General features: G+C 37.9%; 9 protein-coding genes, 2 long non-coding RNA genes and 1 other non-coding gene across 14 annotated transcripts; 5 read left to right on the top strand and 7 right to left on the bottom strand.

The window, feature by feature from the left end:
* Positions 1-1,989: 1,989 nt before the first annotated feature.
* LOC141624990 (small nucleolar RNA R71) lies at positions 1,990-2,095 on the bottom strand. The gene has a single exon (XR_012534790.1). It is a non-coding gene; the product is annotated as a small nucleolar RNA R71 (small nucleolar RNA).
* Positions 2,096-28,554: 26,459 nt separating this feature from the next.
* Positions 28,555-32,362, top strand: LOC141622361 (putative cytokinin riboside 5'-monophosphate phosphoribohydrolase LOG6). Its single transcript, XM_074438402.1, has 7 exons — positions 28,555-28,807; positions 28,960-29,057; positions 29,170-29,200; positions 29,407-29,506; positions 29,767-29,837; positions 30,727-30,870; positions 31,797-32,362. The coding sequence occupies exons 1-7, from the start codon at positions 28,634-28,636 to the stop codon at positions 31,878-31,880; spliced, it is 702 nt and encodes a 233-aa protein (XP_074294503.1). The 5' UTR covers positions 28,555-28,633; the 3' UTR covers positions 31,881-32,362.
* A 6,618-nt stretch (positions 32,363-38,980) lies between these two features.
* Positions 38,981-39,672, top strand: LOC141621156 (uncharacterized). Its single transcript, XR_012532118.1, has 3 exons — positions 38,981-39,274; positions 39,355-39,401; positions 39,603-39,672. It is a non-coding gene; the product is annotated as an uncharacterized LOC141621156 (long non-coding RNA).
* Positions 39,673-41,472: 1,800 nt separating this feature from the next.
* Positions 41,473-46,437, bottom strand: LOC141622358 (uncharacterized). Of its 3 annotated transcripts, XR_012532943.1 has the most exons (9): positions 45,847-46,437; positions 44,377-44,519; positions 43,812-44,071; positions 42,981-43,094; positions 42,820-42,900; positions 42,593-42,689; positions 42,187-42,468; positions 41,958-42,060; positions 41,473-41,784 (listed from the first exon to the last, which is right to left on the bottom strand). It is a non-coding gene; the product is annotated as an uncharacterized LOC141622358 (long non-coding RNA). The 3 variants fall into 3 exon arrangements; XR_012532942.1 differs by having other exon boundaries at positions 42,593-42,900; XR_012532944.1 differs by having other exon boundaries at positions 42,593-42,900; positions 43,013-43,094.
* An 18,181-nt stretch (positions 46,438-64,618) lies between these two features.
* On the bottom strand, positions 64,619-69,418 carry LOC141622354 (GDSL esterase/lipase EXL3-like). Its single transcript, XM_074438399.1, has 5 exons — positions 68,968-69,418; positions 67,254-67,384; positions 66,935-67,171; positions 66,598-66,853; positions 64,619-64,983 (listed from the first exon to the last, which is right to left on the bottom strand). Exons 1-5 carry the CDS (start codon positions 69,266-69,268, stop codon positions 64,790-64,792), a joined length of 1,119 nt encoding a protein of 372 aa, XP_074294500.1. The 5' UTR covers positions 69,269-69,418; the 3' UTR covers positions 64,619-64,789.
* Positions 69,419-70,680: 1,262 nt separating this feature from the next.
* On the bottom strand, positions 70,681-77,653 carry LOC141622353 (protein FREE1-like). The gene is made up of 10 exons (XM_074438398.1): positions 76,654-77,653; positions 75,291-75,377; positions 75,027-75,158; positions 73,804-73,929; positions 73,143-73,208; positions 72,948-73,058; positions 72,471-72,563; positions 72,050-72,083; positions 71,116-71,186; positions 70,681-70,999 (listed from the first exon to the last, which is right to left on the bottom strand). The coding sequence occupies exons 1-10, from the start codon at positions 77,446-77,448 to the stop codon at positions 70,922-70,924; spliced, it is 1,593 nt and encodes a 530-aa protein (XP_074294499.1). The 5' UTR covers positions 77,449-77,653; the 3' UTR covers positions 70,681-70,921.
* A 3,334-nt stretch (positions 77,654-80,987) lies between these two features.
* LOC141622359 (vacuolar protein sorting-associated protein 35A-like) lies at positions 80,988-90,906 on the top strand. Its single transcript, XM_074438400.1, has 22 exons — positions 80,988-81,305; positions 81,406-81,502; positions 81,600-81,723; positions 83,215-83,400; positions 83,958-84,045; positions 84,621-84,677; positions 84,786-84,875; positions 84,973-85,095; positions 85,728-85,802; positions 85,879-85,938; positions 86,030-86,146; positions 86,394-86,633; positions 86,710-86,775; positions 87,042-87,131; positions 87,402-87,491; positions 87,603-87,692; positions 88,457-88,525; positions 88,610-88,690; positions 88,794-88,901; positions 88,987-89,090; positions 89,759-89,872; positions 90,253-90,906. Exons 1-22 carry the CDS (start codon positions 81,213-81,215, stop codon positions 90,461-90,463), a joined length of 2,373 nt encoding a protein of 790 aa, XP_074294501.1. The 5' UTR covers positions 80,988-81,212; the 3' UTR covers positions 90,464-90,906.
* A 259-nt stretch (positions 90,907-91,165) lies between these two features.
* On the bottom strand, positions 91,166-92,271 carry LOC141622364 (ubiquitin-conjugating enzyme E2-17 kDa-like). The gene is made up of 4 exons (XM_074438404.1): positions 92,056-92,271; positions 91,775-91,902; positions 91,565-91,669; positions 91,166-91,476 (listed from the first exon to the last, which is right to left on the bottom strand). Exons 1-4 carry the CDS (start codon positions 92,123-92,125, stop codon positions 91,333-91,335), a joined length of 447 nt encoding a protein of 148 aa, XP_074294505.1. The 5' UTR covers positions 92,126-92,271; the 3' UTR covers positions 91,166-91,332.
* A 3,345-nt stretch (positions 92,272-95,616) lies between these two features.
* LOC141622362 (rac-like GTP-binding protein RHO1) lies at positions 95,617-99,769 on the top strand. Its single transcript, XM_074438403.1, has 8 exons — positions 95,617-95,738; positions 95,908-96,131; positions 97,815-97,902; positions 98,003-98,112; positions 98,209-98,272; positions 98,995-99,059; positions 99,173-99,238; positions 99,323-99,769. The coding sequence occupies exons 2-8, from the start codon at positions 96,033-96,035 to the stop codon at positions 99,422-99,424; spliced, it is 594 nt and encodes a 197-aa protein (XP_074294504.1). The 5' UTR covers positions 95,617-95,738; positions 95,908-96,032; the 3' UTR covers positions 99,425-99,769.
* A 258-nt stretch (positions 99,770-100,027) lies between these two features.
* Positions 100,028-103,991, bottom strand: LOC141622360 (3-dehydroquinate synthase, chloroplastic-like). Its single transcript, XM_074438401.1, has 8 exons — positions 103,451-103,991; positions 102,281-102,431; positions 102,026-102,193; positions 101,655-101,881; positions 101,413-101,536; positions 100,889-100,951; positions 100,665-100,808; positions 100,028-100,563 (listed from the first exon to the last, which is right to left on the bottom strand). The coding sequence occupies exons 1-8, from the start codon at positions 103,759-103,761 to the stop codon at positions 100,432-100,434; spliced, it is 1,320 nt and encodes a 439-aa protein (XP_074294502.1). The 5' UTR covers positions 103,762-103,991; the 3' UTR covers positions 100,028-100,431.
* Positions 103,992-116,544: 12,553 nt separating this feature from the next.
* Positions 116,545-123,152, top strand: LOC141622351 (cell cycle checkpoint protein RAD17-like). The gene is made up of 12 exons (XM_074438396.1): positions 116,545-116,935; positions 117,033-117,090; positions 117,426-117,511; positions 117,612-117,659; positions 117,754-117,807; positions 117,998-118,100; positions 118,691-118,998; positions 119,095-119,440; positions 120,658-120,780; positions 121,770-121,968; positions 122,049-122,109; positions 122,584-123,152. Exons 1-12 carry the CDS (start codon positions 116,684-116,686, stop codon positions 122,794-122,796), a joined length of 1,851 nt encoding a protein of 616 aa, XP_074294497.1. The 5' UTR covers positions 116,545-116,683; the 3' UTR covers positions 122,797-123,152.
* Positions 123,153-123,215: 63 nt separating this feature from the next.
* On the bottom strand, positions 123,216-125,990 carry LOC141622352 (protein ALTERED PHOSPHATE STARVATION RESPONSE 1-like). Its single transcript, XM_074438397.1, has 4 exons — positions 125,350-125,990; positions 124,781-125,028; positions 124,357-124,580; positions 123,216-124,115 (listed from the first exon to the last, which is right to left on the bottom strand). The coding sequence occupies exons 1-4, from the start codon at positions 125,921-125,923 to the stop codon at positions 123,329-123,331; spliced, it is 1,833 nt and encodes a 610-aa protein (XP_074294498.1). The 5' UTR covers positions 125,924-125,990; the 3' UTR covers positions 123,216-123,328.
* Between the last annotated feature and the right edge of the window lie 17,857 nt (positions 125,991-143,847).

Below are 143,847 nucleotides of genomic sequence, written 5' to 3'. Positions count from 1 at the left end.
TCAATCAATTAGTGATTGAATTTGGGTTTGTAAGAAGATTGAAGGGTTTCCTTCTTTATTATTTCTATCCAAATTCCTCTTTCACTATTTTGTTGGTATTAATTCTCTCCCTATTTTCATTTGTTTACATTTTGTTCTTCTTTTATGTTTGTTTGATTGTTTATGTTAAAATTGTTGTTGTTGTTTGTTTGTTGTTGTTATTTCCATCATTGTTCATCTTTTTATTGTTGATCTTTCCTTTGTTTCTCTTTCATTTGTTCATCCTTGGGTAGTTGTCCTCAAAGACTTAATCTTTGAGTTGATTTGGTTAAAGATTGTGTCTTTAGGTTTAATCACTCTTGTCATTAGATTAAATCATCTTTCCTTACACCTATTGTTAGATTGTTGCATGTTTAGTAGTGAATTTCATCTTCCCACCATGTTTGTGACCAAAGTTTCCATCTTTATTGTCTATTTTACAATTAGGACCATGATTAGTGAGTAGTCTCCCACTAGGGCTCGGTTTGACCCAACATGAGTAATTTCACTAATTGAATTTCATAAAGGCTAATTATTTGGGGAAATTGGTGAGGGTAGGTTAGAGGATTGACTTGGTTTAAGGGTTGACTTTTGGGTAGTGTTGACTTACGACCCTTGACCACCAACGAGAGTTGGTTAGGTTGTGATTTGGATACCCGTGATTTGACCCTATTGTTGACCTTGGTTGAGACCGAAAGGGAGAACCGGGGTAGAACATCTCTAATCTAGCGTTTGAAATCGACCCTCGAGAGAGGGAGTGGGATGACTCGGGAATTGACGGGGCTTAATGACCTTAACAAATATTGGACTACCTTGGGAATAATGCATGTTTTTGGGGTAGTCGGGTATTGAGTTAGGGATTCCGACCTTCGAACCCGAGAGGGGGGTTGGTGGGTAGTGCTAGTGTCCTATTTCGAACCCGAGAGGGGGGTCTTAGGCGAATTAGAGCCGTCACCTCCTCACCTAACTACCCTTGTGATTAGCCTAGAGATTTAACTATGTGGAATTGCGAATTGTTTGGGAAGAACCGAGTCTTGGGCCGTTTAATCATTTGAATTACAATTTATCCTTCATTCTTGCTTATTTTCCTTACTTTTGTTAAGTTTGCATTTCATTTTGTTTTAGGTAGCATTAGTATAACAACCATCATCTTTTATTTTCGACTTAGCTAAACGATCGGATTAGAACAATTAGTAATCTTTTCAACTCCTTGTGGGATCGACCCTTAATAGTGTACAACGATAAAATCGTGCACTTGCGAGGTATAGCTTGATACCATCAAGTTTTTGGCGCCGTTGCCGGGGTGTTCGGCTAGATATTAATTGTTTTCATTCTTGTTTAGACTAAGTCTTTTGTTACTAATCCCTCTCTTGAGTGTGTAGGACTTTTTGCATGAGAAGAAGAAATCGTAGAGGTCAACCAATTCGACCGATTGACCACGAGATCGAAGCAACCGCAAGAAGACTAAATTCACTTCGAAGAAGAGGGCTTATTGAAACACCAATTCCTCAAGAAAATATAGTGATTGAGGACCTACGAGGAGAACCCCGCGTCTTTGAAACTTTCGAAAATCCTTTTGCAACACCGGAAACGGAAGTAACAATGGTCGCGGTCCCTATGAGAGATAACTTGGCTCCGAAAAAGGTGGTGAATCCGAGTATTGTGAAGCCACCTATTCAAGCCAACAATTTTGATGTGAAAGCCACCTTGCTACAACTTGTCCAAGGGAATCAATTCGGAGGGGGAGCCACCGAAAACCCCAACGAGCATCTCAACGAGTTCTTGGATAGTTGTGACATGTTCAAGGCCAATGGAGTCACGGAAGATGCCGTACGCCTTAGGCTTTTCCCTTACTCTTTGAGGGGAAGTGCCAAGGAATGGCTTAAAAGTTGTGAACCCGACTCTCTTCGGACTTGGGACGATGTCTCTAAGGCTTTTCTCAACAAGTATTTCCCACCCCAACGAACCGCAAGAATCAAGAGTGAGCTCCAAGGGTTCACCCAACAAGAAGATGAGACCCTTTATGAAGCATGGGAGAGGTACAAGGGCCTCCAAAGGCTATGTCTCACCACGGTATTGGAGATGATGAGCTCATCAACAATTTCTATGAAGGGTTAAACAATGAGATGAAGATGAACCTTGATTCCGGCTCGGGGAAGGGAGCATTGGATAAGATAGATCACAAGACGGCGAAAGAGCTTATTGAAGAAATGGCTTCTCGTACCTTTCATTGGAACAATGATAGGCACAAGAGAAAGGGGAAGTCAACGGTCGAATCGGCCAACAATGTGGAAGTGAAAGAGATGATAGAAGAGCTTAAGCAACAAGTTGCCTTGATGAGCTCAAGCAAAACATCTAGCAATTCTTCTATGAGGAACCAAGTCTATAGTTGTGAGCTTTGTGGAGACCAAGGACACCCACCCAATGAGTGTCCCTTGGTGGTTGGAGATGGAAGTTGTATGGAGCAAGTGAACGGGATATGGGAGTCTAGTCCGGCCAAGCAAGCATTTAACAACAACCAATATCACCCGGGATTGAGAGCCCACCCAAACTTCTCCTATGGCTCTCAAAATGTCCAAAACCCAACCTTCCAACAAAAGTCACAACAACCAAACTTCCAAACTCAAAAACAAAACACAACATTTAATCAAGGTCCACCGGGTTTCCAAGGGAGAACCTTCCAACCAAGGCAACAACAATTTCAACCACTCAACCCACCAACCAACCCGCCTTTCCAACAAACCACCCAACCTTTCCAACAAACCACCCAAACTTTCCAACAAAACACCCAACCAAAGTCGAGCTTGGAACTCATGATGGAACAATTGATGACTTCACAAAACCAACTTGTCAATACTCAAACACAATTCATCAACCATTCCACTCAAAAACATGACGAGACAACCTCATCCATCAACCAACTTAGGACCCAAATGCAAGCTTCTCAACGGATGACGGACAACCAAATCTCCCAATTGGCTACTCAAATGAGCCAACTTCAAGCCTCCCAAGGGAAATTCCCGGGTAAAACCGAGGAAAATCCGAAAACCATGAATGCTATCCACTTGAGGAGTGGTAGGGATTTGGAAGACCGGGAATTTGTCAAGAAAAGGAAGAGTAGTAGACCGGGTAATGTCATTGAACCTCAAGTTGTGGTTGAACCTCCAAAGGTAATTGAAGAAAAGGAGGGGGAAGAGGAACTCGTGGAAATTGTTGTGGAAACTCCAAAGGTGATTGATGAACCGACAAGGGTGGTTGAAGAGCCTCAACAACAAGTGGTAAGAACTTATGTACCACCGGTTCCCTTTCCACAAAGATTGGCAAGAGCCAAACTTGAACAAAAGTATGGGAAGTTCATGGATATGATGAAGGGTATCAATATTACTATGCCTTTCATTGATGCCGTAAAGGAGATTCCAAGTTATGGCAAGTTCTTGAAGGAGCTTATCTCAAACAAAAACTCTTTGAGCCCAACAACCACGGTGAGCTTATCCAAGGAGTGTAGTGCAATTCTCATGAATGAAGCTCCTCAAAAGCTTGAAGACCCGGGGAGTTTTTCCATACCTTGTAAGATTGGGACCGTGCACATTGAAAGGGCTTTGTGCGATTTGGGGGCAAGCATTAGTCTTATGCCCCTCAAAATTTTCAAGAAGTTGAAGGGTTATGAGCTTTCACCAACAAGGGTTTCTCTCCAACTTGCGGATAGGTCGGTAAGATACCCGATTGGTCTTGTGGAGGATGTCCCACTCAAGGTGGGGAAACTTGCATTTCCATGTGATTTCTATGTAATGGACATCCCCGAAGACTCAAATATTCCCATCATATTGGGGCGCCCTTGCCTTGCTACGGGGGGTGCTATGATTGATGTGAAGAATGGGAAGCTTTCTTTGAAAGTGGGTGAAGATAAGGTTGAATTCTCCTTGAACAAGGCTATGAAAGAGCCTTCGGAAGAAAAGTCTTGTTATATGATTGATGTGGTAGAAGAATGGGTTGATATGAAGAAATTTGATGAAGACAAGGGTTTGCAAGGGTTCCTTGAGGGCAAGGTAAAGGATTGCAAGGAGCACCGGGAGTATGCTTTAGCTATGGAAGAAACAATTGAAGAAGACCCGGACAAAGAATTTGAAAGCTTGAGAGGAGATGGTAAAAAGGAGGAGAGATCTACGCCTCCTCAAGTGGAGTTGAAACCTCTTCCTTCTACTCTTAAACATGCTTTCCTTGGCCCTAATGATACTTACCCTATTATTGTCAATAGTGCACTCAATGACACTGAACTTCAAAAATTACTTGATGTTGTGAGAAAATACAAAGATGTCATTGGGTACTCAATTGATGATATCAAGGGGATTAGCCCTTCTTTTTGCACCCATCGCATTCATTTGGAGGATGAGAGTGCATCTTCCATTGAGCCTCAACACCGCCTTAACCCCGCTATGAAAGAAGTGGTTAGGAAGGAGGTGTTGAAGCTCTATGATGCAAGCATAATTTACCCTATCTCCGATAGTGCATGGGTGAGCCGGTGCATGTTGTCGAAGAAGGGCGGGGTCACGGTAGTCACCAATGATAAGAATGAACTAATTCCAACAAGAGTCACGACCGGGTGGAGAATGTGTATAGACTATAGGCGCCTCAACAAGGCAACTAGGAAAGACCATTTCCCCCTCCCTTTCCTTGACCAAATGTTGGAAAGACTTGCCCAACATTCTCATTTTTGCTACCTTGATGGGTTTTCGGGGTTTTTCCAAATCCCGATTCACCCTAATGACCAAGAAAAGACCACATTCACGTGCCCATTCGGCACCTTTGCTTATAGGCGCATGCCCTTTGGGCTTTGCAATGCGCCGGCCACATTTCAAAGATGCATGCTAGCTATATTTTCCGAATATGTTGAGAATATCATGGAGGTGTTTATGGACGACTTCTCGGTCGTAGGCACCTCATTTGATGGATGTCTAGCTAATTTGGGTAAGGTCTTGAAAAGATGTCAAGAGAGTGGTCTAGTCTTGAATTGGGAGAAATGTCATTTCATGGTGACATCCGGGGTTGTTTTGGGTCATGTAGTGTCAAGTAAGGGCTTGGAAGTTGATCAAGCCAAGATTGAAGTGATCAAAACTCTACCCCCTCCCACTAATGTTAAAGGAATTAGGAGTTTTCTTGGGCATGCCGGTTTTTACCGGAGATTCATTAAGGATTTTTCTTTGATTGCCCGACCTTTAACTTTGTTGCTTGGAAAAGATGTGCCATTTGAATTTACTAATGAGTGTTTGGATGCATTCAATAGGTTGAAGGAAGCTCTCATCACCGCTCCAATCATGCAACCTCCCACTTGGGGAGAACCTTTTGAGTTGATGTGCGATGCTAGTGATGTGGCGGTGGGAGCGGTGCTAGGACAAAAGAAGAATGGTAAACTCCATGCCATATATTATGCAAGCAAGACTTTGGATGAAGCTCAATCACATTACACTACCACCGAAAAGGAGCTTTTGGCGGTCATATATGCCATGAACAAGTTTCGTTCTTATTTGGTGGGCTCTAAGGTAATTGTGCACACCGATCACACGGCGTTGAGACACTTGCTAATCAAGAAGGAGTCAAAGCCCCGCTTGATTCGGTGGATACTATTGTTACAAGAGTTCGATATCGAGATTAGAGACAATAAAGGTGTAGAAAATGTGGTAGCCGATCATCTTTCTCGGCTACTCCATGTCAAGGATAAGGATGGATTGCCAATTGATGACACATTACCGGATGATCAACTATTCGCACTAGCTTTGATGGATACCCCGTGGTACGCGGATTATGTAAATTATTTGGTATCCGGGGTCATCCCACACGGTTATGATTCCCATAAGAGAAAGAAATTCTTCCATGACCTTAAGCAATATTTTTGGGAAGAACCGTGCCTCTACAAAGCTTGTGCCGACGGGATAATTAGAAGATGCATCCCCAATGAAGAAGTCCAACCCATAATCTCTCATTGCCATGACATGCCAAGTGGAGGGCATGGTAGTTCACGAAAAAAACCGCGAGGGTGCTCCAATGTGGATTCTTTTGGCCTTCCCTATTTCACGATGTGGCCACCTACGTCAAGAAGTGTGACAAGTGTCAAAGAAGTGGTAACATTTCAAAGAGGCATGAAATGCCAATGAACTACATACTTGAGGTGGAGTTATTCGATGTATGGGGCATTGACTATCAAGGCCCTTTTCCCTCATCAAATGGGAATGAGTATATTCTTGTTGCGGTGGACTACGTGAGCAAATGGGTTGAAGCAATTCCAACAAAGACTTGTGACGCAAAATCAGTAACCAAACTCATGGAGACAATCATATTCCCACGGTTTGGAGTTCCACGAATTGTGATAAGTGACCGTGGAACTCATTTCCGGGAGAGGACTCTTGATGCTTTACTCAAGAAGCATGGGGTGCAACATAGGCGGAGCCTTGCCTATCACCCACAAGCTAACGGCCAAGCCGAAATCTCTAACCGTGAAATCAAGATGATCCTTGAAAAGACCGTGAGCCGGTCAAGGAAAGATTGGTCTACCAAGCTCAATGATGCATTGTGGGCTTACCGGACCGCTTTCAAAACACCAATAGGAACTTCACCGTTCCGGTTGGTGTACGGTAAGCCTTGTCATTTACCGGTTGAGTTGGAGTACAAGGCACATTGGGCCATCCGACGACTTAACTTTGACTTGAAGAGCGCCGGGGAGAAGCGGCTACTTGACCTCAATGAGCTTGAAGAATTTCGACTAGAGGCTTATGAGAGCTCTAGGTTGTACAAGGAAAAGACCAAGCGATTCCATGACAAAGCTATTATAAGGAGGGAATTCAAGGAGGGGGACTTGGTTCTCCTCTTTAACTCAAGGTTCAAGCTATTTTCGGGAAAACTAAAGTCAAAGTGGTCGGGGCCTTTCACCGTGGTCCGAGCTTTCCCCTATGGGTCGGTTGAGGTATCCGATGGAGACCAAACATTCAAGGTAAATGGACAACGGCTAAAGCACTACATTGCCGGAACCCCCATCATCAAGAGTGTGAGCTCCATTGCTACCTACCTTCAAAATTATTGATTGTCATTCATAACTCCGTCGAGCCTACGACATAAAACAAGGGCGCTTCATGGGAGGCAACCCATGCATCTTTGTATATAATTTGCATCCTAGACTAGTAGTGAGAAATTTGGAATCGTATTTTGTCTATTTGGATTGGTGACGGAGGTCACTTTTGAAGAACACAAGTATTTATTTTCGTTGACCCGAAATCCCGGCATCATGCGTCGGAGTAGTTGCGGAAAACAAGAATCCCGGGGTCAATGAAAAAGCTCAAAGTTGAGTTGAAGAAAAATTGAGCAAATTTGAAGAACACAAAGAAAAATGGCTGTGTGTTGTGTTTTGCCGGTGGACCGGCAGCCGGTTGGTCCACCGGCAGCGAGACCAAACAAGATTTTTGGAAATTAAAGAAGTGGTGTGTTTTGCCGGTAGGCGGCAAGTGACTCACGGCCACCTAAGACAACACACGGGCAGGAAAAACACGAAGAATTGATGATTGGGAGTGTGTTTTGTCGGCAGGCCGGCAACCGGCCCACCGGCATGACACACCTGAAGACTTGGAAAATCTTGGAAAGTGGTGAAGAGAAGTGTTTTGCCGGTAGGCCGGCAACCAGCTCACCGGTAAAACACTCATGTATTGAAGCTGGGAAGTCGAAATTTGAGTGAGGAGTGTGCTTTGCCGGTGGGCCGGCACTGCTCACCAAGCATAACACACCGGTATTTGGGAAAATCATTTGAGAAGAGTGTTTTTGCCGGTGGGGCCTGCAGCCGGTTGGTCCACCGGGCAGCGAGGTCAAAATTTTGAGGAGAAAAATCGAAAAAATTGAAAAAAGGAGAGTGCGTTTTTCGGCAGACGGCTGCCGGTTCGCCAACAAACAAAACGCACCCCATGAACACATTTTATAACACGAGAAGCCCTTTTTCCCCAATTCATTTCTTCTCTTCTCCTTCATCACTCCTCCATATTTTTTCCCCCTTTTCAACCCTAACTCCATTAAAACTCAATCAAACTCCCTCTAACCTTCACCAACCTACTACAATCATCAAGATGTCGGGAAGAAGGACAAGAGCCGACATAGCAAGGGACCAAGAGGCATTGATTGCTCGGGCCGCAACCGATACATACCCCGATCCGGACTTTCCCACTGTCGAGTTTACCACACCTACGCAGAAGGGTAAGTTTATTCTCTTTAAAAATCGTCCCCTCACCCCTACTAAATTTCTTCATCATCCGTCTTTGTGTACCCTTGGGATTGCTGGGGAGACGGAAGCTTTGTTTACGGGGTGTGGTATGAGGGGCATATTTTCCATGCATGAATACACTTACCCCCGGATTACATGGGAATTTTTGAGTAGTCTTAAGATTACCAAGCACCGGCAAACGGGGATGGTGGCTACCCTTAGCTTTAGACTCATGAACCGGGAACATAACATCACTTTGGGTCGGTTGGCTCAAATTTTTGGGCTGGAAAATGCGACATCGCACACCCCGCCCATTGACTTTCACTATTCCCGTGTATGGAAGGCGATTTCGGGCCTTGATGATCAACCTGGGGTAAAAAGGCCCGCGATGAGTTGCCACAATCCCGTCATTCGGGTGTGGCATAGATGTATGGGGTGCACCGTTCTTGCGGTAGATGAGCCATGGGTGTTTAGGACCCACGAGCTTGAAATTTTGGGGTCCTACTTGTTCACGAAACCCACCCCCTTCCGAATTAATGTGGCTCACTACCTAGCCCTTAATCTATCCAAGATTGCTAGTTCTCCGGGGCATAGAACCCCGATTCATGTGGGTGGCATGATCACCCGAATTGCCCGCAACATGGACCGTCCGGTTGACCTTTCCACGATGAATTGGATACCCGGGGACACACACTTGACAAAGCATTACTTGACTACAAAGCTTGAGTGGCTCAAAGAAAACCCCAACGACGGTCTTGAATATTGGCAAATCAATCACAAGAACTCCATCCGGCTTCCAAATGTTACCGCGGTAAAAATTGAAAAGGACAAGGAGTCCTATCTCCTTGATATTGAAGAAGAGCCTCCCACCGACCAACCTCCTCCCACTATTCCACGGGTTTATTCTAGGGACCGTAGACGCGACACTCCCTCCTCCCTACGATACGCCGCACCTCAAACTCATCAACCTCCCCCGTGGCAATTTCAACAAGGTGAGGCGTCCTCCTCGACCCCTCCTCCCTTGCCACCTTCCCTCACCGAGTGGATGGAGAGGATGGACATTGCCACGGCGAAAGCCGCTAGTGAGAGGGACATTTTGGGGAGAAAGTTGGACCGGATATATTATGATCAAGCTACCGGTACTTATCCCATCTATGATGATTTTTGTCGACGGGAGTACGTGGGTTATGAGCACCCTCACCCCTCCTACTTCACTTGGCCCGATGGGAACTACTCGAGAGAGGATGGGAGTATGGTCCGCGGAGGTCTTAACCTCCAACCGGACTACTTTGCGCGACCCGTTTTCCCGCCTATTCCCGAGTCTAGACCGGAGGGGCATGAGGCCCAATGGTTTGGGGGAGTTCGGCCCTATTTTGCTAGTGATGCGGGTGCGTCGGGTTCCGGTGGTGGTTTCTCGGGAGGAGATGGCGGTGTCATGAATATGAGTGGTGATTTCACGGGTGGTTTCCCGGGTATCGGCGGAAGTGGAGGTAACTTCACCTTCAACCCCGATGATTTGATTCAAGGCTCCGATTTTACTGCCGGAGATAACAATGATGAAGATGATGATGACGAGATGGGGTCTTAGTCCCCGAGTTGATGGTTTCTTTTATCCTCCCAATCAATCCAAATGCAAAGTATGATTTCTCCCTTTTATCCAAATTTCTCATTCATGTTTAAATTTTTCGCATGCATTTAGTTGATAAATCATTTAGTTGCATCATATAGGATTGCATTAGATTTCAATTTTGTAATATATTGTCACATTTAGTAATTGCATTCACTTAGCATAATTTGCATTGTCATTTCAATTTAGCATATAGAATAGAGCATGCATTGCATTTTCAAAATAAAAACCAACTAAAAATTGAAAAAATGACCAAAAAACCAAAAACATGTTAATTTATTTCACTAATATGCCCTCCCATGTCTATAAATAAGTGTGGGGAGGGCCTAAAAAAAAAACAAAAACATGTCTTTCAATTTGTACTCCCTCCACACATTTATTTCCATGTGGAAGTAATGTATATAAATAAGTGTGGGGAGGGAGTTCTCATATCAAAAACCCAAAAATATGTCCTTTTAATTTTTCAAAACCAAAAATCACAAAAATATGTTATTTTCCCTTTGAAAAATCAAAAATCAAAAAAAATATGTTCGTTTCTTTTTCTTATTCACTCCCTATGCTTTTGTCCATTGAGGACAATGTACATCTCAAGTGTGGGGAGGGAAATATCACTCTTGTGAATATTTGTTTATAATTGTAAATGTTTATAAATTAGATGAAATGCCTAAAAATTGAAAAATTTCTGAAAAAATTCAAAAAAATTTTGCATTGTATATATATGTTTTGTCTAACCTTTGGCATGGCACATTGACCACTTGAGGCAAAAAGGAGCTAGAAGACCGCTTGGTATAATCCTTCCTATCCCTTGCTCCTTTTACTATTCTTTCTTTTTGGTATCTTGGATATTTTGAAGGAGAATGGGAATTTTGTTGCTTTGGGTGTCTCCTTGGGAGACCGTTTGGAATCTTGGTGTTGATGTGCTGCTAGGTTTAGCCAATTTGTTGCACGTTTCATTTCATGTTTGTTTAAATTTCCGCGTGCATTTGTTCACATGTAAATACTTGTTGCATTTCTTTCTTTGCATTGAGTTTGTAAATAAGTTTTTAAGGAAGAGCATGGTCAAAGGAAGGGAACCAAGTACCCCCATGATGAACTAATGTGCCCAATTGTGCCTTTCCCCTCCTCGTGACTCGCGCCCGTGGCCTCTTAGTTAGCCGAGGAAGGAGGGATTGACCAATGAGTTTGGACCGATCTTGTGAGACCTAGGGCCGTAGACTAGACCTTTGGCTTGACTTAGCTACTCAAAGGTAAGGGTAGAGCCTCCTAGGGTGGGTACATTCATACCCCGCCCTCATCTAGGTTCGAGAGTAGGTCTCCTCGCGAGGCGTGTCACATCATTACGCATAAGTGTGTCGCATCGTCCTTAGACCATGAAATTGCATTACATTTTTGTGCATATGATATGAAGCAAAAATCAGTTTTTATGAGCCTCACATAGCCACATAGCCACATAGCCTTGTTTTCTCCCCTACATTGTTTCCCTTTTTGATTCACCCCCTTTGAGCCTAGCCTTTTCATTTGGCAAACCCACCTAAATAGCTACATTCCCATAACCACCCTTCCTTAATCAAGAATTGGTCGGTTTAGTAGTTGTGTTGTAGGAGGTGATTTGGGTCGTGACGGTGGATGGCTAGCACATCCACTTGGGTCGGATTTCGAGGTGAATTTGGTTTGTAAATAAATAAGAGGTTTTTAAAAAAAAGAAATGAAAAACAAAATAGAAAAGTGAAAAAGTCATCAAAAATCAAAAAAAATGAGTTGTGTTGTATATATTTGTTTGTTGTCAAGAAAAAGAAAAAGGCAAGCAACACCCCTACTCATCATTTAAAGGGGTAGAAAAAGCCGTTGCTAAATAAAAAGGGGCAAATTGATGTTTTTCCAAAATGAGTCGGGTTTACACAATTTTTGCATAACTTGGGAAACCGAGTCGTTGTTACGGTGTAGACGTTACCATTTGTTGAAATAAAAGGAGTTTTATCAAATTTTTCCTACTTGAGTTGGGTTTATGCAATTTTTGCATAGTTTTGGTCATCATTGCTATGTTAGGGCGTAGACGTGTCTCATGTGTTGCAATAAAGAGATGGGATGTGATGTGTCGACGATTCTTGATTTGAACCCCACATGTCCAAACGGTGCTTGCACCAATCCCGTTTCGACCTTCTCCTTAGCCCCGTTGTAACCCTTGCTTCATGTTTTGTGCATTTTCCCATTGTTTGCATTTCATTGGACATAGGACGATTTTACACATTAGATTGCGGGCACGTTTTCGCTAGTCGAGTTAGTCGAGTGATTTTGGTTACTTTTTGTCACAAAAATCACCTTGTTCTTTCATTGAGTGACGAGTGAAAACCGTGAGGATGTCGTTGCCTTGGTCCCCTTAGTCATGGGTCCTTTGGTCGAATCTTGTGTCGGCCTTGTAATTCTCGGCGGACTTGCCCTTTCTTCCCTTTCCCCGCTCTTGAATTTGTTTCTTGAGCATTGGTCACACAAGGGTTGCTTTTGTCACATTTAGGGGGTTGGCACCTCAATTGGCACCTCTGAGACGGTACTCCCGACCGAGACCATGTTTTGTTGTTTGAAAAATCCGACCACTTAGATGAGGAAAGTGGATCATTTTGTTAGATGCATTCTATTTGTTGACTATGTGCTTTCATGATGAATGTGTCAAAAGTTTTGTAGCAAGACCCAACTTGCCTTGCAATAGGGCACTCTCCCCTCATGGGTGTCAAATTGTGAGTTGAAGGGGCGTTGAGTGCGCTAATACTCGATCGGCTTAAGTAGTAGTTTAGTTGAGTGATGCTTATATTGTGCATCCACTCTCCGTATCTATCATAATGCTTTGTGCGTTTGGTTTAGGGACTTACTCGGGGACGAGTAAGGCTTAAGTGTGGGGAGGTTTGATATACGATTAATTTACTTCTAATTCTCTCCTTCTTTTATGCATACCGACTCATATCGAGTCGGTTTCGGGTGTTTTTCCTTGCGTTTTGTGCCCAATGCCCGTACTTGTTACCTTGTGCATCCTTTTGTAGGAAACGACCCGAGTATGGAGAAATTGGGGCAAGAAAGGCACCCCATTGCCTTTACATGAAGAAGAGGTGAAGAAATGAAGACTGTGTGTTTTGCCGGCAGACCGGCAGCCGGTCTAGCCGCCGGCAAAACACACCCCAGAGAATCACTCAAGAAATTTGAAGAAAAGCTGAAGAAGGTGCTTTGCCGGCAGGCCGGCGACCGGCCCACCGGTAAAGCACAACAAGTGGAATTAAAAGAAGAATTGAAGGAAAAACGAGCTTGGCCTCATTTGCCGGTAGGAGCACCGGCGGCCGGTCAACCGGCATTTCACACATCAACAAGGAAGAGGAAGTCCTGAAGAAGGTGTTTTGCGGCAGGCCGGCACGCCCACCAAGCAAAACACGGATGCCGGCAATTTTAAATCCTTGCACGGTTTTGCGGTAGGAGCACCAGGCCAGGCACCGGCATTACGCAACAGACGCGAATTTGGGCTTTTCTTCCTCTTTTCTTCCTAATCTTGTAAAAGCCTATAAATACCCCCTCTTAAACCCTTTTTAACAGACAACCCTAGATCCAGAATTATTACCCTTTCAAGCTTTAAACTTTCTTAATCTCTTTGTTAATCTTTCTTTAATTAGAGAAGTTCTTCAATCAATTAGTGATTGAATTTGGGTTTGTAAGAAGATTGAAGGGTTTCCTTCTTTATTATTTCTATCCAAATTCCTCTTTCACTATTTTGTTGGTATTAATTCTCTCCCTATTTTCATTTGTTTACATTTTGTTCTTCTTTTATGTTTGTTTGATTGTTTATGTTAAAATTGTTGTTGTTGTTTGTTTGTTGTTGTTATTTCCATCATTGTTCATCTTTTTATTGTTGATCTTTCCTTTGTTTCTCTTTCATTTGTTCATCCTTGGGTAGTTGTCCTCAAAGACTTAATCTTTGAGTTGATTTGGTTAAAGATTGTGTCTTTAGGTTTAATCACTCTTGTCATTAGATTAAATCATCTTTCCTTACACCTATTGTTAGATTGTTGCATGTTTAGTAGTGAATTTCATCTTCCCACCATGTTTGTGACCAAAGTTTCCATCTTTATTGTCTATTTTACAATTAGGACCATGATTAGTGAGTAGTCTCCCACTAGGGCTCGGTTTGACCCAACATGAGTAATTTCACTAATTGAATTTCATAAAGGCTAATTATTTGGGAAATTGGTGAGGGTAGGTTAGAGGATTGACTTGGTTTAAGGGTTGACTTTTGGGTAGTGTTGACTTACGACCCTTGACCACCAACGAGAGTTGGTTAGGTTGTGATTTGGATACCCGTGATTTGACCCTATTGTTGACCTTGGTTGAGACCGAAAGGGAGAACTTAGGGGTAGAACATCTCTAATCTAGCGTTTGAAATCGACCCTCGAGAGAGGGAGTGGGATGACTCGGGAATTGACGGGGCTTAATGACCTTAACAAATATTGGACTACCTTGGGAATAATGCATGTTTTTGGGGTAGTCGGGTATTGAGTTAGGGATTCCGACCTTCGAACCCGAGAGGGGGGTTGGTGGGTAGTGCTAGTGTCCTATTTCGAACCCGAGAGGGGGGTCTTAGGCGAATTAGAGCCGTCACCTCCTCACCTAACTACCCTTGTGATTAGCCTAGAGATTTAACTATGTGGAATTGCGAATTGTTTGGGAAGAACCGAGTCTTGGGCCGTTTAATCATTTGAATTACAATTTATCCTTCATTCTTGCTTATTTTCCTTACTTTTGTTAAGTTTGCATTTCATTTTGTTTTAGGTAGCATTAGTATAACAACCATCATCTTTTATTTTCGACTTAGCTAAACGATCGGATTAGAACAATTAGTAATCTTTTCAACTCCTTGTGGGATCGACCCTTAATAGTGTACAACGATAAAATCGTGCACTTGCGAGGTATAGCTTGATACCATCACTGGTACTAATGTAGTAGTAGAAGGAATAGGCTAATAGTGACAAATAGATTGATAGCACACGGATAGCTTACTTGGCAACTGTTATAACAGCTTTGTATATAAGTAACTAACACACTTTGTACATTAAGTTAATCGGTTAAGATCAATATACAATTACAAGTTTATTTACTTCTCTCTCTACAAATATCTTCATTAGCTTACATCAATGGCTTCCTTATTGTTCATCAATGGAGTTTCATCACCATATGTCATGGTTTCACATTGTATCAGAGCAGGCTAGTTCTGTCTCTTGATCCAGTTCGTGATTTCCGCAAATTTTCACCTTTTTCTCTGTTTTTTCGTTCGATTTCTTCGTTCGTTTTTTCTTCGCGGTCTCTTGATTTCGCCTTTTTTTCTTCTCAAATTCAAAGAAAATACATAATCATTCCATTACTTTACATTTTTCCTCCAGATTAATTGATTACAATCAATTAGTTCAATTCTAGGTCAAATTTTTTTTTCCGATCAAATTCTAGGTCAAAATCAATTTGTGATCATTTTTTAGGTCAAAATCACTTCACGATGCCTACTTCTGAATCAGTTGATCAATCTTCATATCATAATCCTTAGGGTGAGCCGCTTTTCTTATCTTCGTCTGATTATCCATCAATGATGCTTGTTAATTCACCTTTCAATGGAAAGGACTTCATTAATTGGACACGTGGCGTTAGGCTCCAAGAATAAGGAAGGTTTCATCGATGGATCAATTTCGATGCCTGAAGTCTCCTCTGATAGATACAAGGGATGGTTAAGATGTGATTACATGATTCGGTGTTGGATTCTCAATTCAATGACTACTGAAGTTAAAAGCGGATTTCTTACTGCAAAGTCTGCAAAGCAATTATGGAGTGATATCCAGGAAAGGTACGGTCAGTCCAATGCGCCTCTTTTCTTTCAATTGAAGAAAGAATTGCGTAATCTAGGTCAAGATAGCGATTCTGTTGTTGAGTATTATAACAAATTAAAGCGTCGATGGGATGAAATTGAAGAAATTGAAGGAATTCCTGAGTGTACTTGTGGTAAATGTACTTGTAATGTTTTGAAGAAGATTGTTGATGCTACATCTCGTGAGAAAGTCTTAATGTTCTTGATGGGGTTAAATAATACGTTTGATACTTTGAAGACTAACATTCTGGCCATGGATCCTCTTCCAACTGTGAACAAAGTATACTCTTTTGTTCAACAAGTTGAGAGTCAGAAATCAATCTCAATTCTTAATCAACCAGCACAAGATGCAAGTGCACTTGCTGCAAATAGAACTGGATCTGCTAAAGGGAATTGGAATGTCTGGAAGAGAGAAGAAAAGAAGCCTAAGTATGAAGATAGATGGTGTAATCATTGCAAGAAGAAAGGGCACACTGTTGAAACCTGCTGGGATCTCAATGAAGATCAAAGGATCAGCTTCATGAAGAGAAATGGAAGCTCAGCAGGAGGAATGTCAAAGTTCAAGAAACAAAAGCCTGGGTATCATGCTGCCAACAATGCTGAAGTTCATGATGACATGCCCTTCGAATTGGAGTCTAAACCAGCTCATTTTAGCAAAATGGAGCAAGGATCTTCCTCTCATAGTCACAGCAAGATTGACAAAGACCTGGTGAACGCTGTATGTGATCAGGTGCTTCAGGCTATATATAAGCTAGGTACAGTGGTTCAGTTGACCACTCTACTCCTACTGTCAATTTTGCAGGTAAAATTCTTGCATCCAATGCTGTCACATTTCCTGTTTTAGGGGAGAATGTTATTGAATGGATATTAGACTCAGGGGCGTCTGATCACATGTCCTCTCAAAAACACTTGTTTAGGGGTATTAGGAGGTTGGAAACACCTGTTTTAGTTGGACTTCCTGATGGTTCAACTAAATCAGTTCACTTTGTAGGAAATATTCAGATTTCCTCCAAGATTGTTCTACATGAAGTATTGTTTATCCCTGATTTTAAACATAATTTGCTATCTATTGGCAAATTAATTTCTCACAATGGTCTGGTTATTAAGTTTGACACTCATGCCTGTGTGACACAGGACCCTGAGAATCACACTTTGGCTGTAGGACAAAAAGCTGGAGGTTTATACAAGTTGCAGCACTTCTCAGTGCAGAATGCTTCTTTATCTCATAGCCTAAGGCAAAATAAAGACACTACTGTTTGTTCAGTTAGTAGTCTCAGTAAGAGTCATGACCACTCTCATGTTCATTGCATGCTTTGTAATAGTGAAGCTAGGTGTAAAGCACATAGTGCTATTGGACTTTTACATGCTCGTTTGGGTCACACATCATCTGTAAAACTAAGACATATTCCTGGAATCAATGTTACATATTTGCAATCTTATTCTTGTGATGTGTGCATTATGGCAAAATTACATAGATTATCTTTTGAAAGAGATCTTTCTAGGGCTAAAGCCATTTTTGATCTTATCCACATTGACCTATGGGGTCCATATAGGATAACTTCCATTACTAAAGCACACTATTTTTTAATTATAGTGGATGATCACTCCAGAGTCACATGGACTTTTCTTTTACAAGAAAAGACTCCGGTCAGAAAAACTGTAGAGTGTTTCTTAAATCAAGTTACAACTCAGTATGGTAAAATTGTTAGGATGGTAAGGAGTGACAATGGTACTGAGTTGATACAACAAGCCTGCTTAGAGTTGTTTGCTGCTAAGGTAATAATAAACCAGAAAAGTGCACCTGGTGTACCTCAGCAGAATGGGAGAGTGGAAAGGAAACACCGACACTTGGTTGAAACAGCCAGGGCTCTTATGATTCAAGCTTATTTGCCTAAAAGATTCTGGGGTGATTGTCTTTTGGCTGCTACTTACATCATTAATAGACTCCCAACTCCTATACTCTCATGGAAGACACCTTATGAATTGTTGTTAGGGCAGCCTGCTTCATATGAGCATCTCAGGACTATTGGTTGTCAATGTTTTGCACTTGTACCTAATCACAAGAGGGACAAGTTCGAGTCTAAGGGAATGAGGTGTGTCTTCCTAGGATATCCTCATGGGCAAAAGGCTTACAAGCTTTTTGATTTAGCCACTCAGAAAATAATTATAAGTAGAGATGTGATATTTCAGGAACATATCTTTCCTTACAAATCTCAGGATCAATCATAAAATACACTTACACCTAATGATTCCATGTTCCCTTCATATCCATCAGATCCATCAACAGTTGAAGCAGATACTTTTTTATACAATAATATGAATATTTCTAATAATTCAAATAGTACAGATCAAAATTCTCAAAACAATTCCCAACATCATAATACCTCTGACACAACTGCTATTCAACACAATGATGTGAATGATTCTGAAATACCTGGTGATACTACAATTACACCTAATATTCATGAGCACAGTGAGACTATTGCTCCCTTATCAAAGAGATTAAGGAAAGTTCCAGGAAAATTTAAAGATTTTGAATGTCCAACTTTGAAATCCTCTAACAATGCTGTTATTTCTGGTTGTTCTGAGTTTTCTGTTCTTGATCGGGGATCTTATCCCTCTCATTTGATGAAGTCCCTAAATAATGTGATGACTGTTGTTGAGCCATCTACTTATAAGCAAGCAAAGCAAGATCCTTTATGGGTTGCTGCTATGTCAAAGGAGATAGAAGCATTGGAGAAAAATGGTACTTGGATTATCACTGAGTTACCACCTGGACAAAAATCTATAGGATGCAAATGGGTATATAAGATCAAGTTTAACCCAGATGGCACTGTAGAAAGGTACAAGGCCAGACTTGTGGCAAAGGGTTACACCCAAGTAGAGGGCAAGGATTATAAGGCAACCTTTTCACCTGTTGCTAAATTTTCTACTGTGAGAGTGCTCCTTGCAGTAGCTTCTGCCAAACGTTGGCCAATACACCAATTAGATATCAATAATGCATTCTTGCATGGGTATTTGGATGAATTGGTCTATATGGTTCCACCTGAGGGGTAATCAAAGGCTTCAGCAGGTCAGGTCTGTCAATTAAAACACTACTACAAATCCAGGCAACTACAACGCCCCTTTAACAACGATTATTCACGAAAATCACAATAGACGTTGTAGAATGTATGGCGCGAATTTTACTAAAATCAATTACAACGGGTATGGTTATAAAAACCGTTGTTATTCGTTTTAACAACGGGTCACACATGACCAACCGTTGTTAATAATTTGGCGCAAAATTGGCGCAAAGTTAGTGAAAAGTAATCACAACGGTTATTTTTGAAACCCGTTGTTAAAACTTATTTAACAACGGGTTTTTTTTACAACCGTTGTTAAAACATATTTCACAACGGTTGTTGTTTAATAACCGTTGTCAATACCTTCCATACTCTAAACCACACAAACACAAGTCTGCTGCAGCCACAAAACACAAACCTTAATACATACACAAACACAAACCCAGCAGCAGCCAAACACAAACACAAAACACACACTTTCTCATCGTCGCTTTATCTTCTCGCCGTCACTGTTGATTTCATCGTCTCTTTACGTACGTTCTGTAATTATCAGGTTTGTTTCATCGTCATTATTTTATTTTTCTAATTATTTCAGTTCCATGTATGTGTTTTTATCGACCATTAGGTTCCGTTCAGCATCTGCTAATTATTTCATTTCCATCTTCTTTGGCGTCCTTGAGACGGATCGAGCATAGTAAGAGTCTTAAGGATGATATCATTCATTTTGTTGGAGTTTGGAGTTTGTTTTGAAAGATTAAGGAGAGGGTTAATTTATTTGGAGTTTGTTTTAGCAGTTAGGGTTTGGAGAATATATTGAGATAATGGAAATGCATGTTAGTTGAGATAATGCAATGTATTTATACTAAGCAATGTGTGGGTTGAGTTGTTTTTTAATTAATATATATGTTAGGAAGTTGTGCCATAATCAGCATCATCATATCTCTCAATACTGCTTCAAATCTTATTGGACAGTAATGGCAGTAATAATCTGGATCTTGATGATGACTGATCTATGGAGTTGAAAAAATGGAAACAAATCAAACAAGCATAACTCAACACTTTCAAAATGATCATTTCATTTAATTTTAAACCAAATACATTACAGCAATTATCAGAAATCAAAAGATGTATAATAAGCCGGAACAACCCCGGTTAAGCGTAAAAAGCGCTACTCAACCTGCCATCAATCACGCCACTCTGGTATACCGCTAACTTCCGGGTCATTGGCTTCATATTTTGCAATAACAGATTGAATATATGCAAGGACACGACTTGCATGTGGAGATAAGGTTGGAAGAGTACAACTCAACATATCTCTGCGTCACACCAAGTTGCGAGTAACAGTAGACGACGAGGGTATGAAGATGATGATGATGATGAGGCTTTGTTGACAAGCCGGACTGCTTCACGCCTCTTAATCCAATAATTCCGTTGATGTTCAAGGGATGCTTTGATTAATGGGTGTTGATCGGCGGAAGCTTGGCGAGAACCTTCCCATCATCTTCAATCGTTTGTGTAAGCCATTCTTCGTTGTTGATAAAATTAGGGTTCATTGCCATGTTGTTTCAATTAATGAATGTTAGATACTAAAGGATGCTTTAATATTTATAGCTAGTCACATTTATAAGTTTTTTCAAAACCATTGGTAATTAATTTAAGGGATATTCGCATGCATCGAATTCTAACGGCCGTAATTATACATGCATCTAGTAATATTTAATTTAATTTTTTTTTTTATTTTTTAAGAACAAACAACAACGGTCATTTACAAACAACCCGTTGTCTTTAGTTATAACAACGGTTTTGTATATTACAACCCGTTGTTATAACTTTCCCCCCAAAATTGAGTCACACTTTCCACAACGGGTTTTTATACTTAAAACCGTTGTTAAAACTATTAACAACGGGTTGCTTAAGAAAACCAACCGTTGTTACAACCTTTTACAACGGACGCTTTAACAACGTCCGCTTTTTTATATAACAACGGTTTTTTACCGTTGTTATAGCCTGTATCTGTAGTAGTGAAAAGGTCCTTATATGGACTAAAACAAGCGTCTAGGCAATGGAACCTTGCCTTGACTAAACTTCTTCTGTCCATGGGTTTTCTTCAGTCTAAATATGACTACTCTTTGTTTACTAGAGAGTCACAAGGGCTACTATCTGTAGTACTCGTGTATGTTGATGACCTGTTGTTGACTGGTACGGACACAAGCTTCCTTCAGAAACTCAAATCCAAGTTAGATGATGTCTTTACAATCAAGGATTTGGGGGAAATTCGTTACTTTCTGGGTTTAGAGGTAACTAGAAGTGCTGAGGGACTTGTTCTGAACCAAAGAAAATATGTACAAGACTTGCTTAAGAATGCTGGGATGTTGAACTGCACACCAGCACTGTTTCCTGTACCAAGAGGATTGCACTTAAGCCTTGAGCAAGAAAAATTGCTACAAGATCCTGAAAGCTACAGGAAAATTGTGGGGAAAACTTTTATATCTTAATCTCACAAGACTTGATTTGTCCTATGCAACTCAGCATTTAAGTCAGTTTTTAAGCTCTCCTAGGGATACTCATATGCAGGTCGTTGTTCATGTCTTAAGGTATCTCAAAGGTACTGCAGGGGCTGCTCTGTTCAATTATGCTACAAGTGATTTGATGCTCAGAAGTTACTGTGATTCTGATTGGGGGACTTGTCAAGACTCTTGCAGATCACTTACTGGGCAGTGTATTTTTCTGGGGAACTCCTTAGTGTCTTGGAAAACCAAGAAGCAGAAGACTGTGTCTAAGTCATCTGCAGAATCTGAGTATAGAGCTATGTACTATACTGCAGGTGAACTGACCTGGTTGCATGGTTTACTCACTGATTTCAGAGTCAAGGTTCCTCTTCCTATAATTCTTCATTGTGATAATAAAGCGGCCTTACATATAGCTGCAAATCCCGTCTTCCATGAGAGGACCAAACATCTCAACATAGACTGTCATTACGTTCGAGACAAAATACAAGAAGGATTCATATCTACTACACATCTGCGTACTAATGTTCAACTGGCAGATCTTCTAACAAAGCCTTTGGGTCACACTCAGCACATGTTCTTAGCTTCCAAGTTGGGATTACAGTTCTTACAGATGACTCCCAACTTGAAAGGAGGATGTGAGAATGATGTTGCTGGTACTAATGTAGTAGTAGAAGGAATAGGCTAATAGTGACCAATAGATTGATAGCACACGGATAGCTGACTTGGCAACTGTTATAACAGCTTTGTATATAAGTAACTAACACACTTTGTACATTAAGTTAATCGGTTGAGATCAATATACAATTACAAGTTTATTTACTTCTCTCTCTACAAATATCTTCATTAGCTTACATCAATGGCTTCCTTATTGTTCATCAATGGAGTTTCATCACCATATGTCATGGTTTCACAGTTAAAACTCTTGAATATGCTAAAAATCGGCCAATATGCCGTTTACCAAACACCCCCTAAGGAGTTGTTTGGTTACCATCTAAATGACACAAAAACTCTCAATTTATGTGAATTGCAAAATGGGTTAGTTGTTTGGTTACCTCAATTCACATGAATTACAATTTCGCAAGAACTCCAATTCCTCCATAATGGAGGAAGTTGTTTGTTTAACACTCATCCTTAAGTGAGAATGTGTGTGATGATCCATAAAACAACCAATAATCCCCTATTTACTAAATGAATAGGCGAAACCCCAACTTTTCCCGCCTAAAACATACTTGTATTTCCTAGAATAATGCTTGGTATTTTTATCATATACTATAGGTGTGGACATGATAAATTATAAATGGATATAATCTTTTGTATTTAAATATTTATAACATTTAATATTTCACATTCTGCACAAATTTATCTCCGGTCTTTTTAGGATAAGGAAATTCTTTTATTAAAAACTTATTGACTTTTTATGATAAGAAGTTGCGGCTGAAAAATATGATATTAGTAAATATTTATTAAAATTCATTGACTTTTTATGATAAAAATTTGCAGCTAAAAAATGTTATTAGTAAATATTTGTAAATTTACATCATTAATTTCTCGGTAAAAAAAACAACAAAAATTCAAAAAAATAAGTAAATTGTCAATTTAAATTCTATAAATAATACACTAAAAAGTAAAATTCTATAAATATCGTGAATATATTGCACGGGATCTATATTAGTAACTCTATAAATACCGCACATTCATTGCGCGGGATCTAAACTATTAACCAATAATAGGAAAAAAAATAGAAAAACTAATTACCTCTTATATAAGAGTCTGGATCCCCTGTTTCACTTTTGTTTTCCATCTTGTATCTCACTACCTTAATCTTTTAAGACCTCATCATTTTATGATGTTTAAATACCTATTTTTAATGTCCCTAATACTTATGTGTCAAATAGAGAAGTAGTGGATACAAGATGAAACACAGAAATATAGAATGGAAAATCCGCTTTCTTTATACTTCCTCTGTCCCGGTCATTTATTTTCCTATTCTATCAATTGTTGTCCTTTATATTTTATGAATAAACTTGATGAGTAATTTGCTCATTCGCAACCAATTTATTCCACTCGTTATTTAATAATTAGCCTATTCCGCTTTCCTTGGTATTTGTGCCAAAACCAAATAATAACAATTGACCTGAACGAATAGAGTATAAAACTACAAGAGATTTTAAGACCGTCTCATAGGAATATTAATGTACACATAAATGTCACCGGCAATGTAAAGATCAGCTTAGAGGTGCATTTTTCGTGATGCAAAATTGCGAACATTTCTTTATAAGGAATGCTTATACAGTAAACACACGGTATACTGGTGAGGACGTCGACAGCCGCATTTAAGGACCTGCTTTATTTGTTTGTGTTCTTTTGTTGATAGATTTAAACGTCTAATTTGTTTGCAATATGCAAAACTGATAATAACATCTTCAACTTTATGTGACGGTTTTAAATATCTTAAATTATTGTTCAATACATACAATTTACGGTGTAATTGTCGAAAACTCGAACCTATCATTGAACAAAATATATCGCGGAAAATAAAGTCTTTATATGAATAAAACAACCTCTTTTAAATTTTTTGTGCAAGTAGACTCACAATTATGATAGGGACAAAGATTAAAGAACGAATATTCATAATTTACTCGTAAGGAGTTTTAGCTTTAACTCATGATTTTTTTCATTTTTGATGTTAAATGAAGCGCAAGGGTATAATATATAGGGAGTAAAGTGATAGATGAACCAACTCAACCAAAACCTTAAGGTTATGGTTGAGGCCCAACTATTATAAATATTCCTATTACGCTCCCTCATTCAAATGCCCGTCGGGCTTGAAGAGTGGTTAGTTGTGCACCGGCTCCCCCGTACCGCTCCCCCGTACCGTGTGCTAGGTTTCCACTTCGAGTTTTTGAGGAGTTTTGAGGTTGCCAGGATTTGAACCCATGACCTTCGGTCACACTGGCTCTGATACCATGATAGATGAACCAACTCAACCAAGGTTATGGTTGAGGCCCAACTATTATAAATATTCCTATTATAAAGATCTGAACCCCTGAGTAATTATCAAGATACTTCTAAAGAGTTCAGTAGCCCAACAAATACTCCAAAATGATGTCTTCATTCCCAAAAGGAGCCAGGAAATCGAGCCTCGAATCAAGGAGGATGATGCGATGCAAAGACGAGCCTGCACTTGACAATTAGTTGAATGTTGCAGCAGTGCCTGTTTTAAGCTGAATGTTGTCCAAGTCTCGTCGTCTCACTGCATAGCGGAAGGTGGTAACTCCGAATAATGCACAACTAGCAAAACTGATTCCTAACAGTTGTGGACTCACATCCAGCTGACTGACATACATGGGGGCGGCAGCTGACTCACATCCAACTACCAAAAATAATGTAACTCGCAAAGGAAGGATTCCTTGGCTAGAATTCGATCAATCGAATCGACTACTCCATTTCGGGATAATTATTACACTCGAAACATGCAAAACGTCAAATAGCAATGATCAATGCTGAGTCCTCTGGCAAATGAGGAGGAGGAGTAGCCTACTTACTTATAAGCTAGTTACTTCACTATTATTCTACCGATGTGGGACAATGCCCCTCAACACATTTTAAGTTTTAACACCACGGTTAACCATTGTTCATTCATTTTGCGTGTCTAAGCATGTCGCATATTCGCATACAAAATATTCTGGACGGTTTGTACAACACTTACATTCGACATATTAGAAAAACTACTTGTGTTATACTCGCTGATTAATACTTATTAATGCGATCACAATAACTTAAAGGCAGGCAGAGAGTCTTACCAAATGATATAAAAACAGCATTCACAACATTGTATTATTAGTATAGAGACAGACTACGTACGATTTGCTCACATTATCCCAACACTCAAACAACACACGATCATACTTACGTAAATAGAGAAGATTCTCTAGAATACTTTTGAAAGTACTAAAGATTATAACCTGAGATATACAAAAGTATAACCACCTTGTAGGTCTAGGTCTATAAAGACTTGAAGATATGATGACACTATCACATCAAGTACTTAATTATTTAGTTTACAATTGTAAAAAAAAAAAAAAAAAAAAAAAAAAAAAAAAAAAAAAAAAAAATTATTTACTGAGGAAACATATCAATTATGTATGTCAAATATGTGATATCAATTATGAGTGTCCTTGTTGTGTTCTTCCTTCTTATTGTTTTACCCTGGAGTTTCGCTCCCGGAACCCCGTCTCCTCCTTCTGCTCGCACCCTTCTTATCATTCCGGTGGTTCTTATTATAATTTTCATCATCCTTCACATTTCTGTTACACCAAAGTGGCTTGAGTGTAGTGGAACGCGGGAGTGCCTCAAAACGTTGCAAAATGCCAACGAATTGAGAGGTCTCGGGTTCGACTCCTTACACGGGAGTACTGCAGTACCTGCCATTAAGGACAATCTTGATGACTTATCCGGTACCTGGGTTTGCAGGGTATTCGGGTGTTCCCTTGGGTAACCAACACATTTCTGTTCCGAGATTAGTATTAATCATGTGTTGGGCCTCCTCTTGTATTGTTTCCTTGTATGGACTTGTGGAGTTGTGGTTATGTTATGTTAACCTAAAAACTATTGGTTTTTTTTTTTGGTACAATCCTAAACACTATTGTATTATCGGTTTTTCTAAGTATGATTTTATAAATACGTGATGATTGGAATAGAGGAAGGCAAGCGTTGTTTCTGTTCTATTTATATCATTCGTATCTTGGCAGAATCACGCATTAAAGTGATCTCCTTCAAATTGAAAAACGTTATTGAAATGTCCCTTCTTAAGTTGGCATTTCTGTGTTAAAATATTGAAAATTGTAATATAACAGAAAATATTTACGTTCAATATATAGAAAGTCTTTTGTTAAAAAAGAAAAAAATTGACCGGAAAAAGGTTATACTCCCATATAACATTAAAGGAGAATGAGGTACAAAACTACAAACCATGCAAAATCACAAATTCTTATTTACACAAAATTACTTTAATTGGTTCATGAAATGGGTGAGTGAATTAATCGAACAACTAATGAATTACTATAGTATAGAGTTTATGGGTACAATACAAAATTTTACTCAGTAAAAAGACAAAGATACAACTTAGAAAATCAAAAAATTCAGAAATACAAAGTAAAACATCTCTATTTTATAGGGTTTTTCTCACGTGTACCCCTGAATTTTTACGTTTTCTCACATGTACCCCTTCGTTTTCACAAATCCCACGGATACCCCTATATTTTATAACAATTGGTCTTACTTAAGACGAGTTGTATCCGTCGCAAATTTATGACGGGTCGAATCATACCAAATAAGGAGGGAATGGGTCGGATGGCTAGTACAAGTGGACTGAGTAGAATGTATTTGTGAGGCCAAGCAACCAAATTGGTAAAAAAAAGTGAAGGTTATTCGCCAAATTGGCCAAAAAAGTTACATTTTGCTTAATTTTTCATTATTCCAAATAGATTTGACAAAACTACTCTTACAAAAGTAGTCTGGTTCAAAAAAAAAAAATTGATCCGAGACTCGTCCTTAACAACTCAATTATGATCCCAAATTTGAAATAATCCAACCTTATTTAAACTCGATCGAAATCAAATACTTCTTAATTCCCCCATCCTTTTAAATTATAATCTGACCACAAAAATGATGAAATCCAAAATGGTCTTTATTCAAGTGACGCATAGCCAAATAATTGATTTTGACAGAAATGAGTCGTACTTAGACCCGGTAAAAATGATCCAAAACCCGAGTTATCCGACCCAATATAATCAACTCAGATGCTTATTGTTGTAAACTGATTATTATTCATAAATAACTTGATAAAGACTTACCCGAAAATGACCCGAATTCAAATGACAAGACCTGAATTCTTGCAAACCCGAAATCGACCCGACTCGAAGTGACTCGTCCTTAGTTGGGTCATTAATTTGGCAAGGATAGATTGGATTATATCGGAACGGAGATGTCTCAAATTGCCATATTTGCTAAGATTTCGAATTTTCGATTAGTGTTTTTAATTGGGTCATTAATTTGGGCAAGGGTAGTTTGGTCAAGTTTAGTTATAAGAATAGTAAACAAAACATGGTTATTACTTTTTTGGCCAATTTGTCACAATTTCACATTATTTTTACCAATTCGTCATAAACCATAGTTTTTTTTACCAATCTGCCTAATTAATACAAAGTCACTATAAAATGACAATACTTGCATTAAACAATTATTTCCCTCAACATTACATTTACTTATCAAAAGCAATGTTTTAACCAAACATTTACTTCCCTCATCAGATAATATTTATATTCATCATCTTTTCTATTATACGAATTAATCATAAATATTACTACTTTTATTATATTTTCCATTATACGATCATATACATAAACTCCATACAAAATTTGTATTCAGTTCAATAATCCTATATTTTAATTAAAATATATGCATGTTCGACTGTGTACCTATCACTTATCCAATGAAGTCTTGCTTGGACGGACTATCTGTTTTTTCTGTTGAGTATAAAATTTGGAAAATTTTAGGACGGATTATCTGTTTTTTCTGTTGAGTATAAAATTTTAGGACGGCAACCTGCATGCAGAGGCGTTTCTGGCAGGGTGCAGGGTTCATCTACAACCCTTTCCCAAAAAATAATTACAATATTCTTTAGTAAATAAGCACATTAATTATGTGGGTCTAGTGGTTGTTAAGACTATTTGTTAATTATGGGTTTTATCTTTACATTGAACAATTTTTATTTACGGGGTGTTTGGTTGGGAGGTTTGGAATGGAATGGAATGGATTCTAGTCATTCTAGTGTTTGATTGTGGTATTTTGGAATGGAGTTAGAATCCTGATGGATTCTCATTCCACCCCAATCCCTTGGAATCCATACCCACCTCTTCACCATGGATTCAAATTCCATTTCATTATGTTTATTTTTCTAATGAACCAAACATGTTTTGGAAGGTATAGAATTTGAACCTCATACTTCTATGGTTTCTCATTCTAATCCACTTCATTCCATTATGTTTATTACCATACATTTTATCCAATTAAACAAATTTATTTTCTCATAAAACTCCATATTTAGAGTTAAAAAAGTTTACGCACCCCGTCCATCAAATTCTAGAACCGCCTCTGCGTGCATGTGATATTACCAACTTTCTATACCCAAGACATCCCTTTATATATCCCTGACCACTCCCCCTACTTCCCTCATTGCTCTCTCACTCTTTCATTTCCATACAACAACACAAACATCCCAAACTACAAAAAAAAATGATTCTTGAGGATCAAACACAATCCCAAGAAAATAATAAAACTATGAAACAACCTAAACAAATTGTACGTCAACTTCCTTCTAGATTTAAAAGTGTGTGTGTTTTTTGTGGTAGTAGTGCTGGTAAAAGAGATTCTTATGGAGTTGCTGCTGTTGAATTGGGTCAAGAATTGGTACTACATTAATCTTCTCATCACAAAGTTTCAATCTTTTTTCAATTATAACTCCCCTACATGACGGTTTTACACTAATATAGAAAACCCGCTTAGTTTTTGATAATATTTGATTAATTAATGTGTTTTTGTTGGTTTGTTTTATTTTGAAGGTTGCAAGAAGACTGAATCTTGTTTATGGAGGTGGGAGCATTGGTCTCATGGGTTTAGTATCAAAGACTGTTCATAAGGGAGGTTGCCATGTTACTGGGTATTTTTATTTTTATTAACCCTAACAATCTTTTTTTTTCTTCTTCAAATTCGTATTTTTTTATTTTTAATGTGAATAATCTTTAATCATATTCTAATGTTTTTGGTGACAGGATCATACCCAAACCTCTGATGGGCAAAGAGGTGAGAAATTCATCTTAAACATTATTTTTCACATTATTTATTCAATTAAACCGAAAAGATCAAATCTGTACAATACTTAATTAAGACGACCTTACATACTTACGGTAAGTATTTTAAAACGGGTCCTCGATATGGACCCGTTTGATGTTAAGTAGTTTAAAACCGTCATACACGAGGCTAACTGTTAATTGTTAATAAAATTACAGATAACTGGAGAACCAGTCGGAGAAGTGAAGGAAGTTGCTGATATGCACCAAAGAAAAGCTGAAATGGTCAACAGTTCTGATTGTTTTATTGCTCTTCCAGGTCCCATTTCTTCAACAAGAATCTTAGTACAAAATGAAATACTTCCAACAAATATATAAAAATGAATTTAATGATATGAACTCACATCACTATCTTTCCCAACTTTCATGGGGTACCAACAAAGATCAGATCCTTACAAATTGACACATTATTTTCTTCTTTGTTATTTTCTTCTTTCTCGTGTCACCCGACTCCAAATCATTTTATTTTATATGGAGTACTACTCTCTCTTGTGTAATATTATTCCTTTGTACTTGTAGGTGGATATGGGACACTTGAAGAATTATTAGAAGTCATAAGTTGGGCTCAGCTTGGCATACATGACAAACCTGTATGTTCTTTTGATCTCTTAATTAATTTAATGCATTCACTTCTAAAAAAAAACTGTACCCTAGTGCCTCAATAACCCATGTTATAACTCGTCCGAGAAGTGTCGTGTCCGACAGGCATTAAAGTGTCGGATACTGTTATTTTCGGTGAACTTTTACATTTTTTGGGTCTAAAATGCAGTCTAGTAGTGTCCTGTTATGTTGGACACTTCAAATGTGACATGCAACACGTGACCAAACTGAAGTGTTGAAGTAACATAGTCGATAACTCCCCCAAATTGCGAAGGGGTATTATATGTAGTACTCCGTACATAGCAATATCCTCATGTTAGCAATTCAAAGAGTCAATCTAAATGACTCAAGATGAACACATTCTTCTATTGGACTATATATGAATTAAATTGAATGCCCTAAATCGGTGTTACCCGGACTCTTGGTCACGTGTTGGACTATTTAGTACGAGTTTTTCAAGTTTTTGTTCTAAACTGAAGCGTCTTAGTGTCGTATCGTGTCAGATACGCAATGACACCTAAGTGAAGTGTCCGAGTGTTGAGATATAGATCAGCATTAAAATGCTGACTCATTTCCACATCAGATTTCTAACAACCTGTAACTAACTATGGATTCTTCTAGAATTAGTTTGTTACATTGTTATTAGCTTACTCATTTCCACATCATTCTTGTATGTCAGCAAAAAATAATGAATAATATCTCCTTTAATTTTATTTAGCTTTGCTGTTCTTTTCTTCCTTCTAAGGCTTAAGTTTTCCTCCATTAATGGAAATCGTTTGAAGCTTGAAGGTTTCTTCACCGAGTAACACAACCCTAAGTTTGTTTGTTCAAGATTTATGATTTTAGATGAATGATATGAAAATTGATGAAAATGAGCAGGTGGGAATACTAAATGTTGATGGGTTCTACAACTCATTTTTAACATTCATTGATAAAATAGTAGATGATGAATTCGCCAAGCCTTCACAACGCCACATTTTGGTCTCTGCATCTTCTGTTCAAGAACTTGTTCAGAAGCTTGAGGTGGGTCCCTTTTTTTTTTCTTGAAAACCCCTATGCAAAAACCCTCCATATTAAGGAAGAGACAAAAGGGATGAACACTGAAGGGGTAAAAAAGAAATCAATTTTTTTTTTTTGCAGATTTATGAAACCTTACTGTATATTGTGGTTGATATCAGCAAGGTTTATGTCAGAATTAGGGTACATTCAACTGTAGTGTGAACATAGCCTTAAATGATGGTTTCACATGACTAGGGAATATGGTTATAGGGATGGTCTTTACGTAGACCCGTAACTGACCCGACCCGAAAATGACCTGATCTGAAACCCTCAAACCCGAAAATGACCCGACAAGATTTAACTTTAATTGAACCAAAAAGACTTGAAATGGCTATTTCTCTATTATTCATTGACCCGAAAATGACCCGACCTGAAACAACATAACCCGCTTGACCCGAAACAGACCGGGCCAAAAAACCCGAAATAGACCCAAAACCCGAAATGATCCGTCCTAACTCAAATTAACCCGAAATTAATGAGAGACCTGAACTGACCCGATCCGAATTGGCCTGACCTAAACCCAACCCGTTGATCCGTTTTGCCAAGTCTAGGCCTTTAAACCACCACCACCACCACCCCCCCCACCCCCATTGATCTTGACTTTCTTGAGTTTAACACAAATTCTCATTTGTAACGGGCTTATTCGTCGCAAGCTTGCGACGGGTCATGTATTACCTATGTGGGATAGATAAGACAAAAGCAGAATGCCTAGGGAGTAACAATCTGTTTTGTCTTATCTACCCACATGGTGTGATATTACTTGACCAGTTGTAAGTTTGTAACGGATATATCCGTCACATGAGTATATAAGACATCCGTCTTGATGTATCGTATTAATGTTGTATTTGTTGGTATTAATGTTGTATTTGTTGAATGTGATTAATTAATAGGAGTATCAGGCGGTCGATGGAGTTTTAACCAAGGCTATGTGGGAAGTGGACGGAGCAACCACAACCACAACCACAACCAATTGAAGCTGTGAATTTGAACAACACCCCCGCCTTTACAGGCGGCGGTGGCTATGTGAAGATCGATAACATCCTCCATTGAACTTCCTATGGTGTCCCTTTTACTTAGTATGAAGAATTTTAATTAATTATATAATAGTCAAGTAGTGACTTGTGTCTAAATGTGTGAATAAAGGAAGAAGGGTTTTATTGTCAAGTGTGTACCTAGGTGGTTAATATTATTACTGTTTTTGGCTGCCTTTGTTTTGTAAACCATTGAATGGTATTGCTACTTATAAGCCAACAACAAAACTCATAGCACTACTCCATAGTGCTACTACGGAGTACTACTCTACTACTACTACTATAGTGTTCGCTTTAGTTGCATTGCCTTGTAGGTGGTCAAAGTTTGTATGTCAGGTTTTTAAAGTTTGTACTCCTATGTTATGTCTACTATTATTATTATGTGTGTAATGATTGACCATATATCCACGTCTTTTTCTTCTTTATTCTCAACATGTTAATTCCATGTGTAAGTTAATCTATACACTTCCGAGTAGACCTGACACACCCGACACGATCTAAATAACCTAACTCGATAAGGCTGATCTGAGCCCAAAAGTGATCAGGAAAGTGTGTTCCAAACTTGACCCGAAAGTGACTTGACCTACAATGATGTGATTCGAAGTGACCTTATTTAAGGCATAATTTTGACCTAAACTTGACCCGAGATTGATTCTTAGTTTTTACACCCACTTACCGTACCGTACGAATGACGAGTATAGTGATCATGATGGATTTAAAGAGGTCGAAGATTAACCCGACCTTAATGTTGAAAAGAGGGTTAGGTCGGGTCGTGTTGGGTCGGTTGTGCTCGAAATTTGGGTTGTTATTGTAAGTGGGCCATGAAAGTCCATTATCTATGTTTAAGGTACACTACTGTGCGACACATGATCAAAGAGTGTAGGATGATGACAATAGACTGAAGAAGTTGCATAAAAATAGTGGAGACTTTATTTCTGTGGTTGTATGGCAGGGTTTTGTGGGGTTTTTGCCAAATTGATGTTTGCTTAAGGGGTGCAGTATAAAGCTTGTTGTAATGATGAGTGTTCAGTGATTGCGTTACAGGCACCAGAAATATTTGTTTCCTTGCTAATCGCTTTCAGGGGTGAGCAAGTTTAGGTCCGGATCGGACCGGACTATTTGGTCTGGACCAAACCCGGACCAATTTTTTTAGGTCCGATCCTCGGTCCTCATTTTTTGAGTTTTCGGTCTTCGGTCCGGTCCGGACCAAACCCGAATATTTTAGGTCCGGACCAAATGGACCGAATTTTATGTTTCTAAAGATTATCATTAGAATATTATAAACTAAATTACCATTTTATCTTCACAAGACATTATAAATTAATATTGAGTATTTTTTTCTCAAAAACAATCGTCTAATTATTCATCGACATTTAATTTAGTGAAACTTAAATGTAATTATCATACACGAAATAGTGAAAGAATTAGTTCTAGGTCCATTTCGGTCTAAGACCGGACCGAACCGAATATTTTGGGTTTGGTCTGGTCCAAGACTGAAAGTTTTAGGTCCAGTCTTCGGTCCACAAAAAAATTATATTCGGTTTTCGGTCCGGTCCGGTTTGATCCGGTCCGGTCCGGTCTTGGACCGATGCTCACCCCTAATCGCTTTAATATTTATTTACTTGCATTATTTTCAGTTCAAACTTAGGAGTATTATTGTATTGTGGGCCTTTTGCTCTGGTTGCACGAACGTTTAAGTGGTCTATTTGGCTTTCACAAATTCTCGTTTAAGACGGGTTGACCCGTATTAAGCTTAAGAGGGGGTTAAGATAATTGCTATCTACATTCTCCCTCACACCTTCTCTTCCACCTCCTTCCTTTGCTCTCTTACAATCGATTAAGATAATATATATCGTGTGGAGTCGGATGCCAAGTGGATGAAGCCAAATATACTACTCCCTCCTATTCAGGGTTTTCTTCCCTATTTCCTTATTCGGTTATTCGGGTTTTTTTTCCCTATTTCCTTTTTTGGGTTGATTTGTGTGGTCCAAATTCAATGGCAGTGGGCTATTGTATTTTGTGTGGTCCAAATTCACTTCTTTATTTCTTGGGTAAAAAGTAAAGGGGAAGAATACAGTGAATATTAGGGAGTATATATTTTAATTGATTATTGGAGAAGAAGATAGAAGAAAAGGTAAAAAAGAGAATGTGGATAGCAATTTTCGAGGGGTTAAATAGGTAAGATAAGACAGAAGAAAAGTTCCTCGATAATAGCAAAATAACTGTCTTATCTAGGCAATCCGTCTTAAGAGAGACCAATTAGTTTTGTTTTATAATTTGCTTTCTTGTATTATTATTGGGTAATCGTTATTAGTCGGTCTCATTAGAGCGGTTTTACATAAATGATGTGTAAAACGGATAGTCATTAATAAATCAAACCAAAAAAAAAAAAATTGTGGAAATGTAAATACAGACTAACCTGCTTTACAATATGTGCGTCATCCCAATGTAAGATCGGGTAAGTTTGTCAATCATCATATATTTCTTATTGTAGTGTAGTCTAACAAAAAAAAAACTTGTGAACGAACATATATATATCTGATGATTTGAAAATGGATTGTGCTGACTGTCATAAGATACAGTGATCTGTTGATACTTATCCAATTCGTTGAAGCTCACTTCTATTATGTCACAACAGCAACTCATTCGAAACTGAATAAACACACATACGGAATGTATGTTACCAGCTGTTACGAAATTGAATTGCACGAAACAGAATTAACAATAGTTAACCACACTGAATCGAGTCCGCTTTCTTAATAGAATATTTCGTCCTTATTAGTGCTTGGGTGAAACCGAATTTCCTATTGAGATAAGACGGTGCCTTCTGACTTGGTTCTTCTTCAAAGGCGTCCCCCGCTGGTACATTCGTACATGCATAATGACATATTGTCCCAGGGTTTGGTCCATTTTTATACTCCGGGATATGTGATTGGAAGGAGACTCGTCTAGTAACATTTCATTTTCATTTCGTATTTTCTTAGCTTCTTCCTTTTGATTCTTATTATTTGGTTCTTATATATGCTATCCTGTATGCATCTATTCTTAGAATCTTCTATGCTACAATCAATTGTAACACGTTTTGCAAATTTCGTTCTTGCTTTGTTGATTACCAATTATTAAGGGGGCATGATGCATTGTGCTTGTACTTTGTCTAATGTTTGGCTTTCTTTCGGTACGGTTTTCTTCGCCAATAATAGAGATGGAAGCAAGTGGACACGAGATTGACACGACCCACCACGATGGCAGACGCCATGGGCCGTGGGCCGCGTCTGTGCTAAAGTTTGACTCTTTTTCCTCCTCGTTTCTCAAATGTATAGCTAAGTATTTTTATACGAAAAATACCAAAGTTAAATTCCGGCCGATTTTCTGAATTAGTTGTGTTCCGGGTGTGATTACGGAGCAGTGTTGTTACCACGTAAGCTTTGTTGAATGATGACTTTGCTTGACTCTTCCTTTCGGCCTCTCCTGAAACAATGAACAAACTGAGGGCTCGGCTTGGTACCGAGCGTACTCACTCCGACGCTCAAATCAGTAAACTTAAAGGGATTAAGTTGTGTGATCCTTGGCAAAGTATCTTGTAGAGAGATAAGGGAGTTTATACCAGATTAATAGTGAGTTTAGGATATTTTCGGATCCTTTTCTCGTTGAGAGAAGTGGAGTATTTATAGACTTTCACCTTTTGTCACGTAGTGGCCAAGTGGCCAAGTGGCTAGCAGGTGGAAAGACCGTTCTACCCTCGGCCGATGGACCCATGGCAGGCCGGTCGAGGGGTCTTGGATATGAGTACGCGGATGTGTCTCCCGGCTGGCTGATTGACCGGCCGAGACCCAAGTGCCAGGCCGACAGGCTGAGTCGGCTAGGCTGTCTGATACGTTGACTTGCTTTGGATATCTTTGACCTTGCTCAATATGTTGACTCGGTCAGCGGGTGCAGAATATGCCCCATCAAGTTGGATAGCTATTTTCAGTTAGCAATCTGAGATCAAAGTATATATGCAATACCTACATTTTGTACAAAGAAGACATTCATGCATGTTGCCATGTTGGTAGTTAAATGAAAAACTCATTTACGATTTATCATAAGGTCTAATAGAAATCGTAGGATATAATATGCATAAGGTTTTATTAGCAAAACTATTGTGTTTGTACAAGAGCTATGTAAGGCTATAATATATACATGAACCATATTTACGGAAAATATAATTCTAACAGCTACAAAATCTTTATATACGGAAGGAAACATATTGTTGCCTTGAGAAGATATTGTGAGCCAACAGCTCTTGGAAGATATGCAACGGCTATTAAGGTCGAAGTACACACAGTTTTACAATGAGATACAAACAACGGTTTAAGCGAGAATTAGCTAAAAGACGAATGCATGTCAACCTGATCTTCAATGAACTTATTTAGTACGAAAACTTCTTGTCCTGTGATTATCTCATATTCTCATGGCCTCCTGATAAAACTTTATTTTTTAAGTATTTTTAACCCATGTTTTATCTCTTATTTAGTCGAATTAATAACACGAGTTGAATTTATTCACTCATTTTAGTATTAAGGCCATGTTTGGTACTCAACAGATTATAATTAGCAGAAGCAGATTACAAATGACAGATTTGCTTGACGTGTTTGACTAGTATATTACAATTAGCAGATTTAATAGAAGTGTTTGGCAATTAGCGGATTTAGGTTAATAGATTGTTGTATATATGTGTAAATTATAGATAGATTCATTTTTTACAACCTACTAAAGTGAATATGCTGGTGGGAGTAGCATATAAACAGTAGATTGGAGCTCAATCTACTGATTCAATATGCTATTTACCAAACACGTAGGCCCTGTTTGGCAAACGGCAGAAGCAGATTAATGATAGCATATAACGTTAGCAGAATACGGTTAGCAGATTTTAGTAGCAGGTTTGACCATTATATGAAATTAGCAGATTTTAGAAAGCATGTTTGGTAACTAGCAGATTATATGACAAATCTACCATTTCCATGTATAAACTCAATATGCTATTACAATATCGCTATTAGCAAAGATATTCAAAAAAAGAGATTCCGCCAATATGGTATCTGAATATGCTATTAACCAAACACGTAAAATTAGTAGATTGATTGGTCAAATTACTATTTAAGCCGAAATCTACTAATTTCACCTAATATGCTGTTTACCAAACAGGGCCGTAATGTAGTAGATTATTGACTTAAACATGCTAAAAGCCTTGAATATGCTAAAATTTCATCAATCTACTGTTTACCAAACACCCCCTAAATAGAGTATTGATCAATTTAGTTTTAAATAGTGAAATCTATAAATATTATTAAAAGGCTAGCCTAAAAATGTCACGTAGACAATGTCACATGGGATGAAAAAAAGCCACGTACACAATAACAATGTGACTTGGCAAATTAATATGACATGGATTATCCAATTTATTATTATATTACATTAATTTAAAATACTTATTTCCTTTAAAAATACATCCATATTTCATTAGCTTTAAATTTAAGTAACTAAAAAAATATAATAAAAAATACGCATTAATTATAAGTTAATAATTTCAAGATATTTCATATGGAGTAGTATTATATGTATTCGAAATTAAAAAAAAAAAAAACTGAATACATAAGAAATTAAGAACGAAGATGAATAAATCTATAAATCTTATTAGAAGGCTAGCCTAAAAATGTCACGTAGACAATGTCACATGGGATGAAAAAAAGCCACATACACAATAACAATGTGACTTGAAAAATTAATATGACATGGATTATCCAATTTATTATTATATTGCATTAATTTAAAATACTTATTTCCTTTAAAAATATATCCATATTCCATTAGCTTTAAATTTGAGTAACTAAAAAAATCTAATAAAAAAAATACACATTAATTATAAGTTAATAATTTCAAGATATTTCATATGGAGTAGTATTATATGTATTCGAAATAAAAAAAAAAAACTGAATACATAAGAAATTAAGAACGAAGATGAATAAATGAAGTTGAAAAAAAAATGTATTGTCACTAATTCATTACTTTTTTTTTTAAAGACATTAATTTACTATTGTTGTTACTATAACTTTGTTGTATATAGAAGATGTTTTATAGAACTACTTAATCGACAAATGAGTATTAAAGATCATATAAAATATTTTCTTAGGAAAATATAAAATATATGGAAAATAAAATATTTAGTTAATTTAAGTAATTTACAAACAAATTCTGTAAATACTTAAGTGAAATTGAACACGAATAATAGAATTTTGAAAGGGTAATAATACCGTTTATTTAGTTCATGAAATTATTTAACGTAAAACGTAAGGTTTTGGAAAATATAAAATATGTGGAAAAGAAAATATTTATTTAACTTAAGTAGTTTACAAACAAATTCTGTAAATACGTAAGTAAATCTATACAATATAGTTAAAAGGTTAGATTAAAGCATTTAATTTAATTTTACATGGCATTAGCATTTAATATTTTATACCCCATTAATTTCTATTAATTATTATTGATTTATTAATTATTATTAGATTATTGGTTATTTGATATAATTCTTATAAAAAAATAAATGATTACTAAAAGTCCTTACAAAAATGTCATTACATATTGTGTAACATATAAATAAAGAAAATTAAAAGACATTATTAATATTCTTAAATTAAATGTATATATTAAAGATTTGATGAGCTAAAAAAAAAAAGATGTAACTTACCAAAATTCACATAAAAGTTTCATAATTAACAATTATAATTCACATTTTAATTGAAATTTTTGGAAGAGAACATAGATGTTAGTAAATCGGTTAAATTTTTTCATATTAACACAGCTCATAAAATTAAAGTATACATTTATTTATTTCTTTAAAAAGCTAACATTGAGTACATTTTTAAATGACATGTGATATAACCACATGATTTCAAGAAGTCATATTACAAGTCTCATCATCATAATTATTTTCTTTTATGTTCCTTAATATTTATTCTTACAATTACAATATTAGAAAAAAATTAAAGAAGACAATAAACTTTTTATCTTTTTCCACTTCAATACTTTATTCAATTCACCACAAGCATTTAACCATACCTTTCATCTTCTTTCTCCATAACTCATTTCTCAAGTTTCTTTATAACGATTCATATTTTTAGTCTACCTTAAAACTTTTGATGATATTATGACTTCTTAATTATTACTTTTTTTTCTTGAGATGATAATGTTTATTCCATGAACACAACAATAGACATGCATTTTTATTATAATTTTTTTACCAACCTACAACTCATTCGTTTTTCTCATGTTCTCTTTTCCATGATAAGATTACTATATTGGTATATCTTATGCAATTTTGTATTTCGTGTACAATTGATTTTGGCATAATACTAATTTGTACAATTGATTGAATTTTTAGGAGCATGGCATAATTGGAGATCAATACGTGCAAATGACAATCGACAAGTATGTGGATTTTTTAAGAGGATGATGTTTCTCTTTTTTTTTTGCTTGGAATTTTTTTGGGAGATTTTCCTATTTTAATTATTAATACAAAACTCATTTGATAATATTTTACATATACTCGGTATATCTTATGCAATTTTGTATTTCGTGTACAATTGATTTTGGCATAATACTAATTTGTACAATTGATTGAATTTTCAGGAGCATGACATACTTGGAGATCAATAAGTGCAAATGACAATCGACAAATATGTGGATATTTTAAGAGGTAGCATGATGTTTCTCATTTTTTTCTTGGAATTTTTTTTTTGGAGATTTTCCTATTTTAATTATTAATACATGACAGTCGATGAGTACAGAACACAATTTAAGAATTATCAATTTTTTTATTTCAGATATTAGTTCAATATCTGTTAACATGATAGTTGATGTTGGAGGATGTGTTCATATGGATGATCAAATATGAAGCTCTTGAATGGAGTAATCACCATATTGAGGATGTATTTTTATGTCGTCGATTATTTTAATTGATATTAGCCTATCTATTTTTGTTCCAATAATTATGCTAGGGTTTTTAGCCTATTAGTTATTCTTGGCCTTTTAGTTGTAGTGATAGTATCGACACAACATTGATGGATAATTCTTACTAGAGAAAAAAAAAACATCAAATGATAATTAAATTTGAAATGGAGAGACACGTATTCAATGTATTCAATTACTATATTAGTCTTACTTCATTCACTTTGTTAGGCTATTTTTCTTTTAGCTATTGAAGGAGAAAAACTTGACCGCCTTTGGTAAATTGGCGGCTAAGAAACTCCTCAATCTCCGGAGCACCAATATCTTGAAGTTACATAATAGATAACCCATGTATAAGTATTAATCATTGATTTCTATATAAACAACTTATGTCTATATACATGTAAATATGTAATTAGACTATTTAATTTGAGTATGATGAATTGAGAATGCAAATCATTACTGAATTTACAAGTTAGCATAAATCATGAATCATCAGAGCAATGAGCAGCGTCATCCGTTCAACATATACATTCAAAAAAACTCTCTATTAAATGTCTAAATCTCATTAATTTACTAGGTTGATAATAGAGGAGAAGAAGAGTTACTCATGATTAAATTTTTTTTTGTATCTTTTACAAAGACACACATTTTAACGACAAATACAATGCATCTATTCCCCAATAATCTCATATTATTATTATTGTTTATATTACCGTGTTATTATGTTCAATCTCATAATTTACATCCTATTTTATCGTCTGCAGTGTTTTCAAATCAAAATATATTTTATAAAGTAGTATTAATAAAAAAATGAAATTTGTATAGGACCCGTGATTTTTCACGGGTTTCAAAACTAGTTCTACATTATTTTTGGATGTGGGTACTGCTTTTGTCTTTTTGTTTTATACTAGTTGTTGCTCCGCGCGCGATGCGCGCGGAGTCCCAAGGCCCATATCCGTCTTTTATCAAATTACCCACCTTTAAGCGCAATGCAGAAGTATCTGTTTACGTTGCAGTCATTGGGTTAACACTTCCCGAACATTTAAATCAACCCTTCATGAGCAATCTTTGAAATGCAATGCTTAGGTTGGAGTCATTGGGTTGCTGACGATTAGTAAAGAGAAAATGCAAGCAAAATAAGACAAACGATCCACAAATCAGAGTACCTTCGACGCTTCTTATTTAAGCCGACAAACCCAAATTAGAATAGTACATGTGCCACATAATTTGTTTGATAAGTTATACTAATCATAATTAGAATTATCATATAAGAATGTATCACATTATACATGATAAATGTATGAATTAAACAAGTTACGACAATTAGGTAGTGCCGACGCGGAACGCGGAAATTATAGAGTACCGAACATCAAATAGTCATATTAGAGATTGAAACTTCACAAGAAATAAATGTGACCCAGGCACATAGTACCCATCATCAAATCAAATACAAATTAAAAAGATTGAAACTTTGCAAATAATAAGTGAAACTATAGTATACCCATTGTCCAAAAAAGAACTAAAAAGATATTAAATTTTGCTGTGAACCAAACGAAACTTGGATATTATAGATACACCTCATCAAATACACTGAAAACTGATAAATTTGAGACTTCGCTAGAATAATTTGAGTCTTTGCTACAAACTAAACTGAAACTTGGTCAGATCAGGTTTTTCAAGCTCTATACCTCCTAATAATAACGGAATACATGCTATCATGGGCGACACCAGAGCAGCATTTGCTCAGGCTAAGTTCCCATAATGAGAGGTAGTCCCTAATAGCTTGAAGGCTTAAACATGTTTAGCTTGAAGACTGTACTCCGGTCAGCCTTGGCAATCTACAAGCAAGATCAACGGTGATCTGAAAACAGTGGCATGATTCGGTAAGACCATCAATTTTGAAACTATTTGAAATTTGGCCACCTGAGTTGACCTGGTGTCGTAGTTCTCAATAAAGATAGCTGTACGAGAACGCCACCAAAACGAATCAGCAACTAAATAAACTGAGAAGCAGAATTCTGACGGAAAACTTACTGGTCGATGTTCCACAAAGTACAACTGCGGGATTAGGCGGGTTGAAAGCTGGTTCCTCCATACTGGCTTTCCATAAAGCAAATTTCAAACGAGGCTGAGCATCCTGCTTGTCAAGCAAAGGGTATTAGAAGTTGAAACCAAACTTTACAAAGCAAAGCAAACCACATTAATATCAAGATAACTAAAGACAATATAAATGAATAATTGATGAAGAACGTAAAGGAAATACCAGAATACTTGTATATATGGCAAGCTCCAATTTAAAAGGCTTCCGTAAATTATGAAAACCACTTGGAAGAACCACCGCCTCCTCAGGAATTGGAAAGTGATAAGCATGTGAAGAACCAAATATATAATGCAGAGTAAATATTGCCAGGCTATCATGATGCAACGATAATAAACCAGCAGTTGATACTTACACTTTTCGTGAAAGAAATTGCGGAGCACGTAATTTCAGAAACCCTGGCATCATGGGTTCTCTCAGCCAACCAGCGTATAAGCATATGCGATTCTATAAATTCCAAAGATAAAACAGAATCATTATCGTGTATAGCAGAATGCCAAACATTTTAGACGGTGACATAATGAAGGTAAATGATACAACTGAAGTCAACAGAATAATAGAGACAACCTACCTCAATTGCAGGAACAATATTGGTGAATCCTTTGGCTCTCGTGATGTCCAGTGCGGTTTGAGTGTTTGACAATCATCATTCACCAATAAAGCATTAGCTTAAAAAAGGGGGCAAAACCAGTTAGATTCTACGAGCTACAGAATTAGTACACCCTCCATTCCAATACGTTATTTAGTTTCGCATAAAAAGAGAAGAAAGTCGGATTCCTAATTCCCAATAGATGATACCTCCATTATAAAGAAGTAGATTAACGTGATATTCTAAACCTCGTTTTGCAGCATGATGTAATGGTGTACCTCCATTACGACCTGCAATCACATAGAAATGTCAGGGAGGCTTAACAAACTTAATAACAGCAAAATCGATAGCAATAAGGGAGTAGCTGTACCACGACGATAAGCATTGACATTGGTACCCAACTCTATAAGTAATTTAACTACATGATGTATTGCTGATTCAGGCACGCTGCCATTAACGAAGTTTTCCCTTCTCTATCCACATACTGCATCACAAACACCATACATAGAAAAATCAATCTCCAATTCTCCAGTATCTTCAACCAACAAGCAAAATAACATACCCCATTTCCCAACATTCCATTCGATCGTATCGTTTATCCAAATTCTCCTCATATATTTTGAAAAAACGTATACAATCAAATGGAACCGAATTAAGCAACATTAAATGGAACCGAATTAAGCATCATTTGAGCTAATTTGTTCATCAACTTTATCCCCCTTAAAATTCACAATGACATGATGACGTCCCACAAACATATAACAAAGCCACAAGATAACAATTCAACATATTCTACTATATATTCTAACTCCGTCTCAATCATTTACTTATATTTGCTTAAAATACGCATCAATCCGCAACTAAAAAAATAGTCAGTTTAGTTAGTCGTTTGCTTATCACTAATATAAATCATAGATTGGAAACCCCCCCAATATAATTGCAGTAACATTTTGGAGTCTGCCTTAGCAGATTCAAATAATGTGGGCACAAGCTTCTGCAATTCAATAAACCATCAAAAAAACATGTACCTTTACACCCTAAGTACCGAAAAAGAAACCAAAAGTAACACACATGCATAGTTTTAAATATCAGCAGCTATGATCCCGCCTTTTACGCCTTAAAAGACGATATTTGGCCGTGATAACCGATACCGCGACATAAACGGAGATTTAATACTATGCACACATGTATTAGAACTTACCATAGAATATTTAACATTTTGATTAAAGTCTAAAGTGAGAACGGAGAAAGCAAGTCCGGATTTATTGATCTTTCTTCCATTATTATTATTATTATCAGAAACCCCAAATTTTTGAAATAAAAGCTCGTAGATTTGCTTTTGAACAAACTTTGGCTAATTTTCTCCCATAAAAAGCTCTTCTTTCCTGTTTCTCTCATACAAGCACTACGGTTTAAAGCTGCCGCACTTGACTCCATTGTTTAATCTTTTACAATAATTTCCTACAGAAATCAATAAACACTGTTAGAAAGCTAAAGATCTCAACTTTACCAAATAAACAAATTACAGAATAAGTCCGTCTCACATAAAAATTACTCATTACTGTATCAAGTATAAAACAAAAATTAACCAATTTTATTGTAAAAGTGTGTTTTTTCTGATCCAATATATAAATCAACCTCTAAAGAGCAAAATAAAAACCCAGATCATAAAATGGCTGATAATTAATAGCGAATTTATGAAAATAAGCTCTAACTGGTGAAAAGTTTAAGTGTATACACTAAGAAAAATTCTAAAAGGCACTTGCCTAAGTTTCAGTTGCATGCTTATAGATGGAGTAACGTATTTTTAACTGAACTGATTGGCCTGTCGCCGGCGCCGCTACACAAATTTGGATCCAAGGAAGGACAGGAACAATTAAAAGAAATCAAAAACTGATCAATGCGGCTCCTGTATATAAGCATCAAGTGAAAAAGATACGATGGTAAACCAGTGATGAATGCGTAACTGAAGACCCGACAAACAGAGAATTGATTAAGAAGAATGCAGATGACTTGCATAAAAGAGAATAAAAACAAATAAACACTTCATTGTGTACTGCGACTACTACCTTAAGGCTAAATATCAACCATAATCTGACAGATAAGTTAAACCTCCATGTCCATCGATCATAGTCAGGCTTGGAATGGTGAAAGTAGCTTGAATAATTTTCTCGTAAAAGAGTAGTTTGGTAATCAAACTTCTGGGTTCAGTGTCAATTTTTGGGTCCATTAACAATCATGTTAAAGGGTTTAGGGCGGATTAGTGAACCAAAATTTTCTTAAATCTATGAAAATGTAATGTCCTTGAACAGCCTTTCATGCAATGAAGGGAATAAAGGTTGCAGAGTGAGTAGGAAATATTATTGGGTAATGAAGGAAATAAAAACACAACAAATTAGTAAACTAAAAAGAGGAAATCAGGAAATGAAATCAATACCAGGGTTGAGCGAGTTATAACCGGACCGGTAAAAAAATCCAGATCGGCAGTCTCTTTGAAGCTACTGCCCAAATCGAATTACTAATTACAGAAGAGGCTATCGAGAAACACCAATAGTTGTAGACCTACATATGACCATCTTCATCATCTTCATCCCCCAACAATGAACCATCTCCCCGATTTCTCTGTCTCAAGGATATGGTTATTGGGGTTGGCAAATGGGGTTTTGTTGTTTGATGAGGGAAAAGGGTAACAATAATTGATGGTTGAGAGTGAATAACTAATCAATATCAAGCAATTCAATGAGGATGAGATATGAGATAAGGATTAGAATAAGAATGAAGATGAAATAAATATATAAGAGAAGCAATTTAGAGAATGAAGATGAGAAACGAAGAAAGACTGAGCAACAACAGATCGATGCAGAAAGAATTAGCCGCAGTTGTAGAAGAGGGAGAAGGGCGCAATTGCAGCAGTTGTAGAAGAGGGAGAAGGGCGCAAGTGGACAAGATCACTGTGTAGCACACGCTGAGCACGGGAGTTACTGCTCTACTGTTCCTCATAGAGAGAATTTCCAAAGTTTGGACATTTATAACAATCATGTTAAAGGGTTTAGGGCGGATTAGTGAACCAAAATTTTCTTAAATCTATGAAAATGTAATGTCCTTGAACAGCCTTTCATGCAATGAAGGGAATAAAGGTTGCAGAGTGAGTAGGAAATATTATTGGGTAATGAAGGAAATAAAAACACAACAAATTAGTAAACTAAAAAGAGGAAATCAGGAAATGAAATCAATACCTGGGGTTGAGCGAGTTATAACCAGACCCAGTAAAAAAATCCAGATCGACAGTCTCTTTGAAGCTACTGCCCAAATCGAATTACTAATTACAGAAGAGGCTATCGAGAAACACCAATAGTTGTAGACCTACATATGACCATCTTCATCATCTTCATCCCCCAACAATGAACCATCTCCCCGATTTCTCTGTCTCAAGGATATGGTTATTGGGGTTGGCAAATGGGGTTTTGTTGTTTGATGAGGGAAAAGGGTAACAATAATTGATGGTTGAGAGTGAATAACTAATCAATATCAAGCAATTCAATGAGGATGAGATATGAGATAAGGATTAGAATAAGAATGAAGATGAAATAAATATATAAGAGAAGCAATTTAGAGAATGAAGATGAGAAACGAAGAAAGACTGAGCAACAACAGATCGATGCAGAAAGAATTAGCCGCAGTTGTAGAAGAGGGAGAAGGGCGCAATTGCAGCAGTTGTAGAAGAGGGAGAAGGGCGCAAGTGGACAAGATCACTGTGTAGCACACGCTGAGCACGGGAGTTACTGCTCTACTGTTCCTCATAGAGAGAATTTCCAAAGTTTGGACATTTATAACAATCATGTTAAAGGGTTTAGGGCGGATTAGTGAACCAAAATTTTCTTAAATCTATGAAAATGTAATGTCCTTGAACAGCCTTTCATGCAATGAAGGGAATAAAGGTTGCAGAGTGAGTAGGAAATATTATTGGGTAATGAAGGAAATAAAAACACAACAAATTAGTAAACTAAAAAGAGGAAATCAGGAAATGAAATCAATACCTGGGGTTGAGCGAGTTATAACCAGACCCAGTAAAAAAATCCAGATCGAGTCTCTTTGAAGCTACGCCCAAATCGAATTACTAATTACAGAAGAGGCTATCGAGAAACACCAATAGTTGTAGACCTACATATGACCATCTTCATCATCTTCATCCCCCAACAATGAACCATCTCCCCGATTTCTCTGTCTCAAGGATATGGTTATTGGGGTTGGCAAATGGGGTTTTGTTGTTTGATGAGGGAAAAGGGTAACAATAATTGATGGTTGAGAGTGAATAACTAATCAATATCAAGCAATTCAATGAGGATGAGATATGAGATAAGGATTAGAATAAGAATGAAGATGAAATAAATATATAAGAGAAGCAATTTAGAGAATGAAGATGAGAAACGAAGAAAGACTGAGCAACAACAGATCGATGCAGAAAGAATTAGCCGCAGTTGTAGAAGAGGGAGAAGGGCGCAATTGCAGCAGTTGTAGAAGAGGGAGAAGGGCGCAAGTGGACAAGATCACTGTGTAGCACACGCTGAGCACGGGAGTTACTGCTCTACTGTTCCTCATAGAGAGAATTTCCAAAGTTTGGACATTTAGAAGGGTTTTAGATAGGTATAAAATCCGAGTAGGAAAAGCGGTTAAGACGAATCAAAGAAAGACGGAAAAAAAATATGAGACAAATGAAGACTTGGGCCATCATTTATGCACCATGGCCCGTGACATTTCGTTTTCTCGGCTTAAGCTACTTTGTTGGGCCACATTATCCTTGTATGAGTTGTATCATTGGATAAGACTCCAATTGCTAAAGGCTGGGATGGCTGGCACATTTTGGAATAAAAAAATGCAGCTCATTTTTGTGGTAGTTGGGACTTGGCGTAGACCTGGTAAAATGGGTCACTCGGGTCGGGTACGAGTCGGGTTTGTTTGGGTTGGGTTATTTCGGGTCTGTCATACATTTCGGGTCGGGTTGGGTCGGGTCGGGTCACTTTCAGGTTTCGGGTCAATTTCAGGTGACCTGTTGTCAGGTCATTTCGGGTCGGGTCATTTTCGGGTATGGGTCATTTTGGGTAGGGTTGCTTTTGGGTTAATGGCTAAGCACTTAAGTTAGTACGATTTTGATTAAGAAGTATTATTTTGCAAATTTAACTATTTATTAGGAACTATTGTAACCAATGAAATTTTATTTTGATATATATAATATTAACATGATTTTGTACTAGTCGTTTCGGGTCATTTTGGGCCACTTCAAGTCATTTGGGATCGGGTTAATTATGAATCGGGTCTTTTCGGGTCGGGTCAACATTGGGTCAGACAATGTTCGGGTCGGGTCTGGGTTAGGTCGGGTCAATTCGGGTTTCGGGTTGTATTTGGGTCAAGCAAGTTCGGGTCATTTTCGGATCTCGGTTCAGCCTTTTTGGGTCGGGTCATTCGGGTCTGACCCATTTTGCCAGGTCTACTTGGGAGGCGAGAAGCAGAAGACGAGTAGAGCAGCAATAGTTGAGTAGTATTAGACCATCTCCAACAATGAATATTTCTCCTCCTCATCTCACTCTCTCTTATCACTTCTCACTCATCCACCTCATTATTCCTCAACTTTTCAATTTACAACCAAAAAACTTCTCCAACAATAATTTACACTTATTCCTCATCACTCTCTTTCATCATTTATCTCTCTTACTTTAACATACCCCACACATTTTTTTTACATTAAAATCAATTTTCGTAATTTGTTCGGGTTTTCAACTCGATAATTAATCGACTTCAGTTTTATTATAGAAAAAAAGGTTAAAATATTTTTTTCTCTAAAAAAAAATATTTTCCAAGACAATTTCTAAAACATAAAAATTTAAAATTTAAAACATTATTTTACAAGGATACATTAATACAATATTTAAAAAAACACACCAATATTACATAGATAAATTAAAACGATAAAGAAAATACAATAAATTAAAATACCGTTGGAAAAGAAAATAATACAATATTAGTTGTGGTCACCAAATTTTTGCCAGATATTTTCAATTAGATCTGCTCTTAGGACTTGATGTGCCCTTGCATTTCTTATACGATTTCTGTTTTGAATATACGATTATAGGAGTGTGTATATCCAACTTCATACTCGGGATCTTCAACATTAAGATGACCTTCCTCATTCCCGTTATTGTCGAACTCAGTAGGGTCAGAGTAGTTAGCATACGTATCCCTTTCATCTTCCACTACCATGTTATGTATTATGACGCAACATTTTAAAATTTTGCGCATCAGTTGCTCGCTTCAAGTAAGTGCTGGTTTACGAGATTTATTTCAGTTATCTTGAGGAGGAGTTATGGAAGCCAAAGGATTCTTCATCAGAAGGTTATTCCACTGACTAAGGAATTAATTAGTGGCGTGGTTATGTTAACGGTAGTATTTCAAGTCTAATATATGTTGTTGTCATGAGTTGTCACCTTTATTTATGTGTTAGCTTTATTTCCGTCAGCTTTATTTACGTGTTAGCTTTATTTTTTGTCAGTTTTATTTATGTGTTGCCAGTTGTCAGTTATCAGTTATCAATGTAATCGTTTTTATCAATGTTATTCAATTACCCCACAAATTACGAATCTTAAACATCCATTAGAAAAACGATATCTAATAAAGTAAAGTAAATCATAGAAAGAAGAAAAGGAAAAGTATGTCAATATATATCAAATATTATTACCTATTTGTAGAGAAAAAAAATAGAAATTATGGTGTAATTATTGTTTTGGAAAAAACTTAATTACATATTACTCCCTCCATTCAACTCCACTTTGCAACTTTCTATTTTGCGCACTATTCAAAAGCGGGTCATTTCGTGTCGGGTTCGTGTCGGGCCATTTCCTTACACGAAATAAAGTTTTGAGATAAATTAACTAACAAAATATAACCACCAATAAAATAAAACTCCTTACAAAGTGGGTCCCACAACTTTTTAATATTTAATTGTATTAGAATTGTCCTTTTGTAGTGGTGATTGTACTTTTGCAGTAGAAATTGTCAAGAAGCGCTGCGCGTTTCCTTCCTCGCTATTCCGCTGCGTGCTTTCATCTTCAACATTTCGCTGAAGTAAAATCATGGTTGGACGGCATTTATTCCTCAATTTTGCTCTTCCTTGATTTGGTGAGGAGTCTATTCCTCATTGTTGGAGATGCTCTTAGGGCTTTGTTCATCTTTTCTTCATTATTCTTCTTCTAAATTTTAGTTTAGCGTTTTAATTTACAAGATTTGTATGAAGATTTTTCCTTTTAATTCCTCTTTAATACAAGTTGAATAATTAATTTCTCTCATCCCTTTTATTTTATTTCAAGTTCTTATTCTATTTTATTTATGCAATCTATAAAATATTATTAAAAGCTTGCCCTAAAATGATCAATTAAGTCCACATAGACAATGCCACGTAGGATAAAAAAAGTCACGCAGACATTTGAAGCTCACGTCAACCGCATAACCCAAATGCCACACACACATTCATACCCAATTACCACGTCTCTTATCATCACTGTTCTTACCGACAACGAAAATCCCTCTTTTCTGCTCATTTCGTCAACCGGCATTAATTTATTATTACATGGCATTAATTTAATTCATTTATCTATAAATTAATTTAATTCACTTATCTATAATATTAAAAGATATTATCTATATTCTTAAATGATTTTTGTATATTAAATATATTATTTTCCAAAATTTTTGTAACTCTTAGAAATTTACATCAAAATTTCATAATTTATAACTAATAGTGACATTTTAATTGAAATTTTTCTGATAAAATATGTTAATAAAATTTATAATTTATAATTAAAATTAAAAATTTTGTAATAAAACATGTTAATAAATTAATTAAAATTTATTAATTAAAACTCTTCATATTACTTAACACCCACCATTTTTATTAACATTTTTTCCTATTTAATTCATTTTTTAATTAAACATGGTAATAAATTGATTAAAACTCTTCATAATACTTAACACTCACCAAATTACTTTAAAGTTTTTATTATTTAATTAATTTTTATAATATAATATGTTAATAAATTGATTAAAACTTTTTATATTACTTAACAGTTAACACACGTAATTTTCATTAACATTTTTTCCTATTTAATTCACCTCTTGAGTTCTTCGGCAATCAATTATCTAATTAAATAATACCACAAAATAAATTTAAAATAAATTTAAAATATTGGAATTTATGGTTGTATAATGGCTATAAAACCTATAATACCTATAATAGTTTCTATCTATAAAATCTTATTAAAATGCTAACCTAAAAAATGTGACATGACAAGTTTAATTGTGCCGTGGCAAATTTTAATTTGACACGGTCAAAAAAAGTGATATGGATTACCAATTTAAGAAAATTAAAAAATATAAGGTAAAAAAATTTAAAAAATATAAGGTATAAACACAAAAAAGAAAGAAAAAAAATTGTAAACCATTGATCACCTCTCATAATTTTTGTTATTTATTTACCTTATTTATTTAATAATTATTTTCTTTATTTAATGAAATGACCTTTTAACTTTCCTTTCATCATTACTATATATACTCCATAGTTATCTACCATATTTTTTATTTTTCTTTCATTCATAAAATTTTGAGAGAATTTGTAATAAAAAATTTCATATATATAACTATTATATTCACCCTAATTTTCAATTTTATTCAAAAAAATAGCACCTAAAGTATACATAGAAAAGTAAACTAATTGTTTCGTTTTTTATTTTTCTTATGTTTTGTATTAATTTGTTATTATTTTTTGTGTTTGTATTAATATTGCAGGAGAATGAATTTCCAACTTTATTCAAAAAATCGGTAGGTAAGGTATAGCTAAAGAACTAAATTAATTATTTCGCTTTTTATTTTTATTATGTTTTGAATTAATTAGAATCTTATTAGTTATTTTTTGGTGTTTATATTAATATTGCAGGAGAATGAATTTTCAACTTTATTCAAAAAATTGGTAGGTAAACTATACATAGAGAACTAAATTAATTGTTTCACTTTTTATTTTCATTATGTTTTGAATTAATTAGAATTTTATTAGTTATTTTTTTGTATGTGTTTGTATATTATAGGAGGATGACATACTCACATATCAATAACAATACACGAGGTTCGAAATAATGGCTATGGATCTTCTTTACAGATTTTTTTTCTTTGTTTAGATGACTCTTTCATTTTTGTCGGTTTTTCTTTTTTCTACAATGGTGTATTTGAAATATCAAATGGTAACAAAAATCTTTAATAAATTGTTGACATGTTACATTATTGTCCTTCACTTTTTCCTACACTTTAGTCTCCTTTTTAACACTTATGTTTTATTTTTGTTTTGTCAAACATGTTACAAATCAAATTGTTTAGCCAAATTGTTAAAGTACGATGCACATATGTCAATTTGATCTTATCATAGTGTTATAATATGCATAAATAGTAATTAGTTAGAAACCGATTCTTATTCTCCAATTCATTGTTCCAATTCCAATGCTTTCAAGCCTTTAAATCATTTTTTTGTTTTCCGTCAAATATACTATTCTGTGACTCACAATATTTTTTGGATAAATATTTTTTTTGAATGATTTGTTTATATTTTATTTTCTCACGAATTAGGAAAGGCTATTATTTCGTATGAAGTATAATAGTATTGTTTTGATTATAATTTTTGTTGAGTGATCGAATATGAAGAAGTTATGTTTAGAATCGTATATGCATAAATCTCTATTTATTGCGTGATTCCGAGAAATGTGTAATTAGTTTTGCTCATCTTATACTACTACTAATGATTATTAGAGTTCACTTATAAGGTTTTGATCCTTACTTTACTCTCTTACTTTTGTCTTAAATCTAATCTTATATATACTACGGAGTATATTATTATAACACAAAATGTGATATTTTAAATATATGTAACCTTTCCTTGGAACTCTTCGGAATAGTTGTTAAAGTTGCTCACATAAAAGTTCACGATCTTTTCTTTGCAAGATAAACATAGGGCCAAGTACTTTAAAATGCACTAAAACGACAATAAAAACAATATCTCCATTCAAGCAATAAAGAGACAAGTTGCAATATTTGTTGGTGAAAAAAACCATTCATATTCTATAATCTTTAAGTCGATCAAAGCAATGGTCAAATAATAAAGAGACAATTGAAGAATCACTAATTAAAGACGCAATTGAAGAACCATTAACTAAACAGGCAATTGAAGAATCATTAGCAACTCAAACGAGAAAATTGAGAGTCATTGATTTTCTTTCTATAAAATCTCATCAAAATACCAATTCATATTGTCTTATTTGATACCAGGTTGTCCAAACCAACATTACCCGTCCTTACAAAAGTCAGTTTTTTTTATCTCTCTGTAATTTAAAGTATTTTATTGGAATTGTGTGTCTGCTTTTTCCTTTTCTTTTTGTTCGTGTATTTATATTTAATAGTCTTAATTGGAGGTGCCAATTCAATTAATTAACTTGATAATTTAATTAATGATGTTGTTATAGGAGGTATGTATATGTTAATGCGATCCTAATATGGATGTGCTTTGAACTTCGCGTAATTATTTTGCATACCCAATAAGAAATATTTTTACGAGACTAGCATAATTATCCACATTGTACGAGTTTTAGGATTTTGACGGGAGTATTTATTTAAATTCTATATCTATATGTGTACTTACTATAAGTGAAGTAATAAGACGTTATGTTTTTGTAGAGAAAGAAAGGATAATGAATGAAAAGTAATCACGCTATATATATTTCGAAGTTAGGAGGTTTTTTAACTGCATATGGAGTAGAAAATAAATTTCAATGCAATTTGTTCATATATGGAAGGGTGACTTCCTTTAATGTTTTATTTTATTGGTAGCAACTTGTACTCATATTTTTAAATCCTTTGAAAACAGGGGACGACAATGGAGCGCAAATTCATGTTCCAATACTTCTATGGCGTCAAGATTGTCCATAAGACCAAAATTATCCGAAAATTCAATTTGACGAATTGTATCCTTGCTTCAAAACAACCAAGCTATTCACATTTTCGTTTTCGTATCATCTCGAATCAAAAATTTGGAGTGTATTAAACTTTTGTTTTAAAATACCGCTCCCTCAGTCGTGTTCATTTATTTACCCTTTTTTTTAAATTATTTGTGAGTGGTTTTTTAATTAAAATTAAACAAATGATTGAGAGAGGGGGACTACTCCATACTTCCTCCATTCAACTCCAAACTACCATAGTACACTTTTCACGTTTGCCAACGCATGTTTTGCGCGGTAAATATCATTAGCTACGTATATGCAAAAATTATAAAAGTTACATATTTTTAATGTACTCGTAAAGACGAATCAAATAAGATCCCACAAGAATATATTTTCACTTATATATTGAGAGAAAATTGCAATTGAAGATTCATTTGTGAATAGTATGCAAAAACCAATATGGTAGTTTGGAGTTGAATGGAGGAAGTATAAGATATTCACAAATTAAACACTTAAACACAGTCAATTATTAACGATCCCGTGATTTTTACGGGCTCCAAAACTAGTTAGTTAGTCAAAGTTCCAAACTTTACTACTCTATTGTGCTTAGTATCATGTTTAGTGTAGTTTATAATGTATTTTGAGTTAGATTAGTAGTGTTTAGTTTATTGTTTATATTGGTTTAGTTTAGCTTAAAATTTATGTGGCCGTTTTATCCGGCATCATGAACCTTCTGTGTGATTTCTGGACATTTTTGCTCCGGGTCCCCGTAATCCCGAAAACCGTGTATTTTACATTCCAATTTGAGCTGTTCGGGAGATCGTTTCGGACCATGTTTCTTTTTCTCCCGATTTTTCTTCCACGTGTTCGGGATTACTTCAGGAGTTCCCTTATTAAGTTTCAGCCCCCAAATACCATGTATTAATCCATTTTTTCATGATTATCGAATTTCACTCAAGGTTGGTTTATCGCATACCGGCACCCTCAAATGTTTTCTGTTGCTACTCAAACTTGTGTGGCAGTTTCATCTGCCATGAGTAACCCTTTGTGCGATTTCTGGATATTTTCGCTCAGGGACCCTTTAACCCGAAAATAGTGTATTAAACTTCAATTCGAGCTGTTCGGGAGGTCGTATCAGACCATGTTTCTTTTTCTCCCGGTTTTTCTTCAACGTGTCCGGGATTACTTCAGGAGTTACCCTATTAAGTTTGATCCCCATATACCAAGTATTAATTAATTTCTTCATGATTATCCGAATTTCACTCAAGGCTTGTTTATCACATATCGGCACCCTCAAATGTTATCTGTTGCTCTTCAAAATTTGTGTAACCACTTTATCTGACATAAGTTACCCTGTGTGCGGCTTGTGGATACCTTTGCTCGGGGAACCTGTAATGCCGAAAACCGTGTATTTTATACTTCAATTCGAGTTGTTCGAGTCGTCCCAGGTCATGTTTCTTTTTCTCCCGGTTTTTCTTCAGCGTGTCCGGGATTTATTTCAGGAGTTACCCTATTAAGTTTAAGCCCCAAATACCAAGTATTAATCCATTTCTTCATGATTCCGAATTTCACTCAAGGCTGGTTCGCATACCAGTACTCTCAAATGTTATCTGTTGCTCCTCAAAATTTGTGTGACCACTTTATCTGACATGAGTTACCCTGTGTGCGGCTTCTGGATACTTTTGCTCGGGGACATTGTAATTCCGAAAATCGTGTCTTTTAAACTTCAATTTGAGTTGTTCGAGTCGTCTCGGGCCATGTTTCTTTTTATCCCGGTTTTTCTTCCATGTGTCCGTAATTACTTCCGGAGTTAAAGTGTTAAGTTTGAGCCCAAAATACCAAGTATTAATCCATTTTTTTCATAATTGTTAGAGTTTCACTCAAAGCTGGTTTATCGCATACCGACACCCTCAAAAGTTATCTGTTGCCCTTCAAGATTTGTATGACGTACCGTTCTGGCATCATGAACCCTCAGTGTGATTTCAGGACATTTTTGCTCCCTGTCCCCGTAATCCTGAAAACCGTGTATTTTATACCTCGATTTGAGTTGTTCGTGAGGTCGTTTCGGACCATGTTTCTTTTTCTCCCGGTTTTTCTTCCACGTATTCGAGTTTACTTAGGAGTTACCTTATTAAGTTTGTTCCCAAATACCATGTATTGATCCATTTTTTCATGATTATCGAATTTCACTCAAGGTTAGTTTAATCGCATACAAGCACCTTCAAATGTTTTCTGGTACTCAAAATTTGTGTGGTCGTTTCATCTTCCATGAGTGACCCTCAGTGCGATTTCTGGACATATTTCCTCAGGAACCCTTTAATGCCGAAAACCGTGTATTTTACACTTCAATTCGAGCTGTTCGGAAGGTCGTATCGGACCATATTTCTTTTTCTCCCGGTTTTCCTTCAAAGTGTCCGGGATTACTTCAGGAGTTACCTTAATAAATGTGAGCCCAAAATACAAAATATTAATCCATTTTTTTCATGATTATAAAAATTTCACTCAAGGTTGGTTTATCGCATACCGACACCCATAAAAGTTTTCTGTTGCTCCTCAAATCTTGTATGGCCGTTTTATCCGGCATGATGAACCCTTTGTGCGATTTCTGGACGTTTTTGCTCCGGGACCCCATAATCCCGAAAACCGTGTATTTTACACTTCAATTTGAGTTGTTTGGGTGGTCGTTTCGAACCATATTTCTTTTTCTCCCGGTTTTTCTTCCACGTGTTCGGGATTACTTCAGGAGCTACCTTATTAAGTTCGAGGCCCAAATACCATCTATTAATCCTATTTTTCATGATTATCGAATTTTACTCCAGGTTGGTTTACCAGATACCGGTACCCTCAAATATTTTCAGTTTCTCCTCAAACTTGTTTGACCGTTTCATCTGCCATGAGTAACCCTTTGTGCGATTTCTGGACATTTTTGCTCAGGAACCTTAACCCCGAAAACCGTGTATAGTACACTTCAATTAGAGCTGTTCGGGAGGTCGTATCAGACCATGTTTCTTTTTATCCCGGTTTTTCTTCCATGTGTCCGGGATTACTTCAGGAGTTACCCTATTAAGTTTGAGCCTCATATACCAAGTATTAATCAATTTCTTCATGATTATCCGAATTTCACTCAATCAAGGCTTGTTTATCGCATACCGGCACCCTCAAATGTTGTCTGCTACTCCTCAAAATTTGTGTGACTACTTTATCTGACATGATTTACCCCGTGTGCGGCTTCTAGATACTTTTGCTCAGGGACCCTGTAATCCCGAAAACCGTCTATAAAGCACTTCAATTCGAGATGTCGGGAGGTCGTATCAGATTATGTTTCTTTTTCTCCCGGTTTTTCTTCCACATGTCCGGGATTATTTCAGGAGTTACCCTATTAAGTTTGAGCCCAAAATACCAACTATTTATCCATTTGTTCATGATTATCCGAATTTCGCTCAAGGCTACTTTATCGCATACCGGCACCCTCAAATGTTTTCTGTTGCTCCTCAAAATTTGTGTGGCCGTTTCATGTGGCATAAGTAACCCTATATACGATTTCTGGACATTTTTGCTCCGGGACCTTATAATTCCGAAAACCGTGTATTTTTCACTTCAATTTGAGCTGTTCTGGAGATCGTATCGGACCGTATTTCTTTTTCCTATGGTTTTTCTTCCACGTATCTAGGATTATTTAAGGAGTTACTCTATTAAGTTTGAGCCCAAATATCAAGTATTTATCCATTTTTTCATGATTATCGAACTTAACTCAAGGTTGGTTATTCCTCCCAGACCTCCCCTAGAGGTGGTGGAAGATTGTTACCACAACTACCTCCTCTTGGTACTGTAGTATCGAGTATGCGTCTTGCTGCGACATTTTGAGTTACTAGATGTTAATATCGACAACAAGGAAGAAATAGAGAAGATGTTTTTTGTTTAAGGGGCTTTTTGTTGGAAGCTACATAGCATTTAGTTCACTTTGCACGTAGATAACTAACATTATTTTTGTTACCCAAAAGTACTTAAAGTTTATATGTCCTTTTTTAACAAGTACTAATTAACATTTTCCGTCAAAGAAAAGTTGACTTTGGGGTTTAACTTGATGGAAAAATGTTATTTATTTTAATCTCTTTTTAATCCTTTTCTGTAAGACTGATTAATCACATAATTTAACTTTTTTTCCTACTCTTCGTCTATAATACCTTATGTATCAACTCTTATCACTAGATTTAAATTATATGATTAATCAATTTTAAAGAGATTAAGTAGAGAGTCAAATAAAAAACATTTTTCTATAAAATCAGGTGGTGGTGAAAGTAGCGGCGGTGAAATTAACAAGCCACTACTTGGAGGCCCAAGTGAGCCACACAAGGTTTCTTTAGTTGAAAACGTGAACTGGAAGCAACTATGGATACTTGTTGTCACCTAGGTAACACGCCTAAATGTGTCGGGATGTCTATGAACGAGAAATTAGATGTTGAAAGACTGAAAGAGATTGATTAGAAGACGGATTTGAGTGGGAAAATAATAATAAATTATAGTCAAAGTCAAATTTTATCTTCAATTATTTAAATTTAATATCAAATACATTTTAAAAAAAAAAATAATACGTTAATTATAACTATAAAATATATATTTTATTAAATTTAAATAACGTGTCGATCTCATGTCGTAAATTTTATAGGATGTCGGGTCACGTGTCCGTTTTGGTGCTACCTAGGCTGTCACAGACTCCCACAGTATGGCTTACATTTCTGGCCTTACAAATCATGTATGTCCTAGTCTCCTATGACTCCGATAATGATCGTACACTCTATAACGAAATTACCCCCATTGTTTCAAAGGCTCTCGCATATAGAAAGGTTACGTTGAAGAGTTAGTTGGGCGCGTCACACTTCTTACTTTGTAGAAAACAGACGTATAATGATGAAACGAAATTGCATCGTCTAACAACGGCTTCTTCACAATACAAGAAACATACATTGAAGGAGTCAATATGATGGAATTAATGAAGTAAAAATGACTCGTCAACACTAAACACAAACCTGCAAGTAACTTCCATTACATAATAATCCTAGGCTTCCCAAACAAGCTATCGCGAATGACTGCCTTGATCGTATTATTATCGTATAGAGAGACGGATTACGAAATAAAGGATGACATGAGAACTAATAAAGATGGAAGAGAAAGTCTAGTGTATGTGTGATAAAATGACTTGGGCTATGTGCACTGTACACATAACATATACTTACATAAATAGAGGAGATTCTTTTCAAGTACTTTTAAAAGTAGTAGAGATTATAACTCAAGATATACAAGAGTATAGTGTATAATGGTCAAGGTCTATAAAAACACTTGATGTTATTATTATGACATGAAAGTATCACATCAACTACACTTATTCTATTCATTTTTTAGTTTAAAAAAAAAAAAAAAAATTATTGAGGAAACATATCAATTATGGAGGTTAAATATGTGATATCAATTATGAATGTCGTTGTTGTGTTCTTCCTTCTTATTGTTTTACCTTGGTGTTTCCCTCCCGGACCGCCGTCTCCTCCTTCTACTTGCACTCTTCTTATCATTCCGGTGGTTCTTATTATCGTTTTCATCATCCTTCACACTTCTTCCTGACCGTGTTATTCCTTCATCCCCAAGTTAAGTAATCTATTAATATTTGTTTGATATTTTAGTATTGTAACTAGTTTTGAACCCGGGGATGTTGAATGTCAGATACCCTTGTTAAGGGAGTTAATGTTACGAGATTAGTATTAATCTTGTGTTAGACCTCCTGTTGTATTGTTTCCTTGTATGGACTTGTGGTTATGTTATGTTAACCTAAACACTATTGTATTATCAGTTTTTCTAACGTATGCGTTTATAAATACGTGATGATTGGAAGAGAGGAAGGCAAGCGTTGTTTCTGTTCTATTTCTGTTTATATCATTGGTATCTTAGCAGAATGATTAGAGTGATCTCCTTCAAAGCCTGATAACCGCTATTTTTGATGTGCACTGGGTAAATCCTCGGACATATGTGATAGCCTATAAACCACGTATATCAGGTAAGTCACCCGAAGATGACAGACCACGTATATCAGGTAAGTCACCCGAAGATGACAGACTCGAAGTTTAGAAGGCATGGACTCAGGTCATAAATCTCCACAAGGTCGCTCTTGGTAAGACTTGAACCTGAATCTCCTGAGAATTTCACCCAAACTTTATCATTAAACTCCACCCCGACAGGCTATCTCATGTTATCTTAACCATAGTTATTGTGTGAGAACTAAAGAGGCTCGAAAATTTCATTGAGATTGTGTGTATGTAATTACGTGGTGAATTGGTGACCAAAATGACTTTTACCCGTCAGCCCAATTGAGTCTAGTCCAACTTTTGCCAGTATAGTGCAGGACCATGAATAGGCCCAAAAGAACTAGTGGCTTGGACCTTGAATGTCATCTGAGTTAGGACTTGTCCTAACTTCTACAGTTCTACCATACCACGAGATTTTTTTTTTTTTTTTTTTTTTTTTTTTTAGGGAAACATAGCATGAGATGTTAGTTTGAGTTACAAGTCACAAATTTTTGATAAGTCGGGTGTATTTGTCTTAAGTTTAAAAATGGTCCTTTTCTTGGATTATTGACACGGGTGCCTCCCATCATATGTCGGGGTGCCTTTCTCATTTCACAAACATCCATAATATCACGCCTTTATCAGTGGGCTTACCCAATGGGGATTTGACCGTCGCAACTCAAAGCGGTGATATCCGTCTTTTATCTCATCTTATTTTGCGAAATGTTTTATATGCTGCAAATTTACATTGTAATTTAATTTCTTTCTAGAGTTTATTACTCGACACTTCGCTAACTATTCAATTTTCTCAACAACTTTGTTTAATACAGGACCGTTCCTCGAAAACGGTGATTGGTGCGGGTGAGCAAAGCGAGGGGCTATACTATTTAAAAGGTGTCCGGACTGACGAGGCTCATGCTTACACCACTGGTATGGTTGACACGGTTGAGCTATGGCACCGTAGGTTGGGACACCCCTCTTCCAATATTTCCCGTTTTCTTCCTTTTTTTAATAAACCAAACCGTATTACTTCTGCTTTTCATAGTAAACATTGTGACATTTGTCTTCGCGCTAAACAAACTCGCGCTCCTTTTCCTTTAAGTTCAAGTATTCCTGATGGTATTTTCGATCTAATGCATTATGATTCATGGGGTCCTTACTCCGAAAATGCGTCATGTGGGTCAGAGTATTTTTTTACCATCGTCGATGATTTTTCCCGTTCTACATGGGTCTATATTACGTCGTAAAAATGATACCCATCAAACTTTATTAAATTATTTTAAATCTTTAAATATTCACGGCACACCACAATATATGCCTACATTCCTTGATGATACCTTCACTCCCATCAAAAATGTTATCAACTCGGCACCAAACTCCGCTTCTACATCATCATCTCAGTCCCCAATGCCTCATACAGCTGCTGCCCCTGATCACGGCCCTAGTAACGAGCACACAACACCCATCACGCACACTTCGTCCTCCATTTCCACACCAACCGTGGACATCAATCCCACTAGCACTGATCAAACTAATCACCTCGAAGTATCCATAAACGATCCCTCAAAAATGGGCAAAGGTCACCGTACAAAGATACCAAGCTCACGCCTCAAAGGTTTCGCTCGGCCGCCAATTGACTCATCGACACATCTCCTCGCTACATCATCACCGACTTCAGGTACTCGGTATCCAATTTCTCATTACGTGAATTATACTAAGTTTTCTACTAATCATAAAAGCTTTCTAGCAGCCATGACCAAAATATACGAGCCAAATTCTTTCAAAGAGACTATGCGGGTACCCCAATGGCGTGAGGCAATGAAAAGCGAAATCGATTCCCTTGGAAGAAATAACACTTGGACATTCGAACATCTTCCGCCTCATAAAAAGGCAATTGGTTCAAAATGGGTTTATAAAATCAAATACAAGGATGGGTCAATTGAACGATACAAAGCCTGGCTTGTGGTTATGGGTAATCGCCAAATTAAAGGGGTTGATTTTCAAGAAACATTCGCTCCTACTGTTAAGTTGATAGCCGTCCGTACTCTTCTCGATCACCATTGCTACCGCAAAACAGTGGGACATCCATCAAATGGACGTTACAACACATTCCTCCTTGGTGATATTTAAGAAGAAGTTTACATGAAACGGCCACTCGGGTTCAATACTGACAATGACGGCAAAGTTTGCCGGCTACGCAAATCCATATACGGTCTCCGACAAGCTCCTCGATGTTGGTATACAAAACTCGCTACCGCCCTTCTTCAATACGGCTTCACACAATACCCATACGACCACTCTTTACTTTCCCTCAACAAATCTGACACTGAGGTACATGTTCTTGTCTACGTTGATGATTTGGTTATATGTGGCAACAATTCAAGTGTCATCACACGTTTCAAAGAATATCTCAGCAATTGTTTTCATATGAAGGACTTAGGTCCTCTAAAATACTTTCTGGGTTTAGAAATTGCTCGCAACTCGAGTGGGATCTTTATTTCACAACGCAAATATGCCTTGGATATCCTCACCGAAGCTGGCCTCCTCGGGTCCAAGCCTACCTCAATCCCTATGAAGCCCAATCATCGGCTCGCTATTTCCAAATCACCTCTAATCAACGATCCACAGCCTTATCGACGACTAGTGGTTCGTCTCCCTTACCATCACACGCCCAGAACTCATATATGGCGTCCACATCCTCGCTCAATTCATGCATGCACTACGTCTTGACCATTAGCAGGCTGCGCTAAATGCGATCCGTTATCTTAAAAATAATCGGAGACAAGGCCTTCTTCTTCCCGCCAATAGTGATCTCACTCTCCACGCCTATTGTGACACGGATTATGCAGGTTGCCTAACAAGTCGGCACTCTCTATCAGCATATATCGTGTTCCTTGGCAGCACCCCAATATCGTGGAAAATAAAGAAGCAATCCACGGTCTCTAAATCCTCCGCAGAAGCTAAATACCGTGCCATGGCTTATATGGTATATGAACTGAAATGGCTCAAAGGTCTTCTACACTTCCTCGGTATACATCACCCTAAGCCCATTGAACTCTCATGCGACAGTCAATCGGCCCTATACATTGCTCGCAATCCCGTCTTCCATGAACGAACTAAACATATTAAGGTGGATTGTCATTTTGTGCAGGACGAGATTCTCAAAGGCGTTATCAAACCAAGCTACGTCCGCACAAAAGCCCAGTTAGCAAATATTTTCACCAAAGCTCTTGGCCGAACATCCTTTGAAGAACTTTTGTCCAAGTTAGGCGTTCAAAGCTTACACGCGCCAACTTGAGAGGGGTAATACGAGCTCCAACACTCCCAACGGTTCAATATCAAACGGCTAATTTGCATATAAGGCAACAATCGGACGTTGCATCCTTTAGTTTATTTAATGATTGTTGTAGTTTATTTCCTTCCGCATTTACAATATACTCCCTCACATCCACTCTTTTCTTCCCATTTGAAGTGGGCACAGAGATTAAGGATGGGGAGTATAATATTGATAAAGATATGAGCGGGGTTTGGTAATTGGAGAGAACTATGAATAATTAGGATTAAATATTAATAAAGGAGATGAGTGTGATTTGGTTATTGGAGAGAGGTAGGAATAATTAGAATTAAATATTAATAAAGAATATAGTGGGGTTTGATGGGTGGAGAGAGGTAGGAGTATTATATTAATAAAAACTTTCTCAACAAGGAAAGGGGAAGAAAACCTGAATAATCCGTTTTAGGAAATAGGGAAGAAAAGAGTGGATGGGAGAGAGTACATATTAGTATATAAACCCGGGTTGTACAATTGTAAAGATACGGTTTTGACAAAAGCAATAATATCGTATATACTTTCAATCCTCCATTCATAATATATTTAGGCTCTGTTTAGCAAAACTAACTGAAAAACTAGTTAAAACCTGAAAAGGTAGCTGAAAACTGAAAAGCTAACTGAAACCTGAAAAAGTAACTGATAAGGTACCTGGAAATTAGGAGTTGATAAGGTAACTGATTATATAAAAATGTGTTTGACAAACTAGCTGAAAAGGTAGCTGATTTTGGTAAAATAACGTAAAAGTATATGATAATTATTTAATATTATCGAATAAAGGGGTAAAAAAATGGAAAATAAATCATTTCAGGTACTTGATTACTCAAATGCTACCTGGGGTAGCATTTCATTTCAGGTACATTATTTGACCAAATAAGCTACTTGCCAAACACTTGCAAAAAAAATCAGGTAGCTGAAATTTTGGTCAAATAAGCTACTTTAGTCAAATAAGCTACCTGAAGTGTCATGCCAAACGGAGTCTTAGACGGATAGATTCCTTGAGCCGTTCCAATCTATCTGTTTTTTTTTTACAAGGCTTGGCCTTACAATTGATCCCACAAAACTGGAGTTTGGAAGTTCAACCTGGCTTCATCTTGTGTGGATTGAAAAAATCAAGTTTTTATTACACAAATTCTCATTATAGACGGACGGACACTATTCGTTTATAGCTATAGACGGATAGTGTCTCTCTTGCAAATGAAAGTGGGTGGAAAATAAATAACCCCACTTGCCCTCCCACTTTAATTTTGTGAGAGTATCATTATCCGTCTATAACTATAGACGGATATATAGTGACCGTCCATATTGAGACGGATTGATATTAATGCAATCCAAACTTAAATAAATAATAACATAATTATTAACCGAAAAAATTAGATGGGATCTCACCCTCCTATCCTTTAAAGTGCACCGTGAAAGGATAGGACATTCAGCATTCATTTTTATTTTAAGATGGATCTTATAAATCTACAATCATAAGGTTTTTCCTTTTCGTTTTGTTTGGAATCATTTTTAAGACGTTGATTTAGCTAATTTTCTTCATGGGTATGTTATTTTTTTGAAAAAAACGAATAATTTTCTAAAAGTATTATGAATAATGAAATTAACAGGGAAGGCAATCTCTTTTATGTAATGATTAATACACTGTAGAAACCAATGATGAGATGTCCCTTCTCAAATTTGGTTTGTAATCGTCGGAGTATATTTTACGGTTTATACTCCGTATATATATTGATACAAGTAATCTACTAGATAGAAGGAGCTAATGTATATGTCAAAAGAAAAGATTATGGTGTTTTTGAACAATGTCATGAACTATGATTCTATAAGCTGCTTCGGTCGGATGAAAACTATCGAAGAACACGTATTTTGATGCGTCTGGGCATGTACCGATACTGAACCTTGTACACAGAATCCCCACTGCTAAATATCCTGTTCCACAGCATCCTCGATTCGCGACCTGAAACCCTGATGACAAATTTAAACTTATCATGCATCTAACTTATGAGACAAATAGATGATCATTTGGGTCGCGTGCATGTCGGATTATGTTTGCATTCGGGTCAGTTTATTTCATGATTCGATTTTCGACTATGAAAAAGGTTCAAATTAGGTCAATTCGAGTCTCTTTTTCTTATAGGTTGGTTGTTTAGGTACGGATTAGATCGAGTCAATTCTAGTCAGTTTTCCATGTCTCCCACGTAAGCAGGATAATCGAGTCGCATTTGCGCATCCACGTCTCCTTATCCCATTTCACACAATTTAGTAAACCATGTTGACTTATTCAAACGTATTAAATGTGATAGTTATGCAAATATCACATTCGAAACATAAATCAATACTATATATTAATTCCAGAAACCAAGGGACTTTAATATAATTAAAGAAAGTTATACAAATTAATTATACTATATAGTTTTAAATCACTAGCACCGTGTGATGGACTCGATTAAGGGATCTCAATGCAAATATTATAGAGTTTGGGTTAAAATTAAATTATATAGAAACTTGGTAATTTCCTAAATATTTGTAAGAAACTAAAACATGGTTAATTTCCTTAAAATAAAATAATTAATTAAGATAGTCAATTTCAAGGAGACTAAAGAAAGAAGATGTTTGGTAATTTTCCTAAATATTTATAAAAGACTAGAAGATGGTCAATTTCCTTAAAATAAAATAATTAATTAGTATAAACATGCACACTTATGGTATTAATTATTATCATCATAAAATTATATACTAAATTTAACTATGCAATTTTATTAAACTTTTAGTTTATTAGACGTATAGATATGTTAATTATTTAACATAGAAAAATATAATATAAGTAGGTTATAAATAATTTAAGTTGCATAATTTTTTCGATTCGATTTAATGCATATATGTAGTATATTTATATAAATATATAATCCTCTTAAAATTGCATGCCTAAGTAGTAAAAATAATTTCGTCAGTTAAGAAAAGAATTGTACGTAGTAACATTGAATATAGTTATATGATAGTAATCACTCATTTGAATAGTATAAGTAACAATATTATCACCGAGATTAGTGAAAGTGGTAGAAACAACGGGAGTAGTGAAATAATTAATATTAATCCGACAATAAGGAAAATAACAATAATTACGGCGGAAGTAGTGAAATTATCAATATTAATGCGGCAGTAGTGACAGTAACAATAATTACGGCGGGAGTAGTGAAAGTAACAATGATTACGGGTAAGTAGTGAAATGTTATTACTATTGGTTTATTAATAAGAGTAAAATATTAATAGCGGGAGTAGTGAATTTGTCTCAAGATTTATTTTATCGTAATTTTAGGATACGTCATAGAAAAATATATTAATGATAAATTTATGGGATTATGCAACTTTTAATTTTATTTAATGAAAAAAAAATTAATGGTAAGTAGAGCTAGTCCGGGCGAAGCCGGGCACCAATACTAGTTCTTATTTAAAACGCAATAATTTAGTAAGTAATATCAGTATGCCTTAAATTTAAAACGGGTCAAATAACATAGATAGATAAAAACAGAATAACTAAATATTAACAAAAAAAAAAAAAAAAAAAAAAACCTTGTGTACCTGATTGAGACGGGTTATTAATGAGATTAAGTAAAGAGGTGTAAATATCAAGGTACACAATTGTTGATCCAGTGAGCAATTGATTGAGCGAATTTAGCTTAGAATTCAACTTAGTGTTGTAAAGTATCGAAACTTGGTTTTCCTCTTGTGCACAATCTCTCGACAAACCGCCGTTAAACGTTCTTTGAGACGGTAGACAGCCGCACGGTGGTGCACTTATCACTCCTATCCTTCTTGCTCCAAGATTATATAATTCCTGAGATATATATAACAGTCGATATTATATAAACACAATAATACCGCGATTATAAAACAAATGTTATTGTTACGATGTTACCTGAACAAAAGTAGACGCCCAATTAACCATCGAACTAGTGTAGGACGAGAAATAATTGGAACGAGATTTTTGGAGGCGTGCCGTCAAATAGGTGTTGGTGATGTCATTACTTCCAGCACAAACTAAATACACGCTTCGCGAAATGATTGAAGATGTCGTATTTTCTCCGACTGCTGCCTTAAGCTTGTTTATATATTCTCTGAACAATTTTAGTTGGTCATCCAATGATATTGCATTCTGCAATGACGATTATTATTCATTAGTTAATGTTACTGTTTTGCAAGATTATTAATTGGTTGAGGGAGAAAGAGAGAGAGACCGCTGCTCTCGATGTTTGAGGATCATAACCGGCTGTACCGGAGGCGAAACTAACTCCGGTTAGGAGATCATTGATTTGGAGGGAAGGGTCCAGGTATGGAGGCACGAGATCTTTTATTCCTATTTCTTCAGCTGTTCAATAACGAGTTATAAAATCAGTATAATAAGAAAACGTCTATTTAATTGTAAGACATACGACCTTCAGTATCTAGTAAAGTTTATTTTAACAGAAAGCTAAATTTTTCCTTTTTTTTGACGTTATTAGTTATTACTAATGAATTAATCATGTGTTAAAAAGAGTACAATGCATTTTTATAAAGTTGCTTGACCGTGATAAAGTGGTTGATTGATCAACTTTGAACTACTCCCCCTATTGAAGCAAACGTTTTACGTTGACTTTTTGTTCAACATTTTTAAGTATTGTACGTAAACATAAAAAGACGAAAAAATACATAAGGTGGTAAAATAAAATGGTACGGTATCTCAATAAATTAGTGAGAGACTGTCTCTTCAAAAATTTTGTAAAGATCAATAAACGAGTGGGTTAATAAGGACAGTCGTTCCTAGTAAGTAAAAATATAATTTTTTATAATTACACTTTCTACCATATAGATTAAAAATACACCAAATAAACAAATAATTGACGAAAATAGATCAAAATGAAATATATAAAATTTTGGGAAAAGAGGAACTTATGATATTTTTCCCTAAAATTTTATACGACAACAATTAGCAAATTTCATGTCAATTAGATCAATAATACAATAAAATGCAACCATTCTCTCATTGTGGCTAGGGCTGTTCACTCAGTGGTCCGGACCAAAGACCACACCGGACTGGACCATTTGGTCCAGACCAGACCGGACCGAATTTTGTTTGATCCGGTCCACAGTCCACCTATTTACTCTACTTTGGTCTTCGGTCCGGTCCTGGACCAACCCGAATAGACCGCGGACCGGACCATGGACCGAAGTTATGTAATAAAACATTTTTTAAATTTGTAATATTATTGATTTTATTTTCTACTTTGTTTACAGGTACTATAAGATGTGTAATTATATAGTTAAATCTAGTAAGAAAATAATGTTATTTATTTTGATCATTACGAACTTCTCGAGTTCTAGTTTTATATGCTAAAACATGTCAATGACAATAATATTTGGTCCACTTTGGTCCATTTGGTCCGGTCCGGTCCGGACCACATGTTTTTATGGTCCAGACCGGACCGGACCAATATTAATATGGTCCGGTCCTCGGTCCACCTCTTAATCCTTATTTGGTCTTCGGTCCAGAGAGTTTGGTCCGGTCCGGTCCGGTCCCGGACCATTGAACACCCCTAATTGTGGCCACCTACAACAACAAAAAGACTCATTTCTAAAGTTGATATTTACATATTCATTTTCCCCCCAACAATAAAAAAGTTTTTATCATAAAACAACTTTTTGTGAAACTCATCCAAATATGATGAGTTTCACAAAAAGTCATTTTTAGATAAGTTCTTTTTGTTGTTGTGGGGTAATAATTGTAAAAATATCAACTATGAGTGTAGATTTTATTGTTGTTGTAGATGGTCTTATGAACAAGATTTTCGAGTTTTCGATAAAATAATAATTCATTTTACTAAAACTAAAAATAGTGGAGTACGGATCGAGTATATGACTATAAGAGTGAGTACAATAAATAGTAACAAAAATTATTGCATGAAACAGACTTACCTAGTAGATCAGACGGAACTTTGCCATTACTATATCTTCCGGTAGCAACACCGCCTTCGAAATCTCGACCATAAGGCGGGAAGTTAACCCTACCAGGAGTAGCTATATAGTTATTGTTGCCTGAATCAACAATGGAGTCTCCAAACACAAGAAGTGCAGGAGCTTTTCCATTGTTGGGTAAACTTGCGGCACGTCCATAAATATGCAGGTAAGAAGACGCTATAATAATGTGAGAGTACAATACTATAATATTAATCGAGTTTGTATACGATATGATCGATTTTCCTAAGAGATTTTTCATGTTTTCGTAGTACTGTAATTTAAGTAGTGAATTATGAAAATGAGGGATCCAAGAGTGTATTATATATATATTAATTAATACGGAGTATATACAGTGTTTGAATTGGTTTGCACGTTAGTAGGTCAAAATATCAAATTTGGTCCGACGTTTAGTAACTTTGTACATTTAATTGGGATATCGCGTTAGATATGCCATCTTTTTTAGGTTAACTTTTTTTAAATTTCTGGTTGGTAATTAACAGAAGCGGATTTTAGATAGCGGCTACCGTTAATATTGTCAGGATCTGGATCGATTGAGTAGGTAAGATCGAATCAGTAGAATCGGATCGTAGGATCGTAAGATCCTACAAACCCACTGAATATAGTTTTTTATTTGGTAAAAACATAAAAGTGAAGATCAAAAAATATATTTATTAATATTTATCCATAAATTGATGATTAATAATTTTTGTATCATTGTATGAACATGTTTCTACAACTTACGTAAGATCCGGATTTTACAATGTCATTATATAAAATATATATTTCTTCTTTTATCATAAAACAAGATCGCAGGATCGTAGGATCATATTATGATCTTACCTCTAAAAATTTTCAAACAAGTAGGATTGTAAGATTTTACAACCATAATAGAATCATAAGAATTGGGATCGATCAAGCGTTTTTGGATCGTAAAATTGTAGGATCGAATCGGGATTCCGATAAAAGGCTACAATTAATTAAGATTTAGCCGGAAGGGATTTCGACTGCCTTGTTTTGGGCAGCGGGAAACCTAATTGTAGCAAAGGGTAGCATTCGCTACCTCAAATTCCAAAAAAAAAATGCTTAAGATTATCGGTTTTCAACACCTGTCGAACAATTGAACCCCAAGGTTCGTCCACGGAGAGTGAGCCTAGGCTTAAGACAATTTTTTTGCGTTAAAATCTCAAATTAACTTGCCTTCAAATCAGATTGTTTTGATCATTTCTTAAATAAATAAATAGGTAGGTAAAGGAGTTGAGAGAACTCATTTATAGGCAAATAGAAGTTAACTTTTGGTTGTGTTTTGTACTAAAAAAACCGCTACAAGTCATCTTGTTTTGGTAATAGTAATTCTCGGTGTATTACTTATCGCTTACTCTGTATCTAATACCGGAGAAAATAACCTATAGTATCCCCCTTACTAGGACATACGGAATATAAAATTTGCCATGTTTACTACGGAATAGTACTCCGACAGTCTCAAGCTCGTGTAGAAATTGTACATACACGGTTTGTTAAATGTGTTTTTTCTCCACAATTTCGGATTTTGTCCTAGATGCCCTCAAAATAATGGTTGTCATAACACCAGAAACTAAACAAAGATAATACAGTCAACTTTTAACTTGCATAAAATCACAATCGGCAATCAACTCCATCCAAAAGGAAAAGATATAAAACAGCAAACATTTTTTTTATTTGGCAACATAATGTACAAATATTACTCGGTAATACTCGGTATTTAACTCTCCTCCCTTTTTTAACAAACTCGGAATATTGTACAGAAAAAAAAACTGTGTATGGATGGATACCCATGCCCATATGCTAAAGAATTCCCCAATCCCAATCAAATAAACAACGTACTCGCACAACAGTATAATTACAGCGAGGCTCGAATAATTAAATACAGAAAGCGCTAGTGAGCGCTAACAAGAAAGGGATGTTGACAAACACTGCACTCAATGGTCTCAGAACCAGAGCTTGGAACTTCAACCTGTTGCAATCAAATCAAGTGGAATGAATGACAGACCATGATTTAGTTATGGCACTGCAATCTTAAATGACACAATTATAGCAACCGAAAACGTAGATGGGTTTTCATTCACATACCTGCAAGTGCACTGTACAAGTGGGACATTCAACTTCCCTCTTCCGCGTCTCTGACCCTTCAAACCTTGAACCTGGGAATTTTACATGAAAGACCATCTCATATAAATTGTGTAGGCCTATCGAAAACTAACCAGTCCCGTCACTAAAGAAAAAAAAAACTAACCAGACCAGACCAAACCCATTTTTGGGTCATAAATCGTTAAATCTCGATCAATGACCATGAAGGGTCCGTAAATTAGGGTCAGCACCCGCTAACTATAAGGTTAATGGGTTGGTTGGTCTCACATGTAAAACTGTCTCGTGTAAGTTATTATGTAATGGTAAATGCACATTAATAAGCACTTTACTAAGAAATTTTGGCAGCTATAAATGAAGTTTTGGTTTGTTGTAATCAAACCACCAAAAGTGGTGCGACAGAATGAGAACCAGTCTTGTATAGTTGTATCCAAGTGCCTTATTTAGTGATTAGTGAGAGGCAACTCAAATTGTCATGTGCCATATAATGTGATGACTCCAAAGTATGACACAGCTTTAAAAATAATCAATTGAAACCGAAAATTTGTACTATGGAAGCTAGAAAAATCATGAGTGGCGGTACTCATGAGTCATGACCTACATTGATAATCCACCATCATCAAAACTGGCCTTGTGGGCTTATGGCTCTCTATACAGATAAAAAAAAAGGGCAGCCCGGTGCACGATGGCGTCCCCGCTAGGCGAGGGTCCGGGGAAGGGTCCCACCACAAGGGTGTAATTGGGGCAAGCCTTCCCTTGCCATTTTGGCAAGAGGCCGCTCCAAGGACTTGAACCCGTGACCTCACGGTCACAAAGCAACACCTTAACCGGTGCGCCAAGGCTCCCCTTCTCTATACAGATTTGAAAAAAAAAAAAAAAATGTAGCAACTTATATGTGAGTATGATCAGTAGTAAGTACCTGATGTTGCCTTGGAATTTCTGTTCATCTCGTCCTGATCAAATTCAATTATCAAATGTCAGCCACATCACTACTCTTATGCTTTAAACTATCTACCTAATTAGAAACAGGGGGGTGTAAATGCAACCAAAAATAGAATAAATCCAGAAAGCCAATTATTGTTCTTTTTCGTTTTACAACAAATTAGTGATTAAACGAAATGGTAACCAAAACTCAACAAATAACAGTGAGCATTGCAGCTCTCATGTTAAGGAGGTACAAGATGTCAATTTTCCTGAAGGTAACGAGTATCCTAGATGGTTACTGAAGCTCAAGACAATCGAGAGCCACATAAGGTTTTCTGACAAGATAAACTTCAAGAACAGGCAATTAGACATGGCCTCATAGGCTCATACTATCAATAATGTAAAGCTTATGTCACCTTAAGCTTTTTTGCCAAATCTTCATGACTGAGCATTGCTCCACTTCTATTAACAGCTTCCTTGGCATTATCCAGCCTCTGAGTGACTTCTGCCTGTAACAGATCAATAGGTCAAGAAACGACTGAATCCAAACAAAAGCAAGCTACCTAAATGTAGTAGGAAGTAGATCCCCCACCCCACTGGACAAAATTCTAAATGAACCCTAACCTACTGTGTTGATAATTAATTAGACATTCTAGATGAACCCTAACATATCGTGTTATAATTAATTAGACATTCAAAATGAAATCTAACATACTGTGTTAATAATTAATTAGACATTTTATTTCCTTCATCTCTACCGTCTGTTAGAGTGAGTGCATATATTTTATATTTTTACAACAAAAGCATCAGATAATGCTGATGGAGAAATCCAATCAACCCAATCATGTGTCATTCTTGGATAGCAATGAAAGAAAATAAACATTATAATGTACCATGCAACGATCACAAACTCGAACTGGTGTTGCATCCTCATCCAGTGTAAGAGGAGTTCGACCTTGAGTACATTTATCGCAGAAGATCTCCCCACAGTTTCTGCAGTGATGCTGTATTAACATGAAACAAAGATCAAGACCACGAAATGAATAACACATGGCAATATGGCTATTTCACATTCTTAAAATACGAACCCTCCGGACAAAAGCATTGAAGTTTGATCCACAGGATGAACATTTATTCACTGCTTCATCAGGTACCTGTAATATACAAGGTAGAACTCATGAGATAAGTAGCACGTCATCTTGACTCGATGTCAAGCTTTGGGCAGTTTATTTAAGGACCTAAAGTCTAACACTCTAACACTAACACCAACTGCATCCAATAGCTATTGAAACATACTCCTATACAAATGACATAATAGAATGACAAGTAGCTGTTTCCAAGGGGAGAGTATTTGTCGGTTTTATCTGAATGAAGTGCAGTCAAGCATGCAAAAGGACTCCAGGCTTCATAGTCATCATAGATACTCGATAGACAATTCTTCCAAGATCGAGAAAAAGGGTACTATATAAAGTAATTAACTACATGAATTATATTACTCTGGTCAACTTGCTTCGTGTTTCAGCCAGAATAGGTAATAAGATGAGAACTCCAGTTAAGGAAAAAACAAGTCGTAGTTCATGACTACATTCTAATATTCTATACATCTTTCCATCCCAGATGAGAAGAGAGCTACTATTAGACAAGTCTGCAGCCTTAACAAGAAAAGCCTTACAACATACCAGCTTGGCAGGAAACAGCTTCCAGAGCATCATAACTAATAAGCTCAATCGAAAAAGAGAAAAGGTTTACCCAGTGTTCTTTCTCCTCGATAGGGGGTTTCACCAAGTTCATCCAATCAAAACCTTTTTTCTTCTCAGCGAGTTGTTCAGCAGTCCTGGATGAGTTGGGAACTTTTCCTTCAGCAATCTCTTGAAGCTGCACACACCAAGAAGGGAGTGTAACCACAGCAAATGAGTATAGTTTCCCTTGAAGAAAGCAAATTAAAATGAGTACAGCTATTCATTAAACCCGTCATTACCATTCAGGTAGAAGGGTATGGTTAAGGGGATGATATAAGCGCACTCCATATGCTAACAACCTCTATATAGGAAGTACAAGATCAGGACAAATACCAAAAAACGGGTATACTCATATTTCTTTTTTCTTCGCATTTCACTTTTGGCGGTCAAACTTATAAACTTCGAACATAAATATATCAGAAAATAAAAAAAATTATTATATGACAATAATATATTTATACAATATTCAAAACAAATTCACGACATAATATTTTTGGCAAAAGAAGTATTGTAACATGTAGGTGGGAAAAAAAACATGGCCAAAGCAACTTCTTGGAGACCGCGAATAATGAAATGGAAAGAAAAATATAATACAGTATAGTGGAAGTACACTGATACGTATTCTACACTGAACCAATTGTCAAATCTTGTCTCATTAATTAGCAAGTAAAATTTCCGAAATCCGCAATTTTATACTCCACAAAGGTGTCTGGATTATGTAATCTGCCTACACGCACATGTAGTTCACGTGACTCACGTAACTTAACTCGGGCAAAATATGGCCATTTTGGGTAAATTATAGGTTAACCCAAAACTATTTCTACAAGGTAGATCTCAAATTAGATTCCGATTTGCAGAGGGATTGAATCAAACCAAATACGTTCACGTAAAAATGATCAAAGATTCGATGAAATTAGCATCTATTGGAATAACAGAAATTAGTAATCAAGTTCCACTATTTTGGGGCTGAGTTCGAATAATATGCACTGAGGTGGTTGTGGTAAGAATTTCCAATTATGAATAAATAAAAGGAAAGGTATAGGGTTGAGCCGGGGGTTCTCCACTCGACTAAAAGAAGAGGCTAAAGACAGAAACTGTTTATGATATTTTAAAGAGGGAGGACGTTTTTAAAGAATTTCGATTTAAGGAAACGAAGTTCTAAAGTAGATAACTAAGTCTTCCACGGGCTAAAATAGGCAAAAGACCACATAATATTGATAAGACGCCACCAACCTGCACACTTGCGGCTGTAACAGTATCCAATATGGTAGTTGTAGTGTAACTGCTTGATTTCAGCCTTATGCGTTTTGCTTCAAAGTCCGCAGGCGTCTTGGCCCAAAATGCAAAGATACATGAATCCAAGACCTAAAAAAGGGATGCAACCAAAATCTTGAAGTAGAAATGCAATATGTAATGAAGATCGCGTCAAGAATTAAATGAGAGATAAACGTCAAAGTTTAAGTTGAAGCACCAGCTATATTTTCGAAACTGTCTTACCTCCCATCTCGTCACTGCTTCAAAAGGGTAAATTCTCAGTGTCCTGCTTGTAGCTGGATCAAGCATCTGAATCCCATCTAAACCAATCTGCCATGTAAATAAAGCAATCATAAACTGATAAAAGCAACATGTCTACATCCAAGAGAAATGAAATGATGGGCATAGAGCTCTGTGGGATGCCTTAAATTTAAAAATGCAACGCGACTACATCCGTAAAGATTTGTTTAGCACATATAACATAATTCAACCGTCCATGGGTAAACGCATACCTCAAAATGCGAATAGAAAAGGGAAAATGAAAAACAAAAGGGAGAGCGAAAATGTAATGCAAAGTTAAGGTAAACTTTGCATTACATTTTCGCTCTCCCTTTTGTTCTTCATTTTCCCTTTTCTATTCGCATTTTGAGGTGTGCGTTTACCCATGGACGGTTCTAAAGGATGATTCATGTCAGCCGACCCCAAATCATTTTGGGATTAAGGCTCTGATGTTGTTGTTGTTGTTGTTGTATATAACATAATTCAACCACTAAGAGGATAAATAGAAAAGAATAATGACTACTAAAAGATGTAAAAGGTTTTACAATGTACTACCTCCTACTCTCTGGAAGGTTCCATACTAAGACGTATCAGGAATACTAATACTTAATTATTTCCGTTCCTTTTTCGCCTTTGTATTTTCATACCAACAAAAGTATGAAATCTTCGAAAGAACAACTAATCTTGATTAAGACGACAGTATCCGTTTAATGATATAACGGATCTAAGTACTACCACTTCATGTTAATAAGACAAACTTTTTGCTATTACCTAGACAACTACCCTTATCATATGATAGCTATTTGGATCTGTTTTCGTCTTAAACAAGAATTTGTGTCCAAGGAATATAAGGGAGTACTCCCCAATTCTTATACTGATGAAGTAGCCTCTCTATGATATTAGAGGTTGAGGTCTATCCAGAACTTCTAGATACACAGTTTTACAAACCAAATACTCCCTCTATCCCACTTTTATTGTCCCCTCCCCTCGAAATCTATTCCAAAATTATTGCCGCCTTTCTAAATTTAGCAAGTATTTACGCTATAAATCATTCATCCTTGCCATTTTATTAGCTTTTCATAATCCACCCAAATTAAAAAGTAGCGCAATATAAATGGGATGGAGTGCGATTCAAGACCGATATGTGTAAGCTTTCAATGTGTCATTGTTTAACTCCGCTCGAGTTTTTACAAATGCCACTATTCACTAACCTTGAAATTCCAACATACTATACAATAACATTCAAATGCACAAAACATATTGCAATACAAAAAACATACAACGAAAGATAAAACCGATAACAAAGCAAAAGAAAACAACAAACAACCTGGCAAAGCACATCCATATCAGTCTGCCCATACCCTTCAGCCAACAACTTAACCCGAAACTTCTGAATCCCGCCTCGAAAATCCTCCTCAGTATCCTCCTTTGGCACAGCCTTCACCACCTTATTCGTCTTCACTCCTCCATACTCACTCCCACCTCTCTTTCCATCACCATTACCATTCGCAACACTAATCGGCCGTCCATAATCATCAAACATCACCTGATTACTCGCCGCCTTCGAAAAACCCGACGTACCACGTGCACCATACGGCTCCGCCTTCCCACCTTCATACCTATAAACACCCTCATCTTCACCCCCACCTCCTCCATTACCAAAACCATGCCCATACTCCTGCGAACGATCCCAACGGTCGTCGTAACCGGAATACTGAGGTGCCAAATGAGGCACTGTTAGGTTTGGGTTTGGGTTAGGGTTCGGGTCATGATCGTGGGGGAAATACGGAGGGGGAGTGTGATCGTGGTGAAATTGGGGATTAGGGTTAGGGTTAGGGTAAGGGTTATGGAGGGTATGATCGGGAAATTGAGGATATGAAGAGGGGTAATTTGGGTAATCTGGAGGTGCGTAGGAAGAGGAGAGAGGTGGAGCAGATGCTGAAGAAGCAGGGTAGTGGGATTGGTAAGGATCGATTGAATTGGGGGTGAAATTAGGGTTAGGGTTTTGGAAGAAAGGGGGTTGAGGATTGTGTTGATGATCGTAATGAGGGTAGTATGAATTGTTGTTGTTGTTGTTGTTGTTTGTGGGGAAGGCGTTTTCGCCTACGCCTGGTTGTTGCATGATTGAATCGAGTTAAACGGAACTGAACTAAATCGGAACGAATTGAATTAAGGGCGTGGAATAGTGTGGTTATGGTGAGATGGATGATTAAGGAGGGAAGGAAAGAAGAAGAAGGTAGGAGAAGGAAGAAGGATGGAATAGGGAGAAAGTTTCCGAGAAAGGAGAGGGGTGCTTGTTGTCTAACGACCAGTCGGCCAACTGGCACGCGCCAACTCTAAGCAATCTTTTGTTTATTATACTCAAAAATTCCAAGTTCTAGCACAAATTCTTGTTCAAGACAGATTATTCGTCACTTAAGACGGGTCAACGAAAATTCTTAAATCTTACTTCCTCCAAGTCTCTTTGTATTTTTGGTGTTGAACAGGAGTATCCCCTAACGATAGCTGGGGTAATTCCATGCGAGGTACTTAAGGCAATTTAATGGGTTAACTCCTCCAAGTTTGATTTTTTCATTTGCAAGAGTCGGGAATCGAATATCGGACCACTTGCATAAGATATAAGAGCTCTTACCACTCACACCAGCCAACTTTGGTACACCAAAGAAGTGATGTACAGTAAGTGTAGTTGCTAGTTATGATGTACGATAAGTGTCGATAACACAAATAGGATTAAGACTAAATAAAAGAGAAAATATGGAAACTTTACTAACATTGAAAGAGCTTGGATGAAAATGAATGAACTTTAAATAAGAGAAAGGATTGGAGCTTTTTTGTGTAAATCGGGGTGTCCACCGTCGACAACAGTGTATAATCCCCTCGGCGCGGGTGCTCTCACGAAGAGGTAAACAGTTGGCCAAATGAGAGTATATATTAAAACAATTAATGTTTAAATAAGGAAAGCTTACACCAAACTAGGCAAAGATTAATTAAAGCTAAACTAAACAAGTATAAGATTTGGTAATGTAAGATGGTGTTCAAATGGATATAAGACGGGGTATTTATACGCAAGGACCAAAAAGAGGAAAAGAACAAGAGTAATTAGAAACTGAATCGGCTGTCTCGATTGGGCATGCATGACCCCTCTTGGTCGAGATTGGTCCCCATCTCAATCGGGACCACCATGGGCACCATCCTTCCGGCCAGGACAAGTTGCAAGGGGTAGTTCACTTCGTCCTCGCTTGTCCCAGTTGGTTGTTTTAGGGACGACCCCAGGATGACCATGAGACGTGCATTTGACATATGTTACAGGTGAAACCGCTTGTCAAAGTAAAAACAATATCACTACATGCAGAACAGTCCGACTATGTGCGAGAACAATGGCTTTGGAAAAAGATTTGGAAAATGCCGGTTTTGCCCCGTATTAAAGTCTTTTTCTGGCAGTTGTGTAATGATGCCCTTGCTACAAAACGCAATATAGGCCGATGGTTTAGTGGAGTAGCAATTGGATGTCCTATGTGCTTGTGCAATGTGGAGACTTGTCTCCATGTTGTTTGGGGTTGTTCTTGGGTGAGGGGGGTCTGGGACGGGTTGGGTTTGGAGGTGATGAGGGACAACGGGTTTGAGCGGGTGAGGGAGTGGGTGGAGGCTATGATGAGGGAGTCGGGGGTCAAGGAGTGTGTGGATCTGATGACGGGTTGTTGGACAATTTGGGAAATGCGGAATAAGGTTGTCTTTGATAATGAGAGGTGGAGTGTGGACAAGGCTTTGAGTAGGGTGAGGGAAATTGTTGCTGAGATGAGAGGAGTTGAAGTGGAGAAGGAGGCTGGTGTTACGGAGGAGAGGAAGTGTAACACCCCGATTTATGAAGGAGCCTTTAGCAAGACATTCCCTAATAAACCGGACTGTTACCATCTCGATTTCCCGAGGTAGTGAATAACAAATTAAACTCCAAGGCAAAATATATAATTACTTTAACTTAATTATTACAAAACCTCTTTTACATCAAATTACAAGGAACTAACATAAATGAAAGTGAAAGTCTTCTAAATGATGATCTAGCTACTAAGTCTTCTGATCCAGTGTCTCACGCCCATCAAGCTCCCATCCTATCTCATAAACCCGTCAAGCCCGCTCCCAATATTTGGATCGTCACGGGTGTTCACGAATACACGTGGTCAACCACGAGGTTGAGTAAGGAATACAATGAAACAACAAAATATGATATGCATGCTCCTCCGTCACCTCCATCTCCATCTCAACTCATATCTCATAACCCGGAACACCCAGCCATACCGATCCTCGATAGACTATATATCGACCGTAGCCGATCCGCCCCTTGTTGAGGACACCAGGGCAAGTCTGCAGAACCCGCCCTGGCCTTATCACAACATCATCTTCACCACACCACATCACCACAACATCCTCCATCTCCAATGCATATGAATGCTCAAAAGAAATTAATGCAACACAATATATATATCTTTGAACTGATCAATCATAAAATCATGCCGGTTACCAAATGTTGTGATAACATACTCAATACGATCAATTCAGTCAATCACCTTCCAGTATATGAATCATAACGTAAATCAACAGCCACGAAGCAAGTCAACGTTCACAGTTTGGTCATACGAAACACAAACAAGTCAACACAATTCAACATCAACGATAATAAGTCAGCAATCAAAGCACACACAAGCAATCACTTATGATCCTTCACTTATCCATCACGAAATAGGATGAGAATAGGCTGAGAAATCGCCTCGCAATTCCTCACGCGGCTCCCTTCACACACGGCTCCCTCTTCTCTCTTTTCTCTCTTTTCTCATGGTTAAAATGAATATGGTGATAGGGAGATTAGGGTTTGGTTAGATGGGTTATACATATAGGATATGTGCTATTAAGACGATACGGGCCTAGCCTAGTTAGATTAATTAAAACCCGAGTCACATAATTACCCGAGTCACAAATACACTACACGACCCAACTGGTAACTCGGCCTAATATAATATCATATTAAAATACCGAGTATTACAGGAAGGGGTGGAGGAGATCGAGAGAGGGGATGTACAAAAATACAAAATCAATGTTGATGCGGGGTTGATGGAGGGGGACTGGGTGCAGTATGTCGGGATGGGGAGGGGAAAGTGCAGTGGGGAATTTCAGCGCAGGAGGGAGTTGTGCGTGAACCGGTGGTGCTTGAGGCGGAAGATATTTTGATGGGCCTTGCTGAAGCGAAGGAAAAGGAGCTAAAGAACGTGGAGTTGGAGAGCGATTGCTTATCAGTTATTGAAGACTTGCGGAAGCGAAGACGAGGACGTAGTGACTTAAATCTTATTTACGACGATATTCATGTTATGTGTAATTTCTTTGATACTCTTGAATTTAGTTATGTTAGAAGATCAGGTAATCGAGTTGCTCATGAGCTAGCTCATACTCGACCTTGGTCAGTAGGAAAACGTAGGTGGACTGACGTCCTTATGAACATCGATGCACTTGTGGAGTTTGATATCGTTAATGCAAATTGAGCCCTTTTGGGTTTCTTTCAAAAAAAAAAAAAAAAGAAACCCGTCCCATAGATAGTTGACGGATGAATTCGCAACCGTTAGACCTAGCACCTAGCTAAATCCCAGTAATGTTCCAACTTCCAACCATTTTTCACCGGGCTAATCGACCCTATCATAAACCTGAGATCCCCAAAGTGGTGAAAACACAACGTTGACCGGTAGTTACACGCGATATTACTAATCTCCCAAATTTACCACCAAAACGGCAAAACCCACACAATACAAGTCAATCACACTCTTTCTCAACCTTCACCACCACCACTCTCCGATCACCTGCAAAACAATACCAAAATTGGCAAAAATAATTTAGAGAGAGAAAATGATCGCAGACGGCGTCGAAGACGAAGAGAAATATCTCGCTGCTGGAATCGCAGGTCTTCAACAAAATGCCTTTTACATGCATCGCGCATTGGTAATTAATTAATTAATTAACTGCAAGATATCATCTCTCGTCAAATTATTACTACTTCGTAAACCCTAATTTTTGATGTAATTGATTGATTTTTTTGAAGGATTCGAATAATCTCAAAGATGCGTTGAAGTATTCGGCACAGATGTTGTCCGAGCTTCGGACTTCGAAACTTTCGCCGCATAAGTACTATGCTCTTTGTAAGTCGTTTGATCTGAGTTGCGGAAATGTGTGAATTGTGAAATTGTGTGATTTTTTTGTTGATTTTATGTGTGGAATTGGTGAATGATTGTTCAGATATGCGAGCGTTTGATGAATTGAGGAAATTAGAGATGTTCTTTTATGAGGAAATGAAGCGAGGTTGTTCGATTATTGAGCTTTATGAGCTTGTACAGCATGCCGGCAACATTTTACCTCGATTGTAAGTCGTAAGCTCGATTAATTTGAAGGTTATTGAGCTTCTGAAGCCTATTATTTCGGTTTAGTTGGTGAATATCAGTTTATTGTTTAATCAACGTATCTTAAGTGAATTTTGATCCGTTGATCTTTGAATCACTCTCTTAATGCTCTAGGCCGCCTCTGTTTAGACAATGTCTATAGAGAATGTAAACGAAATCTAATTTGTTGCATGCAATGAGATGATCATGAAATTATTTTATTTGTTTTTCTTTTAATCGTCTTGTTTATGCTTATTAAAATGGTTTTAAGTTTTGGCACAACACAGATAAGTGACGAGTTATTAAGGTTTTAGATGTTATCAGTTTACCACGACCGCATTTTGACATGATATTGGCCGCATTTAGTGAGATTAGACCTGGACAACTGGCATTGCGACCGAAACTGAGATTTAATCATTTAATACTATACTTGTTTTGGAGAATTTACGCGCTTACAATAAACTTGTGTTTTTGGAAAAACTGTTACTGTATTTATTTTCCCTGTAAGCTTCTTGTTTATGCCTGTTAAGCAGAATTTGTGCATTTACAATAGACGTATCCTTGTGGAAGTTTGTGATGCGTTTAACTTCTTTGTTGACGATTGTTCAAGAAAACTTGGTAAATATGCAGTTCACTTCCCCAATGCTCTGATATTCAGAAGCTTCAACTCTCTTTACTGCATTTCTTCTTTGATATGCACGCACTATGTTGGAAGTATAGTGATTTATCCTTTTAGGATATATACTAGGCTGACTTATCCAGTGCAGCGTTACACTATAGGCACCACATTTTATGGTAATAATTTTTTGAAAGTCATATTGGTATAACTTTTAGAACACTTAGTGACATTCTACATATAATGGCTCATTGCTCATGTGCAGGACATCTTGAGTGAAATTTGTGAGCATTCGGTACTCTAGTCAGGGGTGGACTCACGTGGGGGACTATGGGGTCTAGCCTCTAGTTTGCCTTCTTAGTATAGATATTTCCGTTTTTGCTTATCGTATATGCCAGTCTTTAAGAGAAAGGGGTTTATGTAGCTAGGTGTCAACAAGATTTAATTAGGTGATTTTGAATGAATATTACATTCGACTAGGTAATGACGATTCCATGTGCCCAGCTAAACATAATTAACTCGTTGATTTTTTATAACCCTTCATGTTGATTTCTCGTGGACATCTATAGCTAACGCTTTTGACTAGATTGGTTGATGTTTTGGACTATTGGGTGATTTGCTGTGCGTAAACAGTTTGATAGAGGTTTATCAAATGGTGTTGTAAAACTTTTGCTGTTATACTTAAACTTGTTCTACTTGAAATGTTGATAGTTTATCCCAGTTTGGGATCTGTTGGTAATAACAGATTCTTAGGTGATTTACGTACATCTCATGATGCTGTGTCATGACCTGATCACATATGTTGTACTGTTATAGATTTCCATAATATATTTATCTACCTTTTATTCTCCCTTTTCAGGTATCTTCTCTGCACAGTAGGATGTGTTTACATAAAATCGAAAGAGGCTCCTGCAAAAGATATCCTTAAGGATTTGGTTGAAATGTGCCGTGGCATCCAACATCCTCTACGAGGGCTCTTCTTAAGGAGTTACCTTTCGCAAGTCAGTAGGGATAAGCTGCCTGATATTGGTTCGGAGTATGAAGGGTGAGTAATCTCTTAATCTTGAGTTCCAACCATTTTAAGCTGCTATTCATCAAATATGTGGTGATGGCTACTTCCCATTTATATAGGTCAACTTAATCTGACTATATACCAAATCTTAAACACAATAGAAAGATCTTTGTGTATGTTGGTATTCTGAAATGTGATCTAGATAGTAACTTTATTGAGTCTTGTTCACTCATTCATCTTGTGGTACACTGGTAATTAGAAAAGAGAAATTACCAGTCAGAAATCTATTGACGGGCAGTCTTATAGTCATACACTTGTATCTTGTATTAGTGAAGCATTTATCATTTAAAGACAAGATGTGAACTTTGATGCATTGATCAGTGTCGAGAAGATGCCTATGTCTAGTATTACTGGCCATTCATGCTCACCTAATCCTCAAAGCAACTAATCTTAGGACCTTGTCAGAGATAACACTTCCCTTTGTCTGCTGCTTTTGTTAGTCATCCCATTTAGCTGTAACTTGTTTGTGAAATGGATGTGCAAATATTTTACCATTGGAGATGGGAATGATATCTTCTTGATTTCTGCAGAGATGCCGAAACTGTCACGGACGCAGTTGAGTTTGTGATACAGAATTTTACTGAGATGAATAAACTTTGGGTGCGGATGCGACATCAGGTCAGTTAATTTCTTTCTTTATTTGTGTGTTTTTAAACATTAGCAGTCTGCAATGGTGCTTTACACAATTTGGGTCAATCATATGATCTCTTGTACTGTCTTATATGTGAGTCATGTGACCATCATAGATTAATTGTTATGTTGTAAGGTTTAAAGATGTGTACTTCTACATTTACTGTTTGACTTAAAAACATGAGTCGTCGTTGGCTTGGAAAAAGGTTTCTCTTCTCCTTGACCTTTCCTGTGACTTGTTACAGTCTAAAAATTTCACTCTGTTAGGGATAATTATTTTTGTTCTCTCTTGTTGACTTCATTTGCATAGCCTCATGCAGCTGTTAACTGTTCTCTTACAAATTGTGCAACTTCTAGTACCACTTATGATAATCATTTGGCATAAATAAGAGCTCCTCTTCGCATCCCAATTAACTTTGACATAGATCTCAGCCCCCTGTATGGCATGAAGGTAAATTGTCAGTCATAGAGCATGACTTCATGCAGGTTATAGTGTGCTTGAATGATTCGTACTGTTTGCTGATCCTGAGTTGAGGCTTGCCATCGGGCTTTCTGGTCTGCAGGGACCTGCTCGTGAGAAGGATAGAAGGGAAAAAGAAAGGAGTGAGCTTCGGGATCTTGTAATTACTTCATCCCTGAACTCATAGTAATGGAAGCAGTAGAGCTACAGATTCCGTGTGCGTACTTATAAAGACTGCTGGTTTTGTTCCTTAAATTTTCTCACACAGGTTGGAAAGAATCTGCATGTCCTCAGTCAGATTGAGGGGGTTGATCTTGACATGTATAAAGATACTGTTCTTCCTAGAATCCTGGAACAGGTGGATAATATTTTTTTTCTTCCAAGTTTTATTTGCTTCAAAGCTCATGAGGTGCTCATTATAGTGATGTAACTTTCTCACTAATCACTGTCACCAGGTGGTCAATTGTAAGGACGACCTTGCACAATATTATCTGATGGACTGTATGATTCAAGTATTTCCTGATGAATATCACTTGCAAACTCTTGATATATTGTTGGGCGCTTGTCCACAGCTTCAGGTACCTCTTGTTTGTATTGTTGCATTCTCTGTTCCCAAATGGTGATGATTGCTCTTCCTTGTTCTTCTTATGCTCGCCCAGTTTGCTCCATGTAGACTCCCATTGAAGCTTAGTTTAAAAAAGCGCCTTGAGTGCGCCTAGGGCTCTCATTAGATGAGGCACTAGCCAAAACGCCTCAGTGCATTTTAGGTGCGCCTTTTAGACAAGGCTCACCCAACAAGGCTAACTAAGTAACTAGTACGCAGTTTCCATATATTTTAGACAAGGCTCACCATTTCTTTTCCCCATTACTCCTAACTTTACTCCTTGACATGTTAGCCAACTTGAATACTCAAAAGGCTATAGTTGCCCAAAATTTTATTTGGAAATTACAAATTTGTTATCAAAAATAGGGCGCTTCAAAGGCGCGTGCCTTCACCTTGTGCTTTGCGCCTCGTCGCTTCGGTGTGCCTTGCACATTTTGAAACTAAGCATTGGAGTAACATGTCTATCTGCATCGATGATTACTACTTCCTCCATTCCAACGAAGTGTTCACATTTTTCAAAATATGTGCGGGGAATTTTGAAAAATGTAAACAATTGATTGGAATGGAGGGAATACCTACTAAATGCTTCTGAAACGTGTTTTACAGCCAACAGTTGATATCAAGTCAGTTCTCTCTAGCTTGATGGAAAGGCTCTCAAATTATGCTGCCACGAGTCCAGAAGTGAGTTTCATGATTCGTGTTATGATGCTCGAGTTTCGGATCCTCACTGAACTACCACTAATGAGTTTTTTTGTAGGTATTACCGGAATTCTTGCAAGTGGATGCCTTCTCTAGACTAAACAGTGCGATTGGGAAGGTAATTTATAAGTATTCATGATGTGTAACAATGATCATGGACTGTGTAAATCATCTGGCTCTCAGCTTTTTGTGCTACATTTTCAAAGCAGGTCATAGAAGCACAACCCGATATGCCCGTTGTTGCTGTTGTAACTTTGTATTCATCGCTTCTCACGTTCACCTTGCATGTCCATCCTGACAGGCTTGATTATGCTGATCAAGTTTTGGTATGTTCACCTGTTTGATCTTATTCCTTTGATGCATTTCTTACTATCCTGTATGTTTCTCAGAAGAAATAAATTCCACCCCCTCTCATAGTCTGTCCACTACTCTTTTGGGGGATTCTTAATTCTCTCTGCAGTCCGGTCATTTCTTTCTTTGATTATCACATTATCTTTATGTACAAGAAAAAAAGGATGAAAACGACATCAGTTCTAAACTTCTAATGTTTGAACTTTTGTTTTTCTCTGACAGGGATCCTGTGTCAGTAAGCTTTCCGTTGTTGGGAAACTTGATGATAGCAATGCAACTAAGCAAATTGTTAAACTTCTAAGTGCTCCGTTGGATAAGTATAATAGTGTTATTACTGCCTTGAAGCTCTCTAACTATCCCAGGGTGATGGAATTTCTTGACAATGAAACGAATAAGGTCATGGCAAAAATAATTATTCGTAGCATTATGAAAAACGAGACGTATATATCCGTGGGTGATAAGGTATATAATTAATCACTGCATTGTTGAAGTTTAAGCATTAAATATTATGCTAATGCAGTTTCCTGCTGTCATGAAGGTTGAGGCATTATTTGAATTGATAAAGGGGCTGATCAAAGACACAGATGGTACATTTGACGATGAGGTCCGTACAACTGATTTTTAATGTACTTGGAAAACTGATTATTTCTGAATTCTGATCACTGCATTGTTTTCAATTTTGTTACCTGGCAAATTCTGCCACTTGCATTCATTTATGTTGTTTATGTGTGTCTATTTTGAGGAGCCTATTTTTTTTTTAATTTTTTTTTTTTTTTTTTTTTTTTGCAATTATAATACTTCAAATAAAATCAATAAAGGCATCTGCCAATTTAGTCTATTTATTCTAAATTTGTCTCTTGTTAAGTTTAGGATGACGAAGAGGACTTCAAGGAGGAGCAAAATGCTGTAGCACGCCTTGTCCAAATGCTACACAATGATGATGCAGAAGAGATGTTCAATGTTCTGTTCCTTATATCTCTAAATCTCCTTTCCATTGAATTTTTCTGTTTTGTTTTGTCGAGAAGGATGTACTTTATAGGCTATTTAGGTATTTAAAAAACGTGGTTCTTGGTCGAATGTTGGGTTGTAGGTTGACTTCTGGTAGGTGCTCATATTTTGCAGGAAACATTCTCTTTGGGTCACATTCTTGATAAATGATTGATTGGATTAGTTTCTAGTATTTTATTTACCTTTCTTGATTGCTGATATTGTTTACATGGTGATGTGCAGATCATTACTATAGTTCATAAACATTTCTTGGCCGGAGGAGTGAAACGTCTACCATTTACTGTTCCACCACTTGTTTTTTCTTCTCTTAAGGTTTCATTCAATCCTCACTTTGACATGTTTTATTTATGATCGTCTTTGATTTTTTCGTTTCCTCAAACTCTTCTTAAAACATTTCTTATTCTTGTTATGCTCTACTAATAGTTCATTAGGAGGCTCCAGTCCCAAGATGTAACTAAAAATGGAGATGAAGCGGATGCTAAACCAAAGAAGATTTTCCAGTTGTTGAACCAGGTGAGATTGGATGTATTTTCTGTAGTTTCCCATTGTGTTAAACTTTTGGTTAGTCGAGAATTCATTTTCACATGAGAACAACGGGAAAGAGCTGTGGCTCAACCCCCTGTTCCAGTTTCCAGAGTGAAAGCCTGGTTTCAGCTCCTCAATGCATCATAAAAGAAGGGATTGCTTTTGCCTTTCCGTCCCTAAGTTGTTCTGATGTAGAAAGTAAAGGCAACATAATTACATATAAGCAACTTGCTTAGCTTGCTGTCTACCATTATGATTTTGATTGAGAGCGACTTGAATTGTTTCTCTAGTTTGTGTTGTGGAAAAATAATTGGATATGATGTGCAATGTAAATTATTCATTTATGTTAGTATCTATATCCAATTATTTTGATTTACATGCCAAAAGAAAAGCAAAAGCCATTGATGTGCAATGTAAATAATGTAAGCGAATCCAATGGCTTTTGCTTTTATTTTGGCATATAATCTAATCACTAAATTATATTGTGAGAATAAGAACGCTTTTCATTTTCTGCCTCCTTGAAGATCTTGCAACTTCAGTACTATCTCAATGTCAAAATTGAACAACTGCACAAATTTTTCTTTTTGCGCCGTTTCGGGACCCATCATTCAGAAACAGTCTTTGTGTTGAGGCACTGGCGTATTGCTGTTGTTGTTGTTGCGGTTTAAGGACTCGTGCTGAAACATGGATCTGCCATTGATATTCACATCTCTAAGGTATCTGACTAATTTATTTGCCCTGCTCTATTCCAGCTTATTGAGGCTCTTTTGAAAGTTCCAGCTCCTGAGCTTGCATTACGATTGTACCTACAATGTGCCGAGGTATATTTTAATATTTGACCCTAACTGAGTAACTGCTAGTGTATGCTTCAAGTTTGTCATAGATTAACTGGTTTTGTGTTTTAGGCTGCAAACGACTCTGATCTAGAGCCTGTCGCCTGTGAATTCTTTACTCAAGCATACATATTATATGAAGAAGAAATTTCGGTGAGGATATGTTGATGGATTGGTCATGCTGATAATTAATTCACTCCACTAACTCCTACTATTTTATTGCTCAATCGTTTTCTGTGCTTTTATGTCCCCACAGGACTCCAGAGAACAGGTTAATGCTTTGTACCTAATTATAGGGACACTTCAAAGGATGCATATCTTTGGTGTTGAGAACAGGGATACTCTGACGCACAAAGCCACTGGGGTACATTTTCTCTTTTCCTCATTTTGTTGTCAATTATTACCCACCATTTGCTGTCCTGACAGCTGGTCTGCATTGGTCTCTGCAGTACGCGGCAAAGCTTTTGAAGAAACCCGATCAATGTAGGGCAGTCTATGCGTGCTCTCATCTCTTTTGGGCTGATGATAAGGATGGTGTAAGGGATGGAGAGAGGTCTGTCTCCATACTCCATACCACGTTTTAATAATATTTCAAAGATACTCCTGTGAGTCCGTCCCAAACTCCCAGTAGATACCTCATGTATACAGTCTTAGTCGATTTCAACCCTCATTTTAAGTTTCCTATGCATGTTTTATTCAGTCCAGAAACTGTTTGACAATTTGACTATCATGGGCCATTAACGCTGCTTCTCAAGAAGCACTAATCAGCTTATGGAATTTTAAATCCTGTACAAAATATTAGATTCAAGCAGATCAACCGAATGGTAACGTCGACATAGTTCTGTCTTCAATTGAGCTGTGAAGTCATTATATATTAGTGTGTCTCGGCCAGAGTGATTTATAGGGATTGAAGTCCTTTAATCTTTCTTCTCTTGAGTGTAGCTTTTGTAGCATCTATTTGAAACAGACAGAGGTAGAGCCAATGTGTTTTGTGAGGATATGATATATTGTAATTCCTTGCTCAAGCCTCATTTGCATCCTCTAATACTAGAGTTAGTATATACTATATATATTACGAGTATGTATTATATTATATTAGTGTGTCAGGCTGTCAGCCAGGGTGATTTATAGGGATTGAAGTCATTTAATCTTTCTTCTCTTGGCTTTGAATTGCAATGCCTTACATGCACCTATTTATTTATTTGTTTATTTTAATGGCAGGGTTTTGCTTTGCTTGAAGCGAGCTTTAAAAATTGCAAATGCTGCACAACAAATGGCTAATGCTACACGTGGTAAAGGTGGATCAGTTATGCTGTTCATTGAAATCCTCAACAAGTACGTTTTCTTCATTCGGGAATGCCTCGATTGTAATTCGGTCAATAACTCTCACTGTTCAAAATTACTCACAAAAAAAAAGGCAAATGGTGGAATTAACTAGCAATTAGTCTCATTGTAGACGGGTATATCCGTCTAAAGATGTAGACAGGTCAAATATATCATCACTTTCATAATAAGACAACCCCACCATCCCACTTGTTGTTTGTCTTATTATGAAAGTGGTGACATATTTGACCCGTCTAAAACTTTAGACGGATAGTGTCCGTCTAAAGTGAGATTTTGTGATTAACTAGAGAGGTAGTAGCATATTAGACAGCGAAAATTTTATGTGAAGAGATTCAACAACATATGAATCAAAATTTGGTTCCAAAATACAGGTATCTCTACTTTTTTGAGAAGGGGAACAACCAGATCACCGTCAATGCAATCCAAGACCTGATGGAACTAATTACTTCGGAGATGCAAGGTGATAATGCCACGTCAGATCCAGCTGCTGAAGCTTTCTTTAACAGCTCTTTGCGGTACATCCAGTTCCAGAAACAGAAAGGAGGTGCCGTTAGTGAGAGATATGAAGCTGTCAAAGCGTGAACTAGAGTTGTATTTAGTGGGGCCATCTGCTCTGCATAAATCCAGCCGAATCAACTGATTCCAACTTCACCGACATTTTCATATCAGGTTTGGTGGCGTGTCTGAGGGAGACCGTCTACTTAATTATATGTTCTGGTAGCATACTTTTTTAGGTTCTGCTAACTTGAGCTTCATCTCTTCTAGTTATGTATTTTGTTGGAAGGCTGTTTTTTAGGCTGCATACATCCGACCCCCTCTTACCCCCGTAATTTGCGGGAGCCATTGAGGCACTGGGGTAATGTTGTTGCTGCTGCTGTTTGTTATCCCCTCATTTTGAACATCGTTTGAGTTCGGATGAATGTTGGTGTGTATATTTTTGACAAATTTGTAGCTTAAATTGTATATTTTGAGCAAGCGATCATTGAAATGTACTTGGACACGAGTTATTGATGAAACATTTCCACAAGAGCGGGTTTGGGCGGTTCACTCACCATCAGAGACTCAGAGTACTTGCTGTGTGCCATCAAGTTCTGAATTCCAAGGTTATGTTTGGTGATATATTTTTTTTGAGTAGTCAACATAACAGTCATTGAGTTGACGCAGTTTCTTTTGCTGTCATATTATAAAATTGATTGTATTGTAACTTCTACGTTTGTGTTGCCCATTTTCAACATACTATTACGTGACAAACAAGACCGTCTTTTGGAACAAAACAGATACGGAGTATATATTTGCTAATATATTAATTTACTGTTTCGAAAGCTTATAAGCTTTCGGAATACAATTTTACAAGTTTTGAAGCAAGTGATATTATTCAGAATACAAATGGCTTATAAGCTTTAAACAGTTGTTTGTCAATAGAGACGATAATCTGGGGCTCCGTTAGTGATTTAGTTCATTGCATACTTGTGGGTCCAGCTCCGAGCAGTTGCCTCGTACTTGGCACGATCCCTCTTATACATGTGAGCAATCTCAGGAACAAGAGGATCATCTGGGTTCGGATCCGTGAACAAAGAACATATGGATAGTAAAACCTGCATTAATCAAAACAATCCCGAGTTTGAACCATTTTTACATAAAATGAGGCCGAAAAACGACTGTAAAACTGTTATACATATTGACCTTGGATATAGTTAGGGCCGGGCTCCACTGCTCCCTTAGGATGTCCAGGCAAATGTTCCCATTATTGTTAATGTTTGGATGGAACACTTTGGTCCTAAATGCAACCTACAATCAGTTTAGAAATCATCGATGAGATTATCAATCAGCAAACGGTGAATTCCAGGGCAAGACGGTCTTACACAAAAATAGATGTGGTCGGGATAGTATCACCTTAGGCGGTTTGAAAGGATAATCACTCGGAAAGTGTATGTTGAGAAGGAAAACACCACCAGCATAAGGACTATCACTCGGCCCCATAATTGTCGCTTGCCAATGATACAAGTTCTCTGATATAGGACCTAATTCCATGCATAAAAACATGAGACGGTATTAGGAATGTTAAGAGTTACAATTCATGGATTATACAACCAGTTGTATATGTTGTACGGTGTAGAATCTGAGCTTTGTGATAAAATCTCTAAAATCTAACAGACCGATTTTAGATCAATTACCTGCACTACATGATACTGGAGGATCTCTTTTAATGTCTTGAAGCTCCTTCACAATCCGTCTCATAGCCATTTTCCCAAGTCGCGACTATAACACTAGTAGTTCGAATAATTTGTAGAGCTCTAGCTAGACAAGTTTGAGTCGTAGTGAATTAGTGTTTAATTCATTCAACAAGAAAACGAAAGAATATATAGAGGTCACAACTCACAAGTTTATTCTGCCTAGAATATTTTAGCGTTGGATAGGAACATGATACTCAAAATTGAACCAGGCAGTTGTCGAAAAAGGCGTAATATTTCGCGTATAGACCACTAAAGTTGCACAAGGGTTGGCAAAAAGAAGTTGTCAATGACTTGAAAAAGGAATGGATTGTCTAGTAGATGATAGCAATGGAGTAAATGGTATAGGGAATTTAACAACTTTATTCGTCGAGTCGAGTCATGTCGATGGAAGATATTCGTTTTACATGGAGTAATAACTAATAATCTCAGCAATGCAAAGAAATGTTTATGTAATGTTTTAAAGGATCTGAATATGTTGACATTATTGTAGATTTAAGCTTATCCTTGTTATTCTGATTCCATTAGGACGTAATAGGTGTTAGGTGACCGTTGATATTTTATTAGAAACAAAGGAATCTACTAGTTTTGATTGAAACTAGTTGTGTCCTTATCGTGTGCCAAACTGCCAATAATTCTTGTTTTGAGAGAAACTATTTCAGTTCATAGATTATATAACAGATGTAGTATATCATATGTAGCTGTGTAATTTTTGAGTTTTATAATAAAGTTTTCGAGTTTTGTTTTAAAGATTGTGAGTTTTACTATAAAGTTTTTGAGTTCGTTTACTCAAAAATTAAGCTAATTAAAAAAATACAACATTGTTCAAAAACTATACATATAAATTTAATTAATTTCGAGTTTTGACGTCAAAAAATTAAAATACAGAGTATAACTTATAAATTTTAAAAACTCGGAAAAATATATGTAAACTCAATTACTTTTTTTTTGTGCTAGAGAGTTGCAAAGCTCCGAAAAAAATTAACTACTAGCTATTACACGGGGAATAGCTACCCCAAATATGTCCTCCCGAAGGATGGGACGTAGGCCACGTAGCTCATTAAAGGGAACATTTATATGCGTAGGGATAGTGCTTGAATTGATTCCTCGGTTGACTAATAAATCCGCTGCCCTATTAGCTTCTCAATAAACATGCTCCAACTTCACCATCCAAGTATTGCTTCAGATCAACTCTTGGCATGTTTAACTATAAACTTCAAATTATTGCTCACCAATTGATCCTCATTAATAAGCTTCACAGAAGAAGAGTTATCCATATTAACTAGCAATTTCGAAATATGAAGCGATTTAGTTCTTTCCAGCCCGACAAGTTATGCAAGTAATTCAGCCTTCATAGATAAACAACTGCCGCACGAGAAATAATATGCTGTAACGTTATATGGTGGTTACAAGGAATATGTAAAATCGAAAAAATACCCTAAATAAAAAAAAGAAAAAGAAAAAAAAATGCTCTTGTAAAGTATTTATCTCAACCCTTATAATCTGATATGATAATTAACATATCCTCATATAACTTTCGAAAAGATCCTTAATTCAATCAAAACATAATTAAAATCAACTACCATCTCTACCAATCTATACAATCCTAATAATGAGCACTAATTACTAGGCCCTACAACCCACCTAGTAGGGTCTATGGAAGGTATGAGGATCCTTTTCATTTTTTTTCTCTCAATTTTCTCTCTAAGATATAATAAGAGGTTTTATTTTACATCCATTTTCTTTTTACTTTCATGCATAAAATTGGAGCTTTTGAATGAAGCTAGAATACGGTCCGTTTAAAAGAAATAGACCATCCATTTCTTTTAGGAAATGGAGAGAACCTTGGCTCCTATAGAAGAGCTCATTTCCTGAACTATAACCGACACGTTATTCAGGTTGTTGCATAATGACACTCAGTCCTAAACAACTTGATAACAACACATCTGAATTTTACAGTAACCCAAAATGATTCTATCTAGATAGTTAAAAACTTGAATAATGTGAACCCAATTATTCACCTATGCTCGACTCATTTGTCAAGTTTAGACTTACAGCAACTCCCTTTAAACCTTGTTGCCCTAACTCCCAATCATCTATTTGCCATTTTTATTCCTTATGAGAGATATTTTAATCAAAGACAAATAAATGATTGAGACTGAGAGAGTACTACGACCGTGTTCTTTTGAACTTAATTTCAGCTCTATTCAATTCAGTTCATCTCTTCACAAATTAACTTTTAATTCAATTCAGCTTCATTCAATTCAGTTCATTTCAGCTCTTTTTAACCAAAAAATAGGCATAACTCCTATCTAATCCCTAATCCAATCTCTAAGATTACTAATGAACAAAAAAAAAATTAGTCCCTCCATACCAGTAAATTGTTATCTATTTTTGTTTTGAAATGTATTAGTTACTTTGTTATCTATTTCTACTTTGAATAAGTATTTGATAAGTGGGCTATTTGTGGTGCAACTTGCAAGTAATTCATGGACTATACAACCAGTTGTATATGTTATACTGTGTAAAATCTAAGTTTTGTGATAAAGTATCCGAACTTTATGTTAAAAAATATGAGCTTTATTAAAAAGTATTGAGCTCATACATTTACACATTAAAAACATGAACTTTGAATTAGCTCAGAAAAAATACATATAAGCTCGAATTAACTTTGAATTAGCTCAAAAAGAATACATATAAGCTCGAATTCTTATATCTTGGTTGTACAATACTTATGGTACAACTGAATGTATAGTCCTATTTGTGATGCAAGTGGATCAACCAACTGTTGTTCTTTATTTTTTGGTTTATCTCACAAATATATACACAATACTTTCTTTGAAAAAAAGGAACATACATCGGATGTACTACCTCCAACCTTTTTGTTTTTGAGCATATATGTATATTTTTTGAGCTTATTACCTCAAACTTTATTTCGTTTTGAGCATATTTATATTTTTTTTTGAGCTTTTAAGTTAGATTTTAATTTTTTTTCCTCCAAAACTCAAATTTTACTAAATTTATATATAATGTTTTTGAGTTTATTGTAATTTTCTAGAGCTTAATGTTTAAATGAATAAACTCAGAAACTTTATAGTAAAACTCAGAATTTTTAAAATAAAACTCAAATTTTTTGTTATAATGCTCAAAAACTAATGAATTGATGGTAATACATAAGATGTATAATTCATCCACTGTCGTACTTTCTTTGGTATTTGTGTAAAATAGAATAGATAACAATTTAGACGGAGGGAGTAATTCGTAATAATAAAGCGGAAAACACGTAGAAAAATATACTCCCTCTGTTCCGGTCATTTGTTGTCCTTTTCCATTTTTTGGTGTCTCAGTCATTTGTTCTCATTTCTATTTTAAAAATGAACTTGATGAATAATTTGATCATTCTCATTCAATTTGTTCCACTTGTCATTTAATTATTGGTCATCTGCTCTTTCCTTAGTCTTTGTGCCAAAACCAAAGAACAACAATTGACCGGGACAGAGGGATTACTTCAGAAAGAGGGAGTATTGATTGATTGTTGATATGATTGGGAGGAGAAGGTGGTTAGTTGAGCGAACGATTCAACGGCATTATTTCACGCCCTCTACTTCCTTCCTTCCTTCTTACAGGTATCTCTCTCCTCCACATTCTCATTCTCATTCTCATTCTTCTTCATTCTCTCTAATTTTCTTCTTACATTTCTCTCTTTTCAACAAAATTAGGGTTCAATTAATCATATCAATCCTCTTTTGCATTATTCGATCGCATTTCAATCAATGTCTTCTTCTTCTTTTACAGGTCGTTTCTTCTGTAATTGACTCCCGTTAATTTAGGAATTATGACGATTTAATTGAAGAATTTAATCGCATTATATCATATCGATTTTGGAATTGTAAGTAATTTAATTGATCAAAGGAAAAGAAATGAGTGCGTCACGGTTCATCAAATGTGTTACGGTTGGTGATGGTGCTGTCGGTAAAACTTGTTTGTTGATTTCTTACACCAGCAACACTTTTCCTACGGTCTGTTTTTTTGTCTTCTCCTTTTTGTTGACTTTTTTTTTTATTATTAATTATTATTATTTTTATTAATGTTATTGTTATTTTAATGAAAAGCTCAGCTGTTTGATGTTTGATTGACCTGCATTTTTAATTTATTCTGTTATGCAGTCGGCCGGCGACGAATTTGATTACTGTCGTTATTTGCTAATGTATATTGAATTGAAATGTTCCTAAATTGCCGGCATTTGACAATGTTTTTTCATGTAATTGCCTTCAGTACTCCGAAGAAGATTGCCACAGCTGTCGCTAGTAATTAGATTATGACAATTGTATACATAAAGCGGACTCGTTTTGTACATTTAAAATACAACAATTGGCGGAGTTAAGATTTGAAGTCAGGGGTAAAACATAGGTCGGGAATTGTTGTGAGCGAATTAGTAATGGCTACGTAATCCCTCTTTAATTACGTATTTTTCTCATTTGACTCCTGGATCACACTTTGGCCACAATTCTACATTTGTGTATTATTTATGTTGAAAATATGTATATGTGTGAAAAAAAGATTTATAACAAATGTAATTTCTTTGAACAAATCATAATTTTTCATGTTTCTCAACATACCTTATGGAGGGAGTTGTAAATTAGAACAAAAGAAATCGAAAAGAATGACTCAGAAGTTTCAATTTATTGTTTATGTTATGTTAAAAGTATGTTTTTTTCGTAAAAAATATTTATAACAAAATTAATATTTTTGAACAAATCATAATTTTTCATGATCCTCAGCATACTCATCAGGGTCAAAGTTTTCAAATTTTGACCTCAAAAGGTCAGAGCTGTAAATTAGGAAAAAAAATCGAAAATAATAGCTTCAATTTTATAGGGTGTGAGCCCCTTGGTAGCCCCTCGTTTCACCTCTTCATACAACGGTCTTACATAAGATTAATTCGTTGTTTTTATATTATTACAAGAGGAAGTTGTGTTCTACTATATTGGGTTTTTACTTTTTAGTTGTAGAAGTAGTACGAGTATAATTCTTTCAGACTCGGGGCTTGCCTTGTTGTGTTCTACAATTGACAATGCATTTTGTGATACCAATGCTACACTAATGATCTTTGATGGTGAATTCACATACCATAGTAAATGTCATACACCATTATATTTCTTTGCATTATGATTATGGTATTATGCTTGCTTTAGTTGTTGGGTGTTTTTCTGTGTTGCTCGGACTCTCCGTTTCTCTTGAAAAATTGCGTCGGACTCAGATATCTTATTCGGACACTTGACCTTCACCTTAGGCCATAACCATGAAATACTTTTGAAATAGCTGAGTCGGAGATCCGAATATATCCTGAACTTTCTCCCCGCTAAGCTTATGGTTAATCTCGTAAAGGCAAACATGGTTATGTTTTTTTTCACCTTGCATGTTTTATTATAGGAGATATCTAGCTGTAACTCTTTCATAGGACCATCTGCGAATTTTTTTTAATGGTTAAGGGTCTTAATGTCTTATACAAACATCCGCGTATCTCCCCAACCTTCGTGAGCTTCTATCTTTAAAATGATAACCCTAGTGTAATGAAAGGAGCTAGGAGGTTATGCATTTTCGTTTGTTCAATTTCTGAGCTAGTACATTTGAAGTTTAAACAGCTAGTCACATGGTTTGATTTTTCAGCTAAAATAGTTTATTTGTTCTGATGGTAACAGGACTATGTCCCCACAGTCTTTGATAACTTTAGTGCAAATGTGGTTGTCAATGGGGCCACAGTTAATCTTGGTTTGTGGGATACTGCAGGTAATTGCTTTCTTGCAGTTTATCCCTTGTGGAGTTCAACATCGCTTTGCATACGTTCTGCTTTCGAGTTGTATGACATGTTTTATGTTCAATGTTATAGGACAAGAGGACTACAACAGATTAAGACCCTTGAGTTATCGTGGAGCAGACGTTTTTATTCTTGCTTTCTCATTGATTAGCAAGGCTAGTTATGAAAATGTTTCTAAAAAGGTGAGAATGTGATCAAGAGAAAGTACTTGTGTTCTGTCTTCTGGCCCTTCATATTTGCTGGTTGCTAATGAGTTCTCTCATGACCAATTTTTTCAGTGGATTCCTGAGTTGAAGCATTATGCTCCTGGTGTTCCCATTGTTCTTGTTGGAACAAAGCTTGGTCAGAATTATACTTATTTCTCTATCGTGCCGTGTTTCAGTGTTTTTTATATGTGATTGCATCTCTATATTTTTTCCCTTTAGTTGCATGTGTTATGACAAATACGAGACACTGCTGGCCAGCAAAAGTGAAATTACATAAGAATTCTGGATAATTTACACTCGTTAATCCTTTTCAAGAATTTTCGCTGTTAATGACTTAATGGTTGTGTGATAACTGATAAATATTTGACTTTCAAGGATGTGGTTCATCTCATACTACAAAGTTCAAACATTTACTGTAGCTTTACCGACTATGCTAAAAAGTTAAGCTTACTGGACAAGATTTAATAAGTCATAAGTTACGACTTTTCAAATCCTTACCGACTTTTTCGAGTTGTTTTTGTGAAATATGGAGCACTTGCTCTTTGTTCTTATACTTTTAAGTGGCTACCTGATGTGCGAGCTACATAACTGTTAAATATTAGCTACTTGATGTGCGAGCTACATAACTGTTAAATATACAGACTGGGGATAACATATATATGAAGCTCTGAGTTTTTTTGAAAACAGTACTGATGTTTTCTTGGATGAATTTTGCATTTGGTAATGTTGTGTTCGTGTGGCCATAGTTTGTTGACGTGTAACCTTCCTTTTCTGATGTGAAATTAGTTTGAGAAGTATTCTTTGTTCTGATGTGAAATTAGTTTGAGAAGTATTCCTTGTTTTGATGTGTGGCATTAGATCTTCGGGATGACAAGCAGTTTTTCATCGATCATCCTGGTGCAGTTCCGATCACTACTGCTCAGGTGAATTTAGGATCCAGCTTGAATTTGCTATTCCGTAATTTACATTATTCTCATCTTGTCCGACTGGCTAAAACAACCTGCTTATTATATTCCTTTTATGCTGCAACCTCAAGGGGGAGGAATTAAGGAAACTCATTGATGCACCTGCCTACATTGAGTGCAGTTCAAAAACCCAGCAGGTGCGTGTGCCAAACACGAGGTTTAAATGCTTGAGCTTGCTACTCTGTTTATGGTCACTGACTTAATATTTATATTATGTCCAGAATGTGAAAGGGGTTTTTGATGCTGCCATTAAGGTTGTACTTCAACCACCCAAAGCAAAGAAAAAGAAGTCGAAGACGCAAAAGGCTTGCTCCATATTGTAATCCAGACAGTGTAAAGAGAAATCATCGGCTCTATTTAGTGCGTTCTACCCCGCATTTTTGTTGTTTTTCACTATCAAGCTTGAGGAAGCAGGCAGGCGTCTTTTAGCGTATGATCTTCTACCGACTGTATTTAGGTTATGTTGTGAAGCATCAGGTGGTTTCTTGTTGCTTTGTAAACGTTAAATTTGGTTGACCGGCATTTCTAATTATAAGGTACCGGAGGATCTCAGTTTGGGCAAGATACTTTAATTTTTTACTTTCATTTAACATAGGTCTGCAGTTGTATCCATTTCTTTGCAACAACCTATTTTGAAGATAATTAATTGCCTCTGCTTGCATTTGTTACGTTTTTTTTCTTTGGTTTCTGTCGATAAATGTTGAATTCTTTTTTTCACCATCTAATAAATAGCGAATTTGCGACATATTTGGTGAATTATATGTGGTAGACATGTTAATTGGCCAACGCTTCATTTTAGAATCGGCGAAAGATTTGAATCATACTCGTGTTTTTCAGTGTAATTGGAAAGACGGTGAGGATTTCGACTCTGTAAGTTATGAGTAAGGTTCATATACCTTGACAAAACTCTGACGAATTCAGGTCTGTTTTTCAACTACGAGAGGAATTGTCAATATATCGTACAGTGTAATCGAATAATAATTTGAAACAATGCATCTTCTGTGCCAATACATTTTTTCGGTCCACTAAATTACATATACAAAATCGTAATCTACAACATCCAAACATATTACACACGCTATCAATTGCTCGTCCAAGAACTTCCAGATAAATTTAGTACGAATGATTTCATAATGTCTTAGGGGGAGTCCTACAACACACAACGCCATTCTCGTCCATGTTAAAACACAACAGATCTCACAAGCTTGTACAAGTTTCTTTCGGTCCAAATGGAGCCATTAAATGCTGGCAGGTTTTTAAATCAGCGAGCTAGGAAGAGTCTCGACTTTCTTTTTATGTATAATTGGACTTGTGGAGTTGTGTCCGATCATCAGGATTTGCAAAATGCACGTAGAGTTTGATCTAGTGCTTCCCTGTCATAATCCGAGGTGAATACACAATTCCCTAAAGGACCTTTAAGAAGGATGAGCCTGAGCACACCATCCGCAACCTTCTTATCCACCTGCAATTGATTTAATCGGAAGTGAACGTAAGCTCATGTCAACAAAATGGAAATATTCCGTTTTCAAATTACAATACTTGAAGATGCCATTCAAAGCTTACCGCCATAATAGACTTGAACATTTCGACAGTCATACTTTCAGGAGGCACAGTCGGAAGCCTAGCATCCTTCAAGATGCTATGAACTCGCTTCACTAATGTTTCATCTATCCAACCAAGCCTGTGTGACAGGTCTACAGCCATGACCTGAAGCATCAGAACTTAAATTAAGTTTTGAAGGTGTCGAGAAGATGCATAAAGATATAACTGTTGTCAACTTTACATACTGTTCCAACAGCAACTGCTTCTCCATGAAGCCATTGTCCATAGCCAAATCCCGTTTCAATTGCCTGCATGAGAAGCCACAATATCAAAGCTAGTTATCACAAACCACATTAGAGGGGGACTTTCTTAGTTTCATGTACTAATGTACTTTCACCATCCCATTTATATTGTCCTCGTTTCGTTTTTTTTTTTTTTTTTTTGTGGTATCCTAACATAATTGGCCCCTAAAATCTCGTAAAATGTGATTTATCCAAGATATCAAAACATTACACCATGCATACTATGATCACCATATTCACCAACTCCTTGTTTGGTTTGATAAAGGGATTTCGAGGGGAAGGGCAAGAAATCTTAATCAGAGGGAAAGAAGGAGAGAGGTTCTCCACCTTCCAAGCCAAATCAAAATACTATAAACACGCACTAGGTTTGGAAGAAAAACATTACTGTTAAAACTAGCTTCATTTTTAAGCTTTCAACAAGTGGCGACAAGCTAAATACAAATTACAAACCAATGAAACAAACTCACATGTCCGAAGGTATGACCTAAGTTCAACGTAGCCCTAATTCCGCCTTCCTTCTCGTCTAAGGACACGACTTCAGCCTTATTTTCACAAGAACGTTTTATAGCATATGTAAGTGCTGCAGTATCCCTGTAAATCACAAAAACCAACCTTTTTAGTAACAACTAAAGTTGAAGTGTGATTACATCACTAACGAATGAGAGGTAGTCGGGAAAGTTTGGTGTTCAATGCGTCTAAAATCAAATACCTTGCTAATAAGGAAGCCATATTTTTTTCTTGCCACTCGAAGAAATCAGCATCTCTGATAAGGCCATATTTTATAACCTCGGCAATTCCAGAAGCCATTTCTCTGTCAGGCAGTGTCTTTAGTGTATCAGTGTCGATCAGTACACATTGAGGTTGATAGAAAGCACCTATCAGATTCTTTCCCAAGGTATGATTTATGCCAGTCTTTCCCCCAACTGAAGAATCCACCTGAACAAGCATGTGATCAGCAATGAGCAAATGACGAACAAGACAGTTCGAATTGACTCTTTTTATGAGAAAGAGGTGAAACGGAGCTAACTCACTAAACATATACTCCGTACAATGGAACAAACAAAAGTAACAAGTTCAAACCTGTGCCATAACAGTTGTTGGAATTTGGATGAAATTAACACCACGCAAGAAAGCAGCAGCTGCGAATCCACACATATCACCAATGACACCACCACCCAGGGCAACAAATGTGGAGCGTCTATCCAAGCGTGACCCAATCGCTTTATCAAACACTTTCATAAGAGTTTCCTAATACAGGGTAAGAACAACTATCTATAAGCAAATATCGTCAAATGCCAGAAAAATACAACATCGTCCTGGTTTAAAGGCACTAACCATGTTCTTGTACTGCTCTCCATCGGGCAAAATCACAGCCTCAACCGATATTTTGGGGTTATCTCTTGTTAAAGCATCAATTACTTTATCCAAATACAAAGGTGCAATAGTGGTGTTTGTAACCACGAGAACCCTTTTCCCATGCACATGCCTGTTCAAATAATCACACCATTAACTACACGTAACTTTTGGTTTAATCTGTCTTAAACCCCAAATTTTATAACTAATCCCACAAACACAGAATTTCATTTGCTGACTGTCTTAAACTTAAATGACCTCTTCACATACAATGTGGTTCATTTCATGCTTAATGACTACTATGTTATAAGCTTAAGACGGCCTTAAACAACAGCATTGCCCCAACCGCCTCCCAGCTCCCTAGCTAACGACAAATGCCTAAATGAGGCAACTGTCTACTACTACAACAACAGACCAACAATTAAAGCGGTATTACCCAAGCATATTACTAGTATAATACAAAATTACGGGTCAGGAATCATAATATGATGTACGACCTTACTACAGACCAATTGTTTTGATGTCGGGTATAATAATACTCACTTTGTTCCGGTCATTTGTTGTCCTATTCTATATTGGTTGTCTCAGTCAATTGCTGTCCTTTCTATTTTAGGATTGCATTTGATGATAATTTGATCGTTCACACTCAATTTGCTCCACTTGTCATTTTATAATTGGCCTTCTCATCTTTCCTTGGTCTTTGTGCCAAGGTCTTTGTGCCAAAACCAAAGGACAACAAATGACCGGGACGGAGGGAGTACTTCGTAATAATAAGAACAACAATAACAATAATCTATTACCCATACATGATTTGTAAAAGCAATAATCGACCATGGATCATTCGAATCACAAATGTCACATAAAGTGACCATACAAAGAATAAACGATTGCACACTAACGTATCCGTCTTCAGCTTGTGATAGATAATGTCCGTCTTCAATAACAATATGTGAACACACTACAAACTAACAAAAAAAAAGAAAAATGAAAAAAAGAAATAAAAGAAGTAACCACCTACTCTCATTCTCCCAGAGTCCCAGTCATTTGTTTAACTTCGATTAAAATAACTCGGAAAAATATAAAAGGCAAACAAATGGCCGAGACAAAGAGTACGAGAATTAGTAAATAAAAATAGAAGAAAAAAAGAATAACCTTTGAAGAAGATCGGGTTGGTCAAGTAAACCGGACCCAATATAAATGGGGTAACTACGGTTACCCAAATCAACCTCAACAACCGTGGGAATGTTAGACGAGCTGGTCATTTGGGTGACCTGGGTTGAAACCATGGATCTAACACGGGTACTGCATTTGAGTGAGACCCGACCCGGATTCGAAATGGACCCCAATTTGATGGACCCGGCAGACCCAGACCCAAATGAGAATGGTGTTGACTTCGGGATTGATACTTGGTTGTTTTGGTGGAGGGAGAAGCAGATAGATGAAGGATTAATTGAGGTTGACATTATTTTCTGGTGTTAAGGGAGCCGCCACCAGAGCGATTTTGATGCTGACGGGATTGAAATGAATGAAATGATGATACTGATGAATGATGCGGGAAATGGAGAGGAAGACGGGGGTTGGTAAAGAAGAAGGAAAGCTTTTGGGTTCGGTTTTGTGGTAAGTGGTGACTGGTGACTATGGTGGGTAGTTGGGCACTAAACCTCAACAAATTGGTTTATTTGGATCGACAAATTATAGAATACGGCCGTCTATCTGATGATATTTTATCGTATATATCCATTTATTACTACTCGTATAGTCGAATCGATATAAGTGTTTTAGATGTAAAAGAATAGTCGTATATTGTAAAACGATCTTAGACAATATGTTGAGATTGATAATTTTTGTATTTAATTTGACATTCAAATGTGTAGCTAGTCTTGCTTGTAATGGACTAATTTCGTCACAAGCTTGTGACCTCTTATAAAAAGGGAGAGAAGACAAGGTGGGACACCCTTATGTGCTTCCCACTCACCTCTTAATGGACATTTTGTGAGAGAAAACGGTATCAGTCACAAGTTTGTGACGGATATCGCCGTCACAAATGAGAATTTGTGTTGAATGTGATGAGTACCCTTTTGGTTGGTAAGGAATGGTGTTTGGGTTGGTAGGGTGAATTATTTAAGGATGATATATATCCTTTTTTATTGAATTTGGAATTTTGGATTCTCTCTACCACTCCTTTTGATTTAGTAGAGGGAGCTTAAAACACAAATGTAGTAGTATGGCTTAATTTGAACTCAGTTTATGAGTAGCATATTTACTTGGATTAGACAATTAAAACTTAACCCAACTCTTCTTAATATGCGTTTTAGGGTCAAAAATCCGTCAACTTAATTTGAACTCAGTTTATGTGTAGCATATCTACTTGGATTAGACAATTAAAACTTAACCCAGCTCTTCTTGATATGCGTTTTAGGGTCAAAAATCCGTAAATTTTGACTGCGATCTAAACATGAAATGACCAGATTAACCCAAACCCGAAATGACATGTTATTTTAGGGGCAAAACTTGACTATCCCAATGAGTTTAAGATAAATCAAGGATGCGTTTCTGACTAATTAATCTCACAAAAGACCATAACCTTTTTATTAATGCAATTGGAGAGAAACACGGAAGATTGAGACATTAACAACCTAACAAATGAGCAATTCAGGTCGATTTGCGTCAGGTTACATCGGGCGGGCCATTTTCACGTCAACAATTATCGGTTGTTTTCAGGTGGGGTCACTCCCAACCGGGTCATTTTGAGTCGGGATTTTGCCTTAAAATATGTCATTTGGATATGATGGGGCATATTCTGCACCGCTGACCAAGTCAACACATTGAGCAAGGTCAAGGGTATTCACAGCAAAGTCAACGACTTAGACAGTCTAGCCGGTGAAGCCCATCTACTGTCACTGGGTCTCGGCGGACAACGGCGGCCACCGGGACACAAACCGCGTACTCATATCCAAGACCTCGGCGAGCTCGCCACAGTCCATCGGCCGAGGGTATAACAGTCTTTTCACCTGATAGCCACTTGGCCACTACGTGACAAAAGGCGAAAGCCTATAAATACTCCTCAACCTTCATTGAGGAAAGCATCCACAAATTGACCTAATAACCACTATTCATCTGGTAATATCTTCCTTATCTCTCTACAATACACTCTTAGCCAGGTTACAACAACCTCTCTCTAAGTTCACTGACTTGAGCGTCGGAGTGAGTACGCTCGGCCAAAGCCGAGCCCTCGCTTGTTCATCGTTTGGGAGACCGCAAGGAGGATTCAAGCAAGGACATCATTCTACTAGCTACGAGTGGTAACAAACACCTGCTCTGGAATTAAACCCGGAACAATTGGCGCCGTCTGTGGGGGAAGACACTAGAAGCTAGTCACGTTCATTCCCAAACAACAAAAACAAAAACACAAAAAACCCACCCAAAAAGCTAAGATGTCGAAACAACAAGAGATAGTCGCAACCGACGAAGCCACATTCTACCAAGATGATACATTTCATCATTCTCGAGTAAGACAACCCTCCACCGGCGGAGTAGTCCAACCGGAATTCGGAATGCCGATAATACACGGACACACCGTCCGTCCGCCAACCAGGTCACCATCATGGGACGGTGGTTGACGTAGCAAAACCGAAGACACTCCTGGACCTGGTGGGAGTACACCGGCTCACATAGGCACGCCGACACGAGCGGCGGAAGCCGGCCCAGAGACCGGGGCCCGAACGTGACTCCAAGAAACCCGAACGGAGCACCGGGAGAAGCGGACCCTACCAAGACGCCGGGAGGAGCCCAAAGTGGTCGTGGTAAACGTAAGTCCTTCTCGTACTCGGGAGAGGACATCGCCGCCGCAACACCGACGAGGCACACCCCGGAGAACCAAGCCCGACTCAGAGAGCCGGAGAAGAAGCCCGAGCCGGAGAAGAAGTCCTTCCCGCTACGAGGAGAGAAGCCGGACTAGGAATGCGAGGAGTCGGTCGCCGCGTGTCATTCGACACGTGGTCAAACAGACCCCTCGTGATTATGTCCCGGACACCGCCGTACCAACCAAGTCGAAGTTGCCGACGTTCACATACAAAGGAGACAACGACCCAACCGACCACGCCGAGGCTTTCGAGTCTTACATGTCGGTATGGGAGCGACTGATGAGGTCGGTGCCGAGTTTTCCCAACGACTCGCATGGGATGGCTCAAAACCGGTACAAGGGGCTTCCCGACGGTTCGGTATCTTGTTTCGCCGACCTAAAGGACGCCTTCTTAGCCCGATACTCTTGCAACAAAAGGACGGTCGTGGAGACGTCGGACCTCCTAACTATCAAACAGAAGGAGGACGAGTCTCTACGAAGCTATATGAAGAGGTTCGACGGCAAGGTCCAGCAGATTCGGGAAATCAATCCCGAACCGGCGCTTGACCGACGATGAAGGGCCTCCCAAAGGGAAACTTAAAAGACGAGCTCATCAAGCACGGGGGCCTGGGCCTAGACGCTGCGAGGAAGATGGCCGACCAGGCCATCAAGGTGGAAGATTACCACAAGACCTGGGTAGGCCCCAGCGAGGCCGAGCCCTCGAGAGGAAAAGCGCCGGGATGATAGTCCGGATGAGAGGCGCCGTGACAATAACATGTCACGATCCGATGATAAACGCCGTGACAATAACAGTCACGGTCGATAGATCCGCCAAGAAACAGGGCCCGACGGGCGCCGGGGAGTTCGGGAATGTTTTACCAAAGGCATTACCATGACAAAACCCCTCTCGGTCGCATCGGCCGCCAAGGTCTTCGCCCCGAGCGTAAACGAGGGCCGAAGTGGGAACGGCCTCCCAAGCCGAAAGGAGACGGTGACTCAAACCAAGATCTGCGAGTACCACGGTTTGCGCCGCCACCTCATCGACAACCGCCAGCATTCGAAGAATGCCATTGAAGAGCTAATCCGGAAGGGGAGCCTGGACAAGTATGTGGCCAAAGGCCGAAGACCGACGCCGGCTCGGATAAGACATCCGTTTTCCAACGGATAGGAGTTATCAATGTAGTAATCGGAGGTAACGAGAACGGTGGGTCGGCTCATGGGCACAAACGGCACTTGAACGAGCTGTATCAGGCCATCAACTTTGTGCCCAACGCGGCGACTACCGCCCCCAGCATTCCCGATATGACTATTGGAGGGAAGGACTACGAGGGAGTCATCGCCCCTCACAGCGACCCACTCGTAGTCAACTTGGACATATCCAACCACCTAGTGAAGAGATGTCTGATAGACACAGGCGCCTACACGAACATCATGTTCAGGGAGTGCTTCCACGACCTCTACCGAGAATCAAGGACTTGAGCCCCTGCACCCATCCACTATACAGCTTCTCCGGGGCTGGCCTGGTACCCCTGGGTTCAATCAAACTACCGGTGATGTTCGGCGAGGGGAATGCGGCCAAGAATGTCCTAGCCGAGTTCGTCGTCATCAACGGCTCATCCGCCTACAACGTCCTAATAGGCCGAGTTACTCTGAGCGATGCCGACGCAGTGATCTCCATCCGAGCCCTGACACTAATGTATGTCTCGGACCGGGGGAAAGCGCATAAGCTCGTCTCCAAAGACGAGAAGGACGAGGTGGTCAACATCCAGATATCCGCCAGAGGATGCAACATGCAATCCCTCAAAGTGGCGAAGCAGTCGGAGAAGGGGAAAAGCTCATCCTCACAACCGAAGGGCGACCTTATGGATGCGACCGACGGCTGACGGGGGAACAGCGCCTCTAGATAAGGCATTAGGAGACTGATAGACCTTGTATAGTGCCGGAGGTGCCCAAAACAGCTGTGGGCATCCCGACGCATGTTAATATCAAATGTAAAATCGACCAAGTCTCCCATGAAGATGTCCATTTTTTCCCACAAATCACTGAATGGAATAAAGAAGGCGACACCGTCTCATCTTGTCGACCCGACAAGAGCGGCGATCGTTAATGAAGCCGACGCCGTCTCATACGGTCGATTCGACAAGAGCAGATCGTTAATGGCGACGCCGTCTCATACTGTCGATTCGACGAGAGCGGCAGTCGTTAATGAAGCCGACGCCGTCTCATACTGTCGATTCGACAAGAGCGGCGATCGTTAAAAAGCCGACGCCGTCTCATCTTGTCGATTCGACAAGAGCGGCGATCGTTAATGAAGCCGACGCCGTCTCATCTGTCGATTCGACAAGAGCGGCAGTCGTTAATGAAGCCGACGCCGTCTCATACTGTCGATTCGACAAGAAGCGATCGTTAATAAAGCGAAGACGCCGTCTCATCTGTCGATTCGACAAGAGCGGCGATCGTTAATAAGCCGACGCCGTCTCATCTTGTCGATTCGACAAGAGCGGATGATCGTTAATGAAGCCGACGCCGTCTCATCTTTGTCGATTCGACAAGAGCGCGATCGTTAATGAAGCCGACGTGCGTCTCATCTTGTCGATTCGACAAGAGCGATCGTTAATAAGAAGCCGAGCTGTCTCATCTGTCGATTCGACAAGAGCGCGATCGTTAATGAAGCCGACGCGTCTCATCTGTCGATTCGACAAAAGCGATCGTTAATAAGCCGACGCCGTCTCATCTTTTGTCGATTCGACAAGAGCGCGATCGTTAATGAAGCCGACGCCTCATCATCTGTCGATTAAAGAGCGGATCGTTAATGAAGCCGACGCCGTCTCATCTGTCGATTCGACAAGAGCGGCGATCGTTATGAAGAAATGTAGCGCTGTGGCGTCACCCCAAATAGTAGACGCTTGGCGATCACTTAAAGTGGTAGACGCCGCGTAACACGCTATCCGGACGCTGACTCACCTTTGTCATAGACAAGAGCGGTGTTCCCCATGAAGAAATGTAGTCTTTGTGGCGATCACCCCAAATTGTAGACGCTTGGCGATCACTTAAAGTGGTAGACGCCGCGTAACACGCTATCCAGACGCCGACTCTTCATCGTCGTACCGACAAGAGCGGCATCTCCATCGAAAGCGACATCGCGACGATCGCGGCCAGCGATTGATAAACAAATCAAAATGCCTTAAAAGCGTTAAAAACAGTTGAGATGCACACTCTAAACTGCCTCGGCCAAGCCAAGGTTCAAACAAGAAGAGACGCTCAACTAATAACATAAAAGGGCAACTCAGACAAAAACGAGAAAAGACCTCGGCCATGCCGAAGGCAAAAGAAACGAACTCTTATTTATAATAACAGTTTGCAGGCGAAAAGAATGGAGATAACAGCCTACCAAAGGATACAAAATACAAAGAGAAAAGCAAAAGCTACAATTATGTCATTTGAAGCACCAAAAGATGGCGGGGAGGAAGGGCTTAATGATCGGCCCCGAACAATCAAGCATCCGATCTGCTTTGTAAACTTGTTCTCATCAAGCAAAGACATGATGGTGTGTGAGGAGTCAAGCGATTTGTTGTAAACTTGTTCTCATCAAGCAACCCTCGCCTCGGTGCCGCTTACCATCGATAGCGGTAGCCGCATCTTCTTCAATAGGCAACCCATCAGCTTTCCTAGCAGCCTCAGCTTTGGCCTCGGCGTCATCAGCCGCCCTCATTCTCTCAGCTTCCTCCTTAGCCGCCTTAGCCCTCTCAGCAAGAGCTACTTTCTCCGCGGCCGCCTCCTTCTCAATCTTTGCCTTCACCGCCTCCTTGGCCTTCTCCACCATGGCGTTCTCTTTAGCCTCGAGCTTCTCATCAAGCAGCTTGTCATATCTATCCCATGGAAAGGAACCATCAAGAGGGAAAAGCTCCTCGATCACTTCCCTAGCAGCTCCTTCGGCCAAGTCCCGGAATTCAGCGCACAGATTGGGGAGCATGACAGTTTGGAGCATCTCAATGTCCGCCTCCTTCTGCTTGATGATGGCCTCTTTGCCCCGAACCACCTCCGCCTGGGCCTTAAACAGGCCATCGGATTCGTTCCTCTGCTGGAGATAGAGGTCGGCACGCCCTTGAACGTGGTTACACTTCTCCAGCAGCTTCGCAGCCTCGGCCTTGGCTTTCTCAGCAAGGACCTCTTTTTCGGCGTCCTCCCTGAGTTTTCTTTCAGCCAAGAGCGCCTTCTCAGCATCTCCCCTAAGCTTCCGCTCATTGAGGAGACCTAGCTTTGCCGACGCAGCCACCTGCTTAGCGGCATTACGCTCATGAACAGCTCGAGCCACGGCCTTCTCCTGCTCCGTGAGAGACGAAAGAAGTAACCACGTTCCACCTTGCAAGCTCCCTAATTAGCTTCGTGCCTTCCTCTATAAGCTGGGAGACAGAAGCCTTCTGGGTTGAAGGGACGGTGGTAACAATTTGACCCCCAACCTGCGGCTGGGAGGAGGAAGCCTTCTGGGATGAAGGGTTGACGGTGACGCCTTGATCACCAACCTGCGCAGAGGTCCTCTCCACCTGCTGCCCAACGAGAGCAGAAGCCGGCTGCGGCTGGCCTACAAAAATTTAATAAAGACGTCAGTATCAACGTATATCGACATGTCGAAGCTGTCACCAGGAGCACCCAATGACTCGGCTAAATTTAGGCCACGGAATGAATAGGTACCGTGTTTCGCCTTCTTGGCCGGAGGAGGCACTTCCTTGCCAACGGTAGAGGCTGCCTCCTTCCTCTTTCGGATAAGGGGAGATTCCTCCGCATCGGAGTCCCCCTCAGAAGGAATATCAACAACCTCCACCTTTTTAGAAGGGGGGGTGGGAGTTGGAGGGGTGGGAGTTGGAGCCAACGTCGACGCCCTCGCCGCCGAAGACACTGTTTTCCGCGTCCGACGAACAACGCCGCCGATAACCTTCGCCTGAGCCTCCTCCACGCTCAAGCCCCCCTCCCCCGCTCCATAAGATCACCCGGCGACCTCCTACGGTCGTGGGTTTGAGCCTTGGGATGCAAGTTGGCAACGGTCCCATCTTTGTGCGGCCCCATTTCTCCGGAGAAGATCCTCGACAAGCCCTTTCCAAAGTGGTCTCGAAAGAAACAAAGAAAGAGTTAAGTAGAGGAAATAAACCGGAATTCGAGGAGCAAGAGCATTAAGAGCGGCGATGGGCCTCACACCGACCCCACTCACCCTGTGCTAGGGCCGGTATGAGGCCGACATGGCAGAGCGGCTCATCCCGAAGGATGATCGCGTCGGAGGAATCCATCTTTTCGGCACCCCACTCTTGTCCACCTCAAAGAGCCTCATTGCGCCTTCTCATCGTCGTCCGGGAGATAGACATCGCTAGCATCCATTTTGAGCTTCTTCCGGAAACCCATCTATCGTGCTCCGCCCGAGTCTCACACCGCAAGTTAACTCGGTCTTTGGAAAAAAGCGTGGCGGCGGATAGTCATCCAAGCACCTTAACGTACACCCACTGGCCTTCCGATCCTTGCAAGAAGAAAGTTTGTTGTTGACAGAGACATAACCCGGCTCCATCTCCACACCGTACCATCCGACGCGCGCCAGAAAATGGTTTGAGATGGTGAAGCCGGCGGAATAAATTCACCGTTGGGGCCTCTCCCTTGAAGAGACAGAGCCAGACAAAGCCGATTATGGTCCTCATAGCCAACGGGTGCAGTTGTGCAACGGCAACGTTCATGGCTCTAATAATGGCCATAACGTGCTCATTCAACGGAAACCGGAGCCCATACTCCAAATGCCGCATATACACGCCGGTGTGGCCCGGTGGAGGGCAACAGACGGCCTGACCCTCCTCAGGGATAACAATTTTGTATCCCCTACCGAAGAAAAAATGGCCCTCGAAAAATTTCTCGCCTGAACAACTGGCGAGCTTATGAGTCCAAGCACGGTCAGAACGGACCTTACAGGCGTCGCCGTGATCCATAACATACTGCCTCCCTTCGTTAGGACGAGGCCTTTCCTCTTCATCACCGAAATCATCACCAAAATCGCCATAGGAATCAGAGTCCTCCCATTCCTCAAGAATTTGAGGATCAACTTCAGGAGAAGGAGACTGGGGCCCCCGACGCGGGTTTACTAGGTCCAAAGATCGTTGAAGACATGTTCACAACAAACTACAAACGAAATAAAAGAAAATTTGTTTGATTACCTTGAAGAAATACACTCGCCGGATCGAAGACCGAAGATTGGAAGAAAAGAAAGCCCTTGAAAGTTTAAAGAGGAAGATTTTGGAAAAAAAATTTTGAAAATTTGAAGAAATGAAATTAATGGCCAAAATCACGAAGTAAATACCCTATTTATAGGGAAAAGCCCATGAAGAAGGACCAATCAGGGCACAGCCCATGAAGCGTCAACCAATCAGCAAGCGGACACGTGTCAGACATGCAACAGTTGAATGTCAATCGACGCAACAGTTGAATGTCAATCAATGCTACAGTTACCAAGCGTATTCAACACGACCATTCACATCTCTTCGCCTGTTCATCTCCCTCAACAAATTCCTAGGCACCTGCTCTCCGCCGGCCACATGATCGACCATGCCAGGAAGCACCAGCCGGGGGCAATCAAAAGTGACCGGCACTCTTGTAGACACCTCGTTTCTGCACCTCCCGCAAACCACCCGGTGATGATTGGGCCGCATGTTGATACGCGGAACGATTTGTGACAGTTCGTAAGATTATCGTCAAGTGATTGCTCAAATATTAATGTCTACCTCTTAGTTGTCATCTACGTGCCGATACGGTCGTTTTGACAGTAATTAGAGTACATTTGGAGTCCGGGTCAAAAACCGTCTTCATTTCCTAAAACCGTCAAATCCCGAGTCAAAGCAATGTGCTTGTCTACCTAAGGTTAGGATGTCATAATATGTTGAGATTATATCTCATTTTGAGTCCCATGTCACTTCATTAGGCTAAACATAAAGTTTACATTATAAAATATGCATTTCATTTAGCTAAAATGATAACCCGACCTTTAGGCCCGTTTTACGAGGTCATAACGACTTTTTTGGGTCAGGTCTATTTCACATAAAGTTCTAGATCTCTTTCTTAGCTTTCCAACGCCACCGAAATCACCTTAATCCGAGTCTTGTAGAGAAAGTTATGCCTAAAATACGACAGGCTGTCAAACGCGTTTTCTACGCGCAGAGGAACCTACCCGGGAAAGGACGCGGCAGTGCGCCTCTTCCAAGGGACGCAGAATCGCTGCGCCTTTTCCAGGGCTTTCTTTTTGTCCAAGTTTCCGTGTTTTAGCCTAAGTCGGTTATTTCCGGATCTTTCCTTCCGTATCCTAGTCTTACCATAATTCCGTCGTGTGATTAGTATAAATAGGAGCCTTCGTTCCTCATATTTCTCACGCGAGTGTCCGCCCTTCTCTTCTCCCTTTGCATTCTAGACTTCGTTCTTACTAATTGGCGCCTACGTGCTTGGACTTCCGACCACGTAAGCTCGGATCTTCCGGTACCGACCTCTCCGTTGCATGACCGACCAATTTGACCACTACACTCAATCAATCTAATTAATCAATCTTGTTAAATCGTTTTCCTCTTACGAGGGCACTCTTTCCTTGCATTCGCGTCGAGCATTCACTAATCGATATCTTAGTTCTTCTCGTTCCGTCAACATGTAAGTCTGAGGGTGTATATTCCTTTCATTTATTGTATTTTAATTATTGTATAACAATTGTAAGATTTATGTCGGAAACACCATTAAAATCGATTTCTAAAACCGTCTTTAAAACCTGTTTTGCGGACTTCCAGTAGACAGACGTCGAGAAAAGACGCAGCAATTGCTGCGCCTCTTCGAAGGAGCGCAGCACCTGCTGCGCCTCTTCGTGAGGCTGCCGCAGTTCCTGCTTCTTTTCTTCTTCCTCCGTCCTCTGTAATTCGTATCAAAATTGTTCCTTTTGTTTTGTTCTTTAATTCTTCATCACGGTAATTTATAGATCATATGTATGTTGTATATAATTCATCATTCATGCTTAATTAGTCCTCAAGTCCGACTTAAATCCCTTATAATTCATATTTGCGGGTTTTTCGTCATTAAATTCAAGTTTCGGGTTTCAGAGGTTCAATCCGTTCATATTGAGTTTCTGGAATTCGTTGTTGATAAATTTGCATCTGTTTATTTATTGTTCATCACTAATTCGTCCTCAATTCCTCATGTTTAGTCTAATTAATTCGTTCAGTTAGTTTGTTCATTAATTAACATCGACCCTTCACATAATTAATCCGTTTAATTCCGTCTCATCCATGTTCTACTGTTTTATGACATATTCATATGTGAAATAATCCATTAATCACTTTCATCCGAGTCTAAAATCATAATCAATCTTTAAATTTACCAATTAATATTAACGATTTGCAGTTCCGGCTTCACAGCCAGAACTCACCCCTTGAACAGACGCAAAGAATCAAGCCTGCGCCTCTTCCAAAGGGCGCAGTGTCTGCCGCGCTGTTCAGGGTGATTTGGTCCCTGAATTCCTTTTCTGCCTTGACCTAGTTTGTTTAGATTACGTATTAACCAACTAATATCCGTATTATCACGCTAATTCCTGTTCGTAATTTTATTCTTTTATTCGTTTTCTCAAACATCCGTTTTAAAGGTATTTTCGACATAAATCGCCTATTCCAATGTAATTATTGTAATTTTCATTATTGTATTTATTTTATTTCTTTTATTGCTTGTATGTTTTCACATGTAATGAGCATTAATTCCAACTTCGACCCAATTGTATGCTAATTACATGTCAACCGACTTAGTTAAATTCTCACATGCTAGGATTAATCTAATGGATGTTGCATTGCATGCATTCAACCGACGATATATCAAGTACGAATAACTTCCCTAATCATTAGTAGAGGCCGCTATCGAGGCGGGCGGGATTAGGTGTTCGATCAAAAGAGCTTCCTAATACGTACCCTCACCCCTTACTCCAGATCTCCGTGAGCACCCGTGTTCATTGGCATCCACGAGAGTCATTCTAGACATAGAATGCTAAGGGTAACGATTGCTTAGTGTTCATGTCTCTACTTTGTGTCTTGACATGACACGAGGTGTTCGAACGGTTCCAATTTCCCATAAAAATTGGTGGCGACTCCATACAAAATGCAAACGCTTGTTTTCGAGCCCCTTCACCAAGCGCCCCCGTGGGCGGCCCGCTGTCCACAACTCTCAGCCCTGGTATCGGCCAGCGTCATATTATTTCCCACATCGGATACCCTTTACGCATCCATGTGGAGGGGGGATATATGGTACGGCCTAACAAGAACCACGCCGATGCTTCAGAAGAAGCCGATACCAAAAATTTTGCAAAAATACTTACGCAGAATATACGTTCACATACATCGAAGCCCATACCACGGCATAGACTACGCTGGGGGCAAATTGATGGGGCATATTCGCACCCGACCAAGTTAACACATTGAGCAAGGTCAAGGGTATTCACAAAGAAAGTCAACGACTTAAACATCTAGCCGGTGAAGCCCATCGGCTGTCACTGGTCTCGGCGGATTAACCGCGCCCGGGACACAAACCGCGTACTCATATCCAAGACCCTCGGCGAGCCTCGCCACGGGTCCATCGGCCGAGGGTATAACAGTCTTTTCACCTGATAGCCACTTGGCCACTACGTGACAAAAGGCGAAAGCCTATAAATACTCCTCAACCTTCATTGAGGAAAGCATCCACAAATTGACCTAATAACCACTATTCATCTGGTAATATCTTCCTTATCTCTCTACAATACACTCTTAGCCGTGTTACAACAACTCTCTCTAAGTTCACCGACTTGAGCGTCGGAGTGAGTACGCTCGGCCAAAGCCGAGCCCTCAGTTTGTTCATCGTTTCAGGAGACCGCAAGGAGGATTCAAGCAAGGACATCATTCTACTAGCTACGAGTGGTAACAAACACCTGCTCTGGAATTAAACCCGGAACAGGATAATTTCAAGTCGGATCACTTCAGAAGTTCGAAGTAAGTTTGGACCATATATTTCGAGTAGATTGGCAAACAGGTTAATTCGGATTTGGTTGTTTGGTTTTGCAATAATTCGTGCCAGCTCGGGTCATTTCAGCCCTGTCATTTTCGGGTAAGTTGTTGAGAAAACGGTCAATACGCGATATTAAACTTTCGGATCGGGTTGGATAGTGTCAGGTCAATTCGGATCTTGGGTCAGATTCAGTTCCTCAATTAGGGTGCATGTCGAGTTCAGGTCGGTTATTTAGGCCGATTAATTTTACCAGGTCTAAATCGAGTCATTTCGAAGTCTTGGGGTCAAGCTTGCCGGGTCGGATACTCGGATCCCTTTTGCGAGGCTTCCTTCGTACACTAAGATACGATCTACTTATATGAACTCAGCCGTGTGCGATATCATTAAAAAAACCCGCGCTTTTTTCCACACACTTCTCCCCAAACTCGCAACTCCCAAATTGAAATCAAATTAGGGTTTCACAATCTTCCCTAATTCGTCTCACTGGCGCCAAAATTGAATCAAATTAGGGTTTCAAAATGAAGAAACGAAGCAACGCCATTGTAATTCTATCTTCCGACGACGATGAAGATGATGAAACGAACAACAATGTCAAGAACACTCGGTCGCTTCGCTCAAATTCAAAGTCTAATCGTTGCAATTCAATTCCTAAATCATCGAATTCGAAACCAAAACCGAAAACCTCTACAGCTAAGTCGACGAACAAGAAGAAGCCGCGAATTTCTCAATCTCTCTCCTCTTCTGTTGAATTGTTTTCCACATTTGATGATGTAATTTCGAAATTCTTACTTAATAACTCTTATAAATGTTGAAGTAGTTGTGTTATTGATGGTTTAATGCTTGAATGATTGAATGTGTTGATTGCAGCTTAAATTCTTATCTGAAGATTTCGCTCACGGTTTTGCTGGGTTTAAGGTATCTACTGGTACGCCGTAACCAACGCAATATGTTTCGTCTACTTCCATTATACTTTCCGGTTTCATTTAGTTGTATACTCTCTCCCGTTCAAGCTAATTCCATACGTTTGATTTAAATACAGCATAGTATGATTAACATAGGCATTTGGCTAAAATTTGATTGGAAGTAGATTATGAACTTTGATATTCGTTGTTATTTATGTATGATGATACAATGTCAGTCAGTTAAACGATTTAAGACGGAATGTCGACAAGTGATGTGTATATAATTGTTTGTTTTGTGGTGGTTCTGTGAGTTTGGGAGTGTTCTGTCTTCTGACATATGGGATGAAATTTGAATCAGGTTGTAAGAAGGCTGATGGGGCGGAATCATGGGTTGATAAATATAGGCCTCGTTCTGTGGATGAGCTTGCCGTTCATAAGAAGAAAGTACACCTTATGCACTAATTCTATTGGTTCAATTTTTGATTTATTGTAGTATACTCGTAGTTGGTTTCTGTTGCGTGACGCAATTGCGCTACATTGGCAGGTGGAAGAAGTTAAGGTATGGCTTGAAGGCAGACTGAACAATTCAAAGGTGTGTAGTGTTTGGCAAGTGCAGTACGTCATTACTGTATAGAGACAAAGACGAACAAACTTATTGACGGTTATTTGATTTGCCTATGTTGTAGGAGTGCCAAAATTATGTTCTTCTCATCATTGGCCAAGCTGGGATTGGAAAATCTGTATGTTCCACTTGATCTCATGACTTTATCACTTCATATGTGTTGTGCTTATCCAGCATCAATCAAGCAATTCATTCATTATCTAGTTATTTTGATCTAGTCGTTTCATATGCAATAGTATTTAATGTCAAATTGGTCTTTGGCTTTTCTAATTAGTGGTTTTCTAATTAGTGGTGAAGTTTGATTGTAGGCAACTATACGCGCTGTTGCTTCTCATGTTGGAGCAGAAATTTGCGAGTGGAATACACCTACTCCAACCCTTTGGCAAGAACATGTTCATAACTCGAATGCAGGTACTTTTGCTGCAAAAGTTTGTCCTCTATCAAATGGAATATATGTTGGATGTTTGTTGTTGAGTTTGATGCAATTTTCATTATGGGTTATATGTAAGCAACTTATGTGTGTTCACCTGCAAGGATAGGGTTGCGAACTGCGTACATTCGACCTCCCCCCTTATCCCACTGTTTGCAAGATGCTTGAGGAAAAGACTGTACTGTGGTAATGTTGTTCTATTGGTGTTGAGAGACCTGTCACAAGTGGTATTGTATTATTTGGATTAGATTGAGATGCAGGAATTTTGCTAACTATAATACGTGGTAAAGTGCAATGTTTAAGTAATTTATTCGTGCAAAACATCTGAGGCAATAATAACTGCATGTAAGTTGAAAAATAAAGTTTGTTTCTATATATGATGTAACGAAGACTCTGCGAAGCTAAATCCTATATTTCATTGATTTGAACAAATAAGGAATAAAGCAATTCATTTTAAAAACTAAACATAGGGTAGTTTATATTCTCTACCTTTAAGTTCCGGATTTTAATAAACCTGCCTGCTACTTCTATTTATCATACTTTCTTAGTGAGCCATATTACTAATGTCCAGGACTACGGTACATATCGAAGCTGGATGAGTTTGAGAATTTTGTAGAACGTGTAAGAAAATATGGACTGCTTTCATCATGTTTGGAAGCGTCAAGACCGTCTATGGTACTCTTGATTGAAGATCTGCCTTTAGCCAATGGAAAAGTTGCTCAAGGAAGACTTCAGAGGTGCTTGGAACTTCTTGTTAGGTCTGTTCAGATACCCACAGTGATATGTATAACTGAGTACAGTGGTGCTGACTCGGCTGATGTAAGCATGCGTTACTGGGATGAAGTTTCATCAGCAGTAGAGAGTGCTGGAGCTTGTAAGGTCGCCATTCCTGGAAAGCTATTCTTCTTTACCATTTAGATGCCTTGTACTTGAACTTGTTAAAATTTTGTGAGCTTGTTCACTGAATTTTTTCAGGTGGCTTTCAATCCAGTAACAGTTAATTCTCTTAAAAAGGCACTTTCCAGAATATGTATGCAAGAAAAATGCAGCGCAGATAGTGAGCAAATAGATTCAATAGCTAATGCAAGTGGAGGAGATATTAGACAGGCTATCATGACTTTACAGTACTTTTCTCTGAAACAACAAAGAAGGGGGCTTTTGTTTTCTGACAAATGCGACTCTGAAGCTAGTGGGCTTGATCCTGTTCAAGAGGATGCTGATTTATCATCCAGATTAGGCAGAGATCAAACACTATCTTTATTTCATGCCCTTGGGAAGGTTTTGCACAACAAAAGGGAGACTGATTGTACCATGGAATGCAGTAAGTATCACTAACAGTGTAGCTGTCAGAGTTTATGTATTTATCATGATTATTAATACTATTGCTTTGGGTAAAGCTTTCACATACATTAGTTTTAAATGTTGTTTTCCGGCTCTTGTTTGAATCTCTTCTTTTCTTCCAAACAACCCTCTCAAAAAGGAAAAAACTATTATTCCCACTTTTCCTACTTATACGTAACTTTGACAATTCAGAAGCAATAATATGAAAAAATGAGGTATGCAGTAAGGTGTGCCAGGGAGTGATTGATGTGTTTTAACCTAGCCCGTGGGTTAGACCATCCCCAAGCAAGGTCAATTGCTTGGTCATGACCTTGCTTGGTCAAGGTTAATCAAGTAATTAGTATTGTTAATGTGTGACCAATGGTGGTTAATTTGTGACCAAAAACAAGAAATGGTCAATTTGTGACCAAGGATGGTCAATTTGTGACCAAGGTTGATCAAAAGAGATGGTCTTATTGACCTTCTACGTGTCAATTTCTTATTGGTTGAACAATTATAAAACAATAAAAAAACAATGATTGGGAATATTGTAAAGTGGATAATGATTGGGTTGATGACCTAGGTCGCGACCTTCTGCTTGGGAGGGTGAAAATGGGTCAAGGTTAATAAGGTAGGATTAAGAGTAAAATCGGGTCGCGACCTAGTTAGCGCGACCACTGCTTGGGGATGGTCGGGGTTGTAGCTTATATTTTTCCATCTTTTGCGTTTTTCCCTTATTTTTTCTTTTTCCTGCAGAATTCAATTCCAGAAATCAGTTTTCTCCTATGTGAAGTATAGCAGCTTCTTATCAGTTTCATTCTCTTCCACTTATTTTTCTCAAATTTTAATGCTCTATGGTGGCAATGGATATCTCACTTCTCAATTTAGAGTTTGTTGTTCATTAGCATGTAATTATTGTATTTGTCAAGTCCTTATGGTCTTTTGCGTATCATTTCCTAGTGCATCTCATCAGTTTCGTTCTTTTCCACTTATTTGTCTCAAGTTTTAATGTCTTTTGGTGGCAATGGAAACCTTACTTGTAATTTAAAGCCTGTCATTCATTAGCACTTTTATTGTATTTGTTTAAGTGCTTGATTGTCTATAGCACATGCACACCTAATAAATAGTTTCTAATAAAAGTGTCAGGTGTTATTTTGTGCATCACACAAGCTCGATGTGTGCTTAAAAAGTTTAATTGGAAGACTTGTTTTATTGTAGATGAAGATTTCTATTTGAAAGAAGGATTAACCAGATTACCTTTGAAGATGGATGCTCCAGAGAAGGTTCTTAGTCAAGCATATGGGCAAGCAAAACCAGTGGCTGATTTTTTGTTTGAAAATGGTTAGCCACTTTGCTTTACCTAATATTTGCATGTTTGTTTAAATGGTCTCAGAACATACCTGTTGCTCCTTTATCTCACAAAAACATTCTCATCAACTTTCGAACATATTATAATGCTCACAGATATGCTTCTCCGCTGATTGTGTATATCCCTCTCCGCAACATCCAAACCATTAACAAACTCTCCCTCCAACTGAACTGCAACGTTTTTTCTGCTTCACTCCTTATATTCCCCCTCACTTCGATTTATAATTCCTCCCTCTGATCTTGCTGAATTTCCCACATTTAAAAGTTAAATATCTTATTTATCTATGTTTGGCTACAGTTGAGAAGGCAATTGACTAGCTTTTGTCAAGCGTGCGTTTCTTTCCAATTATCATTTTCTTATTTTCTAATTGAAATTGGCTCGGCTGGTGGAGGGTATATAATAAGTGGATGTGGCAAAAGAACTAGATATCAAAATAAAGAGGATGCCGTTGATGAAGTGGTATCAGTTACTGGTTGCTTGGGGTATCAATTTCCCTTTTCAGTTTTCAACATCAATTTTTGTATAAAAGTTCCGGGTATGGCTATGGAGAAGCAAATTGTGTGGTACCGTTGGCTGAAGAAATTCCCATCATTTGCATCTCTTTCAAACTGACCACATGTGTTCAAGTCATTCAGTTATGACTATGTATATACTTGTTAAATATCTTTCCATCTATTTATTTGGGTTTGCTACTTTTTGTTCTAGACCCTATCACGTAAGCATAAGTATAAGCATGGTCTGGTACTCTTGCGAATCTGTGTCGCCAAATGGGTCTATCTCTGTAGCAAACCTATATTAACGGAGGGAGTACGTAGTTACTAGGTATTGAATCTAGCACGGGACAATGTTCAGATTCTGTCTTTTACACTTCCTTGCTACAATTACAGCCTTGTTCCCAAATTTTAGTTGTTCTAATGAAAGCAGTTCTTAATCTTGTATCTCGGGCATATTTGCATTGCAGTGTTAGATTTCCTGAGCCAGGAAGCAATTGAAGACGCATGGGTTGTGTCATCTTACTTGAGTGATACGGATTGCCTTCTTTCCTCCAACCATCGAGGAATTTCGAGAAGCTATGAAGCAGAGAACGTTATTCAGTCAGCTGCTGCTTCGGTAGCTGTGAGGGGGGTGCTTTTCGGGAATGCTCATCCTTCTCCCTCTAGGTATGCCTATCTTGTATTTATGCTTGCTTATACAGCAAATGCAACACCTTTGTCATAATTTAAGTGAACTTCCAACACAGGTGGCATTCAATACGCCGACCAATGCTTTGGCAAGTGGAGCAATCAGCGCGCCGCAATATGGTGAGTACTTATCACGGTACATTTTGTAATCTCTGTTTTGTTGTGTATCATCCTTGAGAGTTGAGATGAGAAGTTCAATTTTTTTTGGTATAAAGGGAGCCACAATTCACAGACATTTTATGTCATTATTCGTGAGTGTCAGTGTTTGTGAGCGTCTTTTTCTTAATCTTGGTTTCCTCATAAAATCATCTCAACCAAGGATGTCTTAGTCTAGTGGTTAAGACGGAGGTATTGTGGACAATAGGTCCCAGGTTCGAATCCCCCTCCCCCTTATTGTAATGCGACTATGTGCGCGCTTCGTGAGACCAAAAAAAAAAATAAAATCATCTCAACATGTCTATTAATTTTGCACTTCTGCATGCACCCTATATTTGCATCTTAAAACCTACTAAGTTCTTGATTCTGTAAGCTTCATGCACATCGTTATCTATCCTATTGACTGCTGTAAATTGATCCTTACATTTGTTAACGCAGCACCAGATAGAGAGGCAAAGAGTCGAGGGTTCTTATGGACAGAACTTATCCAATTTATCTGTTGTCTGCACTGAATATAAACCAGCACTAAAATGGCTTGGATCCGCAGCATTTTTGTGTAACAACTCAATTCAAGATGATGAAAAAGATCTAACGAATGCCATAGATCGATCAACTGAGTTTTCTGATGATGATGATATTGAGGACTTCTAGTTATTGATACATGCTCTTCCGTCATGAGTAAATTTTTCGGCAGATTATATTTATGATCTTTTGCCGTGGTAGTTAAATCCAGCTGATAGCTTAATCCATCTTCCTCGATTGTGGGAGCAGATTCTAGTTCTAGAGGGTTCAATTGTACAGGTTGTATATATCGAACTGTTAATTTGATTGTATGGAGATTGTCTTGAGTAGACCAGAGTGATCTTGGTTATGAATCATGTGAGCGTATTACGATGCAGTGCTGTTAATTGCCATATTCTGGTGGCCTGTGTCTTTGTTTACGTATGTATCGGCTGTATTTTTATGAAATATCAGTTCTAATTTTAAAGGATAGTGTATTAATGTTACCTTTATTTTGTTCAACTATTATCGGCACAAGAAGATGAAAATCCTTTAGGCACCGAAAAGCACGGTATTATGAGTTATACACAAAAAAATCAGCTAAACTAGTACTAAACAGAAAGCACTATGATTTCATCATAAACTAAACCAGCAAAAATGTCATTTAGGGTAATCGCCCTGGTCATCCCGACTGCTTCGTAACACTATGATGTTCCTGATCCATATTTTTGTCCTTGTTGTATACGTTCTCGAAACCTTGAGCACATACACTTGAGAAACCAGTAAGAGCCTGAAAAACATGGGGAAGCCCTGTCTGCAGGTTATTTAGAGTCATCGCCCTGCTCATCCCGACTGCTTTTTCATGTCTACTCTTCTCTTCTGCCGCCTTAGCTTTCAACATGTCGACTTTGACCCGTTTTTCCCCAACTGGATCCCATCCTTTTCTAGTGCCCGACATCCCGAGCAAGGAAGATGGGCCGTACTTGCCCTCGGCGGCTCTTAGCTCAGCTGCTATCTTCTCTAGCTCCTTGTCAGCATTCTCAGACTTTTTCTTCTGCTTATGTTCCTCAGATTGTTGGACAACAATGGCGTGAACGACACCCAAGAAGCTATTGATCCCCTCGGAGGCTACTTTATCAGGGAAATGATCAATTGCCATTTGCCATTCTTCACACAGGGAGTAGATTGCGGAATCTTGGATTGTTTTCATTAGCGAGTTTTGGTTGATTTGGAAAAGGCTTAGTCGGAGCCAACCAGTTAGAGAATAGATGTAGTCACATTGCGACTTAACTAAGTCGGATAAGGATTGTTGCCATTGTTGGATTTCAGACTCGAGCTGCAATGTAGACTGCCGGTGAATCTCAGACGTGGGTTCAGTGCTTGGGATGGCGTTGAGGTACTTGAGCTGAGCAACTATGTCCGTTTGTACTTGGTGGCACTCGTACATGCTTCTCCACATGCACATAAATCTACAATCGGTTTTAATGATGATTCATATTAGCCGACCTCAACAAATTAAAATGTACCCCAAAAAATGTTACCCCATGACACATTTTGCACCATAATGCAACCCTTGCTAATATCAACAACGAAATTGTGATCTCGAAATGATTTGGGATCAGCTAACATAAAATCGTCATATGAGCCCCATGGATCATTATAACTATCATCATCAAAGAACTAATTAATCACAAGTTTAAGACAGTTTACCCTTTAATAATGTCAAGGAGTTGAGGATAAAGTTGAGTCTCCCTTAATTTAGTGATCTCATCTGAGGTAGTTTGAATGGCCTGAGAAGCAACTTCCAACAATTTCTCCAATTTTTCAACTTCTTTTTTGATTTTCTTTGTTTTCATGTTGTCTGCCTTCTTTATTTCCAACCTCCTTAGTTGCTCTACTCTCTTCTCATGTTCCATCTTCAATTTCTCAGCATTCTGTTCCATTTTATATTAAAGCAAATTAGTCTAGGTTACGGAATTATAATTAGAAAGGAAAATGAGATGACGTCATCAGATCATACCGAGACTCTGTAGTCTCTAGTCTATACCACCCTCTCACATTCAAAGTTTGCGGATCCTTACAATGAGAGGGTGGTATCAAGACTCGGTAAAATGTTTGACTAGAAATAACATACCTTGACCTCAGAAAAGAGCTTCTTTTCCCAAGCATAAAGTCTGTCTACAGTAGCACTATGACTGCCAGTACCATTATGGTTAATCACATTATTAATAATACCTTGATTAACATTAATCATCTCCATTTTTCCAACCACCATGCCACAATCTTCTCCTAATTTTCGAAACCCTAAACCGTTTCGCTTCCCGTTTCCTCCCCATAGCACCGGTGTCCATCTTAAACTCCTCCCATTATTACTCTCCTTCCCTACATTAATTAAATCATAGTATTAAATTAATCGAACCAAATATCATAAACAAATATTTCTCGCAAATTCTTGTTTAGCAGAACCAGAATTTATTAATTAAATCATACGAGTAGTATTAAATTAATCGAACCAAATATCATAAACAAACATTTCTCGCAAATTCTTGTTTAGCGTAACCAGAATTTATACTTACGTTACAGAAGCGAGCTATTTGCACAATAAATAAACTAGAAACAATCGAAAATTTAAACTAAAAATTTCAAAATTTTAATTGTTACGGTTTTACGAAAATTAATAAAACGGTCTCATGATAAACTTACCGTAAGAAAAAGCCGGGATTTCAAGGACCCCGGAAACAAAACCACCAGCATTTGCCGCTCTAAAAAAATACTCATCCAACTCCTTAATTATCTCCACCATCTCCTTCTCTTCTCTCAAAACCGTCTCCGTCTCCGCCTCCGTCTCCGCCGCCGCATTCTCCTTCACCACCACCGGACTCACATTACTATCATCGACACTATCATACCACTCATCCTCAATCCGATACTCCGCCGTAAACGGGTCCCAGAAATCCCACGTGGACCCACCACTCGGCATTGGTGGCGGTGGCGGCGGAGGTAACACCGTGGCATTGGTTGTCCACGTGTCTGTACTCGGGGACATTGGCGGCGGCGACGGTGGCGGAGGAGGATGGTGGTGGTGGTTTTGGTGGAGAGATGATTCGGCGGCGGCGAAACGGAGGAGGGAGGCGGAGACGGAGCGGAGAGAGCGTAAGTAAGATGAAAGTGAAACGGAGAGATTATGACGAGATTCAAGGAATTGTTTCATGTATTTGGTTCTTGCTTTACATCTTGACAAGGTTTCTTGTGTTATCTTTGAAACACAACTCCCCATTTTTTTAAAAATGTTGTGTACGTTCAAATGAGCAATGAATGAATGAATGTATATAGATGGTGAAAATTATGTTTTTGGGTGGTAAATACTATAAAGTTGATAGAGTTTGGGCGTTACTTTTGATGGTCAAAGGATAAAGTTGATCACTAGATTATAGAATAAGACGGTTTATAGACCTGGTATACGGGTTAACCGAGTCGGATTCTGGTCAGTTTAACTCGAGTTTGAAGACTTCGGGTCGGGTCATTGTAGATTCTAGCTATTTTCGGGTCAACTATAATAATCAGTGTGAAACAATAGATATTTGGTCGGCTTTATTCGGGTTCGAGTCTAGACACGAGTTCGGGTCTCATGCTGGGTACTAGTTAGGTTATTCGGATTGGGTCATTTTGATCGGGTCAATTTTATTAGGTCTATTGTTTATCAATGAAATAATTTTTAGAGTTCTTTGCGAGAAAATATAACCATGCCAATTCGTGTTTGATTTACTCTTTGGCAAATCTGCAAAATCAAATGAAATGTTTGAACATGAATTGGCATTTAATCATCGTGTCACACTATAAGATTGCGTTTTGCAATAATTAACTTTTTTTTTTTACTTCTTTACAGTTCAGTCAAAAAGACATAAGATAGGCCGATAAGGTATGTGGTTGGCTGCAGTAAGTAGACTATACAACCAGTTGTATACTTGTATTGGTTGTATAGAAAATAATTTGAGCTTTATAATGAATTATTTGAGCTTAGATTTATACATTACTAGCTTCATTATAAAAAGATTGGTTTTAAAAAATTATAATGAAGCTCAAGAATAGCATATATAAGCTCAATTAGATTTTAATTTTGACATCATAAAATTTAAATATAAATAAAAAATTATAAAAGTTCAAAAAAATACACATAAGCTCGATTAGATTTGTTATGGTTCTGCAATGCTCTTGTACAACAAATTGTAGAGTAGTATTTGTGGGCTGAGGGCAGTGTGCCGTTAACATTTACTACAGTAAACTACTAATTTATTTACGTTTTTATTTACGAGTAATTTGCATGCATGAAGAATGTGAAGGATTTTAAATATTTACTGTGGAAAGTGTGATGTATGAGGAGGGGTTGAGTTGCGTGGTGAATGACAATTGAGTCCTCGGGATGCAGGAGAGTGGTCAGAGTGGTAGTGGATGGTCCAATAGAACAGTGGAGGGTATTATGGTAAAATGACGATGGCAACGGCCATAAGAAGCTTAATATGGGAATGTTTCAGTTTAATGTCGTCTAGTTATAAATACAAGTATATCATTATTGGGCAGGTGACGACTGACGACGAGATTAATGTTTTTGTTTTTAATCAACAGCTAATTGCATGCCGTTTTTGCTAGAGTTTATGGTTAAAGAGGAGTTAAGACAATCAATGAGGATTAGAGTGCCTTAGGATTTTTATTTGTGGTACAAAGCTCAAATAAAAAGGTGAAAATGCCGATTTGAGGGAGACTTGTTGTGTAGTATTGTAATAAAAGGAACTAGTTTTTGAACCCGTGCACTGCACGGGTGAAGACGAAAAATATTATTAAAAGTAACAACTTACATATTTTTTGAATTTAGTAAATTATTAAAATTTAGAAAATTTCACTTTGTCTACTGCCCAAACACTTTTGATACTATGATTTTTTTTATTCGAAATACTATGAATTTTTTTCTCGACTTTTCATAAGTTATTGACACGTAGTTGAAGTAGGCGGCTGAGGTAACTTAGACTTGGCAAAATTGAGCTGATTCAAATAACCCTACTCGACACCCAAATTCAAGACCCAAGCTCGATCTGAACCCGAAATGTGTAGTACAATGGATAAGTAACCCCTTATATAAAACTCCCTTTGCCCCACTCATTTGTTTGCTTATTCCATTTTGGGTTGTCTTAATCAATTGTGTGCCTTTATATTTTAGGAATGCCTTTGATAAACAATTTGATACTCCACACTTAGTTTGATTCATTTATTATTTAATAATTCACTCCCTCCTCTTTTCTTGACATTTGTGTCCAAACCAAAGACAAACGAATGATCAAGACGAAAGGACTCATGGGAGTATGAAATTTCATATTTTATTTACCCAATTGTTATTACACAAACGGGAACTATTGTAATGCGACACATGTTATTTTCCTACCCCGTTGACGTATTACGATCTCATACGTATTTAAGTGAAGATGTATAAAATGGTTTTCCTACCCCGTTAGCATATCAATGTTTATGTTCTAAATTCTAATAATTGTCTTAAACTTAAAACGGATCAAATAAAATACATAGGACAAAAGCATAATATTTAGGGATTAATAATAAGCTTGTTTGATCATCGTACGAAACATAATTACGGCGATGCATATCGTACGAAATATTGGGAAAATCATAATCCTAATTAATATGATAATCTTTACACAAAGGTTTAGGAAGATTGTTAGTATTTGAGCTAGGATACATATGCGATATTTAGGAAAGCTAGTGTTAAATTATCATAGTAAATGGAAAAAGAGGTAACCTTCTTTTGTTTTAGGAAATTTTTTAAATTTGAAATATGAACAACTCTTATTTTTTATTTTTTTTGTATAAATAATATTATTATTGTTGTTTTTAAAGTTGAGATTCCATATTGTATGATTAATTTGGTGCGTTTTCTAAATATGAATCTTTCTAATTGACTAAATCAATTTGTATAAATGGATAAACAATCATATATTATGTATACAATATTTCTGTTTAAGTTGCATATGATCTAAACACCAATTGATAGATCCCGGATTTTAAGGGGACGATGTTTAGGAAATCGTTTTGTTTTTATTATGGTTGGATATTAACTTGATATTTTAATGCACATTTTAAATTATTGTGATTGACGCAAATTTAAGAAAATAAAAATATTTCCTAAAATGTATTATAAAAGTTATTACAAAACCACCCTAAATATATTTTAGGTATTCTGTCTAAAAAAAATATTTAACACGATTGTCTCTCTTTTTTTTTTTTAAATTTACGTTTTATAAATCAAGCAAATTACACATGGCGTATGAATAGCTGTTGACACATGGCGATCAAATGAGCTGATGGTTTCAGCTTTAAATCTTTAATATGGCGAAATTAAGCTTCATAAGTTTCAATTGTAGCAAGTAAGGCTCATAAATTTAATTAAGAGTAAAATTCAACTCCTTTTCTCATTTTTACTTTAGACTATCACAAAAAATTATTTTATATTGATTTTATACAACTTGTAACAATTTTTTTAAGATAAATTTAGCCGTGTTAATTACTGTACAATTAATTATTCATTTGAGAACAATTTAAATCGTTCTATAACATAAACAAAATAAAATCTTATAAAATTAATGAATAACTCTTACATTGATAATAAATGGTCTAAAAAGTGTCAAAATTAATAAAAATTTTTTTATTTTTATATTGTTATATAAAGACGCAAAGTTGTAAAAAACTAATTTTTATATTTGATTAATTTGATTTTAAAATGATCAAAATATTTACATTTCTAGCTAACTTTGAATTTTGATTTTGTGTTGACTCTTATTCTTATTGGATTTCGTTAGCTTGAACGTACTAATTAGTTTCTTATATCATACTTTGCACCCTTATCATAGCTAAGTATAGTGGTCATGGCTAGGTACAGGCTTAAGGAGATATAGCCCGAAGGCCCCGAACATGACAGAGCTAATGTGACGACTAATAAAGTAGTTCTACACCATCTGAAACTCTTGTAGCACCATCTGAATTTGAACTCTTTGTATTGAAACTCTTTGTTTGGTTGTATTAAAATATATGAACATTAATATAGAACCTAAAAAATGCACTTTCTTCTTTGTTTGGTTGTATTAAAATATATGAACATTAATATCTGAATTTAATTGTATCATATCTTTGAAAATCCCACGCATTATTCTCCCTCCAATTAATCTACCTACGATCTGTAGAAGCAAAAAGTTCAAAAAAACATTACTATTAAGTAATCAAACATATAGTCTTTCTCATAAGCAATTAAAATCAACAAATATTTAACAAAAAGAGATATGATTGAGAAAGAAACTAAAAATAATTATAGATCATAGAATAGGAAAATGAATGGAAAATCTTGTATGCATAAAATCAAAAGGTGCATAGAATTAGCAATAGATGACTGGATCAGAAGGCATTTAATGCGTAATTTTATATGACATTTAACTGATTAATATTTTGGTTTGAAATTTATTTGCCAAAAATATTGTCAATTAAGCAAATAAGTATATTAGTATAAAAATAGAAGAATCTTCTATCCCATAAAATACTTCATAAAATATGGCAATATCTTCTAATGCAGCGAGTTATATTAGGATAAGTAACGGGGATAATATCATAAAATGACATTTTTTTTTTTGAAAAAGTCAACGTGATTTTAGGTGATTCTATATATGATTTAAATTTAGATATAAATTTTATATTTATTAACTATAAAGCCTTTACTTTTGTTATAATTTCCATAATTAATATACCAAAATCTTTACTATATTTATTAATCCTTAACTTTTTTTTTTTTGGTCAAGTTTATTAATCCTTAACTTGCGCAAGAATAAAGTTCAAAATCAGCAAGTAACAATTTTTTTAGCATTGTTTAAGTGATTGCAATATTTTTTTATTTTATAGAATTGCGAGTGATAAATGGCATTTATAGGGGCTGTGACACGTGACGATCAAAGGGGTGGGCGGTTATTGCTTTAACGGTTTTTCTAATGCGTGCCATAAGGGCACACATTAATACTTAGTTAGGCATAAATTAAGCATTATTCATGATTAAGATTCTCACATTTACCTTAATTATCTTTTCTTTTTCTCTTTCCTAAATATTTTTTCCACCCATCAATATCTCTCCCTCTCTCCTAAATATTGTCACGCATGATTGACATTTTTTGTTACCAAATTCATACCTAGTACTATCATTTTTAACAGTAGGAAAACATAATAAACAACTCGATGAAAGTTATAACAACTTAGAACATAAAAAGTAAAATAAACGTAATTATAAATTTCTAAGATACAAAAATTAAATTAAACTTTCATCAAATACAATAAAATCTCTAATTTGCTCTAGAATTTATAAAAAAATTTGGGATGATTCAAGCCTTCTTGTGTTTGGGCATCTTTTTTCCTCTTCTTAGCCACAATTCCAAGTGATATTATGCTATTGAGCACGTGACTCGTACAATTAAAACGTGAGTGCGAGCCTCACATATGGTATATTTGACCTACAAACACAAATCATATAACAAATTAGCATTTTTAATCCTATAATGGATCATGGATGGCAATAGTGTGTTGATTCATCTACATCCTTATTAATAAAATAACACCATCCAAAACATATTTGGCGAATTATTACGAAACAAATGCACAATTCGATTGAGTTTTATTGATAAATACAACAATCTATATTTTAAACAAATACGTAAAGAAAAACCACATACTTTGGAGGAGGAGTGTTCATTGCATCGGAACCGATTAGATGATTGATCATCATTGATTTGGGATAGATGAAAAATTGATAAAATTTGTATAATTTTAGTGATGAATACGTTATGTAGAAAAAAATTATACGGTGGGAGGGGAGAGATATTTGTGGGAGGAGAAAATATTTAGGTGAGAGGAAAATAAAAGATAATTAAGGTAAATGAGAGAATTTTAATTATGGATAGTGCTTAACTTATAGCATATGATGCAATTTTTTTTATTTTTTTATATTATAGAATTGCGAGTGACACGTGGCATCTATAGGGGGCTGTGACACGTGGCGATCAAAGGGGTGGACGGTTATTGCTTTAATATAGTATATGATAAGCGAATAAAGATGATGAAAAATAAAGTTGGTACAGTAATCGAGTTATTGTTTAAAATCTAATTTCATGATGTGAATATATGATGAATTTGTTGCCGAAACAATGATTGATACATCTCGATTTGTACAAGTTTAACGTAATTGCTATTTCCTACACATCATTTTACTTAATCCTACACAAATTTCCATGTTTTCCTGATTTTACAATTTTCATTTCACATGCAAAAAAAAAAAAGATTGAACCTAACACCTAACACCTAGCCCCGACAACCCCTCCAGCCCTCCCCTACCTCAAACCCCAACCCCAACCGGCGACAACCACTGCTGCAATGGCCTCCGATGAAGGGTCATCTTCTGAACCAGATTGATTTTTCCGACTACTTGCTTAGCAGCAACCTCCAATCCAACCCTAAGCTTCCCACTAACGATTGCCGAATCGAGCTTGACCCTAGACTTTTGAACTAGATTGATTTCGGCTACTGTGCTTCTCTTATGTATTCGATTGCTTGTTTTTCTAAGTTGCTATACATAATTCGGGTTGGATTTGGGGAATTAGGGTTAGGGTTAGTTAGGAGAGGGAATTTGGGGACTGTGATGATTATGAAGAAGGGCAAGAAGATTCAAAATCAAGGGACTAACGATGAAGGTTGTTGGTGTTAGTAGGAAAATACATTAGTGGTGGTCGTCGCCGGTGGGTCGCCCCCGACCATGGTGGTCTGGGGTGGGGGAGGCGTGGTCGTCAGGGTTAGGAGAGTTGGGTTTAAATTTTTTGGGTGTGAAATGAGAGGGGCAAGATTGGAAAAATATGAAAATTTGTGTAGGATTTAGTAAAATGATGTGTAGGAAATAGCAAGTCCCAAGTTTAATTGACACTGAAACCAAAACGAGATGACGGATAACCAAACGATAGTTCCTCCGATTGATGACTAAACAACAAGCTACCTTAATAAACTAGTAAAATGTTACTCCCTCCGTCCAGTGGCGGATGCAGGATTTGACTAAAGGGAGGGCACACCCCAAAAAAAAAATTTTGCAGACAACTTTTATACATTAAAATTTTTTCATCGTCAATACATAATAATATAATCGTAAAGAAAAAATATATCAACAAACCCTAAACGGCTAAACCAAATACCAACAAGCCCAAGTGCATTATTTTAGAGGGAATATCCATTTTCGGCGGTAGAATTTGGGGTCCTGTGTAAAAAAAATTCGAGAGACCCCTTCAATTTCATATATTATCGTCATGAAAATAGTAAAAAAAATTAACCAAAGAGTACCATAATCTTTATTTATAAGACAGTGGGAAATTTTACATGGAACTACTTCTAAAAGTGTATAATTCTATAGATATAAAAATATATATGCTTAACAAACAATATTAGTATGCAATTGGTGTGTTGGACAATCATTGAATATACTAGCCTAACGTCCCAGGTTCGAACCCTTGTAGCATCATTTTGAAATTCAATTAATTAAATCTAACTTTGAACATACAAAAAAAAATAAGCCAAACCTAACCATGGTGAGATTCGAACACGAGACCATTAGGAAAGTTTATAAGCCTCTTACTACCGGACCAAGAGCATCATCATACTAAAAATAGACGCTCTAAATATGTAAACATAAATTTTCAGTTTTTTTTTTCTTTTTTTTTTTCGTCACGTGAGGGCACGTGCCCTCACTTTCCCCTCCCCAAATCCGCCGCTGCCTCCGTCCCGATCATTTGTTGTCCTTTGGTTTTGGCACAAAGACCAAGGAAAGGGGAGGGGGCCAATGACTAAATGACAACTGGAATAAATTGAGTGTGAATGATCAAATTACTCATCAAATTCAATCTTAAAATAGAAAGGACAACAAATGACTGAGACACCCCAAAATGGAAAAAGACAACAAATGACCGGGACAGAGTGAGTATTAATTAAACTCAAACCAAAATTACTAGACCCAATGAATTTTAAGTTTAAAATTATCACTTTCTAGAAAATACGCCGATATAAAATCCGTTTATATCGACTTCGCCGAGAGAGAATATTATTATGTATTAATATAACTTTATTACTCGACTCGAGTAATTGATTGCCACTCCAGTTTTCAGATAGGGGAATGGAAGTTTGCTACGGACTTTTGGTCTTGAAAACACCTACGAGCAATGGGCTGGTTAGTCTAATAGCAATATCGGGCCATGACATATTGCACAGCTAACGTTCCTGCCTTGATCCAGAAATTTACATTGGGCCAGCTTCGACTTTTTTTTTTTTTTTTTTTTTTTTTTTGTATGGAAGGGGGATAAATTTAATGGTATTTCTAAAGTCAGCATTTTTTTTCTCCAAATGTCCCTATTTTTCTCAAAAATTACTTTAACTGGTCATATCTCTTAGTCACGATTTCATAAAGCCGAGATATCTTTTGTTTTTTTTATTTCTAAAATTCCAGATCTCAGAAAAACAATCATTTTGAAGAAAAAAAACTTTATTTTCTCCATACGTGATCGAAAATAAAAGATGGTCAAAGTTTCTTGAACGAATAAACTTTGATGAGTTGTAACTCCATTCTAAGATATCATAAAAACACGTTTTTGTCCAGATTGAAAATCTCGGAAAGACGATCAAATTAGGAAATTTTTTTGAGACATTTCAATCTCGTAACTAAGAGATATGACAAGTCAAACTTTTTCTGACAAAAGTAGGGGTATTTGGGGAAAAATGAAAACATCAGGGGTATCATGAGAATTATCCGTTCTTATTAATAAGTTTATTTATTTATTTATTGTGGGGAAAGGGAGCTGACAATTTTAATGCTGACGGAATTTGAACCTATGTCATGAGTATCACATCTCTGCACAAAATAGCCGCAAGACGAGATTCTTAAGGAGTTAAGGGTATGATTATGGGTAAGATTCACCAAAGTCTTAAGATTTTGACACATAAGCTTTCCACTAACTTTTATTATTTCTCTATTATTTAGATTCAACTCAAACTCCATACATTATCAGTCAGATTCACCTCAAACTCTACTTTTCCATTTCACTTTTTTTCCTTTTTCTTTTTTTTTACAAACTTCAAAAAAAAAATGACATAAGAGATCCACTTATTGGATAATTTCCTTTGAAAGTGGGGTCAAGACTAGACCTAACAAACAGATCGGGCCGTGTCGGGTTTGTGTTCGTGTCACGTGTGAGCGGGTCAAAACCCTCCAACCCAAACCCGACCCAATTAAATCTCGTATCGTGTTCGTGTCGACTCACTTTCATAAATAGGTTATCAAGCCTCAACCCTAACCCATTAATATCGTGTCGGATTCGTGTCGTATTTTCGTGTCATGTCCAAATTTGGAAAGCTTAAGTATATTTATGTGATGACGGATCAAGAAAAATTAGGATTAATTTAATAAACAGGTCATTTGTGTCGGGTTCGTGTTTAGATAGCCAACTCAAACCAAACCCAATTAAATACGTGTCGTGTTCGTGTCGACCCACTTACATAAATGGGTCATTGAACCTCAACCCAAACCTATTAATTTCGTGTCGAGTTTGTGTCGTATTTTCGTGTCGTGTCATTGTTTGTCAGCTCTAGTTAAGACTCACCCAAACTTTTAAGTTGAGTTTTGAATTTCCAAGACTCAACTTAAGACTTTGTTAAGACTTTGGTAGATTATTGATAGTCTTGGATAAGTCCTATCTTAAGAATCATCAAAATCTTATCTTAAGACTACCAATAATCTTACCCTAAGTCGGAATAGTGGTACCTTCCACTTGTGGAGTTATGGCCATGTAAATGAGCATCAAAATTCAACTTATTTATTCTACAAAGAGGCAAATATTCTTTCTCAAAGTAAAAGCATATGATTTGATAAAATTGAATCATATTCTCCAATAGCAATATATATATATTTATAAAATGACAATAATGTCATACCTTGTGGGTTGTTGATTCCAATATTACCTATTACTTTTTGGCTATGTACTCCATATATGTTTACGTAATAAACTTATCATGTAACGTGATATAGAACATGTTTGGCCTAGTTTGTTTAAAATGAGTTTTTATTATTTAAGCTTTAATTTTTCAAAAGTAGTTTTCAAGAAACAGAAACATCAAATTGATGCTTCTATTTTTATGGGCAAAAACATGGTCTTTAAGTTTTTGAGAATCTACAATTAGCTTTTAAATTTATGATTTGTTTGCCCAAAAAATGTTTTTAAGTCCAAAAATAGTTTGAGAAACAAGGCCAAACACACACAGAATAACTTGATTGTTTCAAGTATGTTTTGATAAATGTGAGTAATTCTGGATAATATGTTAAGCCTGATAAATGAAGAGATACATAAGCATGAAAAGGCAAAATACATAAATATTTCTCCTCCAAGTTCAAATAATTTTACTAAATTCCTCAAAATATATGGAGGTGAATTCAAATTATGTTGTAAATTAACATAAACATATCTAATACCGTTTACTCCTCCAATGACCTCGGACACGTGGTCGAAAAATCGGGAGAAAAAGAAACGTGCTCTGGTAGGACCTTCCGAACGACTTATAATGAAGTGTATAATACTCGGTTTTCGAGCTTTCAGGGTCCCGGAACAAAATTCTGTGGAAATCACATAAAAAGTTCCTCGGATCATGTAAAGCAGCCACATAAAACTTGAGGAGCAAAGAAGGACATTTGGGAGTTCCGGTATAAGATAAACCAACATTCGTCGAACCTTGGATAATCGTGAAAAATGAATTAATACTCGTTATTTGGGGCTGAAATCGAATAGCTTTACTCCTACAATGACCTCGGACACGTGGTTGAAAAACCGAGAGAAGAAGAAACGTGGTCCGGTACGACCTTCCGACCAGCTCAAAATGAAGTGTATAATCCACGGTTTTCGAGATTCCATGGTCCCGGAACAAAATTCTTTGGAAACACAGAAAAACGGGTCAAATAATGCAGTCACACAAAATTTGACGAGCAACGGAGGATATTTAGGAAATACACGGTTTTTCAGGATTCCAGGGTCCCGGAACAAAATTCTCCAGAAATCACATAGAAAGTTCCCCGGGTCAGATAAAGCGGCCACGCAAAATTTGAGTAGCAACAGAAGATATTTGGGGGTGCCGGTATACCATAAACCATCATTCGTCGAACCTCGGATAATCGTGAAAAATGTATTAATGCTCGTTATTTGAGGCAGAATCGAATAGGTTAACTCCTAAAGTGACCTCGGACGCGTGATTAAAAAACCGGAAGAAAAAGAAACTGGGTCCGGTAAAACCTCCCGAACGGCTCAAATTGAAGTGTATAATACACGGTTTTTCGGGATTTCAGGTCCCGGAACAAAATTCTCCGGAAATCACATAGAAAATTCCTCGGGTCAGATAAAGCGGCCACGCAAAATTTGAGTAGTAACGGAAGAAATTTGGGGGCGACGGTATGCCATAAACCAGCATTCGTCGAACATCGGATAATCGTGAAAAATAGATTAATGCTGTTTTAATGCTCGTTATTTGAGGCTGAATCGAATAGGTTAACTCCTGAAATGACCTCGGACGCGTGATTTTAAAACCGGGAGAAAAAAACTGGGTCCGGTACGACCTCCCGAACGGCTCAAATTGAAGTGTATAATACACGGTTTTTCGGGATTCCAGGGTCCCGGAACAAAATTCTCCGAAAATCACATAGAAAGTTTCTCGGGTCAGATAAAGCGCCCACGCAAAATTTAAGTAGCAACGGAAGACATTTGGGGGTGCCGGTATGCCATAAACCAGCATTCGTCGAACCTCAGATAATCGTGAAAAATGGATTAATGCTCGTTATTTGAAGCTGAATCGAATAGGCTAACTCCTGAAATAACCTCGGACGCGTGATTGATAAATCGGGAGAAAAAGAAACTGGGTCCGGTACGGCCTCCCGAACAGCTCAAATTGAAGTATATAATACACGGTTTTTCGAGATTCTAGGGCCCCGTAACAAAATTCTCCGGAAATCACATAGAAAGTTCCTCGGGTTAGATAAAGCGGCCACGCAAAATTTGAGTAGCAACGGAAGACATTTGGGCGTGCCGGTATGCCATAAACCAGCATTCGTCGAAGCTCGGATAATCGTGAAAAATGGATTAATGCTCGTTTAATGCTCGTTATTTGAGGCTGAATCGAATAGGTTAACTCCTGAAATGACCTCGGACGCGTGATAGAAAAACCGAGTGAAAAAGAAACTTGGTCCGGTACGACCTCCCGAACGGCTCAAATTGAAGTGTATAATACATGTTTTTTCGCGATTCTAGGGTCCCAGAACAAAATTCTCCGAAAATCACATACAAAATTCCTCGGGTCAGATAAAGCAGCCACGCAAAATTTTAGTAACAACGGAAGACATTTGGGGATGCCGGTATGCCATAAACCACTTTTCATCGAACCTCGGATAATCGTGAAAAATGTATTAATGCTCGTTTAATGCTCGTTATTTGAGGCTGAATCGAATAGGTTAACTCCTGAAATGAACTCGGACGCGTGATTGAAAAACCGGGAGAAAAAGAAACTTGGTCCGTTATGACCTCCCGAACGGCTCAAATTAAAGTGTATAATACACGGTTTTTCGGGATTCCAGGATCCCGGAACAAAATTCTCCGGAAATCACATAGATAGTTCCTCGGGTCAGATAAAGCGGCCACACAAAATTTTAGTAGCAACGGAAGACATTTGGGGGTGCCGGTATGCCATAAACACGCATTCGTCGAACCTCGGATAATCGTGGAAAATGGATTAATCCTCGTTTAATGCTCGTTATTTGAGGCTGAATCGAATAGGTAAACTCCTGAAATGACCTCGGACGCGTGATTGAAAAACCGGGAGAAAAAGAAACTGGGTCCGGTACGACCTCCCAAACGGCTGAAATTGAAGTGTATAATACACGGTCTATCGGGATTCCAGGGTCCCGGAAAAAATTCTCCGGAAACCACATAGAATGTTCCTCGGGTCAGACAAAGCGGCCACGCAAAATTTGAGTAACAACGGAAGATATTTGGGGGTGCCGGTATGCCATAAACCAGCATTTGTCGAACCTCGGATAATCGTGATAAATGGATTAATCCTCGTTTAATGCTCGTTATTTGAGGCTAAATCGAACAGGTTAACTCCTGAAATGACCTCGGACGCGTGATTTAAAAATCGGGAAAAAAAGAAACTGGGTCCGGTACGACCTCCCGAACAGCTCAAATTGAAGTGTGATACACGGCTTTTCGGGATTCTAGGGTCCCGGAAAAAAATTCTCCGGAAATCACATAGAAAGTTCCTCGGGTCAGATAAAGCGGCCACGTAAAATTTGAGTAGCAACGGAAGACATTTGGAGGTGCCGGTATGCCATAAACCAGCATTCGTTGAAACTCGGATAATCGTGAAAAATGGATTAATGCTCGTTTAATACTCGTTATTTGAGGCTGAATCGAACAGGTTAACTCCTGAAATGACCTCGGACGCGTGATTGAAAAACCGAGAGAAAAAGAAACAGGGTCTCGTATGACCTTCCGAACGGCTGAAATTGAAATGTATAATACACGGTTTTTCGGGATTCCGGGGTCCCGGAACAAAATTCTCCGAAAATCACAGAGAAAGTTCCTCGGGTCCGATAAAGCGGCCACGCAAAGTTTGAGCAACAACGTAAGACATTTGGGGGTGCCGGTGTGCCACAAACCAGCATTCGCCGAAACTCGGATTATCGTGAAAAATGTGTTAAAGCTCGTTATTTGAGGCTGAAATCGAACAGGTTGATTCCTTAAATCGAACAGGTTGATTCCTTAAATGATCTCGGACGCGTGATTGAAAAACAAGGAGGAAAAGAAACATGGTCCGGTACGACCTTCCGAACGGTTGAAATTGAAGTGTAACACACGGTTTTTCGGGATTCCGGGGTCTCGGAACAAAATTCTACGGAAATCACATAGAAAGTTACTCGGGTCAGATAAAGCGGCCACGCAAAGTTTGAGCACCAACGGAACACATTTGGGGGTGCCGGTGGGCCACAAACCAGCATTCGCCGAAACTCAGATTATCGTGAAAAATGTGTTAAAGCTCGTTATTTGAGGCTGAAATCGAACAGGTTGATTCCTTAAATGAGCTCGGACGCGTAATTGAAAAACAGGGAGAAAAAGAAACAGGGTCCGGTACGATCTTCCGAACGACTGAAATTGAAGTGTATAATACACGGTTTTTCGGGATACCGGAGTCCCGGAAAAAAATTCTCCGGAAATCACATAGAAAGTTTCTCGGGTCAGGTAAAGCGGCCATACAAAGTTTGAGCACCAACGGAAGACATTTGGGGGTGCCAGTGTGCCACAAACCAGCATTCCGCGAAACTCAGATTATCGTGAAAAATGTGTTAAAGCTCGTTATTTGAGGCTGAAATCGAACAGGTTAATTCCTGAAATGAGCTCGGACGCGTGATTGAAAAACAGGGAGAAAAAGAAACATGGTCCGGTACGACCTTCTAAACGGCAGAAATTGAAGTGTATATAATACACGGTTTTTCGGGATTACGGGGTCCGGAACAAAATTCTCGAAAATCACGAGAGAAAGTTCCTCGGGTCGAGATAAAGCGGCCACGCAAAGTTTGAGCAACAACGTAAGACATTTGGGGGTGCCGGTGTGCCACAAACCAAAGATTCGCAGAAACTCGGATTATCGTGAAAAATGTGTTAAAGCTCGTTATTTGAAGGTGAAATCGAACAGGTTGATTCCTTAAATCGAACAGGTTGATTCCTTAAATGATCTCGGACGCGTGATTGAAAAACAAGGAGGAATAGAAACGGGGTCCGCACGACCTTCCGAACGGTGAAATTGAAGTGTAATACACGGTTTCGGGATTAGGGGTCTCGGAACAAAATTCTACGGAAATCACATAGAAAGTTCCTCGGGTCAGATAAAGCGGCCACGCAAAGTTTGAGCACCAACGGAACACATTTGGGGGTGCCGGTGGGCCACAAACCAAGATTCACGAAACTCGGATTATCGTGAAAAATGTGTTAAAGCTCGTTATTTGAGGCTGAAATCGAACAGGTTGATTCCTGAAATCGAACAGGTTGATTCCTTAAATGAGCTCGGACGCGTGATTGAAAAACAGGGAGAAAAAGAAACAGGGTCCGGTACGATCTTCCGAACGACTGAAATTGAAGTGTATAATACACGGTTTTTCGGGATACCGGGGTCCTGGAAAAAAATTCTCCGGAAATCACATAAAAAGTTCCTCGGGTCAGATAAAGCGGCCATACAAAATTTGAGCACCAACGGAAGACATTTGGGGGTGCCAGTGTGCCACAAACCAGCATTCGCCGAAACTCGGATTATCGTGAAAAATGTGTTAAAGCTCGTTATTTGAGCCTGAAATCGAACAGGTTAATTCCTGAAATGAGCTCGGACGCGTGATTGAAAAACACGGAGAAAAAGAAACATGGTCCGGTACGACCTTCTAAACGGCTGAAATGAAGTGTATATAATACACGGTTTTTCGGGATTACGGGGTCCCGGAACAAAATTCTCCGAAAATCACAGAGAAAGTTCCTCGGGTCAGATAAAGCGGCCACGCAAAGTTTGAGCAACAACGTAAGACATTTGGTGGTGCCGGTGTGCCACAAACCAGCATTCGCCGAAACTCGGATTATCGTGAAAAATGTGTTAAAGCTCGTTATTTGAGGCTGAAATCGAACAGGTTGATTCCTTAAATGATCTCGGACGCGTGATTCAAAAACAAGGAGAAAAAGAAACAGGGTCCGGTACGACCTTCCGAACGGCTGAAATTGAAGTGTATATATATAATACACGGTTTTTCGGGATTCCGGGGTCTCGGAACAAAATTCTCCGGAAATCACATAGAAAGTTCCTCGGGTCAGATAAAGCGGCCACGCAAAGTTTGAGCGCCAACGGAAGACATTTGGAGGTGCCGGTGTGCCACAAACCAGCATTCGCCGAAACTCGGATTATCGTGAAAAATGTGTTAAAGCTCGTTATTTTAGGCTGAAATCGAACAGGTTGATTCCTTAAATGAGCTCGGACGCGTGATTGAGAAACAATGAGAAAATGAAATAAGGTCCGGTACGACCTTCCGAACGGCTGAAATTGAAGTGTATAATAATACACGGTTTTTCGGGATTCCGGGGTCCCGGAACAAAAATCTCCGGAAATCACATAGAAAGTTCCTCGGGTCAGATAAAGCGGTCACGCAAAGTTTGAGCACCAACGGAAGACATTTGGGGGTGCCGGTGTGCCACAAACCAGCATTCGCCGAAACTCGGATTATCGTGAAAATGTGTTAAAGCTCGTTATTTGAGGCTGAAATCGAACAGGTTGATTCCTGAAATCGAACAGGTTGATTCCTTAAATGAGCTCGGACGCGTGATTGAAAAACAAGGAGAAAAAGAAACAGGGTCCGGTACGACCTTCCGAACGGCTGAAATTGAAGTGTATAATACATGGTTTTTCGGGATTCCGGGGTCCCGGAACAAAATTCTCCGGAAATCACATAGAAAGTTCCTCGGGTCAGATAAAGCGGCCACACAAAGTTTGAGAACCAACGGTTGACATTTGGGGGTACCGGTGTGCCACAAACCAGCATTCGCCGAAACTCAGATTATCGTGAAAAATGTGTTAAAGCTCGTTATTTGAGGCTGAAATCGAACAGGTTGATTCCTGAAATGAGCTCGGATGCGTGATTGAAAAACAGGGAGAAAAAGAAACAGGATCCGGTACGACCTTCCGAACGGCTTAAATTGAAGTGTAATACACGGTTTTTGGGATTCCGGGGTCCCGGAACAAAATTCTCCGGAAATCACATAGAAAGTTCCTCGGGTCAGATAAAGCGGCCACGCAAAGTTTGAGCACCAACGGAAGACATTGGGGGTGCCGGTGTGCCACAAACCAAGATTCGCGAAACTCGGATTATCGTGAAAAATTTGTTAAAGCTCGTTATTTGAGGTGAAATCGAACAAAGGTTGATTCCGAAATCGAACAAGGTTGATTCCTTAAATGAGCTCGGACGCGTGATTGAAAAACAGGAAGAAAAAGAAACAGGTCCGTGACGACCTTCCGAACGTCGAAATTGAAGTGTATAATACATGGTTTTTCGGGATTAGGGGTCCCGGAACAAAATTTTCCGGAAATCACGAGAGAAAGTTCCACGGGTCGGATAAAGCGGCCACGCAAAGTTTGAGCACCAACGGAAGACATTTGGGGGTGCCGGTGTGCCACAAACCAAAATTCGCCGAAACTCGGATTATCGTGAAAAATGTGTTAAAGCTCGTTATTTGAGACGAAATCGAACAGGTTGATTCTTGAAATGAGCTCGGACGCGTGATTGAAAAACAAGGAGAAAAAGAAACAGGTCCGGTATGACCTTCCGAACATTTGAAATTGAAGTGTAAATATAATACACGGTTTTCGGGATTCCGAGGTCCGGAACAAAATTCTCGGAAATCACAGAGAAAGTTCCACGGGTCGGATAAAGCGGCCACGCAAAGTTTGAGCACCAACGGAAGGCATTTGGGGGTGTGCGGTGTGCGACAAACCGCATTCGCGAAACTCGGATTATCGCGAAAAATGTGTTAAAACTCGTTATTTGAGTTTGAAATCGAACAGGTTGATTCCTAAAATGAGCTCGGACGCGTGATTGAAAACAGGGAGAAAAAGAAACAGTGGTCCAGACGACCTTCTAAACAAATTTGAAATTGAAGTGTATAATACATGGTTTTTCGGGATTACGGGGTCCCGGAACAAAATTCTCCGGAAATCACAGAGAAAGTTCCTCGGGTCAGATAAAGCGGTCACGCAAAGTTTGAGCACCAACGGAAGACATTTGGGGGTGCCGGTGTGCCACAAACCAGCATTCGCCGAAACTCGGATTATCGTGAAAAATGTGTTAAAACTCGTTATTTGAGACTGAAATCGAACAGGTTGACTCCTAAAATAAGCTCGGACGCGTTATTGAAAAACAGGGAGAAAAAGAAACTGGGTCCGGTATGACCTTCCGAACGGCTGAAATTGAAATGTATAATACACGGTTTTTCGGAATTCCGGGGTTTCGGAACAAAATTCTCC

This window comes from Silene latifolia, chromosome X, assembly GCF_048544455.1.
Source record: "Silene latifolia isolate original U9 population chromosome X, ASM4854445v1, whole genome shotgun sequence".
Lineage (NCBI taxonomy): Eukaryota > Viridiplantae > Streptophyta > Magnoliopsida > Caryophyllales > Caryophyllaceae > Silene > Silene latifolia.
Note: the sequence above shows the minus strand (reverse complement) of the source record. Positions and strands in the feature narration are given on the sequence as shown.

Excerpts from the sequence above, each read along its gene's own strand:
- LOC141622362 (XM_074438403.1), top strand. The coding sequence starts at position 96,033 with ATGAGTGCGTCACGGTTCATCAAATGTGTTACGGTTGGTGATGGTGCT. Across the intron at positions 96,132-97,814 it reads CCAGCAACACTTTTCCTACG|GACTATGTCCCCACAGTCTT; the intron begins GTCTGTTTTTTT and ends TGATGGTAACAG. Across the intron at positions 98,273-98,994 it reads TCTTGTTGGAACAAAGCTTG|ATCTTCGGGATGACAAGCAG; the intron begins GTCAGAATTATA and ends GTGTGGCATTAG.
- LOC141622360 (XM_074438401.1), bottom strand. The coding sequence starts at position 103,761 with ATGTCAACCTCAATTAATCCTTCATCTATCTGCTTCTCCCTCCACCAA. Across the intron at positions 101,882-102,025 it reads CAACAACTGTTATGGCACAG|GTGGATTCTTCAGTTGGGGG; the intron begins GTTTGAACTTGT and ends ATGCTTGTTCAG. Across the intron at positions 101,537-101,654 it reads ATGGCTTCCTTATTAGCAAG|GGATACTGCAGCACTTACAT; the intron begins GTATTTGATTTT and ends TGTGATTTACAG.
- LOC141622361 (XM_074438402.1), top strand. The coding sequence starts at position 28,634 with ATGATTCTTGAGGATCAAACACAATCCCAAGAAAATAATAAAACTATG. Across the intron at positions 29,058-29,169 it reads GGAGGTTGCCATGTTACTGG|GATCATACCCAAACCTCTGA; the intron begins GTATTTTTATTT and ends TTTTGGTGACAG. Across the intron at positions 29,201-29,406 it reads AACCTCTGATGGGCAAAGAG|ATAACTGGAGAACCAGTCGG; the intron begins GTGAGAAATTCA and ends ATAAAATTACAG.
- LOC141622359 (XM_074438400.1), top strand. The coding sequence starts at position 81,213 with ATGATCGCAGACGGCGTCGAAGACGAAGAGAAATATCTCGCTGCTGGA. Across the intron at positions 81,503-81,599 it reads GCATAAGTACTATGCTCTTT|ATATGCGAGCGTTTGATGAA; the intron begins GTAAGTCGTTTG and ends ATGATTGTTCAG. Across the intron at positions 86,634-86,709 it reads ATATATCCGTGGGTGATAAG|GTTGAGGCATTATTTGAATT; the intron begins GTATATAATTAA and ends GCTGTCATGAAG.
- LOC141622354 (XM_074438399.1), bottom strand. The coding sequence starts at position 69,268 with ATGAAAAATCTCTTAGGAAAATCGATCATATCGTATACAAACTCGATT. Across the intron at positions 67,385-68,967 it reads AGTTCCGTCTGATCTACTAG|CTGAAGAAATAGGAATAAAA; the intron begins GTAAGTCTGTTT and ends GTTATTGAACAG. Across the intron at positions 66,854-66,934 it reads GGGCGTCTACTTTTGTTCAG|GAATTATATAATCTTGGAGC; the intron begins GTAACATCGTAA and ends TATATATCTCAG.
- LOC141622352 (XM_074438397.1), bottom strand. The coding sequence starts at position 125,923 with ATGGGGAGTTGTGTTTCAAAGATAACACAAGAAACCTTGTCAAGATGT. Across the intron at positions 125,029-125,349 it reads AATCCCGGCTTTTTCTTACG|GGAAGGAGAGTAATAATGGG; the intron begins GTAAGTTTATCA and ends TAATTAATGTAG. Across the intron at positions 124,581-124,780 it reads AGCTCTTTTCTGAGGTCAAG|AATGCTGAGAAATTGAAGAT; the intron begins GTATGTTATTTC and ends AAAATGGAACAG.
- LOC141622353 (XM_074438398.1), bottom strand. The coding sequence starts at position 77,448 with ATGCAACAACCAGGCGTAGGCGAAAACGCCTTCCCCACAAACAACAAC. Across the intron at positions 75,378-76,653 it reads ATATGGATGTGCTTTGCCAG|ATTGGTTTAGATGGGATTCA; the intron begins GTTGTTTGTTGT and ends TTTACATGGCAG. Across the intron at positions 73,209-73,803 it reads TCGAGGAGAAAGAACACTGG|GTACCTGATGAAGCAGTGAA; the intron begins GTAAACCTTTTC and ends TGTATATTACAG.
- LOC141622364 (XM_074438404.1), bottom strand. The coding sequence starts at position 92,125 with ATGGCTATGAGACGGATTGTGAAGGAGCTTCAAGACATTAAAAGAGAT. Across the intron at positions 91,670-91,774 it reads ATCCTTTCAAACCGCCTAAG|GTTGCATTTAGGACCAAAGT; the intron begins GTGATACTATCC and ends AACTGATTGTAG. Across the intron at positions 91,477-91,564 it reads CGGCCCTAACTATATCCAAG|GTTTTACTATCCATATGTTC; the intron begins GTCAATATGTAT and ends TGATTAATGCAG.
- LOC141622351 (XM_074438396.1), top strand. The coding sequence starts at position 116,684 with ATGAAGAAACGAAGCAACGCCATTGTAATTCTATCTTCCGACGACGAT. Across the intron at positions 116,936-117,032 it reads TGTTTTCCACATTTGATGAT|CTTAAATTCTTATCTGAAGA; the intron begins GTAATTTCGAAA and ends TGTTGATTGCAG. Across the intron at positions 117,512-117,611 it reads TTGCCGTTCATAAGAAGAAA|GTGGAAGAAGTTAAGGTATG; the intron begins GTACACCTTATG and ends CTACATTGGCAG.